Source organism: Saccopteryx bilineata, chromosome 11 (genome assembly GCF_036850765.1).
Source record: "Saccopteryx bilineata isolate mSacBil1 chromosome 11, mSacBil1_pri_phased_curated, whole genome shotgun sequence".
Taxonomy (NCBI): Eukaryota; Metazoa; Chordata; class Mammalia; order Chiroptera; family Emballonuridae; genus Saccopteryx; species Saccopteryx bilineata.
In genome coordinates this window covers 13379799-13510715 of record NC_089500.1, presented here as the reverse complement: position 1 = coordinate 13510715, position 130917 = coordinate 13379799, and the positions used below count along the sequence as shown (strand labels likewise).

The 130917-nt window shown below is 46.3% G+C and overlaps 1 protein-coding gene across 1 annotated transcript; it reads right to left on the bottom strand.

The window, feature by feature from the left end:
* Nucleotides 1-11532: 11532 nt before the first annotated feature.
* On the bottom strand, nt 11533-113291 carry ALPK2 (alpha kinase 2). The gene is made up of 13 exons (XM_066246821.1): nt 113058-113291; nt 98346-98473; nt 95296-95413; nt 77312-79031; nt 34478-37961; nt 31308-31455; nt 30358-30485; nt 30219-30254; nt 27341-27615; nt 25937-26025; nt 21938-22155; nt 19344-19392; nt 11533-12301 (listed from the first exon to the last, which is right to left on the bottom strand). The coding sequence occupies exons 2-13, from the start codon at nt 98452-98454 to the stop codon at nt 12088-12090; spliced, it is 6588 nt and encodes a 2195-aa protein (XP_066102918.1). The 5' UTR covers nt 98455-98473; nt 113058-113291; the 3' UTR covers nt 11533-12087.
* Nucleotides 113292-130917: the final 17626 nt, after the last annotated feature.

Here is a 130917-nt window from a genome sequence, read left to right as displayed (position 1 = left end):
ACTGTGCCTTTCACAAGCTGTTAAGCACTGAAGCTGAGGATGAATTTTCTTGTTTTCCTGAGTCAACAAGAAGGTTGCAGTATCCCCCAACCAGCCCAAGGATAGGCACATGGTTATTGTTCATCCCATGTTTACTGCATGGAAATGAAGAGTTAAGAAAGTGTTAGAGGCCTGACCTGTGGTGGCGCAGTGGATAAAGCATTGACCTGGAAATGCTGAGGTCGCCAGTTCGAAACCCTGGGCTTGCCTGGTCAAGGCACATATGGGAGTTGATGCTTCCAGCTCCTCCCCCCTTCTCTCTCTCTCTCTCTCTCTCTCTCTCTCTCTCTCTCTCCCTCTCCTCTCTAAAATGAATAAATAAATAAAATTTAAAAAAGAAAGTATTAGATGCAGAAAACTAAAACCAGGTTAGCTCTAAGTTATGTAAACCATAAGTTTATAGCTGCAATATTCAGGTATGTGGGACTTCTGTTTTTCATCATTAAAAATCAACTTTCTAATAAAACTCTCATATGGCTTAACTGACCTTTCAGAAATTCTAGAACCTATTTGATTTCTACTGATTTTTTTTTTCCCCTAAGCTGGAAACGGGAAGGCAGTCAGACAGACTCCACATGCGCCCGACCAGGATCCACCCGGCACGCCCACCAGAGGGTGATGCTCTGCCCACCTGGGGCATTGCTCTTTGCTCTGTTGCAACCAGAGCCATTCTAGCGCCTGGGGCAGAGGCCATGAAGCCATTCTCAGTGCCTGGGCCAACTTTGCTCCAATGGAGCCTTGGCTGCGGGAGGGGAAGAGAGAGAGAGAGAGGAAGTAGAGGGGGAAGGGTGGGGAAGCAGATGGGCGCTTCTCCTGTGTGCCCTGGCCAGGAATCAAACCCAGGACTCCTGCACGCCAGGCCGACGCTCTACCACTGAGCCAACCGGCCAAGGCAATTTCTACTGATCTTAATCAATCACCGGGCTGATTGCTGAATTTGTATGCTAAACTCTTCTTCCTTATGGTTCAAATAGTTACCATCAGGAAATTATATAGGAGCTATGTGTGAGTTTCCTTAGCCAGTCTGAACACTTTAAACCCAAGCCGCTTCTGGGACAATTGGACCAGCTGGGTGGTCTAGTTTGAAACAACTTCTTTCTCTGAGAGGCATTTAAAGTGAGGAGTAGGCTCTGTTTGTGCAGGGCTAAGGCTTTTCTCTGTGACTTTGCTAAATGAACCAGGATATGTTTCATCAAATGGAGAAGATTGGAGCAACCATCAGGAGCAATTCATTCCATCATCAGCCATTCATTTATCAAATAAATATGTACTGAGTGGCTACCATGTGTCTGGCACGGCCCTGGGCATGAGGGATAAATTATACATGTCTGACATCATTTCCAGAAATGGCACTCACTGACTCACATTCTGTTTGGGATCATTCTGATTGTTGAATTATGTTTATTAGCAAATTGGCAGAACTTTGCAGAATCCTTCCAAGTCCCTAGCTGGAAAGCACCACTTATGTGCAGTCCACACATCTGTGATGCTCTACCCAGGCTCCATGGTCAGAGATGCTAGTATCCAAAGAGGAGGGGTCTATTCCTGCCTGTCCTGCAGCTCCTTGCCCTCATCCCCTGTCAAGAGGAGACCTAGACTCCCGGAAATCACTAATACACTGACACTGCTCTTTTGTGGGGTTTTTTGGAGAAAGCCCTAACTGAGCAAGAGTGGGTAGAAGGCTCTGCTGTTATTCAGATCACTCCCATGCACACGAGTTCACGTGGTCCATACAGCACAGGACAAAGGTGACAGGTCTGGGACTCCCTCCCAGGTAGCGAACTGAGATGGAGACCAGTATGGAAACATCTGCTCGTGTGACTATAGCTCTACCTGGGTCTCCTGAACCTGATGTCCTCTGCATGTCACCTTACTTGGCCTGGTTATGCCACGGCTGAGGCCACGAGGAAGCTGGGTTAATCATACCAGTGTTTGATCAATATCCTCAGCGCCACCACTGTCTGTGGGAAAGCCTGACAAATGACAGAGAGATGAGTCAGATGACAAGCTGTCCTTGTGAGTGTTCATGATGCAGAGAAAGCCAAGTGCTGGGAAGTGAACGGGAAGAGAAGGGAGGACAGCCGAGTGGTAGTCTGGGGGTTCAGAGGGGGGCGACAGACTGTTAGGACATGGATCAGCCAACTTAGTGACCCGGTCAACTGATGCGACAATGGCTGACCCAGAGCCTTCAGGTCCCAAACGGTTCCCAGGCTCGGTGACAATGCGAAGCCAGCCCCACACACTTCTCATTCCCACTCGCCCTGAGGTTTTGCTCAGAAGTAATCAAACAGGGGGCAAAGAAAGGGCACTGTGCATCTTTCCTGCTGGGTTGGCTCACATAGTAGCTTATTATGATCCCTGCCCGGGTCAGTTCTGCCTCCAAGACGGGGCCTCGTTCTTGGTGTAGAATATAAGGGACACACTTAGAAGGCAAAGTTTCCATCCCTGCTCCCCCTTAAAGCCATGGCTAATCCAGGCCTGCTGCTTTGATCTCAGATTACAGCATCCTTCTCCAGCCCAGCTCACTGGGCTCCCATTGTCCCCTGGGATGGCTAATGCTGGTCCTCTCCCAAAAACCGTGCCTGAGGACACTCGCTGACTCCCAGCATCCTGTGTAAGATGGAAAGGTCCACTTGGATGTGCAGTTCAAGTCTACGCTGGCGCTGGGAGGCTGCCGGCAACCAAGAGGTCACACTGAATGGTTTTCTTCCCCAGGGGTGGGACTGACTTCACTTTGTGAGTCACACTGGTGAGGCCCTGTGAATCCTTTCATCTTAGGAAAACGTGTCAAACATGACAGTTGCCACTTAGTGACTGTCCAATGTGCCAGCCGGCCCCAGAGGAGGTTTGGGAAATAGCATAGTTGTTGTCACACACAGATGGCTCATCTATACATTTTTCTGAACTCTTCTCAAACCTTTATTTTCCAGTTAGTATACTTCCTTGAATTAGGAGACAATAGAATGTTAGAACTGGAAACCAGTTTACACTCGGTTCTGATGAGGAAATTGAAGCCCAGGAAGGTTGAGGCATGTGCCCAAGGTCGTTCAGTTAGTCTGTGGCCCAGCTGGACCCCAAAGCCAGGTCCACAGACTTTGTCCTTCATCCCTATGGTGTCCTGTGGCCACTGCAAAGAGGAGTCAGGCAGTGCTTGCTGGAGGAGTGAGTGGCTAGATGTCATGTCAAGCCCTCTTCCCCTTTATTCATCTGAGACCTGTTTCCTTCAGGTTTCAAAGGAATGCTCCTTCGTTCACTATTCTAGAATTTGGTGGCCAGGTCTATGTTGAAGCTCCCTCTTCCCGACGTCGTCCACCCCTCACTGGGCAGACACGGGTTGCGTGGTTACCGCGTGCCTCATATTGTACTGGGCTCTGGGGACACAAAGAAGAAGAAGGCTGGGTTCCTTCTCCGAGATGCTCTCAATCTAGGGCAGCGGTTCTCAACCTGTGGGTCGTGACCCCGGTGGGGGTCGAACAACCAAAACACAAGGGTCGCCTAAAGCCATCGGAAATACATATTTTATTTAAAAATGTATTGTGTAATAAATATGTATTTTCCGATAGCTTTAGGCGACCCCTGTGTTTTGGTCCTTTGACCCCCGCCGGGGTCGCGACCCACAGGTTGAGAACCGCTGCTCTAGGGGTTGGACAGTTGCCTGAGACGGGATGCCCAAAGACTTTATGTCCTTCATTTCTTTGCAGGTGAAGAAACAGAGTCAGACTTTACCATCTGTTTTGCTACTATTGGGGAAACAACCACTCTTATTTATTGGAGTGATTCCATTGCCAGCAGGGTATAGATAAAGGACGCTCTGTCATACCGGGTATCAGTGCCGGAAGGTGGCGATCGTGCTGCTGCTCTCAGCCAATGGCCAGCACCACGAGCAGACAGAGCCTGGTGGGGGCCGCGGGGGGTGCGGATGGGTTAGGATGCTCTCATTGTGTGCGAGAAATTTTCATGACCCGCAGGAGCTGGGTAAGGAGTGCGCTGGCTGTTGTTCATGATGCAGGCTGGTTTGTGCTCCCAATGCCAGGGCAGGACCTGATTTAAAAAGCAGGGTCACCATGTGTACCCTGAACAATGGTTTATGAGACATCAGTCTAATGTGTATTTAGAACATTTGAACACTGTGCATGGGGGGCGAAGATGAATGAGATGTTTACTCACTCATTCAACCAACATTCAAACCTGTGTTCCTACTATGCGTCAGGCATTGCACTAGTCACTGAGAATGAAAAAGAAAGATGCCCTTTCCAGAATAGAGCGCTGACAGTCTAGTGAGGACACAGACAGGCAAATGAATCATAGCGGGGTATAGTCACAGATTCTTTGAAGCAGGTATGGGGACCACGGCTGAAGGGAAGAAAACACCAGCTGTGGAGAGTGACAGAGGCATGCATACAAGACAAGACGAGCACTCCGGGAAAGGAGCAGTCTGGTGCCTCAGGCAGCCGCCTAATTAAAGGTAAATGCATGACCTTGGCAGTGAGCCAGGGCGCCGTCACCCTGACAGCACTGGCGTCGGCTGCAGGTCCCCTTGAGCATGTCCCAGCGATTGTCCCCGAAAGCAGCTGAGCCACGAGCCTGGAACTCAGTTGGTGAGGATTTCTCTCTCTCAAAACTAAAGCCAAACATCCACAGAAAAAGGTCACCTTTTAAGTAAAAGAAGCACCTTGTACTATTTGGCAGGTGACAGGGCAGGTGCCAGTGTGTGGGGGGGTTTGTAGTGCATGTGTGAAGAATTTTAATTTCTCAAAGGAGCTGGGTAAAATGCCCTCGAATTCTCATTCAACTGAGACTTTAAAACAAACAAACAAAAGCAAAACAAACAAATAAAAAACAGGGAAGAGCCAGGGCTGTGACCTCCAATTTAGGCTGAAATGAGTCTCCCGGTAATCCCAGCCCTCACTCTCTACTTGTGATACTGCCCTCAAGTGGTAGGCCATGTCCCTGCACATCATAACCTCGGGTTCCCAAGGATGTCTGTCACATTTGCTACCTCTGTGTTCCCAAATGATTGCATTAAGATCTTCTCTGACAGCAGAATCCGGCTTTAATTTTGTTAAAGTAGATTTTCAAAGGCGGGAGAGGGAGAGGGAGAGGGAGAGGGAGAGGGAGAGGGAGAGGGAGAGGGAGAGGGAGAGGGAGAGGGAGAGGGAGAGGGAGAGGAGTGGAAGAGGTTGTTTTATTGAGTGTCCATTGACCCATTAAATGCACCAGACGAGAACTAATCATGTTCTACTTGGAGAGCAAGTCCCTTCCTTTTCACTGTTCCGGCACAGTTAGCCCAGTTAAAGCTAATAAAAGGCCTTCTTGTTCTTTAGGCTGCCTGTCTTCCTTTTAAGTAAAAGAAGCACTGGGCGCAGAGGACCCAGCTTTGAAATTCCGGGGTCGCCAGCTTGAGCACAGGCTCATCCGGCTTGAGCATGGGCTCACCAGCTTGAGCACAGCTTGCTGGCTTGAGTGTGAGATCATAGGCATGACCCCATGGTCACTGGCTTGAAGCCCAAGGTCACTGGCTTGAGCCCAAGGTCACTGGCTTAAGCAAGAGGTCACTGGCTTGGCTGTAGCCTCCTGGTCAAGGCACATACGAGAAAGCAATCAATGAACAACTGAGGGGGGAGGAGGGTCCTAGGGGCGGAGCACCATGGAGCGTGGGGCAGGGCTGGGACCAAGCACGCACTCTGAGCTCCCTGATCTTCAGCCAAGACTGGGGGTGCGTGACTCAGTGGGGGGGGGGGGTCCCTGAGACCGTGACTTTTGAGCACAGATTTAAAAGGTAAGAAAGGGAGAGCCAAGAGAAGAAGCTTCCAGAAAGATGCCCAGTGAAAGGTAAAAACTGAAGGGATTATTCCACTAATTCAGAGAAACAGGCCTTATTTGCCTTTTAAAGGGGCAGGAGTGGTTTTCCTTCCGCTTTTCAAGCCCACCACCGGGACAGAAGGAGGAGAAGGTGATTCACAGGCGCAGGACTACATCTAATATAAACCGCAGTCCGGTGCGGGGAGGGCTCAGTTTCATTGATTGGTTTCCTATAACGCAGATGTGGACACCACAGTCAGGACTATGTTGACCTCCAGGACCATATCGTGAGCAAGATGTGTAACCACAGACAAACAAGGACAAAGCGGACCACCTCCTGGGGAGCCTCCACGCTACCAAGTGCATCAAGGGTCACTGGCGGGCTTTTCTGTGGGTTCTGAGACAGGCAATGGGCTATCTGCAAACAGTGCCTGCCGCCCACCCCGCGGAAGCTCATCCTGCGGGATTCCCCCACTTCAGTCCGGTGCTGCCATTTCTGCTGTCCCTCGAGACTGAAGTGACCTGTGTGCAAGGTTGGCCTCTGCCCTGCAGAGCCCTCCCCCCCCCCCGGGGGGCTGCGGGAGAGGGAAGTTTCCAGATGCTGTAATGGGATGACCCCACATGGGTTCGGCCTTGCTCTTACTCTGCTTCCCTTCCATCTGCGGCTCGCGCCAGGCTTCCCATGGCTGGCTCCCGACCCCCCTTAGCCATGGTGTCTTTCTGGGGTTCCGTGCCCTCTCCTGCTGGGGCCCGTGTCCTCTCCTGCTGGGGGCCCTGCTCTCCGCTGCTCCAGCCTGCCTCCTTCCCGGGCCAACTCGACTACTCCCAGGCCCGGCCGCTCAGGTTGTCTGCTGCCAAGCCTCCAGCACCTCCTTCTTTAAGGTTTTTTTAATGAAACTTTTAATTTTAAGACCATTGTAGACACACATGCAGTTGTAAGAAACAATATAGAGAGATCCCGTATACCCTTTACTCAATGTTTTTCCCCACATGGCAACATCTTGCAAAACTATATAATACATCTTCACAACCAGGATACTGACGTGGAAACGGTCAAGATTTAAAATATTTCCAGCACCTTCCAAAGCCACAGAAACAAGCCGGATCTCTGGCCGGCTGGCAAAGACCCTGCCTCCAGTATGCTCCCGCGGGCTCCCCTCCGGCCAGACGCCTCCCGCCGTCCCCGGTGAGCTAGCCTGTCCTCCCTGAGGGTGGGTCTCCTTCCGCCTGCTCTGAGCCTCCGCTCTCGGCATCTCCCCTTGGAGGCGACCTTTCTTCCCTGTCTCTGCTGAGCCGTCCTCTCTTTTCATGGGAATCGAACCCGGGATTCCTGCACGCCAGGCCGACGCTCTACCACTGAGCCAACTGGCCAGGGCCATCAGTTGTTTCTTTTTGTCCATAATTTTCACAGCCCTGCGAGATGGGTGTTGTTATCCTCCTGTATCAGATGAGGACGTGGGGAGCTGAGGGATGCGGTCACGCTCCAAGCTTGCTCAGCTAGGAAGTGTTAGAATGAGGACCGGAGCCGGTTTGTTTCCAGAGATGGTTGCCTCACTGTAACCATGCCGCCTTCCTGCTTTAGGATGTGGAAATGAACAAAACGAATGAACTATCTGGAGGTAAACTTGATACACAAAGAAACTAGAAAACCATTCCAACCCAAATCATCATCTGCTATTGGGCACTGGGGTGGAGGGGAGTGAGGACAGGGATCGATTCAATAGTTATTTATTAAGCATCTACTATGTTTCAGGCAGTTCTAGGTGTTAGAGATACTCCCTTCTCGACCCTCAGAGCTCACATTCTAATGGGGGAGATAAACACTAAACATAATAAGCTGCCCACGTGGTGGGTTAGAAGCTGGCATGAGCGCAGGGGCATCTAGGAGGGAAGGAGTGAGACCTACAAGGTGGTGTTAGGATTTTAAATCGGTGGGCAGTCAGGGGACAGTTTGCTCAGTTAGGATGTGGGGAAAGTCACACTCATACCATGGGAGGGCTGGCAGGGAAAGGCAGCCCCAGGAAACCAACACAGACACCAAGGAAAGTGCCGTAGGCAACTTGCTACCGGGGGGAAAAAGCCGCTGCCTCATCATTCCATCACCATGGGTGGGAAAAGAGGAGGTGACGGGAGGAGGGGAGAGTGATGGAGGTGAGATATCCCATTCAAATTGTTTCTAATACTTCTGGGCCCTGAAATGGATGCCCACAGACTGGCTTTTCTTGATTATATCTGATCTAAAACATGTGACTTGGGTGAGGGGAGCCCCTGTGATGATTTCTATCTGGGACCATTTAATCTTCTCATGAAAAACAGAATTTAAAAAAATTCTTGATTTAGTGGGACAATGAGAACCAGAAATATTTGCTTGCCACATCATAAAGTTAATGTCTGTGCTCATGTGACTGACCACAGAGATGACTTTGGCATCCATCTTGCCTTTCAAACTTTACACAAGTTTGTTTTGTTTTGTTTTTTTCTGAAATGAGAAACAGGGAGGCAGAGAGACAGACCCCGGCATGCGCCTGACCGGGATCTACCCGGCATGCCCACCAGGGGGCGATGCTCTGCCCATCTGGGGCGTTGCTCCGTTGTAACCAGAGTCATTCTAGCGCCTGAGGCCATGGAGCTGTCCTCAGCGCCCAGGCCAACTTTGCTCCAATGGAGCCTTGGCTACGGGAGGGGAAGAGAGATATAGAGAGAAGAGGAGAAAGAGAGAGAGAGAGAGAGAGAAGAGGGGGGGAAGGGTGGAGAAACAGATGAGCGCTTCTCCTGTGTGCCCTGGCCTGGAATCGAACCCGGAACTTCCACATGCTGGGCTGACACTCTACCAGTGAGCCAACTGGCCAGGGCTACACAAGTTTTATTTAACACAAGCAAGCTCCCAAAGGGTCTCAGCGACGCAGAGTTGGGAAACACACCCTGTGCCAGGAGGCCAATGAGGATTTGGTGTTGTCTCTTCGATTTTTTTAAAACTATTTAAACCCAAGTGGCATCTGCAGGTCTAAGTGGGGAGAGATGCCAGGCTATTCACTTACATACCCGTGGTCCAGCAGAGCAGAATGCACAGAGGGGACATGAACCAGAAATGGATTGTAACAAGCTCCTCCCATCTGCAGTCAGTTGAACACATGCCCAACACACACACACACACATACACACCCTATCTATATATTTAGAAAGAGAACACTTTCTGTTAGAAATAGTTATTTCTTTGGACGCTCTTGATAAGAATCTATGCAGCACTTTGCCATGGCCAGGTTTACCAGAGGGGCATGGCTGGGGAGGCACAGGCACAGTGAGGGCACGTAACATATGAGCGTAAGCCAGCATCCACGCATCCGGCACGAGATCTTGCCAGAACATGATGCCGGCTGGCAAGAGCTCACCATGTCCCTGCCATTCTCATTAGGGAAAAGCTGCTGTTGAAAACACAGGGTTTTTTTTTAAATGAGGTGTTCATTTACTTTTGTCATCTTCCCATCACAAGAGATCCACTGTTGAGCCCTTTGGGACACGGAGACACATATGTGTGTGACCACCCTGCAGACATCAGGCACCAAACCCCCAGCTGGACCCACCCCAGCTCAGAGCCTGGGTTGAGCCTTCACTGTGTCCATAGACTCTGGACACTGCTCACCTACCAGACCAATGGGAAAATCAATAGAGAGTGGGCATGAGCTCAAACAGTGGCAACACATGTGGGCACTTCGGAGACCTCACAAGCCACCTTCAGGGTCAGAGAGCTCACCACACACTCATTGTTAACTAATTTCAAGGGATACAGCAATTCATCTTAAAACAGGAGTTGGGGGTTTGGGTGGCTGGACAGATGGCCACACAGCCTGGCAAAGGCCATCCCTGGGAGCCATGGCTGGGCCAAGTCCCACTGCGGGTGCCCCTTCTGTCCCTGGTCCTCTGAATGTTTTTATTTATTTATTTTAGATTTTATTTATTCATTTTTAGAGAGAGAGAGCAGAGAGAGAAAGAAAGAAAGGGAGAGAGAAGGGGGGAGGAGCAGGAAGCATCAACTCCCATATGTGCCTTGACCAGGCAAGCCCAGGGTTTCGAACTGGCAACCTCAGCATTCCAGGTTGACGCTTTATCCACTGCGTCACCACAGGTCAGGCCCCTCTGAATGTTTTTAAACAGAGTAAATAAGAACAAACACTAAAGGCATTTAGAAAACAATCTAAGCATCTGTGAATGGAGGAAAGGACAGCTCTGTCCAAGAGGCACCCCATGAGCTGACTGCAAAACCAAGATAGATCATGTTACTCACATGAACATATGTGTGTGGGTAAAATGTGTATTATGTATGTATGTGTGGATACAGGGTGGGCAAAAGTAGATTTACAGTTGTGAGTACGTGCAGTTTATCCAATTAATATTATTATCAATTGTATTATTTTCCACACAGACCACTGTAGACCTACTTTGCCTCATCCTCTATATACTAATTCTAATCAATATGTGCCCTGTACCTTTTCACAATTGTGGAACTTTCTAGAACTCCACTGCCACACACATTTGTAGGATCCCTATGGGGAATGGAGGGTGCAGGCGGCCTCATAGAAAAGTGAGGATTTGGTCATTTGCAGCTGGGGAAATTGCTTCCACAGCAAGGCTGGAGAGGCAAATTCTATGAGAGTCTGAGCTATGGCTAGCTGAGAGGTCTCCTCCCTCACATCCCTTTCAAAACAAAAAGTCCCATCTCTGTTCTCTCTTTTATCAGAACCCCATGCCGAGGACAATCGTATTTTAAAGCAGAAGTCAGGAGTCCCCTGAAGCCAGAGGTGGATTTAACGGAGGGCACACCTGGCAAGCATGCGCCCTGAGCCCTGATTTCTGAAGGGCCCCGCAAAACTACAACTTTACACTTTTTTCTAATGAAGGAGGAGCCCTTCATCGGGCCCTTAGGCGCCCGGGGCCTCAACTGACCTTAATCCGCCTCTGCCTGAAGCCCTTGCCCCCTGAGAGAGGCTGGCTGTGTGGCTGGGTGCCCCTCCGGCAGACAGATGGTTATCTGAACCTAGGTCTGCTCACTCCCCTCCACATTCCAGGCCCCTCCTACCTATGGTCTCCACTCCCGCTCAGTGTGGGCCCTGGCCTGCGTGGGTCCTGCTAGGAAGGCAGCATCTCAGGACCCACCCCAGACTCCCAAGGTCAGAACCTGCATTGCCACAAGATCCCAGGTGACTCGTGGGCACTTTCCACTTGGGCAGCATCAATCATGCTGCTCAGAGGAGGCCTAACAATTCTTTCGGATATGATTAGGGAGTCGTTAAAATCATGTTGAGAAACATCTACAAAGGCTATGTGCTCTGGGATTCCAATGATAGGAGATTCAGAAGGGAGCAAACTTACGGAGACAGTAAAAAGATCCCTGGTTGCCAGGGTGTCATGGGGTGAAGAGCAGGAACCGAGGGAAAGAAGTTTAGGGCAGTGAAACCATTCTGCGTGATGCTGTTCTAGCAGATGCGTGTCATTATATGTATGTCAAAACCCAGCAAGCGTGAGCACAGTGACCCTTCATGGAAACCATGCACTCAAGTCCATCACGAAACACAGTCCAAACGTGTTCTGCTCCTGTACACTTCCCAGCAAATTACTGATCCTGCGGGGGCGTGAAACGGGCACCAGTTCTACAGAACAGGTGTCTGTGCTCATAGACGCATCTCACACTTTTGTTTAAATATGAATTTAATGAAACAGAACATTATTAATTGGACATGTGAATAATGACGGGAAATGGCCTCCTGTTTCAAAAGGCCACCTCCGGCCACACTAGCATCTTCGACGCCCGTGCAACCACTTGACCTGATAAAGGAATTCACATTTCCTGCTTATTTAGCAGCTGGAAGTGTCTAGAAATCTTGAGGTCAGGAATGGGAGCGGGGAGGATTGGGCTGCGGACAGACCCCTGCTCAGCACCAAGTCCCAGACAACACGACGACGTGCAAATACGCAGATCAACACATAACTTGAGGTCGGTAAAAACGCTACAGGTAGATACAAAGGTGGACTGTCTCTGAGACCAACGGTCGATTCAGCCTCTCCCAAAGTCTGTTCAGCAACCCTGCTCCAAAGTCACTGCAACGAAGGCCGTACACGATGGCTTTAGATGCAGCCGGAAACCAGGGTTGTCACACGCCCCCTGAGGCGTGTGCTCTCTCCGGGTGATGTCAGATGACCACCCACACGATGGTGTGCTGCTAGACGCTGGCTGTCAGTTCCTGTGGGGTGCTAGGTTTTCTTTTCTGCTGGGGTCCCAGACACCGTCTTTGCTGCTGTGGGGTTCGGCTGGCTTTTACTCTTTGTGACACTCGGTTTCTTCTGTTTCGGGTTGTTGTTTTGAAGCGACTTCAGCCCCAGCATTTTGCAATACTTGTTACACTGGTGTAGTGCTTTAAACTGGTCGATGAATGTCATGGAACAATTGCCTTTAAATCCTTTGTACCTGTGAGTTTGAGTGGAAGGAAACATAATTTGTGAAAAACAAGACACTTCACCCATTTTAAAAGAATCTTTGAAGGGAGACACTCACGGTGCATGGAAATATATTTATTCCTAAGTTTGGCAAGAATGGCCACATGGTGGACACAACTATTGATAGAAAAAAAAACCATCCTGTGGAATTGGATAAAGGCAGAGACCCATTGGTCAAAGCCTATGATTATGCAAATGCTAGGAACGGAGAGGTGAAGATTCCTGCCCTTTTCCTTGTAGTCATAGTTACTAGCACTGGACCACCTTGATAAACAGTAGAAGATATCCTGGCACTCTGGAAACCACCCCATCCTACCCAGAGGTTCTGAAGAAAAAAATTCTAGAACTTTGGGGCCAGACAAAAATGTTTAGTTTAGACCCTTTAATTTACCACTAAACTAATTTAGGCTGAGAGGTTGCGAGGCCAGCCTCAGAAAACGCAGCAAGTTGATGGGAGAGAGAAAAGCGGGCTGCAGCCCCTGAGCCTCCCTCCTGCCGAAAGAGCTTTCTCCTGTGACACCCCGCCTTCTCCCCAGGAGGAGAAGCGTCTGGCCTTGGACTCGCAGGCCTGGAAGGGACCATGTGGCCCCTCGGCCTGGGCGTGGTCTCAGGGGCTGTTTCTTTGGTAGGCAGCGTCCTCTGGAGGCTGGGAGAGAGGAACCAACCCTGCTCACACCTCGCGGACATGTGGTTCTATACTTCCAACCTCCAGCACTGTCAGACGGCACCTTTCTGCTGTTGTAAGTCGCTCAGCTTGTGGTGATTTGTTATGGTAGCCCTGCGACGCTAAGAAACTGCAATAGAGAACCTTGTACTTGGGGACTTCCCCACACATTTCCATTTCTAGGAACTTCAGCTCTGTGGGATTTTACTAATTGTATCTTTTTTGTCCTTAACTTCAACTTAGCACACTGTTCTAGCCTATCACTTTATGTTAGTCTACCTTTCCTCATTTCTGTCTATAGAAATGGCACAATAACCTTATTGCACCAAGCCTCTTTTCTGGTGGGAGGGGGGCATACACATTAGCCTGGGGTCCTGTTGAAACACTGGTTAGCGTTGGGCAGGTCTGGGGTGGGATCCACGCTTCTGCATTTCTAACAGGCTCTGATGCCACTTGGAGCAGCGGGTGACCAAGTATGAGTGACCTCAAACCAGCCCTGTTTGATTTGGAAACATCTTTACAATGGAACTGAAACACAGGGGTATTTTTTCTTCTTGAAATGTGTGTCACACAACATCATAAAACCGCACTGTAACATTCCACTAAGTGGGGCAGCTAAAAAGCTTTTTCCACGGCCCCCACCTTCACCCGACACAGAGTTCTTCAATCCAGGAACACCTGGCTGTAGTGTGCGTCACAGGTGTTTTGAAATTTACAAACCGAAGGCAAGGCCTTCTACCCAAAGATGGCGGCCGGCTGTCTGGTAGCCATCTGGACCTGAGTCAACAGTATCTTCCAGGTGAGCGTGGACTCACTATGTGTTAAAACTGGCTGGGCTGGCTTCTTGCTGAAAAAACCACTCCTCTTTATTTCCTCTCATCTGGAGAATTGTCGCACCTTGCAGACTCATACAGAAATGGCCAGGGACAGCCTGGCCGGTGGCTCTCCCAGCCCGCCCCAGCCTCTGGGGCAATAGAGAGCCCAGGATGCACCTGGAGCCAGAGGGCTGGGTGGAGCTGCAGAGGCCCCCAGCCCTGCTGTGTTGCAGGAATCAGGGTTCCTCTCTGGCTTCACCGAGAAAACTAGGTGAGCCCAGAAAAACCGACAGAGAAGTCCCACACTTTGGTAACCCTTTTAGAAGCAAGCCAGACGCTAGAGATCACCCACGTTTTCCTTTGCTAGCCTTTGTAAAGAAAATGTTAATTTCTAGGGAATGGCTACAAGGACAGGGAATTAAAATAAATCCCGAGTTTGGTGGGTGTGCATGTGCATGTATGCGTGTGTGCGTGTGTGTGCGTGTCACATAAAGCCTGGGCCTGACTGAATGTGCGAGTTTATTTTAGTCTTTCCTCTTTTTCGTGGCTGCAGGACTAGAGCTGGGCACACTGAGGCCAGTAGAGCCGGCTCTCTCGAGACCACCATCCTCCGCATGCATCTGCCTTGCTGTTTGGACCTTTGTCACTTTACGCGTGTGCCCCTGCTGGGAGCGAGCCATTTGTGATTCTGTCCGGGGTCCCCTAAATGTGGTTTCCCTGCCATGCATCCCTGCGTACGACGCTGGCTGGTGGCCACACAGAGGGACATCCTTCGTGGCTATTCATGCCAATCCTATTTTGATCCTGGGCTTACTGACTGGAAAGAAACCCGCTCAGGGTGCGTCTCTTTGTTTCATTTCAATCAGCGCCCTTAACTGGGCTGTTAGAGGAGCTATTGCGGACAAAGTGTTGCCTCTGCTGTCCTCTAGTGGTTAAATCGCAATCTCGCCATCTCCCCAGAATCTCAGCCACTGGCTAGGGAGGGGCATGTGTTTGCAAGGACCCACTGTGACAGGTGCAGGTCTGCTCCGCTGCAGGCGCCCAAACCAGTTTACCCTGGTTTTGGTTTGGTTAGGTTAGGTTAAACTTCTGAAACCCCTGCAACAGAATTAGACATTTTTCCTTTTCCCCTTCAGACTTCTAAATGGCTGAACAATTTCAAATCAGAAATATGTTCAACAGTTAGTTATCTTGTTTGGGTCTGCCTAGAAAATGGATTCTCAGATATTGAATCCATTTTGTCCTGTTTGCCAAACTTTGCAACTTGACGTTTTTGTACTCAAGAATGATGGGTGTTGAGGGTCAGGGTTTGCGTTTCATGACATATTCAGAGTGCTGGCTCCCAGGATTGATATGACGTCCTTCTGTTTTAAGGATCATACTACTCAGTAGAGTTGCATTAAAATGAATAAATCATGACCGTTCCCTATTTTGTTTTATGAGATTACAAGTAACTACCCTCAAAATACTACCACGCCCTCTGACTTCACTAAATAAGAGAAAGGACAGATCGCATTCATGGGGTGTCAGCAGTCATGGTCTAAGGTGAGACACAGGGACTGTTTTCTTTAAATGACCCAATGGCTTCTCTCCCTGCAAAAGATCCTGCCCACTGCTGGCAAAAACGGGGTGGGCCCTACATTTGGGAGGAGTTTTTTCTTTCTGTTTTAAGTAATCCAGAATACTGTTTATTATTATCATCATCATTATGTTTAAGTAAGTCAGATTTGCCCCCTCACTGCTTCCCCCGTCCGTGCCTCGAGACCTTTCCAGTGAGGCTAGAGGCCACGTGAGCTGCTGCCTGTGCATAAAGCAGGGCCGTGTGGGCCTACGCCGTCCTGGGAGCCTGGAGACCATGCTGCGTTCCCTGCCGTGCTGGGAGCCTGGAGACCATGCTGCGTTCCCTGCCTGCGCGGGGGCACTAAGCACAGGAAGGGTGTTTGCTACGAGTAAAGAGAACATGCTTCATCAGAGGATTGTCACCAGTCTTCTCTCCTGCCCTCTGGAAGCCTCCCACAATGCTCTCCCACGTCCTCTGCCCCCTCTCGCGATGGCTTCCCCCTGGACCTCTCTCCGTCTGTCTGCAAGCGGCCTGTGAGCCTTTGCCAAGCCTCTCCTCACTGGCTGCGCCCCACCTTGCAGCCTTGCCCTCCACTGAAGACTTTCTTCAATCGGATCTCACCTCCAAACATGAGACCCTGCCCTTTCCCTCGGAGGACCCTCCCCCAGGCTGCCTGTCTATCGGTAGGCAGACGGCCCCATCCACTGCACCACCTGCTCCTTCCCTTGGGAAGTAAGAAGGTTGGACATGTTTGTTGGTTTTCATTCCAGAGCAGAGGGGTTCCCAGGGGCCTCCAAAGAGATCTCCTGACCACCCCTTGTGCTCTGATTGGAGGTTCCCCTTTTATAGGTTCTTTTAACTAGGATTCTAAAAAATGTTTCTTTGGGGTTAGGAATTGCAACTTAAAAAGAAAAGTAAAAAAAAAAAAGAACAATAAACAGGATGATCTAATGTCCACCCGAAGCTCTCAGACACTGCAGAAGGCCCTTCTCTCCCACCTCCTGCTCCCTGACCACTCCTTGCATCACACTTTATAGACATTCTGCAGCGAGCTTCAGCTATCCGTTCTTCTAATGGGGCTTGGGCAGCTGTCCCAGGCCAAACAAGTCACATTAAAGCTGAGAACAAAACTGAGGAATTGGATTTCTTTTCAAATCGGAGACAAATGCAATCTGGGTTTCCTGGAAGCTGTTAAAATGCTTTTAGAAGATGTCTTAAATAATCATGCTCTTAAGCTTGTCTTAGTTCTTGCAACTTCTTGGAGGAAGTTTCTGCTTTGCTTTGGTAAAAAGTTGCTCTAAATAATGCTATGAAATTGGACTATTCTGCTCAGGCCGAGCATGGAGGAGAGAGGAAAATGGTATTTATCAAGCACACACTGAGCTGCAGGGATAGATGTAGATTAACTGGAGGAATCCTCAAGACAGCCCCCTGGGTCCCTAGTGTGTTGATCAATGGCTGCAACAACTTAGAGTCACGTGCCCACAGGGCTGGTAAGACACCGAAACCAGGTCTGGACAAAGCCTGGATCTGCAATGTTCCACAGGGAGCATGGCATCAGTAAAGGAGAAATTCTTCTGGGGCCTTGGGACATCTCTTTAAAAGAAAGGACTCTAGTTTATTTTCTTTTCTTTTGTGTGTGTGTGTGTGTGTGTGAGAGAGAGAGAGAGAGAGACAGACAGACAGATAGGGACAGACAGACAGGAAGGGAGAGAGATGAAAAGCATCAATTCTTTGTTGTGTTGCCTTGGTTGTTTATTGATTGCTTTCTCATATGTGCCTTGACCAGGGGCTCCTTGCTCAAGCCTGCGGCCTTGGGCTTCAAGCCAGTAACCTTTGGGCTCAAGCCAGAGACCATGGGGTCATGTCTATGATCTCATGCTCAAGCTAGTGACCCTGTGCTCAAGCTGGATGAGTCCAGACTCAAGCCATGACCTTGGTGTTTTGAACCTGGGTCCTCTGCGTCCCAGTCCAACACCCTATCCACTGTCCTACCGCCTGGTCAGGCTTTAGTTTATTTTCTCAATGTAGGACCGTGTCCAGGACAAATGACTAACCAGATGGGATGCTAGGACAGCATGCCTGCAAAGGTACTGCCCTGGCAAACCAGGGTGTCTAGTCACCCGTATCAGCACACGGGCCAAATTCCTATGACACCGAGAAGCAAGGCTGCCACTAGGAGAATCGGAAGTAAGTGGCAGGACCGAAATTTTAACCCATGTCCCGCTCTACCCCCCCCCCCCACCGCTATATCATACCCCCTTCTGACGTGCTGTCTTCCTGAGCCCAAGGCCACGACCAAATTCCCTGCCCTGACTCATGACATTTAAGACACAGGTCAGCACTGGGAATGGCGATAGTTCCAACATTTTATTATCCTGAGCAAGTTTTCAGGAGAAAAGATATCCAAACTGCATCTTAGTTCTAAAACCAAATCGGTCACTCTGTGTGGTCCGTGGGAACTTGGTGACTCGGATTTATTAATCTGGAGGTTAAAAGAAAGAGAGGGTCCCCTGTCCACTTTCCCCCCAAATCCCTCTACTTCGTCCTTCAGTAAGGCTGACGATTAGTTTACTTGTCACAGCTTTGTTGAGGGGAGCTGAAGTGACCGGAAAGTTCACACGGCTAAGTCATTGCCAGCATCGGTTAGAAAGAGGTCTCAACCCTATGCTTTTATTTTCCCTATTTCAGACATGTTGACATCTGGAGCCTTGCTGGCCCTGGAGAGGCTGCCCCTCCCCGCGGTTGGCTGGCTGGCCAATTCCTAGAGAGAGTAAATGATTGGCTAATAGAACTCCTTTCCTATGCAAACTAACCAATCCGGAGCCCGCCCTCACCTCCTCCTCTATTGGGGTTTCACATCCAGGGCCCCTAGCTCCCCAGGGTAGGCACCAGGCAACTAGGGACAGCCCTTACACCCCAGAGCCCAAGCCCGCTCCCCAGTCCTTCCACAGAAACCACAATTAGGGGTCTTGCCCACATTTTCCCCTGACTCCTCCCCCACTTCTTCCGACTCCTCCTCCGGCCCCTCCCCCTGATTGATGCTGGCGCTCTGCCTCTGTTCCCCCACCCCCCTGGCTCCCCACGGTGGCATGGCCTGTCCCACCCCCTCCAGTGGCCATTATCTCCTGACCTGTTGGCCTCACCGTACCTGACCAATAATAACCCTTATGTTTCAAAACAGAACCCATCTCTTCAGAAACTGATTTTCCTTCGACTTCCTCCTCCTTAGAAAAGGGTCCTAGTTCCTGGGAACAGCAGCAGTGGGCAAAGCAATGGCAGTTCCGACCCAGAACTCTGTTTTCACCAAGAACCACAGAGAGCTTGCGCCCCCACCCCCACCCCTGCCGTGGGCACACGGGACAGCAGGCGGGCAGTTCGCTGGGTGCGCACTGTGACAAGGCTATCCTGGTACACTCCACGCAAACAAGGAGCAACACAACCTTCCACAACAAGCCAGACAAGCAGTCCCTGCCTGAGCCATTTACTCCTGTAAACATCACCGTGGAAGTCTGGGAGCCACCTTAAAGGTAGTTTAGGGGAAAATACATAAAAATATGCAAATCGAATTATTGCGTTCAACTGATAAATATATATGTCATTAAATATATATGTATATTTACTGATGCATCTAATAGTGAAAATATTAAATAAAAAAAAAGAGAACATTCCTAGTTAAAAGCAATCCCAGTAATGCCAACATTTCCCCCATGGCATTCCTGTTAGCAATTAATCTTGAAATGTCAGCAGAGTTCTTGTTTGTTTCAAAGTTAGGATGCAAATGTGTTTCCCTGGGAAGACACACTCCGTAAATGTTTTATGTAAGTGAGAGAAACTAGTTAAATTTGTCACTCACAGTGAGGACTAGAAACCTGCTTTGCCCACGTAGGTCAGACTGCGTCTGCCCAGAAGGTGGTTGGAAGCCCAGACTTGAAAGATAAAATGCACTTGATTTCATTTTTTTTCTACTCACCCTTTAGCCAAGGTTGCTATGCCAACATCAGTTAACTTCATTCCTACACCTACAGGAAGAGAGAGCAAAGACAGAACTCGTGTCACACGGGCTGCTCAGAAAGGACAGGGCGGGGCAGTGACAGCCCCTTCCTGCATAAGCACGTGCGGTCCTCAGTCCCATCCGCAGAGGCCTCTCGTGGCTGACAGCCGTGTGGACACACATGCAGCGTTATGGGGTGACACGAGGAAGGCAGGCCTCTGTTGCAGCAGTTCAGGGGAGTCCTGCCTGTCTAGGGTGGTGGCTGTGGATACTTGTGCCAACTCAGTGGACCTCTGCTTTGATCTCACCATCGCAACCTAGCAGTGGGCCTTCGATGGCAAGGCACAGGGTCTGCAGCGCCACCCCAGTCTGTCTGGACCAGCAGACTCCTGGCCTGAGTCTTGCCTGCCCCTCTCTTGCCCCGACCCTTATCCTAGCTGAGCCAGGCCAGGATGGCTGTATCCCCTGTGGCAGCACGGAGACCAGTCTGGGCAGTGGACGAAGGACCCAGCATCCCACCAAAGCCAACCCTGAGGTTTGGCCTAATGCAAACTTGTGTAAACTGTTCCATGAGGCTCAGGAAATGAACACTAAAGGGTTAAGGCTCTGATTCAGCAGGGCCCGCCTGGAGCACAGCATAGATTCTGCCATGGGGCTCCTTGGGCTGGTCCAGCCAGAAGCAGTGAGCCCTGCCTCCCTGCAGAGCACCTGTGAGCCGAATTAGACACGGCTCTTGGGCTGAGCCAGTGAGCATTTTAAAAGCCTCTTTCACAGTTGGCAGTGAATCCATCTCGTTCTTTGAAAGCTGCTAACAGCTAGAATGTATGTAATAGAAATGCTTCACATAGCTATTATTACAGGGACTGTGCTTAAGGGGAAAAAGGACACCAAATTGCAAAAGCCCTCTTTGGATACCTTGTTTCCTGAAAAGTTGTAGTGAAAAGTCACAGCTCTACGCTGTATAGAAGTCCAAGTTTAAAAGTCATTTGGCAAATAGTCCTTGAACTTGAAAATTGCTTTTTCTTGCCTCTCATGGTTACCAGCTCTCCCTTAGTTTAGAAAAATAGAATATGATTTTTTTAAAATTTATTTTTATTTTTATTTATTCATTTTAGAGGAGAGAGAGAGAGAGAGAGAGAGAGAGAAAGGGGGGAGGAACAGGAGGCATCAACTCCCATATGTGCCTTGACCAGGCAGGCCCAGGGTTTTGAACCGGCGACCTCAGCATTCCAGGTCGACACTTTATCCACTGCGCCACCACAGGTCAGGCTAGAATATGATTTTTAAAAGGAAATGTCTCTCTCTTGGTTTAATAATTTGCAAGCAATTCAGTCCAGGTTTAAGGGTCTCCCGAGGATAATTGAAATTCTCATGTGCAGCTGTTACCTTGTATTGGGGATAATAGTCATCTACAGGTTGTCTCTGATGGAAGGGAAGAAGTAGGCAGCCATACAAATTCATTCTGCAGAATTTGAGTTCTTGGGTCCTGTGGGGGACCACTGCTTAGGAACCCTAGGGGTCTCACCAGCATACTGATCCTAGGCTTGGCTTTCACTCCTCAGACCTGTAGGAGCCACCAGGATCCTATCAAAAAGCAAGGGCAACCAGGGAGGGGATAACTTTTAAGAGCCTGAGAAGGTAATGGTTGAGTTTGGGGTTGTTTACTTATTGAGTGCTAATTCCAGTGTCTCGGGAAATTGATAAACTGTAGATATGGTTTGGAGAATGGATGTGCTGTCTTGTGACATCATGACAATGGCAATAAGATTTTTCCCAAGAGCAGCAGAGGGTAGATAAACACCTTCATGAAACAGCACATTAAGCCGCACACCTCATTTGCAGAGAGAGAGAGAGAGAGGTAATATTTCTGGAAACAAGACTAGCTGTGCAGGACACTCCAGGGTGTTACTTTTCAGTCGAAGAACTATACTTAATGCAAAATGGAATGGGCATCAGTGATTGCACCACAGAGTCTTAATTAGAACAGAGAGCCGTGTGCTGAGGCCACATTTGGGCATATGTGGCCAGGGGGTCCGGTAAAGCCTTCAATTTGCAGATCAGCCCCGTCTGCAAGATTGTAACACTGTACTTCCCGGGTGGCCTTTGGGGAGTCCGTCCCGGGAGCCTTTGACTTCAGGAGCCACTTGGAAATCTGGTTTATAAATTTGTGGGTTAGTGCATAGAGCTCGGGATTTGGGATCAGAAATCATGAGTTCTAGTCTCGGACCCCTCTGCTTATTAACTGAGTAACAGAAGGCAATTAAGTCACTATCTCTGGGCCTCTGTTTTCTCATCTGTAAAATGGGGTCATAATAGCTTCTTTACAGAGTTATTTTGAAGATGAAACAAAAGCAATAGGATAAAAGGAGTGCAAACAAGAACTAGTGAAATCCTAGGAAGGTCATTTCAGACTCCTTTGTCACAGCTTGCTTCTTTCTTTTTTTTTTTTTAACACCTTGTTTCTGATGACACATTAGTAACACAGTCTGCTGGTAAAGGTGCTTCAAGGCACCCAGCATGCCCTCCCTCCCACGCCCAGGGACATCCAGGCCCACAGCAGCTGCTTTCCTTACCCTGCATGTCTGTCACCAGGAGGCCACCACTGGTTTTCTGGTACACCCAGTGCTGGAAGGTACAGCACTTCTGACCAGCCTCCGACTCTCTTCTCAAGAAGTTGATTTCCTTCCCGTCCCTGATGGAGTACTTCACAAACTCCCCAATCAGCTCCTCCTCCACTGTCGCATACGGGATGTTGTGCTCAGGTCGGTGGATAAGGAAAATAGGAATGATCCTGGAAGGGAAGAGGATGAGGGCGCACATCACGTTCCCAGAGTGCACAAAGACGTAGAGGCCGTTCTACCCTCACCTGGAGTGGCAGGGAGCTACGGAATATACCGCTGGGTTCCAATGGAGTTAGACTAAAAACCCCTCCAACAATTAGTCACTGGGTGAAACAATGTGTTTCTGTTTTTTTATTGGCCCCTAGAGCTGGGCAGAAACACCTCCTGGGCATGGAGTTAAATTGCTCACGCAGAAATGAACGTCTCATTATAGTCACATCTCCACGACCCACTGGTCATGTGACTGTAATCCATTTATCCCTCCATCATACTTCCAACTTTCCATCTTTTCTTCTGTCCTTTCTTCCCCTCTTCCATTCAGTCCACAAATCAACAAACATCCATTCCGCCGCTTCTAGGAGTCAGACACGCCCCCAGACTCGATTCCAGGAAACAGCAGTAAGGAAAGCGGGCCCTCCCAGATGGATTTCCCATTGAAGTGAAGAAGACTGACGGCGAACAAGTAAATGTACATTGTTGCTACGTGCCAGGAGGAAAAACAAAGCAGTGTAGAGGAGCTAGGGGGTGCAGCAGTGCGGGAGGAACCGCTATTTTATTTAGGAAGGTCAGAGAAGGCCAATAAGGGACATTTGAGCAGACACCCGCAGGAAGTGGCAGTGGAGGAGTATCCATGCGCAGAGCCTTCCAGGCAGAAGGAACAAATGGACAGGGCTCTGGGGCGGTAGCATTCCCGATGTGTTCACAGAGCAGTGAGGGGCAGTGTGTCCGAGCGCAGTGAGCGAGGAGAGAGGGTGGCAGATGAGCGAGGGGAGGAAGGGTGTGGAAACCATCCTCGCGGGGGCAGGGAATCTAGTAAGCCATCTGAAAAACTCTGCCCTTTGTGCTGAGTTGGATGAGAAGCCACTGGAGGGTGCTGGGCAAAGGGGCGGCATGATCCCACGTCTGTGTTACCAGGATCGCTCTGGCATCTCGTGCGGAGGGGACTGCCGTAGGGCGGGGCAGAGCCGTCAGGGCAGGCTGCGCAGAGCTGGCAGCTGGGCTGGGCACAGGTCAGACCCTGACCGCACCTTCCAGCACTGACCAGCCCACTGTCACACATCCTGGATGACCACCCACACCTCCTCCCCCGTCTCACCCTCCGCTGCTGACCGAGCTCCCTGTTCCACTGTGAAAACTCCATCAACAAGCACAGAACACGAACGCGCCACCCCACACACTCCCATCTCCCAACGTCTGCGCCCACATCCTCCTCCTCCCGGCCCCTCCTCCGCAGAAACCCTCTTTGCTCCTGCCCGGGCCACCTCCCCCACTGGTGCCTGGGTCTCAGCCCCTCCCAGATGCCCCGGGATATGGCTCCAGCAGCTTTCCCTCAGCGGCATCATTCTCAACGGCGTAGCAGCACGCTGCAGTATCTCTGTAGCGTGCATTGAGCCCACAACCCACTTCAATGACCAACTCAGAGTTTACATCAAATCAGTTGTAGGTGTGCTGTCTCCAATGTCTCCTCTCCTATTCTCTCTCGAACCCACTCAGAGAGCCCTCCCCACCAAAGAAGCTTCTGTCCGGGGTACCCTGAGCGCCATGTTGCTGAGGCTGATGAGTCTAATCGTCTCTTACGTGCCCTCACCTTACTTGCTGTCAGTGGCACTTGACTCAGTTGCTCTCACTCCTTTCTGAAAACCCTCCCATGGCTTCCAAAAACTCACCTCCCTAGCTACTCCTTCTCTGTCTACTTCGCTGGTTCCCCATCTCTCCCCAACCTTAGGACTCCACCCAGCATGCCGGCAGAACTCTTCCCTCTCACCCACTACCCACTGCAGGAGAAACGACGTGGACAGTGGGACGGACAGACCGTGGCCTAGGGACCAAATCTGGTCGGATGCCTGCTTTCTTCCAGCACACAAGCTAAGGATGGTTTATTTAAGATGAACATTTGCAGTCGATTTGGTCAGAGAGAATAACTCTGAACCCCAATTAAGCAAAATGTTACTTTAAAAAGAAAAAGAATTCCGTTCTTCTCATTAGTAAACCTATTTATCAAAAATTATATTCAATCATTATTATTATATTTTAAAACTCATCAATAAAGATTTGTTACAGGCCCTGGCAGGTTGGCTCAGTGGTAGAGCGTCGGCCTGGCGTGCAGAGGTCCTGGGTTCGATTCCCGGCCAGGGCACACAGGAGAGGCGCCCATCTGCCTCTCCACCCCTCCCCCTCTCCTTCCTCTCTGTCTCTCTCTTCCCCTCCCACAGTGAGGCTCCATTGAAGCAAAGATGGCCCGGGTGCTGGGGATGGCTCCTTGGCCTCTGCCCCAGGCACTAAAGTGGCTCTGGTCGCAGCAGAGTGATGTCCCGGAGGGGCAGAGCATCGCCCCCTGGTGGGCAGAGCGTCACCCCATGGTGGGCGTGCCGGGTGGATCCTAGTCGGGCGCATGTGGGAGTCTGTCTGACTGTCTCTCCCCGTTTCCAGCTTCAGAAAAATAAAAAATAAATAAATAGATAAATAAATAAATAAAGATTTGTTACATAAGTATCTACATAACAGCCTTGATTTTGCCTCTTGATAGCCCCAAATATATAGTTACTATCAGGCCCTTCACAGAAAAAGTTTGCCTATCTCTGGTCTCGACTTTTGTCTTCTGCTGGTTACTATCTTCTTACTCCTTATTTTCTCTCTCTGCCTGGAAGCCACAGCACGTTCTTCTCTGCCCATCCTTTAACACAACCATCACCACCTTCCTTTGTTGGGACTTTGCCCGCCAGATACTATCACCATTGATGTGTTCACAAATTCTCCCACGGTAAGAAAGAAAGGGGTGTTGGATATTGAAATGTCCTAATCCATCTTCAGAGCAGCAGCATTTACTAGGGGTGCCAAAATTTGCTTGGGTGAATAGTCAGTGAGTGGATAAAATCAGTTTCATTTACCTCTGTAGGGTTCCAGGAAATGTATATTATGTTCCTGTAACCCTGATTACCCAATTTACTCTTTCTGGACATGGCACTATATTTTATATTCATTATAGGACTAATTGCTTTTTAAAATTCTTATGTTCGCTTATATTTCCTATTGTTTAGATAATGTAATATTTGTGAGAGTAGATATCCTTTCTTTTCTATTTAACATGATAGATGAATTTACTGAATCCATTTTTCCACCTATCTATCCAACTACCTCTGTATCCATCAATCCATCTATCCATCCATCCACCTATCTATCTATCCATCCATCCATCCATCCACCTATCTATCCACCCACCTACCCATCCAGCCAGCCACCCATCCATCCATCCACCTATCCATCTATCCACCTATCTATCTATCCATCCATCCATCCATCCATCCATCCATCCATCCACCTATCCATCCATCCATCCATCCATCCACCTATCCATCCACCCACCTACCCATCCATCCACCTATCCATCCACCCACCTACCCATCCACCCATCTACCCATCCACCCATCCACCCATCCATCCATCCATCCACCTATCCATCCATGCATCCATCCATCCATGCATGCATCCATCCATCCATCCACCCACACATACATTTATTTAAAGACTATTTATCACGTATCCTTCTGAAAGCCCTGGTGACCCAGTGAAGAACAGGATAGCAGCCGTAGGTGCCTTCACAGCTTACAGACAGAGAGACCAATTGAAATGCTTTTCCTACCAGTCCTTCTCACTCTCCCATCCCTTCAGCACCCCTGCCCCAAGTCCCCAACAACTCAGAGGAGGAACTACAGGAGAGGGAGACGCACTTACTCTGGCACTTCTCCGAAGCCTTCCAGGGGCTGTGCTTCTGCAGCATAGATCTTGGCATAGTATCTGGCGGTATTTTGAACATAGCATTCCTGCATCACCCAGACACATGGGACAGCAAAGTGATTAGAGGAAATTCAGAGAGTTGTTTGGTAAAGCTAATCAGATTTCCTGATTCAGGTCAAGCCAATGGATTCCCAAAGCCATCCCCTGGTTGGGGGCACAGAAGCAACAATGATTGCAACCTAGAGCTGGCCACTTGCAGAGGAGCTCTGAGACCTGAGGTAGAACCACACGGCTGAAGTTCATCCCTGAACCAGGGCGACTGGCCTCTCAGCAGGAAGTCAGATAAAGCTGGGGCTTGCTGGGTTTCCCAGAGCTCCTCGATCTGAAATTCTTCTTCAAAGGCATCATTTTAAGTGTAAATGGTGAACACCTTGACAAGATTGTTGGTGTAGGAAAAGCGAATTTGATTCTGCTTTCCACCATGTAAGCATTTCTGAGTGGGAGTCTAGATGCCAGGGCATTTTCCGCGATGGGACAGATGATAGTTAAGATAGAAGGAATACTCAGTGAAAGAAAGGGGAAAAGAAGGGTGGATTGGTAGAAGAATGAAATACAATTGGCAAAACCCTATCCCCAAAGAAGAGGGGCTGCCTTCATGAGTGCCAAGTCCCACGTGACGCAGCCATGTCTGAGCGTCGTGGATGGGTAATGCTTGACAGTACCACATTCATTCATCTAAGCTTCATCTATGTATGTTGTAGCTAAACATTTTTAAAGGGCACCTGATTTTTAAAAGAGCTAAACCCAGCGCTCCTGAAAGATAGGCCAGTGCTGGTCTCAGGAGTGAAATACATGGACCAAGGGGGGAGGGGAGGCAGGAAGAGAAGTTGATTCTCTCCTCCTGTCCCCTCATGCCACACGAGTTCTGTGACTCACTGGCATAGAGAGGTGGGAACTGAGCTAGAGACCCGGTGGCTCTCCCTTGGTAGCGTATGGGCCGACATTGAACCCAACACAGGAAGGCAGGAAGCAGGCCAAATGCACCCAGTGCAGCCTAGACCCCCATTCCCATATCGTCCTGTGTCCTAGTAGACGCAAACCATCATAGGGGTCGGAACTCATGGGAGCTTCCTAGGAAATGACTTCAGCCAGGTCAGAAGTGGTGAGGTGCCTCCAGACGTAGGCTGAGGCCCATCTGGCTGGCACAAGGCCCAGAAACACTGCTGGGAACAGGGGCACAAGTCCCAGCAGTGAGCCTTCATCCAGTGGTGCCCTTATCACCACACCCTAAAGGGAGAGAAACACCCTCTTGGAAACACTCCTATCAGTTCTGAGTCTGATTATGACATCACGGGTCCCTCTCACCCTTCAAAGTGACACCTTTCAGCCAGGTGGACCCACCTGAGCAGCGAGTTTGTAGTTCTTCTGGACGAGCTCATCGTTGTTTCTGGTCCCATAGGCAACGGCATTGTGCACCTTGAGCACGCAGGCATGGCCCGGCTGGAAGACAGGCATGAGGCCCTGCATCACTTTACTGCGGAAGGCTTTTCGGTGGACGCCTTCTCCAAAGTGCAGCTCCTCCGTGGCGATCTGACCTCGCAGGCGGTCCCCGAAGTAGCTGTCATGGAGGAAGTCTTCTCTGAAGATAAGTTGGCTGAATTCAATCTCTTCACAGCCTAAAACACAGCTGGCATTTAGTTGTGCACTATAACCTCCTCTGACCCACCTCCCCCATCTCGTCTCTGAGCCATGCCTCTGTTTGGAAGCTAAGTGTGGTTTCCCCTTCGTGGTTCTACAGGTCATCCTTGTCATCATCCCTATGTGGACATGTGGGTTAGCCATGGAGCAGGATTGGGGGCTAGCTGAAGATCAGTGTAAGGCCCAGTGGGTCGGATAAGAAGAAGAGAAGATCGGTTGGAACAAAACTGGGGAGAGCAGGAAAAGAATTGTAGACAGATCTTGAAGATGTAAGCAGAACCACGAGAGGTAAATAAAAGTAAGCTGAAAAGACAGGTGAAGTGTAGACGAGGGAAGATCAGTGATGTCTGATGGATTGATGTTTCTCAACCTTTTCATCTTCTCCAGACTTTTTTCCTCATTGCCCTCATAAAATCCTAATACCACGGATGCACTGAATTTCTGTCTACATACTGTATTATACACAAAAAAGGTTTTCTTGCTTCTGCAAGGACCAATTTAGCCTTTTTGAGGACAGTAGTGCATCTTGAGAATGCCTGTGGTAGTTATAAGAAATAGGCAAAATCCAAACCAAAATAAGTAAAAAGACTTGCCTTTAGGGAAGAAATCAGAAAAAAAAGTAGAAAGATTTTGGATTTATACATTAAAAAAAAGTAGAATGAATTTTTGTTTTCTAGCAGCTGTTTCAGAGTTGATTCTGCACATTTCCAACAGAAACAGCTATTAACAAAGATTTTTTTTTAAAGTTTCTAAAAAAATAAATCTTAGGAGTTTTCTTTGAAAGTGCTGTGTGCTATCATTAAGTTGTGCTAGTTTATGTTTTATTTGGACCATCATTCATTTGGGGCTTTCCCATAAGCTTAGTTATATTAGTTTATTAATTAGAGACCGACTGGTAAAATGTCATTTGTTCTTCCTCTAGAGAATTAAATTAGTAAAATGCTGAGTAAGCAAGATCTCTCCAAATAAACACCCTAACAGTCATTTGAGCATCTGAATCAGGAAGTGAGAGGGGTGGGGGAGGACAGGTATGGCTCCTAGCCCGAGAAGTCATTGAAGCTGGAACCTGTAGTCTCAGGGAGAAGGTGACATCATCAGGGTCTAGACCCAGGCCCTGCTGTTAGAGTCAGAGGGCTGCAATGGGCATGCCATTTCCACCAGGTGGCCAGCAGCTTACTCCCACTGGGGTCTTGTTCCTGGTTGGTAAAACCCTTGACAAATCTAACTTAATGAGATCCTAGCAGCTATTGCAGATGCGATGGCCAGGCAATGCTAAGAAGCAGATGAAACAGACCAACCCTTCTTCTGAAGGCCATTTTGTTTTCTGAAAGGTCAGAGGAAGGACGTTCTTTTGCATATTTTGTCTCTTGGAGGGACAGCAGCAGAAGTGGGGAAAGAATTTAAAATTATACCACAGTACTACAGTACACAGTAATTATACACATTACTACAGTACACAGTAGCTTTTGAGTGGGTTTGCAAAGAGTTTGTGTCTACGTTCGCAGTTTGGATAAATACCACCATCTTTGCTAGACCATTTTGAAGCTGAGATCCCAGCTCCTGGCCTTTCCCATACTGAATGTTACTGTATTTCAATTGCTTTCGCTGTCTTGTTTTCCCAAAGACTTCCGTATTTGCTTTAGGAATCAGCAAAGGAGGCAAATCTTTAAGATGCAAAATCAATTTAATGATTCATATCTAAGAGTGACCGGAGTCCTACACTGTGCCAAGGGCCATGGTAACACGGGGACAGGGGAACTGGGAGGTGTGCACAACCGGCTCCCTCCAGCCCTGGAGAGCTGACTGGGAGCATCTCTTTCCAGCTCCACATGCTTGTGATGTCACATTGTCAATTTAAAAGCAGCCATGGTGAGAGTATTTACACCACAGAAATTTGCAAACTATATAATTCAGCTCTCTGTTCCTACCCAAGCATATTGTGAAAAACTGACCAGCACACTACAGGATGGGGGTGAGCATTTGTGTGGGGACAGGTAATTTTCCCTAAAAGGAATCACATGACAACTCAGAGGGTGGCCCAGGGGCAGCTGAGTGCCCAGGAGCAGCTGGTTAGGCTGTTGGGGCCCCAGGTGTGCACAATGCCAAAAGAGAGCCCAAAACCCGAAACCCTCTTTCCTTTTCATTCAGGTGCAAATGAATGGGCTTCTCCTCCTAGACCCCTGGCTCCCTTTGGGAATCTGCTCAGCTAGTCAAAGCGAAAAGAAACAAAACGTGCCATCTAAGTACCAAAAGCAGAAAACCCCACGCCGTTGGCTGAATGGCTGGTCTGATGCTTAAAGGAAGAAGTCTAACCCCAGACTCTCCACATGTTTCCCAGCAAGCACCCTTACAGTTGGGTCACTTTCCAAAATGATGCACTTCTGGGTGTCCGTCCCCCAGAGAACTTATCATAGGTCCTACAATCGGGCTGAAATGGCTCATGAATTTTCACTCATTTCTCTGCCATTCCTGAGTTCTCTCTTATTTGATAAGAGAATATTGCTTCTACCACGAACTCCAGGAGCTATGCCATGCCTTATGGTAGGCCCATCCCCCTGTAACCCCACCCAGATTCGCTTACCTTTAATAGCCTGGTGACTGGAAAGTTGCTGGAGAACTGGAGGAAGATACAGAAGAGATTGCCTTCAGTATGAACAAACACACTTACCCAGTAGGGGCCAGTGGCTCTCATTTACTGAAACCAAAAAGCTGAGGTTTACCTTCAGCAGTGAGGTTAAAGTCAGCGGTTGCTCTTCCGTAACTGTTCTTGAGGCAGCAGTGGTAGAGGCCCTGGTCCTTCTGATCAGCTTGAACAATGGTCAAGGACACAGTGGAGTTGTCTCCTGCACTGCAGGGGGCGACATTAACATTGGCACAGGTCATCATTCTGAAGTTCCATTTCCTAACACACTTGAGGTGAAAGGGATGCACGTTCCTGAGACCTCTTGTTTTTCAGCCAACGCGCTGGCTGAAGGTCAAGATCGTGATAAGCTGTTTACATAGTATATTTATCTGTAGGGGACGGTCGGGGAGATTTTGGTTTAACACTCTCGCTCCCATATGCAATGTTAAGACACAGAAACATTTGGGAGGGCTGCCCATCATTAATAAGGCAAAGAGCCAGAATGGTGAATTCTGGGGGCTGGTCAGGATTCAGCTCAGTTCATTACAAATCCAGATGACTTGTGCTTGAAGTAAACCTGAAAACATCAGACACAATGAGGGACAAGAAAAAGGGGGTCTTTGCTGTTTATAAGTGACTCTTGGAACTCACAGACATGCAGAAAAGACCTCTTAAATCTTGGGACCACAGATCCTCAAACTAGAAGATTTGACATGTTCCCTTTAAATATAGTAAAAATGTAATGATTTTAAAAATTAAAATTTAAAATGTAATTGAAATGACTTTAAATTACATTTTTAAAATGTAATGAAAGATTACATGATGTCCTAAGGCCATGGAACCCATGATGGCCAAGTCGGGGCAAGAACCCACCATCATTTTTCCTGCCCAGATGCCTGTCTTCCGTCACTTACTCTTTTTGAATACTTTGGGTGTGGAATTTCTGCTCCAGTTTTCCTTTTACTTCCTTTAATGCTTACTTTATTTTAGAACTACATTGTGAAACAAGCAACCAGGATAGAAGGTAACCAGAGGCAAATATCGCACCTTCTCTGCGCTTGGGCTATTGATTTTGAGTCTTTTGTCCAGCAGATGGTAGAATCTTCATGAATTTCTGTAAACTGGCAGCTTAATCTTACATTTCCAGTGTGGTCAGGGAACATCTCGGCTTGGATCTTTCTCAGTAATTCCGGAGCTAGAAATGAGAGATCAGCAGGTCAGCATTTGTATAGCAGCTGCAAAGAGCTTTATAGGGACAAAACACTTCCTGCCCTGGCCAGTTGGCTCAGCGGTAGAGCGTTGACCCGGCGTGTGGAAGTCCCATGTTTGATTCCCAGTCAGGGCACACAGGAGAAGTAACCATCTGCTTCTCCACCCCTCCCCCTCTCCTTTCTCTCTCTCTCTCTTCCCCTCTTGCAGCCAAGGCTCCATTGGAGCAAAGTTGGCCCCAGCGTTGAGGATGGTTCCATGGCCTCCACCTCAGGCTCTAGAATGGCTCCAGTTGCAGCGGAGCAATGGCTCAGATGGGAAGAGGATCGCCCCCTGGTGGGCATGCCGGGTAGATCCCGGTCGAACGCATGCGAGAGTCTGTCTGTCTGCCTCTCCACTTCTCACTTCAGACAAATACCAAAACAGAGAGAGAGAGAAGAAAAAAAGACTTCTCTACCTCACCTCACTTAGTTTTCACTACAATCCCAGAGACAAGGATAATAATTATGACCCTCGAATGATGGATGACAAAACCAAAGATCTGAGGGGAGGTATAGCTTGCCTAAACATGACGGAAATGAACAAATGAAATCTAATTACTTTTCATTACTTAAAACCTCTTGAGCAGGGTCTGCAATGCACAGTGTGAAATATATCTTGAGAGACATTTTTTTTTAAAAGATGGGAGGAGAAGGATTTTTGATACCTAGTCTCTAAGATCTGGTTCAAACCAAAATGCTTTTAAATGACCACTAGATGCTCCAGGTCAAAATTAGAACTGGAGATTAGGGAGTAAAATAAAATCTCTATCACCCAAATAATTGTGGTTAAGCCCTCTGGTGGTTAAGGCAACTCAACAACTGTTATTTGCTGAAAAGCATTTATCTTTCCTCGATTACCACTGTCTTTGCTGAGGATTGCTGTTATGTCTGATATCAGTTTCATTAGCAAAAGGGAGGTTTCTGCTTGAATGAAATAGGAGCAATGAGAAAATGATTCCCAGAGTTGGGGAGGAGACCACTGAATATCGCTTTTTAAAATCAGGGATGAGAACCGGGCAAATGTGTAATTACTCATGGTAGCCACGGGGAGGCAACATAAACATTAAGAACAAGACAAAGATTGCCGATCCAGCCTGGTGGTCAGAACAATGCAGTCTGTTGGTTAGAGACTGATTTCCGTAACACTGCAACTTAGGTAATATAAAATATTACATAGCCCACAGTCAAGACAAAAGTCATCAACACGGATGCTTATTTGCTCTGTTCCTCACATTCCACTGCTGTGAAATAGTGGGTGCATTGAGCGCCCCCCCCCTTGGTGCCAACAAACACGTGGATGACACAATTCATATTTACAGCCTTATTTTCTTCCCAGGAAGTGATAATGGGCAGCTTGGATAACACACTCTTCAACTACAGGGTAGCTGAGGGTACAAACAATATTAGGGCAGAGAGAAAATATACCAAGTGTTTATTGATGGCAAACCCATTTCCACTTATTGGGCTCCAATGGCTCCTGCTGGCCATGTGGGTATTCAGACCCACAGTCTCCAACTCGTGGAGTCTGAACCGAGCCCACTTTATCTAGAAACGTTTCCTCCAGGGCCCTTCCAACATTGGGCAGTGACAGTTTTCATGGGCCCGTCTGTTTGAAACAGGGCTGAGGGCCCATGGATGTGGATGGGGAATTCTGAGGACTCGGTGGGCAAAGAGGGGGGACCCTTCCCCTGGAGCTGAGGGGCCACAGCACTCTGCCCCAGCAACGGGCTTCACCTGCTGCAATGTCTTCTCTTCCGACTCCACTGGGTTGCATGGCAAGGGAGAAGAGCTCTGACATAAAGAGGCTAAAATTCAAGTTATGGGATGAAATTTGGGGTTAAAGTGATTCCTGGGCAAAGCAGAAGTGACGGCAGTCACAAGGGCTCTGAGCCTCTAGGGGTCTGAACCCCAGAACAGAGACTCCTGGTGTCTTTCAACTCAGACACAGTGAAGGGTGAGTTGGAAAAAATTTTATACTCAATTTTGGAAGGAAATCCAATGTTCGACAAAGCCATTTTTAAATGAAAATCAATGATTGAAGAAGAAACTCCCAAATTGTACCTAAATGTTTACTTCTGGAAATCCTGCTTAGTGTGTGGTCTGTTTAATTATTCTAATTAGCTATACTGATTGATGCTTCTGCTTATCTTTTTAAAATACTTTTAAGAGGATGATTAAACAAAAGAGCACCGTGATCACGCTCTGCCATTAAACATAGTTGTAGGCAGCAATATGGGGGGCTGTTAGAAATGTAATTTCTTGCCTGACTGGGTGGTGGCGCAGTGGATGAAGCGTCGGACTAGGATGTAAAGGACCCAGGTTCGAGACCCCAAGGTTGCCAGTTTGAGTGCAGGCTCATTGGTTTGGGCAAAAGCTCACCAGCTTGGACCCAAGGTCGCAGGTTCAAGCAAGGGGTCACTCAGTCTGCTGAAGGCCCACGGTCAAGGCACATATGAGAAAGCAATCAATGAACAACTAAGGTGTCGCAACAAAAAAACTGATGATTGATGCTTCTCATTTCTCTCCATTCCTGTCTGTCCCTATCTATCCCTCTCTCTGACTCTCTCTCTGTCGAAGGAAGGAAGGAAGGAAGGAAGGAAGGAAGGAAGGAAGGAAGGAAGGAAGGAAGGAAGGAAGGAAGGAAGGAAGGAAGGAAGGAAGGATAGGAAGGATAGGAAGGAAGGAAGAAAGAAAAGAAATGCAATTTCTCGAGCCCGTACGTGGAATCGGGAAGCCTGGAGGTGGAGCTCAGCACGGTATTTTCACAAGCCCACCAGGTGATTCTGAGGCCACTCAAATGGGAAAACCAGGGTTTTTATGTAGAGCTATTTGGTCACAGTCGTCACACCAGTGCCCACCTGGTTGATGCTCACCTTAATCGCAAAGGACCCAGGCGAACACAGGGACTTGACATCTGGTCAACGAAAACCCCAACTGTAACAGGGACAGAAAGCAGCCGAGTCTCACCTTTTCCTTCTCTGTGGCAAGGTGGCTTCTTTGGGTCTTTTTTCTCATCTGTGCGGGACACTGACATTTCGAGTTTAGGAATCTTTTTAGGAAAGTTTAATTTCTTTCTGGCGTTTTCCCTTTCTTCCAATCTCAGCCTCAGGGCAGCCACCTTGGACAGAATTTTCTTCTTCATTCCCTCGGCTAAATGTCCACTTCCTGAGGTCTCTTGCCTCTTCGTGACCTCTTCCGGAGCAGGCACTGGGGGTCTGCCTGTCTTGGCTGCCGTGGGCCTCCCCTCCCTGGGCTTTCTCACACAGCCCAGGGTGGGGTCCCGTTGACACGGGTCCAGCAGTGTCATGGGGGCGATCTCTGCCCCACGTTCTCCTGGAACAGATGCCCACATCACTGCCGGGGAGCCAGGCGCACTTGCGGGTTTGGTGCCCCCACTTTGAGGCACCTCTGTGTCGGGCTCCTCGATTGTGTGGCTTACGGAAAAGTGTATGGTGTTTCCTTCAGGAGGTGATGTAAAAGGCAGCTGAGGGAGGCCCCGAGGAGAGGGCAGGTGCTTCCCACTCTCTCTCTCTCTCTCCCCCCTTTCCTTTGAGTCCCAAAGTGCATGCTGAGGCTCTCTGGTTTCCACTAAATGGTTCTCATTGACGTCACAAACTTGACCTGCGGTGTTGTGAGTGTCAACTCCAACAGAGGCCTGAGTGGTGACTGCAAGACCACTAGGAAGAGGGGAGGGAGGGAAGACAAAGTCTGTTCCGTTGTTTTTACCTGGGTCAGCCTCCCCTGAGCCTCTCTCAAGGCTTTCTGGTTCCTGGCTTCTGCTGAGTCCCCTCGGAATTGTGTCCCCACGTTCATCAGGATGTGGAACTTGCAAGACGGCAGGCTGGACTTCCACTTTGGCTTCAGCATATTGACCTTGTTCAGCCTCTCTGCCCACACTGGCTTCTTGGTTTCGGTTGGTGCTGTTTTCACTTGGAATGGTTTCCCCACCTTGCTGGGGGCATGGGACTGGCGAGAGGGCAGGTTGGACTTCCACCCTCTGGCCCAAGTTTCCATCATTCAATTCACTGTCCTCTCTGATGCCCCCCAGCGCGGATTTGGAAGGCTCCCGGGTCTGCACCCTGGCCCACTCCACCAGCCCCGTCTCATCGATGGGGTCGACAGAGGACTCGAGGATTTGGGGGCAGCTAAGAGACTGTTTAAAGAAGGCAGGGTGCTCCAGACTGCATTGGTTTTGACTCACATTGTTACCATTTTCCTGCCCTCTGGTTTTAGAACCCTCTGATGGCAAACTTGTGACACATAAATACTTTTCATCCACTGGGTCCACCGATGACTCCAGGAATCGGGGTTGGTTCAAATACTGGGAAGAAAGACAGCTCCATTTTGTGCGCCTGACTGGTCCTTCCCCTTTGTGGATTTCTCTGTGATTAGCAAGGGCTGAGCCAGACTCACCCTGAGGGCCACCAGCCGATGCTGTCTGTTCAGAGGGGTCCAGTTCAGGCCCGGTAGCACCTGCCTTTAACATGTCCGCTACAGCCCAGACCCTGTTGGGAGCCGTGGCACCAGCTTCTGACTCCTTGCACTCAGAACCTGTCAGTTGTCTTGGTGGCCAGGCCTCTGAAACGGAAGCCTCTAGAATGATAACCTTGGGCTTGTTGCCTGCTTTCCAACGTCCTGGTCCACTCTCTGTTGACTGCTCCAGGAGGTTATTAGAGAGAGGCAGGCTGTCATCTTCCACAGGAGCTTGAGCCATGGACACGCCGGCCCCCAGGCCTGGGCTCTGTGTCCTTTCCTCCCTGGAGTCTGCTGACCAGCGGTCCGCAGGCCCCGGGGCTGCTTCCCCTCGTGCAGCAGATGTCAGAGGCCAGCTTTCTCCGGGGTTATCTTCAGAAAGAGAGCCCTGGAGGGACAGGCTCTCCTGTGGGATCCTCTGTGTTCTTTCACTTTCTTTTTCCTGGACATTCTCTTCAGGGCCCCTATTGTCTGCTCTGTCCAGGGTCTGGCTCTTATCTCCTGACTGGTTATCAGTCTGATGAAGGGAATTGCTACAGGAGTCTCCCTCTGGGGGCAGGGAAACACAGGCGTGGACTCCTGGTCCGCTGGGAGCCACACAGAACTTGCGTGGAGATTCGATGGTGGAGCCATTTAAAATAAGACCCGGCTGTACATTGGAAGGAAGGTGACAAATATCTCCATCTGGTGCCTGAGGTGAGCTCTCCTCGGGGCCATCTGCCTGGCTCTTCTCAGCAACTGAAGCAGGGAGGTACTTGGCTGGGTGGACTTGGGTGGCGATAGTAAGAGTTGGTGTGTCCCCACTCTCCCTGGTCACCTGACGACACTCCAGATTAGCAGTTAACGTGGTTGGCGTCTCCTGAGGAAACTTCGCCACTGAACTCTGACCGGTTGGCATGTCTATGGCGTCCAGGGCGCCGGCGCTGGGGCTCTCCGTGTCTACGGCGTCCAGGGCGCTGGCGCTGGGGCTCTCCGTGTCTACGGCGTCCAGGGCGCCGGCGCTGGGGCTCTCCGTGTCTACGGCGTCCAGGGCGCCGGCGCTGGGGCTCTCCGTGTCTACGGCGTCCAGGGCGCCGGCACTGGGGCTCTCCGCACCTTTAACCCACCCGGAAGAATCCTCAGAGGATGGAGGCTGTCCTTCCTCAAGCCCTCCTGAGATGCTGAGGCTCGGCTGCTCCTGTCCAGTGGAGGCCGACATGGAAGTGGACTTCTCCACCTTGGCTAGGTGTCCCCCTGTGGCGTTGTCACTGGCTTTTTGGGAAATGGTCCAGGAGAGAGTGTTGCTAGGTGGAGGAAGCACAGCTGAGTTCCCCTCCTTGTGGCCTTCACCTGTAGGCTGTGGAGGCTCAGAACCTTGTGTTTGACAAACAACAGCCAGGGTCTCATCCTCAGGAAAGTGTAAAGCAGATACTTTGCTTTGACCTTCTGCCAGCTCCAAGTCCGTGGAGCAAATTTCTTGAGGCAAATATTTATGAACTGGGGCTCCAACAGGGGAATCCCTTCCTTGGATGCCTGCTTCAAGACGCTCCATCAAACACTCTGCTTCTCCGCTCTCTGGCCTATGGCACACAGTTTCCAGGGAGGGGACAATATTTACAGGTGCAAGAGAAGCAACAGAGAGAGCCTCAGGCTCCCCGGGAACACTGCCACCCTCCCGGGAGAGACACACTGGTGGCTCACAAGGGGACATAGCTGCATGGTTGACATCTGGGAGATTCTTGCCCTGCCCTTGGTCTTCCCAGGAATGTCCAGGCATGTTGACTTCTGTGTCTTGGTTTTCTTCACGCTGTGGGCTTTGAGTACAGCTTTCTGTCTCCAGGTGTCGAGTCAATGGAGCATTCTCCTCATCGAGCCCACCCAAGTTGGGGAAGGCATCTGTCGTGGTCCCGGTAAATGCAGCCTCCTCCCGGGCAGGCTCTGAGAAAGCTGGCACCCAGCTGGGAAAGAGTGTCTCCCCGACTGTTTCCTGAAGTCGCACCTAGGAAGATGGAAAGGGATATTAATAGGCCTGTTCCCGGGAGAGCCCACAGTAGGGCAGAACCGCAATCACAAAAGTGTTCATCTGTGAGGACTGTAATAATGCAGCAAGAAGAGCAGCCGGAATGACCGAAACCTGAACATCAATCTGCAGACTTGCGTAGCTATTACAGACGCCCCGGAGAAATGCAAATTTAAGCAACTGTATGTTCTAGGGGACCCTTGGTCACATTGCCCATTATAAGCAAAAAGTCTTCTGACAATCATCAGTCAATGATTTTTTTTTCTCTCCTGGGGATAAAAAAGATGAAAATAAGTGGAATGTTAACTACTGTGATCAAGTAAGTCCTAAGAGCTTGTGTGTACCTTTCCAGAAAGATAAATGACACATGATCATAACAAATGAAAAATACAGTGTTTGTAAAGTAGCAATGAGTAGTTTTTGTCCTCAAATATGACAGCTTACTGGTTAGTAATGTTACTAAAAAACAGGGGGGCCTGTCTTTTGACCCCACCTCTGATGAAGTAATAGGGTTATAATTGGCCATCAGCACTGCCAATCATTTCTGCCCCGGGTAGGTTATAAAATCTTGGCATGTCTCCTCCTCTTTAAAACAGATGCCCTGTGGCTGGTAAACTATAACATCAAGAAATAGGGGGCCCTGGCCCTGGCCGGTTGGCTCAGTGGTAGAGCGTCAGCCTGGCGTGCAGGAGTCCAGGGTTCAATTCCCAGCCAGGGCACACAGGAGAGGCGCCCATCTGCTTCTCTACCCCTCCCCCTCTCCTTCCTCTCTGTCTCTCTCTTCCCCTCCTACAGCCAAGGCTCCATTGGAGCAAAGTTGGCCCGGGCACTGAGGATGGCTCTATGGCCTCTGCCTCAGGTGCTAGAATGGCTCTGGTTGCAACAGAGCAATGCCCCAGATGGGCAGAGCATTGCCTCCTGGTGGGCATGCTGGGTGGATCCCAGTTGGGTGCATGCGGGAGTCTGTCTGACTGCCTCCCCGTTTACAACTTCAGAAAAATAAAAAATAAATAAATAAAATAAATAGGGGGCCCAGGACTGCTTAGGTTTTTGTACAGAGAAAGAAAGTCAAGAGAAAGGGAGAGAGAGAAAGTGGGAGGAGGAGGAAAGAAAGAATGAACCGGTCTCACATGGTGAGGAGTGAACCCATCATGATACTATTTGAATGATATTGTTCAAGAAGCAGCAAACCCTTTGACTAAATCGTGCCTCTTAAAACTTCTAGCTCATCGAATATTTCAACACATGTCAAAATTATGCCCAGCTAAGAAGAATGGAACTGCTGCTGATTTTCGGCAAGTATACCCATCTTTGCCCCCAGGACTCCTGCTTTAGAGCAGCCCAGTTCAAACATGCAGGAATGGAGGCTGGGCTTAAGGAGGGAAGGGGTAGTCTCTCCCGCATGTGACAAAGTAGAGCTAGATGTTCCTCCTGTGCACATGCAGCTCCAGTGTCCTGAGGCTTCGTTTTCTCAACACAGGTGAGAATCGTCACTCCCTGTCCCCATGGCCAGGGGGACAGAGGACAACAGCCTAGCCACAGCTCCCTCCACAGTACCCAGGGCTGCTTATTGCTGCAGGATTCACCTCCCATTGTCTCCTTAAAGCTACCCTGGTGTTCATTTAACCCAGAATTTATTGGCATGAAAGTGTTAACTGAACAAGAAGAAATTTGGTATAATTTCTTGGGCTATTAATGCCACAAGAGCTCATGGATTCAACGAGTATTTACTTAATGCCTCCAGTGTCCAAGAGGGACTCCAGGGATGAGGGTTCCATAGGGCCAAAGCCCCATCTACAGGGTATTCCCACTCCATGTTGTATTCAAGGCCTGTCACAGGGTTAGCACCAAGTGTCACACGTTAGCACCCAGCAGGTGCTGCATAAGCACTTGCTGAAAGACAGTGGAAGTGAGTAAGCCACGCACCATGGATTTACTCTTTCTCTATATCCTTTTTCTTTCTCATCATATTAAAAGCGAAAACAGGAAAGATCATCTCTGGGAAATATGAAGCAAGGTTCTCAAAAGTGTTGAGGGGTTTAATGTGTACACGGTCTCATCTCTATACCCGAACATCTACAACGCATGTAGAGAATGTTCTTTGTGTTTACTATTTTGGTTCAGATTCTTTTTGTAACAGACTATAGCACAAATATACTAAAATATCAAGCGCAAACATGTGGGTGGCTGCCTGGTCATTATCTGTGATGTGCAAGGTCACTGTCTGATCAAAACCACCATGGCCCTCTCTTGGGCCTTCAGCTCCTGCCTGGATTTCCACTACCTATGTCAGTCCTTTATTTTAAGATCTTGCCATCATCACAAGGTCATCAGTGCCAACAGACATTTGTGGAGTAGTGGCCATGTATAGAATTCTCTGCCTGGCACCGGACATATTCCTCCAAAGGGCTCAAGTTTAAAAAGCCAGTCGGAGGTTGCCCATTCATTCCTGCCTGCTACCATACCAGCAGAGTTCTTGGCTGATAACTGAGAGGAGGTGAGTACCCAGAGAAGGTAAAACACGGATAGGTAAACCTTGATGAGGGTGAGTTTGGTGACTGGGATACATTGTCTCAGCCACGGTTCACAAAGCAGTCATGTTCTTGTGAAGGTAGACTCACCCCTCCTCTCTGGCTTTTAAAATAAAATCCTATTTTAAAATAGCCCGGTGAAGTCCCCCATGTATAAAAATATGGCAAATCCTTGACCAGGTGAATTCATCCACTCGACAAACTTTTGCAGAGCCTCCACTGTATACAGAACTCTGTTCTCAGCACCAGGGAAGCATCAGCAACCATAACTAAGACTTCCGGCCTTTTGGAAGATATGTGCAAGGGACAAACCATATAAGCGGTCCACTACTAATGGGAAAGTCCATAAATTTGATTTTAACTAATCAGTAAGGTTTGCGCAAAGTGGAGCCTTTCACAGCCCCGGGCGTACTTGAGAGGGCTCGCAGCACGGGTTCCGAGGGACAGGCCCTGTGGAGCTGCTGCAGAGGTGGACTCCGAGAGAAAGAGAAACCCCTGCCCTGCCCCTGTCAGACAATTCAGACCTTTGTTTTAGGAGGAGAGCGCCTAGTTAAGTCATTCTGAAAAAACTCCAGCAAGTGCTTCTCCTGCTGCTCAGCTCTTCTCATAATGGAGTGAGTCGTAAGACTTGGGAGGCTTTGTTATGTAGAAAAATTGTTCTTATTCAAGTAAAAAGAAGAAGAGTTCGGGCTCTAGGAAGAAACCCAGTGTGGTGTGTATGGAGTGTGGACTTGGAGGACTGGTCACCCGGGTTAAGTTCAATACTTCCTTGCATGATCCCAAGCAACCTCTTTGGCCCCTCTGACTCTCTGTCTCCTCCTCTAGGGCTAAGCACATGCACATTGGCCCCATCCCATCAGGTGCCTGTCACTCACTGACAGCAGTTTCCCTTGTTCTCTGTCAAAAGCAAGTAGCCAAGGCAGAGAGAGAACTGAGCAACCCTGAGGCACAGAGCCTGTGCTTTGGGCTCTGTGTAGGCCTTCTCACTTGATTGGCAAAATGAATCTGAAATACTGACCCTCCTATCTCTTTCTTCCTGATAAGCTGAATAGCCAGGATCCAATCAAAAGACAGAAACCACAGAGTGGGTTACATAACCACAGAGTGGGCAGCTGCATATAAAGAAATGTTCACTACAATGAAGAGTAACTAGAAGACGCAGGGACACCCTCGCTGGAGCAGGTACACGCAGGCCACCAGGGAGCCGAGAAGCTTGCTGGTGCAGCCAGGCCAGAGCTGGTCTGGAACTGCAGGAATCTAGGGCACTGAGGGGAGAGGCCGAGGCCTTCAGAGCAGGTGGGCTACACGTGGTGGCGTAGAGAGGGAACGACAGTCCTGGGTGTCTGGGGCCATGGGTGATTGTGTATACGCAGGTCCTGCAGGGGCTTCCAGACGGAGACTGATGTTGGTCCAGGCAGGAGCCTTCAGAGCCGGCGGGCCACGCCAAGCTCAGATTTCCGAGTAACGAGGGCTGTAGGAAGGTTATCACAGTGCCAGGGTGACAGGGTCACAGACGGACCATCCTCTGGGCTCCATGGCTGGGACAGACTCTATGGAGGACCACAACCCATATGACAGACCCACCAATGCTGAAAATGACAGGAGCCATCTTCTTCCTACAGTGTCCCACCAGCACCCTCTGCCGAGAAAGCTTCACATCGAGCTTATTTTAAGAGAAATGGTGGACAGAATTCTATCACTGAGCATTAACAACATGAGATCGCTGATGGTCAGGGGTTAGCAATCGCCCCATGGTTCCACAGTCAATGGCAAAACCAGGATTTACAGCCAAGCCTTTCCAACCCAGCTTTTCTAACACAAAAAGTTAAGACAAAACCCCCAAAAGGGCTGGGAAACCCCTTAATTTAAACTCAGAACTTCTGAGCACTGGCAGCACTGGTATAAGGCTATAATGGCCCTTCTGACATGCAACGTGATCACGGGTTTACTCGTCAGCCTTCACAAGCTCTAAGGGAAGGGGCACCGTGCTGCTCATCTCTGGACTTCCAGAACCATGGGCATAGTAGGGGCTCAATTAATTTTGCTAAATGGGTAAGCCAATGAATGAACACAAGGAGGGGAAAGGGGAAGCCAAGTCCAGTAGCACTTCTAAACCTGCCCTTGAAAGCAGCATTCATCTGCGGGCACAGCACCATCCAATGCCATCTCTGTCCAACACGCCTCCCATTCTGCAAACACATTTTCATGCATTGGCCTTTGCAGAACTTCTGCCTCCTCAGTGTGTCCACCGTGGACCCCGGGGAAAGGTGTGTTGCCCCGCTGTCCACCCTGCGTTGTTTAGGGTTAGACACCTCTTCCTCAAGGGGAGTGTCCTGGAAGCCAACAACAGTGCACGACACTAATTTGAGTCACTCACAACAGACGGCTGTATGACACAAGATCCCTCTGCTCAGAGAGCGTATAAGCCAGCTGAAGAGGGAAGATGTGCATGGGAAAGATAAGGAAATAGCCATTCTTGACAAGTTGTGCTAATGGCCAAATGGATGGCACTTGACTAACAGCACTGCTCCAGCGGAGGACGGAAGGTCACACTGCCTCTTCCTCTTCCGCTCGATGGACAAGATCCCCCTGGTGCAAAAACTGAGGCTGCACTCTTAAATTATATGTAGCTACGCTTAGATAATTCTTGAACGTTTCAGTGTGGTCCCGGGAACCTTCTCTACTGAGTACAGTGGGCAATCGATGGGGCAGTGCTGTTTATTGACTAACTCAACAGCATCTCGGTCCTTGTCCCTTGGTGGCTCCAATTAAAGTAACTGGAAAACCACACTCTCACCACCCCCTGTACAGTAAGACAGAGCCAAGGGGTCAGTTCTGGGCAGTGAGATACAAGGGGAATTCCGAGGAGGGCCTTCTGGAAAGGCTTTGCCTTACTTCTGGCAGGTACAGATATGGTAGACACTTTGTCTACCCCCTGCCTTCTTCCGGTAACGAGGATGTGACTCCTGGCACGGCAGCTGCCATCGCCCCGTCGGGAGGCAGCCAGCCCACAAATGAAGAGCTAATACACCGTGGCTGGTGGAGCCAAACGCGAGAAAGGATCTGGGAGCTCACGGGCATCCTTGAGCCACTGCAACAACGCGGAAACATTCCACATCCAGGCTTCCTGCGACATGAAAAGCAGAGGTCCTCACCTCTGAGGCCACTGTCAATGGGTTATTTCATTAACTGCAGCTGAAAGCAGCCCTAATGGACACCAGAGGACAATATCTTGCTGAGGGTGAGGGAGAAGGCATGTGAGGTTCACCCTGGAGCCCTTCTGGGGGAGGAATTAGTTTGAAGGGCAGTATCACAAAGGGCAAAGGGCTGGTCAAGATGCCAAGGGATCAAAAGGGCCTGAGGCAAGATGAATGTGAAGTCCAGTGGGGGAGGGAGAATGGGGAAATGTGAGAAGTTGGGTCATCAAAGGAGAAGCCATGGTTCTGAAAGCCGACAGCCCCCCGGGGCCAGGAGGGCCGAGGTCTCAGCTCCTTGCTTCGCTGCCAGCACCTCCGTGTGCCCCCGGCGACAGCTTTCTCTCTCTAAACCCCGTTTCTTTTTAAATGTTCTTTGAATGTTCTTTCCTCCTTATCTGGACTAGATACAAATGGCACCATGTTCTTCTACACTTGTCTGCACATCATCAATTTCCACCTCTGGTTCCAGGAAGCTCCAACTGGGACCTTCACCACTCCCTAACCTCCTGGCCGCGGCAGCCTCGCCCACAGCTAACCTTTCCTAAGTATCTGCTGAGCCCTCACTACAGACCTGGGGTCATTCGTCATCTGATAGATCAAATCCATACCACCTGGGTCTGCAATGCTGAAAACAGCCCGGTCCCCAGCCAAAGAAAGCTTAAAGGCAATCTAAAATATTTCAGGAACTTGAGTTTATTTTTAGGTGTTGCTGGGTTGCCCAGAAAAGAGCTTCACTTAAAGGCTTTGAATGTGAAAATAACACATAATAAAAACACATAAAAAAATAAACACTCATCTGAAGTCCCCAATCCTGAAACCAGATCCTGAACACCCCTGTCATTTGACCAGTCCACCATCATGCCATCCCCTCCCGGGAGATGGAAAATCTGCAGCCAGCCACTGCTCTAATCCTGCCCTCATTTCTTGAGGAAGTAGTAGGGTTTGTAAAATGCCAGTGTGATCTCTTGCTGGGGGTGGACAGGGTTTCCATGAGGCATACCCTTTCCCAGGGCTTGGGGGGCTCTGCGCATTCAGTGGACTCTGCCTGGTGACACCGTGTGAGAGAAAGGACACTGGACCGAGAGCCAGGAGCTGTGTGTGTTCATTGTGCATCTCAGGCGACACCAGGCCAGGAGCAGAATTGTTGCAACAGTAACAATCACTAAGCCCTATGTAAGCCTTCACACATGGCGGGCACTGTGCTGTGCTTCACACGCATCAATGCAGTGGTTATGTTAGTAAAATGGCATAGAAATCTATGCCTTTGGGACTTTGGGTTGTGTCATGTTAGGGAGAAATATCCCAGCTCCGCCGGTACACGAGAGGGCCATTCTGTGACAAAGCCCCAGGTACATGGGTCAGAAAAGCAGCTGTCTTCCTTTCTCAAGGCATTTTTATTCTGCTGCTGCTGGCAGATGCGAGGAGAGCCTGGTGTCCCTAAGGGCACTGGGAGATAGGCCCACGTGGAAAGCGGAGCTGGGAAGGCCAGCGGTGTTTTCTGGAACCCCAGCAGGCACTTCCGAACAGTCTTTGGGCTTTTTGCTGTGTCTGGAAGGGACTGGACTTGGACAAGGAGTGAAAGGAGAGTGGCAGGGATGGGAAGAGGGTTGGGACTCAGAAAAGCCAGGGCTGGGTCCTGGATACGCGGTGACATGGGAGATGGATCAGGGAAGTCACTGGATCTCTCTGGGGTGGTTTCTTCCACAGTAAAGTGAGAGGGTTGAGAGTATGTCTTGGCTCCATGGCCTTGGTGTTCCATGACTTGCTGTCATGTTAACAACACAAACATTGAAATAGGGCTTAAACCTCACCTTCCACGTGGCACCGGGTTCTCCTTTGATTCTTAAGGCTTCGAGAGCTAACTCTATAACTAGGAGTTATTAGGGGAAAGGACACAGCATGTCGCCATATGTAGACTAACCCAGAATAAGGCGGTGGGGGCCCCAGGGAGAGGCAGGGAAGAGACAGTGGTCTGGAGAGCAGGTCGCCATGGGACACACACGCTCCTTGGGTTCTGGCTCTTGTCCTGCCCCTCCTTGTGGCTTCCCCCTCCTCTATGCTGTAAGTGGGCTGCACTGTGTTACATGGGCCCTGAAGCTGATCTCAGAGTTCTGGAGGCTCAGAGACCTAGTCCCAGCCAATAAAATCATCACAGCCCCAGAACAGACAATTGGTGGCCATTGGCCCCCAGTTTTGCTACCCTTTTTTTTTGGGTTGAGGTAAATCATGGCTTCTTTTTTCCCAGGAAATCTTTTTACCCACACAAATTTGTGCATAATTTCAGGGGCTGAGAGACCGCTTTGAGCCCACTGATCCCCACTTCAGGGCCCCTGGACCATGGAATGAATCCCTGCTGTCAGTCATGAGCTGGGACGCATGAGTTGCGACGTATTGTTTACTTTCCACAGCCCGAAACTTCTCTGCAGACTGGGTAACGGGGGGCAGGGGGAGTGAAGCCTTACTCTGGTTCCAGGACAGTGTTTTCAAATCAGTATCCCTCTTCACCGTTTCTAGAATTTGTGAGCAAGATCAAAACCGAAGTAGTCGCAATTACCGTACTACACTGACAATAATACCTTGTACACAGCAAGTTCTTGTAAACTTTAGAAACAGGAAATACTTGTCACAGTTATACTACACTACAACTTTGCCTATTCAGCGTGACTTCAAAGTGTACAGTAACGATGGCAATTGGCACTTGGAAAATCTGAATGTAAACATAAATACAGACAGGTCACCTGTCTCAGATGGTCCTCACCTGAAACAAGGAGAAAATGCAGGCTTGGGTAATATGCCATAAGTCTCTTCTAATAAGTAGAAGGACAGTTATATGTCCTCGGGTGTGGCTTCTGTTTATACACAACTGTCCCCTCAAAGCATCCCAGTCTAGGAAGGTATGGTAACCCAGCAGGCAGGAGCAGTAACCCAGTAGAAGTCAGAGACGGTTTCATCCAGCAGAAGAAACCAAAGTGCCTGGGATAGTGAGATCCATGCAAGAAGGACAGGGTTAGTCTTGTTCAACATGGCGCAAGGCACATGGTAGGCGCTCATAAAATAGGTCACAGGAGCGAACATCCATCCCATTTGCTCTTGGTCCCATGTCAACATAGACAGGAAGGCCTTGCCCCTTCAGAGCCTGGTTCTCTTCTCATTCTCTGTCACTCTGTCTGTGGAGATGTTGACCTCCTACCTGAACCACTGCCTGACAGCCCTGTGCTTTGGTTAACACATGTTTTCTACGGAATGTAACTCTTCTTCATCACTAATAATTTGGTGCTTGGTTGCCCTCGGTCTTCTTTAGATCTAAACTGAAGCCCTCTGTTTTCTTTGGAGCAGAGAGAGAAGCAGGTCTTGTGTTTATCACGAACACACTGTGGACACCAGGCGCTAATGGTGGTGACGCCCAGTGGACTCTGGGCACAGAGTTGCGCAATCACAAGCGCAGCTGAAGGGTTAAGTTTCAAATACCTACACTTGAAAGACAAGGGAGTCAAAGGCAGGAAGTGGGGAGAGGCATGGTGCAGAGCAACTGGAAATTCAGAGAGCTCTTTGATGAAGCCATCACAATCAACTTTCCCCTGATAGATGGAAGGAAAAAGATTATTCACAAAGAGGCTTCTGGGAGGCTGAAGGTGTTGGCGAAATGCTTTGAGAACCAGGAAAGAAAGAAAACATCTGGGAGCCAGTGCAGTGATTTGAGGTAGGAAAGCAAACTCTGTGCTGAGCTGATGTTTGCTCCCATGGTGGTTAGGACGTTCACCTGTATCATTCTTTGTACGCGTGAGTTAATGCACTCTCTTTATTCTTCCTTTTGGAACTGGTCATGTCTTTCTCATGGGCTCCCAGTCACAGGTAGGGACTCAGAGAATAAGTGGAAAATAATAGCTTTCTCTCGGACTGAACCAGCCTCCATCGAATAACTCAGACAGTTCTTCAGGGAGTGCTCAGGCCCTCAGTTTTGCTCCCCTGACCCTGCTTCTCTGGAAGCTGGTGCCTGAGCTGCCCGCACCGGGAGATGGGTGGGGGCGATCCCCATGTCCCTAAAGGGGAGCAGAGAAAGATCTCCCACCCCCACAGTTTCCCCTAGCTGATCCTAACACAGTCCTGAAGTCAGGAGACATGAGGTCAGGACGGATGTGCCCTCCGGGTCCTGACTCTACCTCTGTGAGCATTTTTGTCACAGCGCGCGTAAGGATCGGCACCCTTGTCTAAACCCCTGCACGCTCCGGCTTTCTGATTGTTCAGAGGTAGAACTCCAATCCAATACAAAGAAAGAAACTTAGAAAACCCCCCTCTCGACAAAGCCCGAACTTGAAAACTACTGTCCTGCTTACACAGAAATAAACACAAACACCTGTTTGCTTTCCGCTGCTAGCTTTCCTCAGCACAGCCCTAGTGACCCCTCCCTGGCACCAGTCTCCCCAGCAGCTTTGGAAGAAGGCCCTGAAGGCAGAAATGGACAAACGAACATTTTCTTTTTTCTGATCCCTCCCTGTACACATCCCTGGGCAGTGATATTGGCGTCCTGCGGCTGTGGACCCCAAGTACCACAAACTCCGTGACTTAAAACAACACCCACCCACTTACTCTCAGCACTGGGGGCGGAAGTCTGAAATCACGGTGTCCCGGGCCAGCTGCCTCTGAAAGCTCTGGGGAAGAATCCTTTCTTCTTGTTCTTGTTGTTGTTGTTTTTATCTCATCTTAACTAGTGACCTCATCTTAAACATTGCATCTGCAATGGTTCCAAATAAGGTCTATGATGAGGGTTCAAGTGGACATAAATTTAGGGAGACATTACTCAACCCATATAGCAACCCATTCTTTTCTTAGCTGGTCCTGCAGGCCCTCCCACCCCAGGCTCCAGGTCACCATCCACATTCAGCTGTCAGCTTTGTCACCTCCCTGGGTGTCATGGGCGGCAGAAGAAGGGAGAGGTTTTGAACAATGTACCAACAACAAGGAGGCTGGGGTTCTCCTGAGAATCATGTTGGTTTCTGTGGGAAACAGTCTGTCAGGAGCGTGGGATCCAGGACCCATCGGGGCTGCCCCTTGTCACCGCCCTGCTCCTGTGAAGGTGGCCTCCTGGGCCCAGCCCTGCAACCTGGAGGCAGCATTGGCCACTTCAGGATGTCCTGAAGGGACTGGCCACGCCTGAGCCGGATGTTCTCCTCTCTGCCGACGGAAAGCGGTGACTGGGGAGTCCCTTGTGTTTGATGCCAGATACAGACCCCAAACTAGAAATCCTAAAGACAAAGGGGTAAGCGGGTCTCCTGATAGTTGACTTCTCACCCACTACCTTCAGTTTGATAGTAAATCTGAAAGCACTTGTTTTTAAAACATCACTTGAAAAAAAAAAGCCCAAAATCTCAAGGCAGTATCAAAATACCTGTGCTGAGTCAGAAAGATAATTTTTTGAGCATCAGCAGAAATAGGAACTTACAGAATTTGCAGTCTTACCTCCTGCCCCGGCTCCCAGCCCCCTGGCCTCCACGCCCAGCTCTGCAAATGCGGTGGAGGCGTATATTGGGGGTGGGGGAGAACATGGCTTTTCACGTTTCCACCTTGCCTCTTTAACTCGATTTAATTCAGATCAACAGAAAAATATCGACAGGCACTGGGTCAGGGAGTATGCACATGAATCAGAGCCATCGTCTGTCTCCACGGAGCTCACGGAGCTCACTCAGTCACAGCCCAGCTGGGCAAACCAATAACAGATGGGTAAATGACAGCAGAGAGAGGAATAAAACATTATCAGAGAAATCCATTCCCCTTCAGGGAGAGGAGGAGGGACAAGTGTATCAGGGAAAGAGCCAGAATTCGTTTATTTGCTCCCTAGGCAATTTACTCTTATTAATTCCTTTTTTCATCAGGTCCTTTTGAAAGCTCTCTGCATGCCAGGTCCCATCCTAGCTGCTGGGGAAAGAACCTCACCTGTGAAAGATTCTGTCTTCTTGGAACTTACATTCTGTGTAAGGAGATAGACACAGTCAAGGAGGTCAGGAGGTGTTCTGCCAGGGGAGGAGGTGGAGGAAACAGCATACACAAAGGTCCTGGGGCAGGCAAGTACTCAGTTATCTAGAGTGACTAGGATGCAGGGGGTGGGACACAGAAGTAGAAAGAGGCTGCAGCTAATGCATTGCGCATGCACTCAGATTTATTTCTACAGTGAAAGGGGCCACCACAGTTTGACAGGAGCTGAGAAGATGTTTTAAACAAGGGAATGACATTCCCAGATGTAGGAGTCTGGAGAATTGTCACAGTAGCATTTGGACAGTGCCTTCGAAGGAGCCTGGAAGGCAACATATTGCAATCATCCAGGCAAAATTATAAGGCCTGGGCGCTGGTGGTGGCTGAAGGGATGGAGAACGTTGTCAGGGGAATCACGTCCCCAAAAAATATATGTTCGAATCCTAACCCCTGGCACCAGTGCCTATGACCTTATTTGAAAATAGACTTTTTGCAGATCAAATCAAGTTAAGATGGGGCCACACTGGATTAGAGTGGGCTCCAATTTAGTGACTGGTGTCTTTATAAGAAGAGGGACATCTGGGCACAGACACACCCATGTGGCCACAGAGGCAGGGACTGGAGCAATGTGGCTACCAGCATGGCCGGTGACCACAGGAGCCACAAGAGGAGGGGCGTGGAACGGCCTCTTTCTCGGAGCCTCCAGGGGAACCAGCCCTGCAACACCTTGATCTCAGACTCCCGGCCTTCAGAACTGTGAGAGAATTCATCTCTGTTGCTTTCCACCACCCAGTGTGACCATTTGTCATGCAGCTCCCGGAACCAATAGAGAGAGGAAACTCCTGCCTTAGGGAACACTGTGGGGGTAGAACTGACAGCACCTGGGGACTGGGCACGAAGAGGGCATAAAGACCACTCTCGGTTTCCAACTTGGGGAATTCCACTATAAGCTCTTCGAGGGGTTGAGACACCCGCCTGCTGTAATACTTGGTACACCAAGTAGATGCTTAACAAACACGTGCTAGGTCAGCTGTTGTCTTGGGCTATAACAGAGCTACTGGACAGCTTAGCTATTCATGTCACAGTTCTACGGGGGGATCTGGGGGAAAGGTGAAGGCTGTGTGCCAAGAGGGCCACAGTGGGTTCAGAATCGTGACATTAGACGTCTGCCATTCCTGTCTCTGACTGCAGGCGCCTGGGAGGAACGCTAGACGCCGTGATGGAGTGCGGAGTGATGGGTACGGGTTCCTCTCTCTCTCTCTCTCTGTCACCACAGGCCACATCCTGATCTCTGTCCTCAGCCCTGACCGTAGGACGGATGGCCTATCTCTGAGTGCACCGACCTGCAGGTGCTCCAGCTCCCTCCCGATGTGGGATCCCCACCCTCCCCAGAGCCTGCCAAGTGTCCCCCACCTCCACTTCTCTCGAGGATCCTCAGTGGGTCCTTCAGATCAATCACAGGCTAGGAGGCTTCTCTGCCCTCCCTTTGCCCAGAGGTCTGGAGACTCGAGAGGTCTAGGCAGGGAGGCTTAACTAGCCTGGTCCATTCCCATCAGTGGAAGGAACATTCCCAGCTCAGCACGCATGGTGCAGGGCCCTCGGGGTGTGGCCTGAGCATAGGACAGGACAAGAGGACAGGGGCTTTGGAGCACCAAGACAACTGGAGATTGAGCCGCCCTGAGCCTTTTTGCGGAGATGATATTCAAAGTCTCAGGAGGAGGATGACACGGCAGAGGCTGGAGAAGCTGGCCACCGCTCTCCCTCTGTTCCTCCCTGCCCTCGCCCCTCTGGGTGGAGGTAACTCAGGGAGGAAACTGGGGCAGAAGGAGCAGCTGAGGGGCACTCCCGCTGCTTTGCATGGCTGGCTTTCTCTGAGTTCAAATCTATCGGTATCTTTTCAGACCAATGCTCTGAGTTCCCGCATCCTCTGAAAAGCATAGCCTGGTCACAGTGATAAAGCCAGGTTCGGACATGGACTAGCATGTTCAGAGGCTCAAAAGCTCTTGCCCTTTTATCTTAGGGTTGCCACTCCAACCGCCAGAGTCCTCTGGAGGGCAGAACAGCCACTCAGAAACGTGAGGTGAGAAGACGGAAGGACACAGGGAGACCCTCCACGTGACACTCCTGGCCTGTTTGCCTTGTTGTTGAAGGAGTATCACCGCCCTGTGCCTCTCCTGGTGTTTTGACTTCCTGTTCCCTCTCTAGTCACGCGTGGGGCGGGGAGTGATTCCTCACCGCCTCTGGGTGGGACACAGTGAGTGAGAAACAAACCCAGCCTGCATTCGACTCTCAGCTCTCGGGCATCACAAGGCCTGAAGTCTCCGGGGAGCGTAGAGGGTTTTCAGAAGTTAGAAGTTTCAGAAAGACCTGCCAGCCTTCCTACAGTAGCACCCCGTTCGCCCCCGACCCTGTTCTGTCCTGACAGCACTCACCACCACCGCTGCCCCAAGTGTGTCTGTCCACTGTCGGTCTCCCCCACCGGAAGGTAAGTGCCCTGCGGGCAGGACTGCTCACTGCTCTGTCCCTGGCACACAGCAAGGGGTCGGACACATGGTGGGTGTTCAATAAATATTTGCTGGATGAAAAAAGGACATGGGAAGCGTATTTTAATCAGAGACTGACCTCCTCTAGTGAGAGAGATCTGCTGGCCCGGGTGTGAAGGCAGGACACAGGGGCCTGACATGTCTCTGCTCCCAGCTTCCAGGACAGTGCGGCTGCCAGGCGGTCAGCAGGGGCCTGGAGGACACAGCAGTGTGGCGCCCTGCAAAACGGGTCAGCAGATTCCTGGTGTGGCTTGGAAAGAGCCGGAACCACCAGACCTGAGGCCAGGTGGGCCAGGGGAACGGTCACCTCTAGGTGGTGGTCTCTCTGACCAACAGCCCCAGGACAGTGAGCGAGAACCTACGAAGACTCAGCTATATGCTTCCTGCAGTCTGCAAACATGTGCTCTAGGGGGTTGAGTTATCGTGAAACTTCTTGCGCCTGAGTGTTGGGCTGGCTTCCCTCCAGCTGCTTGTGTCTATGAGACCCAGGGTCTTGTGCACGTGCCTATGTCCCTACAAAGAACAGTCGCAGGGACAGTGTGAGGCCATGTCATTATTGTACATGTGTGTAAAGCAAATGAATTTAGGACTAGTAAGTCTTTTTGGAGGGGCAGGTGGAGGCGTCCAAAGGTATTCCGAGCATAGCAGGAACAATCTGTTACATCTGTTACACGCTTGGCCCTTGGCCCCATTTCTTCCCGCAATGTAGGCCAGTCATAAGGCCCCGGGGGCTCTGGCCCCAAGCTCCCAACGTCATCATCTATACTCATTTGGTCCCACCCAAACTAGACCTTGCTTTCCCTTAATATGTCCCCTGAGCCAATTAACTCTCTAATATGGACACTCTTAATTATGGCTAGTCTCAGAAGTTTATATGTTCAGTAAAAACTAGTTAGTTCACAGCCTCTTCTTGTAAACCTCTTAGCAATTAGATTCACTCATTATGTGGATTTGGAAGTAATTAACCTGCATTCCTTTAAAATATATGTTACATTAAAATTCAAATGTCTGTGATCACAGCAATCAGCGTAAGCCCAGGCCTTGGCTGACGTTATTGTTTTCTCCTCTGTGCTCATTGTGCAGGTAAGCACCCCTGGGACTCAGGCCACGCCCAGTTGTCCGAAGGGGAGGAATTCTCACCTTGGACTTTGAAAAGCACTGTTTTCCCAAGATTGACTACTCATCGAATTATTCCTACAGAACCTACCAGTTCTGGAAAAGTCCTCCCCAAGCAGGTGGTAAGTGTACCTTTTATCATCTGGTGGGGAATTATCGACAAGCTTTGCTGGGTGATTCCCAGGCGACGGGAAGGGGACGTCCGGGGCCTTAGAAACCGTCACCATCTTAGCAGTGAGGCGAATGCCCGGTTTGGAGTTATCTGGTCCCCCTGCCCTGAGAGCTGCTCGGATCCTGGCCCAGCTGTGGGTTTATGGTTCTAACTAGGAAGTCCATGGACTTATTTTTTAACTATTTTTTTAAAAACTTATTTGGCCTGACCAGGTGGTTGTGCAGTGGATAGAGCGTCGGACTGGGATATGGAGGACCCAGATTCGAGACCCCGAGGTCGCCAGCTTGGGCATGGGATCATCTGGTTTGAGCAAAGCTCACCAGCTTGGACCCAAGGTCGCTGGCTTGAGCAAGGGGTTACTCAGTCTGCTGAGGCCCATGGTCAAGGCACATATGAGAAAGCAATCAATGAACAACTAAGGTGTCGCAACAAAAAACTGATGATTGATGCTTCTCATCTCTCTCCATTCCTGTCTGTCCCTATCTATCCCTCTCTCTGACTCTCTCTCTGTCTCTTTAAAAAAAAACAAAACAAACAAACAAAAAAAACCCTTATTTGATTAGTTAATACACACACACACACACACACTACAAAATTCACAAGATACACAGTGAAAGAGTATAGAGTGACAATTAAGTGTCCCTCCTACCCCAGCCACTCTCTCGGTCCCTTTCACTGGAGGCACCAGTTATCAGAGTTTATTTTTGTTCTAAAGAAAGTTAAGGCGCTCGGTCCTAAAATGGAATTAGGAAGCTAGGTAATATCATGGCTGGGGCTCGAGGGGCTGAGTCAGGAAGACTGTCCAGAGCCAGGCCGCACCGCGTCCTGCCCCGGAGCCGGGCAGTGGAGTTATCTCGCTGGGCTGCTGAGATCATTCAACAGGCTCACCCACTGAAGTCATAGTGCAGTCCCTGGCGCATCTCCACTCAATCACTGGCAGCTATTATTAGCAATTGGGCCACTGAGACTTGTGAAGGTGGGTGGGGTGGGGCCAACTAAATCCTCCCTGGGAAAAGCCCTAAGCCTTTGTTACTCATGGTTTGGTCCCCGGGCCACACCGGGCATGTGTTAGCAATGCAGGTGCCAAGGCCCCACCTCAGACACACTGAGTCAGATTTTCTGCCCAGGCCCCCAGTGATTGGCTTGCGAGGCAGAGTTTGAGGGGCCCAGTCCTGTAGGAGCCCCGGTGTAGAGACTCCTCGCCTCAGGGAGGAGATGGCCATGCTGGTTTTGAGCCCTTGAATTTCTCATGATGGAAACAAAACACCTTGAAAGGAAAAGCTATTCCCCCCCACTCCCCACACGGCAACCTACATCTGATGCCCCAGCCCAGTAACCTAGAACCTCCAAGACCATTGGAGTGTGTCCCCTTTTGTCCTGTATCCTGATGGCAACCGGATACATGACTCGGGGGCAGAGCAGCATGGAGTTTAAAAAGTGATACAAGAGACCCAGTGGAGCCTGTGCGACCAGCAGCGGGCCGCCAGGATGCCAGCTGGGCCACCGGGCCCTGGAAGTGGGGGCTAGAGCTTGTCGTTAGAAGGGCTGCACGGTGTGCGTGCTGGGAGGCTGGAGGAGCTCCTGGGGTGGCAGCCGCTGCCGTTCGCTGCTTGTTCCGAACCAGTGGGCCCTGGAGAGGAGTGCACCGCATACCGGGAGCCGCCCTTCCCTTCAAAACAGAATCTCACGCCATGGTGGTGAAGACGTGACATTCTGTATCTGCCAAAACCCACGGAAGGTGCACCCCCAAGAGGGAGCCCTGTGTGTACTCTGTACTCTGGGCTCTGGACGGTAATGACATGCCAGGGTAGGTTCATTGGTTGTAACAAATGTCCTGTTCTGGTGGGGGATGTGGCTATGTACGTGTGGAGGGGGGCGAGGGGAATATAAAAAATTCTCTGTGCCTTCTGCTCAGTTGTTCTGTGAACTTACAACTGCTCTATAACAGAAAGTCTTTTTTTTTTTACCAGTGTTTTTTTTTTTAATTTTATTTATTTTTTACTTATTCATTTTTTTTAGAGAGCAGAGAGAGAGGGCGAGAAAGAGAGAGAGAGAGAGAAAGAGAGAGAGAAGAGAGAGAGGAGCTGGAAGCATCAACTCCCATATGTGCCTTGACCAGGCAAGCCCAGGGTTTCGAACCGGCGACCTCAGCATTTCCAGGTCGATGCTTTATCCACTGCGCTACCGCAGGTCAGGCAAGTCTTTTTTTTTTAAAGAGAGATAAAATTACATGTTGTCACTGGATCCACTTTAGAAGAGAAAGAAACCAAGGTTGAGGCAGTGTGCTTTTTAAAAATCACCATTACAACTAAAATAACTAAGAGCTGAGCTGCCCCCAACCCAGAAGGCGTCAGTCACGTGTGGCTCGGAGTAAATGAAATGTGCCTGGGGTAATGAAGAAACTGAATTTTACATTTTATTTCATTTTAATTAATTTATGCATAACTTATCAAATGGACACACGTGATTCGGTTAAAGAAATTTTTGAGTAGGTTTGGAACGATGTGAGCGTGTGAATCTCCTCTTTCAACTGTTAATTTCATGAAATCTCAATGCGATCACAGGTCTCCTGTGCAGAGCTAACACCCAAATCAAGCATAAAACATACAACAGATTCTGAGGACTTCACACCAAAAAAAAAGTAAAATATCTCATTAATAACTTTTATATATGTTACACATTGCAATAATATTTTGGTTATATTGAATATGTTAATTAAATATGAAAGTTTACTTTACCTGTGTCTTTGAACTTTTCAAAATCGTGGCTTCCAAAAAATTTTAAATTACCTTTTCTAGCTTACCCTCCTACACTACTGGTAAAAATGTAAAATAGTGTAGCTGCTTTGAAAAATAGTCTGAGCCTGACCAGGTGGTGGCGCAGTGGATAGAGCGTCGGACTGGGATGCTGAGGACCCAGGTTCGAGACCCCGAGGTCGCCAGCTTGAACACGGGCTCATCTGGTTTGAGCAAAAGCCCACCAGCTTGAACCCAAGGTCGCTGGCTCCAGCAAGGGGTTATTCGGTCTGCTGAAGGCCCGCGGTCAAGGCACATATGAGAAAGCAATCAATGAACAACTAAGGTGTTGCAACGCGCAATGAAAAACTAATGATTGATGTTTCTCATCTCTCTCGTTCCTGTCTGTCTGTCCTTGTCTATCCCTCTCTCTGACTCACTCTCTGTCTCTGTAAAAAATAAATAAATAAATAAAAATAAAAAAGAAAAAAAGAAAAATAGTCTGATTGTTCCTCAAAAGGTTAGACATAAAGTACCCAGTAATTCCATTCCTAGGTACTGACCCAGGAGGGCTGAAAATGTGTCCACGCAAAAACGTGAACATGAATGTTTACACAGGCATGATCCACAATGGCTACAAAGTGGAAACAGCCCAATGCCCATCAACTGATGAATGGATAAAAATAAATGTGATATCTCCATACAGTGTTGTATTATTCAGCCATAAAAGAGGATGAATACTTGATAGATGCTTCAACACGATGACCCTTGATGATATTATGTTAAGTGAACAAAAGCATATTGTATGATTTCATTGATATGAAATGTCCAGAATAGGCAAATCTACAGAGACAGAAACTAGGGTTTTCCAGGAGATAGGAGGAAGGGAGAATAACAAGTGATTATTCATGAGTACAAAATTTCTTTGGGGAATGATAAAAAATATTCTGGAACTAAATAGTGGTGACAGTTGCACAACTTGTGAATGTACACAAAATTACATAAGTGGCTAGCATGAACTTATCGTTAGACAGAGCTGATTTAGCCACAGCTAATCAACATGGGGTGATTTTTGCTGCTTCCTCCCCTCAAGGGACATTTGGCAATGTCCGGAGATAATCTTGATTGCCAGATGGCACAGAGAAGAGGAGTAGGGATTGCTGCTGGCCAGAGATGCTGCTAACCATCCTACAATGCACGGGCTAGTTGCCTGCAACAAAGAATTCTCCTGCCCACATGTCAGTAGGGTCGAGTTTGAGAAGCCCTGAACTAGAGGCTGCTCAGGGGTTCCCCGCTTACTTTCCACTACCTCAGCCCCTTTGACTGCCTTGCGGTCAGAAGATACATTCCTGGTATGACCTTCCCAGCACGCTTTCTCAGGCCAGGAGTTCCTCTGAACACTAGTGATTCTGGGTACTCAGAGATGATCAAGGCAGAGTCATGAAGGGACCTAGGAGAAGTTCTAAAATGCATTAGCTCTGGAGTCCAAGACTCTATCTTTCCTCTCTGAGGCTTCCTGAGTTCCAGAATGTTACACTTACTTTAAAGTAAGCCTGCCTCGTGCTGGGTAGACTGCCATTTCTCTGGTTTGCACTTCCACGTCTGATTTTCTAAGCCAAAGATGGCTGGAATTTGCAAGTCTGTATCATGGATGGCCCCTTCTCTGGCGTTTGAAGTAAAAGCCTGGGGACAGATATCCCAACTTGCTTTCAGGTTCTTTGTGTTTCAGTTATTCGTTTTGTCAGTATTAGTTTCTCATGGCTGTTCTAACCAATTACCACAAAGGTAGTCACGAGAAATAGTACAAATTTATCATCTCACAATTCTGAAAGTCAGAAGTTCAACATGGATCTCACTCTGCTAAAATCAAGGTGCCTGCAGGGCTTCCTTCCTTCTGGAAGCTCCAGAGGGGGAACCCACTGACTTTCCCAGGCCCCAGAGGCTCCCCAATCTCCCTGCCCTATGGGCCCTGCCTCCATCTTCAAAGCTAGCAACACGGCATCTTCAAATCTTCTCTGACTCTGACCGCCCTTTTTCACTTAAAAGAACAACTGTGATTACCTTTAGAGCACTGAATAGTCCAGGGTCATGGTCCCATCTCAAAACCCCTTAACTTTTCCACATCTGTGAGGTAGCTTTCACCAGGTACAATAATATTTACAAGCTCTGGGCACTAGGGCACAAAACTCATTTTGGAGGGATATTGTTCTGCCTACCACCCTGTCAACTAGAACTGGGTAATGTGGTGGGATGGTCTCTCGGGTGGCCTTGTTCTGGAAGGAGAAGAAATTAGGACATATTTACTTTCCAGAATTGTGGAATTTTCCCAGGTAATTGCTGACTTTCCAGGTCCTAATTCTCAGTGCCCCATGACCCAAAATGGTCAGTGAAAATTTTATAAAATATTTGTTATGGGCTGAATTGTGCCTTGCCCCATTTATATGTTGAAGCCCTAACCCCAGTTCCTCAGAATGTGACTGTATTTGGAGACAGAGCCTTTAAAGAGGTGAATAAAGTAAAATAATGTCATTAGGGTGGGCCCCAATCCAATACGACTGGTGTCATTATAGAAGATGAGATTAGGATATAACAGAGAGAGACACCAGGCACATGCATCCACAAAAAAATAACCACAGGAATCCACAACGAGAAGATGGCCAAAAAGAGAGGCCTGAGAAGAAACCAGCTCTGCTAACTCCTTGATCTTGGGTTTCTAGCCTCCAGGACTGAGAGAAAATTTCTGTTGTCTAAGCCACTCACTCTGCAATTTCATCATGGCAACCCTAGTAAAGCAAAGCACTGCTCTTCCAGATTTTTGCCTTGGTATCTACATAGTTTGAAATGAATCTCTTCATATTATTTTGGTTTATCAAGTTTCTGAAGTCCTGTCACACTTGCTGTGTTGAAATCCTCTTACACTTGTGGGCCAAACAGATGACATGACAATGTTCAACTCGACATTTATTTAAGCTCTCCTAACCATCAGGTACTGTGTGTGCTCAGTAAAGCTCACCAGTGACCCAAAAGGAATTACAGTTTAGCAGGGCAGATGAATCAGTATACTGCCAATCTAATCCAGAAAAAAGGCCAGCAGAGGGAGTGAATCAGGGCTGGATGGTTCAGGGGAGGAGATTATAATCCTGAAAACCAGTACTGTAGAGAGGTATAAGGGCACTGCACTGAGAAAATGACCAAGGCTTTTGCTTAGGGTCTACCAATGACCCAATGGTGAGACCGCAGATGAAAAACTTAAACTTAATCTTTCCATAAAACTGTAAATTTCTCAAGGGAAGACAATATCTATCTACCTACCTACTTACTTACCTACCTCTCGATCTTTCTTTGTAATTTGTTTACAAGCATTTCCTTATATCCTTAAATATTTTGAAAACATGATCTTTAGTGGCTACACGGCATTGCAAAGAATTCTGCACCACAATATTTAACCATTCCCCTATTGTTAAATATTTAGATTGTTCCCAGGGTTTCATTATTATAACTCATGCTGCAAGGAACGTTCTTGTCCAGCTAGCTCTGTTACTATCTAATAATTTCACTAGGTTAATTACTGGGCCAAAGTTTGTTACCTTTAAAAGGTATTAGTAAATATGGCCAATTTGGTTGTATCAAATTGTACAGATTGGCTGTACCAATTAGTACTTCTGCCAATGGTATAAAACAAAGTCTGAGCCTGCTTGCAGTCCTATCAACACAGGATATTATCACTTAAAAACCAATTGCTGAAAATTGAGAAGAAAAGGAAGAAAACAAGGAAGGAAAGGAGGGAGGGAGGGAGGGAGAGAGAGAGGAAGGGAGGGAGGGAAGGAGGGAGGGAGGGAGGAAGGAAGGAAGGAGAGAGAAAAGGAAGAAGTTAATTGGTAAATTTATGGTGTAATTGTACATTTTTTCATGACTTGTCTATTTGATTCCTTTGCCTATTTTTGATTAAGTTGTTTGTTTTCTTTGCCTACACATCGTAAGTACCGTTCTAAGTTTCCATTTGTTTTTACATCCTGTTTATGGTGTTATTTATGTGCAAAATTCTTACATTATCCAATTTATCAATTTTTCCCCTTTATGCTTAAAAAGGCTTTCCTCACCTTGACAGCCACATTTTCTGCCACTTCATTTATTCTGGTAACTAAACATAAGGATTCAAGAGACTTTAGTGCCTTGGAAACAGAGATCTTGCTTCGTGTTTAAACTCTTCAGCTCACACTGAGACAAGATGCCCAGAGAAATGACTCAAGGACATATAGTCAGTTTATGGCAGAACTGGAACCAAAATAAAGGATTCCTAGGCCCAGTTTGCTTTCCTTTTTAAAAAAATAAGTTTTCAATGATATAGGTAATGGCCCAGGCCAGTTTGCTCAGTGGTGGACCATCGGCCCAACGTGTGGAAGTCCCAGGTTTGATTCCCAGCCAGGGCACACAGGAGAAGCGCCCATCTGCTTCTCCACCCTTCCCCCTCTTCTTCTTTTTCTCTCTGTCTCTTTCTTCCCCTCCCGCAGCCAAGGCTCCATTGGAGCAAAGTTGGCCCGGGTGCTGAGGATGGCTCAATGGCTTCCGCCTTAGGCATTAGACTGACTCTGACCGCAACAGAGCAACGCTCCAGATGGGCAGAGCATCGCCCCCTGGTGGAAATGCCAGGTGGATCCCAGTTGGGTGCATGCAGGAGTCTGTCTGACTGCCTCTGGCTTCTAACTTCAGAAAAATACAAAAAATAAAAAAGATATAGGTAATAAATAGAGATTCCTTTAAAAATAGTACAACACTCATCACCCATCCAAATGCAAGATTCTTGTTTCCCTCCCCAAAGTTAGTCACCATTATCATTTTGGTGTGGGTTAAAACAAAACTATGCACATTATAGATATACAAATAACACTATTGTGGGTTGAACTGGGGGCATGAATGGTATCCTGGTGTATGTATCATTCTGTAATATACCTTTCTAACACACTGCACAATGTTTTGAGATGCCATTCTGTCATTTGAATAGGCCACATTTTATTTAGCCTTTTTCACATGAATGTTGCCTTAGACAAACAATTCTGCAACACATATTATGGTACCTGTCTCTTTGGGCCCATATACACACTTTCTCAAGAGTCGATACCAATAAATGAAACTGCTACATAATGGGTAAGGGTCTTTTTAATTTTAAAGGATAATATGAAATGACCCTCCCGCTGGTAGTCAAGGTACCTATTTCTCCCTAATCTCAACAACTTGACATTATCATCGTTGTTGTACATCTTCTCATATGTTTTTATTAACTATTTGTATTTTCTCATCCATGAACTTCACATTAATTTAATTTTTTTTTAATTCAGTTCTAGGGTATTTTCTTATCTATTTGTTGTTTTACATACTTTGGAAATTCATCTTGTCTATTATAGAAATGTTACCAATTTCTCCTGGTGTGTTGCTTTCATTTATGTATGTTTACTGTATTTCTTGTTATATAGAAAATTTTTAAACCTATTTTTATTAATTTTAATGCAGTGACATTGATAAATCAGGGTACATATGTTCCAAGAAAACATCTCCAGATTATTTTGACATTTGATTATGCTGTGTACCCCTCACCCAAAGTCAAATTGTCTTCGGTCACCTATCTGGTTTTCTTTGTGTTCCTCCCCTCCTCCCACTCCCTCTCTCTACTTCCTCACCCCCACAACCCCCTTACCATCACATTCTTGTCCATGTCTCTGAGTCTCATTTTTATGTCCCATCTATGTATGGGTTCATATAGTTCTTAGTTTTTTCTGGTTTACTTATTTCACTCCGTATAATGTTATCAAGGTCCATCCATGTTATTGTAAATGATCTGATGTCATCATTTCTTATGGCTGAGTAGTATTCCATAGTATATATATGTACCAAAGCTTTTTAATCCACTCGTCCTCTGACGGACACTTGGGCTGTTTCCAGATCTTCGCTATTGTGAACAATGCTGCCATGAACATGGGGGTGCATTTCTCCTTTTGGAGTCATTCTATGGTGTTCTTGGGGTATATTCCTAAAAGTGGAATAGCTGGGTCAAAAGGCAGTTCGATTTTCAATTTTTTGAGGAATCTCCATACTGTTTTCCACAGTGGCTGCACCAGTCTGCATTCCCACCAGCAGTGCAGGAGGGTTCCCTTTTCTCCACATCCTCACCAGCACTTATTCTGTGTTGTTTTGTTGATGAGCGCCATCCTGACCGGTGTAAGGTGATATCTCATTGTGGTTTTAATTTGTATTTCTCTAATGATTAGTGATGTTGAGCATTTTCCATATGCCTATTGGCCATCTATATGTCGTCTTTGGAGAAGTGTCTATTTATTTTTCCCCCTATTTTTTGATTGGATTGTTTGTCTTTCTGGTGTTGAGATTTACAAGTTCTTTATAAATTTTGGTTATTAACCCCTTATCAGACGTACTGTCAAATATGTTCTTTCATTGTGTAGTTTGTCTTTTTATTCTATTCTTATTGTCTTTGGCTGTGCAAAAGCTTTTTAGTTAGATATAGTCCCATTTGTTTATCCTGTCTTTTATCTCACTTGCCCGTGGAGATAAATCAGCAAATATATTGCTGTGAGAGATGTCCGAGAGCTTACTGCCTATGTTTTCTTCTAAGATGCTTATGGTTTCACGGCTTACATTTAAATCTTTTATCCATTTTGAGTTTATTTTTGTGAATGGTGTAAGTTGGTGGTCTAGTTTCATTTTTTTGCAGGTAGCTGTCCAATTTTCCCAACACCATTTATTAAAGAGGCTGTCTTTACTCCATTGTATGCCCTTACCTCCTTTGTCAAATATCAGTTGTCCATAGAGCTGTGGGTTTATTTCTGGGTTCTCTGTTCTGTTCCATTGCTCTATGTGCCTGTTCTTATGCCGGTACAATGGCCTTGTAGTATAGCTTGATATCAGGAAGTGTGATACCTCCCCCTTTATTCTTCTTTTTTAAGACTGCTGAGGCTATTCGTGTTCTCTTTTGGTTCCATATAAATTTTTGGAATATGTGATCTTTATCTTTAAAGTATGTCATTGGTATTTTAATTGGTATTGCATTGAATTTATAAGTTGCTTTGGGTAATATAGACATTTTAATGATGTTTATTCTTCCTAACCATGAGCACGGTATATGCTTCCACTTGTTTGTATTTTCCTTGATTTCCTTTATCAATGTTTTATAATTTTCCGAGTACAAGTCTTTAGTCTTGTTGGTTAAATGTACTCCTAGGTACTTTATTTTTTTTTTGGTTGTAATAGTGAAGGAGATTGTTTCCTTAATTCCTCTTTCTGATTGTTCATTGTTGGTATATAAAAATGCCTTTGATTTCTGAGTATTAATTTTATATCCTGCCACTTTGCTGAATTCATTTATCAGGTCCAGTAGTTTTTTGACTGAGACTTTAGGGCAGGGGTCCCCAAACTTTTTACACAGGGGGACAGTTCACTGTCCCTCAGACCGTTGGAGGGCCAGACTATAAAAAAAACTATGAACAAATCCTTATGCACACTGCACATATCTTATTTTAAAGTAAAAAAACAAAACGGGAACAAATACAATATTTAAAATAAAGAACAAGTAAATTTAAATCAACAAACTGACCAGTATTTCAATGGGAACTATGCTCCTCTCACTGACCACCAATGAAAGAGGTGCCTCTTCTGGAAGTGCGGTGGGGGCCAGATAAATGGCTCAGGGGGCCGCATGCGGCCCGCAGGCCATAGTTTGGGGACCCCTGCTTTAGGGTTTTCTATATGCAATATCATATCATCTGCAAATAATAATAGCTTTACTTCTTCTTTTCCAACTTGAATGCCATTTATTTCTTCTTCTTGTCTGATTGCTGTGGCTAGGACTTCCAGGACTATGTTGGATAAGAGTGGTGAAAGGGGGCCACCCCTGTCTTGTTCCTGATCTTAAGGGGATTGCTTTTAATTTTTGCCCATCGAGTATGATGTTGGCTGTGGGTTTGTCATAGATGGCCTTTATCATGTTGAGGTATGTTCCCTGTATTCCCACTTTGTTGAGAGTTTTGATCATGAATGGGTGCTAGATTTTATCAAATGCTTTTTCTGTATCTATTAAAAAATTTTTTTTTCCAAAGCCAGAAATGGAAAAGGCAGTCAGACAGACTTCCACATGCGCCCGACCGGGATCCACCCAGCATGCCCACCAGGGGGTGATGCTCTGCCTATCCGGGGCGTCGCTCTGTTGTGACCAGAGCCACTCTAGCACCTGAGGCAGAGGCCACAGAGCCATCCTCAGTGCCCGGGGCCAACTTTGCTCCAGTGGAGCCTTGGCTGTGGGAAGGGAAGAGAGAGACAGAGAGGAAGGAGAGAGGGAGGGGTGGAGAAGCAGATGGGTGCTTCTCCTGTGTGTCCTGGCTGGGAATCTATCCCGGGACTCCTGCACGCCAGGCCAACACTCTACCACTGAGCCAACCGGCCAGGGCTATTAAAATTATCATGTGGTTTTTCTCCTTCCTTTTGTTTATGTGATGAATCACATTGATTGATTTGCGAATATTGTACCAGCCTTGCCTCCCCAGAATAAATCCATTTAATCATGGTGTATAATTTTTTCCATATATTGTTGGATCCGGTTTGCTAATATCTTGTTGAGAATTTTAGCATCTATATTCATCAGGGATATTGGCCTATAGTTTTCTTTCTTTGTGTTGTCTTGGCCTGGTTTTGGAATCAGAATTATACTTGCCTCATAATTGGTGTATTCAGTCTGTTTAGGTTTTCTGATTCTTCCAGATTGATTTTTGGAAGATTATATGTTTCAAGGAATTTGTCCATTTCATCTAGGTTGTCTAGTTTTTTGGCATACAGTTCTTCATAGTATTTTCTTACAATATTTTGTATTTCTGTTGTGTCAGTTGTTATTTCTCTACTCTCATTTCTAATTTTATTTATTTGAGTCCTCTCTTTTTTTTTCTTCGTGAGTCTAGTTAAAGGTTTATCGATCTTGTTTACCTTTTCAAAGAACCAGCTCCTAGTTTCATTGATCCTCTGTATTGTTTCTTTAGCCTCTATGTCATTTATTTTTGCTCTGATCTTTATTATTTCCTTCCTTCTACTATATTTGGGCTTTACTTGCTGTTCTTTTTCTAGTTCTTTTAGATGCAGGGTTAAGTTGTTTATTTGAGCTTTTTCTATATAGTTTCTTAAAGTGTGCTGTAGTGCTATGAACTTCCCTCTCAGTACTGCTTTTGCTGTGTCCCATAAATTTTGAGTTGTTGTATGCTCATTATCATTCATTTCTAGAAATTTTTTATTTCTTCTTTGATCTCATTCTCAATGCATTCGTTATTTAACAACTTGCTATTTAGTTTCCATGTGTTTGAGAATTTTTGAGTTTTTCTGTTGTGGTTGATTTCTAGTTTCATGCCGTTGTATCTGAGAAAGTGCTTGATATGATTTCAATCTTCTTAAATTTGTTGAGACCATTTTGTGCCCTAACATGTGGTGTATCCTAGAGAATGTGCCATGAGCACTTGAAAAGAATGTATATTCTGCTGCTTTAGGGTGAAAGGTTCTGAAGATGTCTATTAAATCGAGTTGATCTAGTGTGTTTTTTAAGTCTGCTGTTTCTTTGTTAACTTTCTTTCTTGAGGATCGATCTAGTGATATTAGTGGGGTATTAAAATCCCCTACTATTATAGTATTGCTGTTGATCTCACCCTTTAAATCCATCAAAGTCTGCTTTATATATTTAGGTGCTCCTATTTAGGTGCATAGATATTTATAATAGTTATATCTTCCTGTTGGATTGCTCCCTTTATCATTATGTAGTGACTTTCTTTATCTCTTACTATATTCTTTGTTTTAAAGTCCATTTTGTCTGATATAAGTATTGCTACCCCAGCTTTTTTTTCATTTCCATTTGCATGAAATGTTTTTTTCCATCCTTTTACCTTCAATCTATGTGCATCTTTTGTTTTAAGGTATGTCTCTTGTAGACAGTATATGTATGGGTCCTGTTTTCTTATCCATGCAGCTTCCCTATGTCTTTTGATTGGATTATTTAATCCATTTACATTTAAGGTTATTATTAATATGTAGTTGTTTATTGCCATTTTATTCTTTAAAGCTGTATTCCTCTTTTGCTATATTCTTTTCCCACTTTGATCTGTTTACACCATGCCCCTTAACATTTCCTGCAGCATTGGTTTGGTTGTAATGAATTCCTTGAGGTTTTTTTGGTCTGGGAAGTTTTTTATCTCTCCTTCAATTTTAAATGATAGCCTTGCTGGATAAAGTAGTCTTGGTTGTAGGGTCTTGTTCTGCATTACTTTGAATATTTCTTGCCATTCCCTCCTGGCCTCAAGTGTTTCTGTTGAGAAGTCTGATGTCATCCTTATGAAGGCTCCTTTGTAGGTGATAGTCTTTTTTCTCTTGCAGCTTTTAATATTTTCTCTTTATCACTTAGCTTTGGTATTTTAATTATGATGTGTCTTGTTGTAGATTTCTTTGGGTTTCTCTTTAATGGAGTTCTCTGTGCTTCTTGAACTTGTGAGAGTTTCTCCTGCATTAATTTAGGGAAGTTTTCAGCTATGATATGATTGAACAAAGTCTCTATCCCTTGTTCTTTCTCTTCTTCTTCAAGAACCCCTATAATGCGGATGTTATTTCTCTTTATGTTGTCACAGAGCTCTCTAAGAGTTTCCTCAGACTTTTTGAGTCTCTTTTCTTTTTTCTTCTCTGCTTTTATGCCTTCATTCCATTTGTCCTCCAACTCACTGATTCGATCCTCAGCTCTATCCATCCTGTTTTTAATTCCTTCCATTGTGGTCTTCATTTCTAATATTGTATTTGTCATCTCCGACTGATTCTTTTTTAATATTTCAATATCCTTTTTTATACTTGCTATTTCTTTATTTAGGTGTTTGTAATGACCATCCATTGTTGTTCTAAGATCCCTAAGCATCCTTACAATCATTATTTTGAACTCTGCATCTGGAAGTTTGGTTATTTCCATATCACTCAGTTCATTTCCTGGATGTTTCTCTTGTGGTTTCATTTGGATTGCACTTCTCTGTCTTCTCATATCTATGTATTTGGGTGTTTTGTTTGTAGAGATGGTTGAAGCTAGGCTTGGTGTTGTCTGCCTCCACTTTTCAATTGTGTTATTTCTAGGTCTTCTTGGGTTGGCATCAGCTATTATTTATAATCCGCTTTCAGATTTGGGCCACTTTGAAGTCTTGATTTATTTGTTTTCTTAACAGGTGATTGTCTTGTTTGCTGATCTCAGCAGGGGGCTCATTTGAAACTGTATTCAGGAATGTGGTGGGTGTAACCTGAGCTCTGTGAGTTAATCTCTCTGGGGGTGGGTTGCTTTCTCAGCTTCAGTAGGGGGAGGTGTATCTCAGATTTCTATGGAGACCTGAGTTACTGCCCCTCCTCCCCATTTTTTGTTTTCAGCTGTGTCTTGTTGCGCTGATTGGAGCTGGAGAGATGTCTGAAGATCTGTGACCTGGAAGTACTTTGTATTCTCTTTTGTGGAAGGATCAGCCCCTCCCCCAGCTATGGCTGCCTCCAGCACTGAATGAGTCAGCTTTTCAGGTCATCACCTGCATTCCTCTCCCCCTCACCATCTGTCTCTCTCTCTCTCCTTTCTTTTTGGAAGAGAAGCTGGCCCTTTCAACACTCCTTGTTCCCTGGTCACCAGGCAAGTGGCTGTGAGCAGTATTTACTGCTCTTTTCCTTGGAGTGAGATCCCTTCTGGGCTCTCAGCCTCACCTTCCCCCTCCATTCCTGTAAGCAGGGGAGATTCAGGCGCTCCCTACCAGGTTTGTTGTGGCTTCTTCTTTGTTCCTTGGTTTTTGAGAACTGTTCTTGTAGTCCAGATTTGGTTTTTCACACTGATTGATCATAAATTAGTTTATAATCCAGTTCAGTGGTGTGAGCTGGGAGTCTGTGCATCTGCCTACTCTGCTGCCATCTTCCTATATAGAAATTTTTAATTTGATTTCATCAAAATTATCAGTTTTATTCTTTGTCTTATTTTTTGTTGTTATTGTTGTTCTTTGGGTCCCAAGAAGAATTTATGGCTTTCAGGGTCATAAAAATAGTTTCCAACATCTTTTCTGGTAGTTAATAGTTTTTTGAGTTGTTGTTCTTTTTTTTTTTTTTAACTCAGAAATCTATCTGGAGTTTATCTGAAATCCACTGTAAGGTACTGGTCCTGTTTATTGTTTTTATTTTGTCTCATATGGATGACTAACTGGGTCAACATGGACGATCTTGATTCTTCTCTAAAACTTGAGAGGCTATTTCTGTCATAAACCAAATTTCAGTATATTCTGGGGTCTGATTCTGTCCTCGCTACTCAGTTTGGTTTATCTATCTAGTTGGGACTGCTTCCATACTGTTTTGATGACCATAGCTTTATCATTTGTGTTGATAGATGGTCAGTTAGTTCTACGTTTTCTCAATCCCACTGCAGCAATTTCATTTTCAGTCATGGCAAAAAGAAACACCGAGAAGACATATCTCTGGCATTCAGCTGCCCACCAGCCCAGGCAGTGATGAGAGATTTGCTACAGGGATTAAACCCCATCCAGGCAGCCAAGTGACCCTCCTCTCACTAGCCTTTCCTGCTGCCACCCTCAAAATAAAACTCAGCTGGGGATGACACACCTGTTTTGGATTAGTTACAATAAATCAGGATCTTTATTTATTTCTGTTGCCGGACAGGTGAAGAACGCGCCACATTTATACCAAGCCAGCCAGGAAGCAGAGAAAAATCCAAATCATGAGGGTTTTTTCCCTCCTAGGTGGAAGGGGTTGCCCTTGACAAGTCCTAAACTTCCTGTTGTTCCCAAATCCTGTGGTTCTTTACAGGAATGCCTCAAGTTGTAGCTTTCTCTCTGGGTCTCAGTGTAGCTAAGCCAGTGGTGGGCTTCAGCTAGTTCGCACCAGTTTGGCAGAACCGATACCTAACTTTTTTTGTTGAGTTTGGAGAACCGGTTGTTAAAACAGCACTTGTAATCAGGGTTCTCTCTAAGGTGGGCATCCAGGCAGCTGCCCAATGTGGAAATCACAAATTTACATTCCTTACTCTCTTTTCACGTTCATCTGTGCAACAGTGTATTCTAAGCGCCCATAGTAATGTTCATTCTGTCCATAGGCGAAAAAAATTATAAGTGAGGACGCCAATCAAGAAGCAATATGGAAATATCTTGAACAGTTTTATTGGTTTTTGTCAGGTATTAATATCTTTCCATTAAATTTTAAAACTCTTTCTTATAATCTAGTTCTGTGTGCCTCTCTTATTCTTAAATATTAAATCCATGAAATAATGAACTACCTTTTAGCATTTTTTTTTATACTTAAAACAGTCATTAAGGCAGAGAGCCGGTTGTTAAATTATTTGAATCCCACCACTGGCCTAAGCTCATGATTAAAAATTCTACTGCCTATGAGAATCACCTAGCAAGCTTATTAAAAGTGCCGATTCAACGAGTCTGGTGGGAAAATTTCAAGATCCGTATTTTTAAGCATGCACCTTAGTAGGTGATTCCAATGCAAATAAATCGAGGCCCTTGCTCTGGTGCGCTGCCCTGCAGACTCAGAGCACCTGAGCAGGAGGAGGAGGAGGCCTTCCGGCCCGGCCCATGAGGTCTCTGTGCTCTAACACGTGCTGTGACTGAGCCCCATGAGCCTGGTTAATAGGGGAATGACGTCAGTATAACACAGAGGCTGCACTGGTTTATAGGCGATATTTCCTAGGCCAGGGGGCCCTGAATAGCCCGAGTAAATGATAGAACCTTGAGCAGGAAATGGAATAGCCTTTTGCATTGGCTGCAGGCACCCTTTCAGGTTGTATGTTAATAAAACTAAAACTGCATCCACCTCAGCACTCCTCTCTCCTAAGAAGTGTGCTCCAAGCCTGCCTGTCCAAGGGCAGGTGGCATCTCCCTCCTCCCCAGCAACCCAGTAGACCCAAGACCCCGTTCTGTCTTTGTGATCCCAGCCCCGCCAGCTTTCTCTAACTAAGGGTTAGTAGCATTTCCACTCAATTATCTTGTATATTTCTCATGTCTGCCACCGCAGCCACGGGCCAACCTGGGCCACCAAGGAGCTTCCTGGGTATACTGTTTGCTTCTATCTCTGGTTTGAAAATGGCCTGTTTATGAAGTGACCTGTGGGGGTGCTGTTTTCCCCAGGAGTCCCAATACTGTAAGTGTGTGAGTTTGCAGAACGGGGGGGGGGGGGGGGGGTTGGGGGAGTGTTTCAGGAGATTGCACTAACACAAAAGTACCTTATGTGTGGGGACTGCCCATTGCTTCTCTGAAAAGTAGCACCAAGTAGCCTGTGTTTTGTTCCTTGGTTAAGACTGGGGGAAACCAGAGGTACGAGGTCCAAAATCCTGAGAGAGTGCTCTCACGAGGCCACAACCACCAGCTCTCTGCAGCCTATGGTGGGGGTGGAACCTGGAGTCCCCAGGGTGACCCCTGCCATGCACTCACTGAGGGCTCTAAGTTAGCATACCTGCCACAGCCTATCCCAAAACCACCTAAATTAGGACTTCTGGGCGTGGCCTCTGTATATTTAGGAAAGACCACAGGCAATTTTAAAGCACGGCCAGGATTCTCAACGTTGGAGGTACAGAGAATCACCTGGGAGCTTTAAACACCCCCAGTGCCAAGCCGCACACAGACCAGAGTACATCAAAATCTCGGGGGCGTGGACCTCGGGCATCAGAATGTGTTACGGTCTCAGGGGGTTCCATGTATAGTCAGGGTTGAGAGCACTGTTTAGAATCTTTCCTTTCCTTTCTTTTTTCTTTTTCTTTTAAATGAGAGGCGAAGAGATAAGACAGACTCCCACATGAGTCCAGACGGATCCACTGCAACCCCCATCGGGGACGATACTCTGCCCATCTGAGGCGCGCTTACAACCAAGCTACTTTTATTGCCTGAGGCAGAGGCTCCACAGAGCTATCCTCAACACCCAGGGCCAATGTGCTTGAACCAGTCAAGCCATGACTGCAGGAGGAAAAGAGAGAGAGAGAGAGAGAGACGGGAGAGGGAGGGATGGAGAAGCAGATGGTCGCCTCTCCTGTGTGCCCTGACCAGGAATCAAACCCAGGACTTCCACACACCAGGTCAACACTCTACCACTCAACCCAACTAGCCAAGTCCTGTTTTGGGTCTTTTCTGAGAAAGATGTCACCTTCAGACCAGGGCTTCTGGAACTTCAGTATACATACCCGTCTGCTAGCAATCGGGGAGGGGGGAGTGTAGGTTTGGATTTGACAGATGGAGGCAGGGCCTGGAAGTCTATATCTTAACAAGCTAGTCTGCAAACCACACTCTGAGCAGCAAGGCTGTAGGGCCTGATGACTTTCCATTGGTATTTAACACGGACTGAGCATAATGACCGCAGCAAACCAGGCATTTGGTGATCGTGCAGGTCCAGGGCAGTAAATGTATTTGGCAGGAACAGCACATCAGGCTTTGTGATTCAAACAAAACAAATGCACTCAGCCATGGAGCGGTGCTGACAAGGCACGTGGCGTCCAGGTGCTGCGAGATGGCATTTATAAACGTCTTCCCTCCCCATCCCCAGTGCAAGCTGGCTCGCTGAGCTCCCCAAGTCAGTTTTAACAGTTGTGATAGGGGGGAGGGGCATGCAACACACTTTAATATGCAGATGACTCCAAGACCTCAGATTGTGCTGTCCCAGATATGAAACTATATTGCAAGATGATTTGAATTATCTGATTATATTTTTCTGTGCTTAAAAAAAAATTGCTGGAGACCTATGTGCCCTGCCTGTTCCTGAGTACCTGGCCATACAAGTTTTTCAGGCTGCTCTATACCCTGTTCTTATACTGCCTGTCTAGCTACAGGGCTAAACTTAGGTTAAACCGGAGTGTCATGTCACAGTTATCATATGAAACTACACAGGTGATACGTTTGAACAGATTTAACATACACACATCAGCACAAGTAAAACTGAGGAAACAGTTTTTGAATACAAACAGTAGATGCTACCATTGTCAGTATCTTGGTTGTGATATTAAACAGACAGCTTTGCACAATGTTACCAACTGAGGCGATCTGGGCAAAGCGTACAGTTAGCTCTCTATTATTTCTTACAACAGCGTGTGCATGTATTATTATCTCATAAAAATTTCAACCAGAAAGAGGTATAAAACCACCCATAGCCAGCCCCCAATATGTCTTCAATATGGGGAGAAAGAACATATGTACTAAGGAAAGGTCACTACACAAAGAAAAAGAAGGTAATACTTACTAAATGTTAACTGCATAATGGGGACTGCACTGAGTATATTACGTGCAAGATATTCATGCTTACAACACTCTGTGAGGTATTATTATTATTTCTGTTTGCTGTGTTTCTCTGGAAGGAGAAAGCATAGGTAGGGAAGAAGAAAGCACTTCAGGAGAGTTGCATCTTTTTTTTTTAAAGATTTTTTTTAATTCTTTGCTTTAATTTTTTTTAATTTTTCTTTTATTAATTTTTAGAGAGGAGAGAGAATGAGAGAGAGAGAGAGAGAGAGAGAGAGAGAGAGAGAGAAGGGGGAGGGAGGAGCAGGAAGCATCAACTCCCATATGTGCCTTGACCAGGCAAGCCCAGGGTTTTGAACCAGCGACCTCAGCGTTCCAGGTCGACGCTTTATCCACTGCGCCACCACAGGTCAGGCGAGAGTTGCATCTTGAAGGAGCCTGCAGGCTTTCGGCCTTGAAGGACCAGAGGGGCTGAGCAGGAAACAAGTCAAGCGAGGGCATATCGATCAAGAAGAGAAATGCACCAGATGTCTGAGAAAGTGCTTCCTTTTCCAGATAAGGAAATGATGGATATGCCTGCTTTGTGCCTCAGAGGTGGATTGAAGCAATATTGTGGAACGTCTTGAATGCTAAGGGGATGTGGTCGGATTTTCCTGGATCTAGTTAGCATTGTGAGAGCTAATAAGACACTGATAGGCTGTATGTGAATCACCACCATTCACAAGAGAATTCAACTATGTACAAGGTATAGATGTTCTAGCACAAACCACTCCATTCCCAGGACAAAACAAGCAATGGGAAGCAATTTCCTCACGGAAAGTGGGTGAGTGAAGAGAACCACGGAGAATACTTAAGGCAATGACAACCATGAAGTGGTTGGGACCGATCATCATGGAATTATACCTGACTATACCTGAAATTTCATTTATAACAATATGGCTGTTTACTCAATTAGGCGGCTGGCACTATTCCAAGGACTTGGGATATATCAGTGGACAAAATACAGTGACCAAACTCCCTAACACCATGAAGCTCACCTTCTATCCTTAGTGCTTATTTCCAGTTAGAAAGGTTCTTAACTATTGAAACCTAAGAAGACATTTCCATACTGTACACTTGAGACCTCATGACCCCAGAGAGAAATGCAAGCCTCTCTTGGGCGCAGCTGGGCTGCTATGCCGAAGGACAAGCCCAGCACTTCTGACTTCAGAGTGAGGATGATCTTATCCCGGTGTGGCTCAGGGAAACTTAAGATGGGTAGCTTGTCAGGTCTTGCCTCTGAGTTGGATCAGAAAAGGGAGATCAAAACCAAGGTGAAGGGTTGGCGGTGCATCCTTGAAGATGATTCAAGTTAACCTGGGGTACCCTCTCTGTTTTCCACTTCCAAACTAGGATTAACTTTGGAATCTTCCATAAATGTAGAGAAATTGGAAGCTTTCCAATCCTAGCCTGGGTAAGTACTATTTCCGGACAAATCAGATCAAGATGGTCCTGCATTGTGGGAGCAGGAAAGAAAGTCGGGGTAGGTGCACCTGGAGACGTCTGGGTAGGCAGATGTTCTACAATCCAGCCGTGTGCTTGTACCGCAGAATTAGAGACATGGGATTTCCCCCAGAGTGCTAAAAGCAATCTACAGATGAAGAGAAAGCCCTAAAAGATAAGTGGCTGGTCACTTTCTCTACAAAAGACACCTAACGGTAAGTGAATAAGGCAAGAGTGGGAAAAATTATTAATGCTACTCCCAACCAGAGAGTTTTAATGATTGCAAAATGTTAAGTTCCCACAAGCCTCAAATGTCTGAGAATAAACATTTAAAACGTCTTTTGACTTAGTTATAAAAAGATTCGGTAATCTTTATTTTTGGAACAGATTTATAAAAAGTTCGATTTAGTTCCCAGTGACCCACTCCAATGCTTTTGTGTCCCATTTACAAGAACAGTTAGCCATTTGCTGTAAATCTGTCTCTATTACATATGTGTGTTAAAACACAGACATTCCTGCAATTCAACAGTAACCTTTGTGTGGGTAAAAGACCCCATACTCACTATGCCTTTCTCCCTATAGTAAAATTTTCTTGCTTTAGTCAAGGGGAAATAAATGCCACCAATACAGTTATCCTATTTCTTTTCTTTTTTATCTTTAAAAAAAATATTTATTTTATTGATTTTAGAGAGAGGAAGGGAGGGAGCAAGAGAGAGAGGAACATTGATCTGTTCCTGTGTGTGCCCTGACTGAGGATCTAACCAGCAATCTCTGCACTCCAGGACAAAGCTCTAACCAATGGAGATATCCAGCCAGGGCAATAAATAATATTTAATTTTTTAGGATTTTTTTTTTACTTACTGATTTTACAAAGAGGGGAGCACAGAGTGAGAAGTTATCTACTCGTAGTTGATCTACTTTAGTTGTTCATTACTTGCTTGTCACTTGTGACTTGACCGGGCAAGCCCAGGGCTTCAAACCTCAGCATTCCAGGTTAACAGATACCCTATTTTTAACTTAAGGCTACACAGATCTGCTCCCAAATATATAGCTTTCATTCACATTTCTGGTTGTCCCTTGAGTGAGAGGTCAGCTGTTCTACTGAGCACAGCCAAGGGAGAAAGGGATCTACTACCTGCAGAATGCAAGCTTTCCCAAAAGTCACATCCATGGTTCTGAGGTAATAGTCATGCTACAAAACACAGGTCAAACTTGAGCAAATAGCTAATAAGTTGGATGTGCATTCATGAATGTGTGAGTGTGTGAGCAAGAGTCACCTAAGAACTTTGACAGAGACAAGAATGGGCACAAGACATGGCCCATTGTATTAGCTGCATTGCCAGGAACAAGTGGGCCTGCTGGCTGCCTGGGCTCTCCATCTCCAAACTTAGTTCCGGGCACATACTGAACATGACAGCGGGGGTTCCTTCCTTTAGCTCCTCTCAATTTGGGGCAGTTGAGCTAGATTACTGCCTCCCACTCTGGTGGGTCTGAAAGCAACTGTCAGTAGCCCCCTCGTTTCCACTTACTCCTTTTTGGCTACTTTACCCCTCATCTCCCAACTTTAATAAGTAATTTGCGCCTGACCAGGCAGTGGCGCAGTGGAAAGAGCATCGAACTGAGATGCAGAGGACCCAGGTTCGAGACCCCGACGTTGCCAGCTTGAGCGCAAGCTCATCTGGTTTGAGCAAAGCTCACCAGCTTGGACCCAAGGTCACTGTCTCAAGCAAAGGGTTACTCAGTCTGCTGGGGCCCCACGGTCAAGGCACATATAAGAAAGCAATCAATGAACAACTAAGGTGTTGCAATGAAAAACTGATGATTGATGCTTCTCATCTCTCTCCGTTCCTGTCTGTCTATCCCTATCTATCCCTTTCTCTGACTCTCTCTCTGTCCCTGTAAAAAAAAAAGTAATTTGCCCAATAAAAAGCTCAATATGGGTAAACAACTCTATAAACACACTTTGCTCAGCTAGGAAGAGCATTTTATGAATAGAAAAAGAAATACTCTATTGATTGACATGCAAAATAAATATTATAACTGAATTCTGTATTAATATTTGGCCAAACCACCTCCATAAGTATATCTTGGGAATCTGTGGTCATTGGTGTGTGCTCAGCAAAGTAGCGTGCGTTAAACAATCAAATAGAATAAATCTGGCTCTCATGCAAAAAGTAGTCTAAACTGGGCTTTCACATGGCAGTCTGGCTAGTGGAACAGAACAATTTGCTCAGTAAAAAGCTACCTCAGATCAGGAGATTTTTAGATTGGCTATTTTATGACTGGGTTGTTTGAAATCAATGTATTGAATTTTGACCTTTTTTTCAGAGAGTTTAATAGGTTCAAATGCATTTGGAAATATTTTCTTTTTTATAGAGTATGTCTAGTCTTCTATAAAAACATCATGGGTCCCTACTACAAAGTTCGGGGAAGGGAGAACACAAGATATAGTAAAAATAGTTGAATAATAACTCTTCTTAGGTACTTTGTTTTATAAAATAAAACCTTGGTCACAGAACAGCATCAGTTCAGAACCCATTAGAACCCTTTAAAATAAAAAATATATCATACATTCGTATATCAAGCACAACATTATCTGTGCATTAATTATTACCATGAATTTAGTGCCATCTCTTTACAATACACCCCCAAATCAGTAACAGGGTAAAATAAATATACTTCCTGGCAGTATGTTCTTAGACTCTTTTATACTTTGTAGTCTAAGCAAAGTGAAATAAAACACACATCTGACCAAAACACCCCCCCAGCCCAGCAGTATCTACTTCAGCTACTCTCTCCAGCATCCCCGGTGAATTCTACAGGTCCTTCAGACATACCACGATTTTTCATTACTCCACACTCTGATTAAAGCCGGCACTTAACCATTCTCAAAGTGCACCCCTTCCCTGAAAAAAAAGGACTGAAAAGAATGTTTTGTTTTTCTTTTTTAAGGCTATACACAAAACATTTGTTTGAAAAACTCTCTGGATTGTGCCACTGCCTGGTACAACATGAGGTAGACCCTGTATCGGGTTTCTTTTTTCAGCTGTCCAGAGTCCCATTAGTGCCTTTCTTCTGTCCGTCTTTTGCTATAATTAGGATGGCTTAGGGTTTATCTGGGCCTTCTTTCAAAACCAGATTTCCTTCCCAGCAGCAGCAGCTGTCATTCACAAGTACCCTGCCCTGCTGGTGTTGTGGTATAGCAGTTGGGAGTGGGAAGTGAAGGGGGACACCCCCCATACACACACACACACACACACACACACACACACAAACACACACCTCTCATCTTGTAATTTTTGAAAAGAGGGATCTTACCTGAGCATGATCGCTCTGGTCTGGAACCCAGCTGGTGTCACAGAGGTTGTGAACCTGCATCCCATCTCCCTCCAGGTTCGGCCGCGCTCTCTGGGGGAGTGTGCCTGGGGGAGTCCGAAGCCCTCTTGCTTCTTGCTCTGCTTGGGCTGGAGCAGTACCCTCTGTGCAGAACCGGGAATTCGGATCAGGAGCTGCCGCTTTGGCATGGGAGCTCTGTCTCTGATCACTCTGGGTTTCTGGGTGCTCATCAGGCTCTTTGGGACAGAAGCGATTAAGGGCGCCTTCTCCTGCACTGCCCTTCAGGTTGGGACTCGGCTGCTTGGGTTGCCCCTGAACTCCTGCTCGCCTCGTCGGGGCAGGTTTCCCCGAGCCCCTCTTGCTGCAGACACCCTCTCCCCCTGCTCTCTCCTCAGCCGTGCTCTGTGGGTGCTGGTGCCTCCCTGACTTCTCTAACTCACCAGACAAACGCTTCGCCCCTCTCTCTGTCACTGCTTCGTCCATGGCGAGCCGATTGTCACTGGTGAATTCCTCTCCTGCTTGGTGGCTGTCTCTGGTTTCTCCTTGAATTCCTGGATAATCATCTTCAGCAGAAGCAGTGGGCAGTTTATATGTCCCCGGGTCTGTCAGCACAGACGTCCCATTCTGGTGAGGTCCCAAAGTCCGAGTCATCCCTGTTTGTGGGGATGGGGGCCCGTGGGTGGAGGCATGGTGGCGCCTGACCCTCACTTCTTGGGACTGTGAGTGATCACCACAAAAGCCAGCGGAGGCCTCTATCGGTCCAGTGTCACCTGACACCCAGGGCCCACAACCCATTTCACTGAGGAAAGGCTCACGCTCCCCCAGGCAACACTTTCTGAATTCCATCTCTTCGTCATCGCTTTCTAATAAAAAAACACACTCAGGCCCCTCCAGGTGCCTGTGCCAAACTGCGTTAGAGTAATCTGTCATAACGTCGGAACATTCCAGATACTCCAGGTCATCGTCTGAAAATTCCTCCATGTAGGTTAGGGTTATCTCTGGGCAAAGTTCGTAGACACTGTCGGAGTCCGAGTCTTTGCTGGAAACCGGTGGGCTGACGTGCTCATCGATGGTGGCCTGGGCACCTGGGTGAAGGGCTGCGGCTGTCCCCAACAGTGGTAGGCTGACACTGATATATTTCTGTGCTTTGTGATCTTGATGATCAGAGCTTAAGTCTTCATCCTTGTTTAAGGCACCGTCTGTTAAGTTTGATGATTCGGACTGCGCCATCCCATGGCAATATACATCTTGTTTATCAGGACTACTACTTGAATTAGGAAAATGCAACCCATCTGCGATTTCCCCTGTGCCATTCGGACCACCACCCTCTTCAGTTTGTCCTGTTCCTTTAGCATCCAGGGGTTTTTCGGAACCGGATGAGTTCACATCATTACTGGCCAACAACTGGAGTGAGCATAAAGGGTTACATTCGGAGGCAGAAGAATCAGCTGACCTGGGAGTCCCCAAGGGGAGACTCTCTTCTTTCTTGGAAGGAGGTTCTTTCCTATCCATCTGATCTGTGCTTTTCTGCTCACATGCCTGTGTTTCACGTCCCCCACTTGTGTCCCCATCATCTTTCGGGTCAGGGGAGAGTTGTGTGTTCTCTGACGAGCACTCGACTTCAATGGAAGCAGAGCAGCAGATCATTCCAAAGCAGTTTTTAGCAGAAATCTGGTAAACAGCAGTGTCGTTTGGGGTGCAGCTAGGACAAAGAGAGCACACAGGTAAGGTGGCCATGTTTGGAAGTGTATGTCCACATTTCTCACACCCTGGCACACAATAGACATGATTTCTACTGCACACTCAGGGGCCTCAGTGGTCTCCCCGGAAAGGGGGTTGTTGTCGGAAGCCATCACTGGCTTCTGAACTCTGTCTGCCCCAGTTCTGCTGAGAACCCGGGGAAGCTCGGCAGTTTCCTAAAGACGCCCCACAATCTTACACCAACCTGAAAATGCTGAGCATTACTGGGGTGAATGGGGGAATGCTTTCTATTCCTGTCTCTTCTCTCCTACATTAAGCCATGCTTATGCCGTGGGAATTTGTGAAAGCACTGTTTTCTGGAGGGAGACATTGCACACAGTAACTGAGGTAATCCACCTCATACGAGGGAACAGCATAAGCAGTAACCCTTTAAGACCATGCTAAGAAGACTTGGTCCTCTCCAGGAGACTGTGAATTTAATACCAAACCGGGTCGTGTGTATGAGGAAGAGTGCAGCTTCCTCTTTAATTTAACGTGACTGTTAGGTCCAAACCACAGCCAGAGAGCCCCTCTGGCTAGAAACCCCTGTGCACATGCCATCCTGACTTACGTAAACCAAGCCAGGTGTTCAGCTTTGGCCCAGCAGGGAAGGAACTGAATTCTGGATCGCGCCAAGCCGTCTCTCCCTGCTCCTCCTGCGGCCCCTCCCACTGTTGACTGGAGCCACCTGGCACCTACAGCCGACATGCCTTGCTGACCTTTCCCGCTAGAATCCCCCTCGAGGCTCTCAGTCCCGATAAAAGCTTGTTGCACTTGCTCTATAATTTGCACTCTCACTGATCGTGTTGGACATCGTGGTCATGTAACATTGCTAATCTCACTTTATCTGTGACCCAGCTCAGAAGTCAACAAGCCACATTCAGAAGCTGGGAGCTGGGAGTCTGGCTTGGACTTACAGGTGTTGCTTAGACCTTCATTGACCGATCTGCACAAAATGTGCACAGACATCTAACCCAGGAGGGTCAGTGTGAGATAGGCACAGCTGGGGCACACTGTCTTCCTTGTCCCTTATTCCTCATCGAAGGGGCCCCTTTGTCTCCCTGAGTTCCCCTGTGCTCAGAAGTCCTCAACCGCTGGGTGCCAGCTCACATCAGCCTCATTTGTGGAAATCATAGACTAAGTCTATTTTTGTTCATACGTTGTTTTGTTAGTAAGCTGGTTCCCAAGTGGAAGACACTCAGGGGTGGCTAAGGTTGGCCAAGCCTGACCCGCAGCTAATATCTGCTTTGAATGGGGAAACTGAAATGTAGGGCAACTTTCTGGGGGAAACAATTCCTGCTTCTATTTTACAAGGTTATTCAAATGAGAAAATCAATGTGAAGGGGCTTTGCCCAGCAGAAACTTTATGCCCTATGCAGTCTATAAGAATGTGGATACACGACAGACTTATTAGCTAACCCTACTATGGCAGTCACATTGCAACATACCTATAGCAAATCAACATGTTGTACACTTTATTTTTTTTTATTTTTTTTTATTTATTCATTTTAGAGAGGAGAGACAGAGAGGAGAGACAGAGAGAGAGAAGGGGGGAGGAGCTGACAGCATCAACTCCCACATGTGCCTTGACCAGGCAAGGCAGGGTTTTGAACCGGCGACCTTAGCATTTCCAGGTCGACGCTTTATCCACTGTGCCACCACAGGTCAGGCAACATGTTGTACACTTTAAACAGACACAGCTTTGTACGTCAAATATAACTCAATAAAAAGGAAAAGGATGGGGAAGTGCTAAGACCAGGTTACAAGCATGCAGAATGATCCCAAGAGAACTCTGTTTAAAATTCTTGAATCAGAATCTGGGTTAAGGGCCTAAGAATCTGCTTTTAAAGGTTTCAACACATTTTTCTATGAATTGTCCTCTGCCCACCTTCGGCGACATCCTCATTGTCCCCAGCGTTGATTAGGCCTAGGTGCCCTCCATTAACACTGCAGGAGGCATGGACGAAGGCGACTCCTGCTTGTTTCTCGCTGCCCACACCACTCCCTTCCTGTCTCTTTTCTATCAGTTCCGGGAGACCCGGCCTCTACCGAAGAGCCTAGAAGCAACAGAAAACAGCACCACAGGCTTCCAGAAAACCCTAAGTAATTCTGATTCCCTGCTTTATCCAGGTTGTGGTCCCTCCGCTGGAGACACTCTTTCCCTGAAGGTACCGTGACTGGCTTGGGAAAAAGAGACAGAAAGAAAAGGACAGAAGGCCAAGGGATGCAGAGGACCAGGTAAGAAGTCAGTACCGGGAGAGAACAGAGGTGGTTCTCAGGGATCAAAGAGGAAAAACAAAAGGAATTTTAGAAAAATATAGAGAAAATCATTTGGTGAAATATAGTCAACTTCTGAATGACTAAATAAACAGACGGGAGAATGTTATGATTTAGTAAGGAATGATTTTATGGAGCATGTATTTAGCTGATACAAGACTTACAAGTCATCCTAAGTACAGGGAGGAGGAACAGAACCTGGGGTAAGTATAATTAATTCTCACCGGTTAGCGAATGCCTTTGAAAGGGTTATGGTTAGAGGTTGACACATCTTGGGTAATTACCTCTTAAGTACCTTAAAGAGAAGGGGAGAAGATGCCTGACCAGGCGGTGGAGCAGTGGATAGAGCATCTGACTGGGATGCAGAGGACCCAGGTTCGAGACCCCAAGCTCGCCAGCTTGATCACGAGCTCATCTGGTTTGAGCAAAGCTCACCAGCTTGGACCCAAGGTCGCTGGGTTGAGCAAAGGGTTACTCAGTCTGCTGAAGGCCCACAGTCAAGACACATATGAGAAAGCAATCAATGAACAACTAAGCTGTCGCAATGAAAAACTGATGAGTGATGCTTCTCATCTCTCTCTGTCCCTGTCTGTCCCTATCTATCCACTCTCTATCTCTGTAAAACAAAAAAAAGGGGGGGGGGGAGATGGGGCAAGGAACCCAGCATTTGTCAAAAGCCTCCTCTCTGTTCAACAGTATACCGGGTGCTCCCTGGGCACAAAACTCAGGCTCAGTGGAGCTGAGTAATTTCCCCAAAGGGGCAAAGCTAGCAGGTGGTGGAGCCAGTCTAAGAGACCAGAGCCTTCTAACTCTGAAGCTTGGAGCTGTGTGTCCTGTTAGAAAACTAACATTCAGAGAGGAAACAACAGGGTGTCAAAAGATCATTTTTGCAAATAAAGTGTTTTTGTCCTAACTCTTCGTCTTGACTGGTCAACTGACAAACTCATGTCAAATTATGTCCTGTGGCCCTGATATGTTAAGAGTTGAGGAAGAGTGACCAGGCTGTGGTACAATGGGTAGAGCATCAGACTGGGACACAGAGGACCCAGGTTCGAGACCCCAAGGTTGCCAACTTGAGCGTGGGCTCATCTGGTTTGAGCAAGGCTCACCAGCTTGAGCTCAAGGTCACTGGCTTAAGCAAGGGGTTACTCAGTCTGCTGGGGCCCCACGGTCAAGGCACATATAAGAAAGCAATTGATGAACAACTAAGGAACCGCTATGAAGAATTGATGCTTCTCATCTCTCTCCCTTCCTATCTGTCTGTCCCTATCTGTCCCTCTCTCTGACTCTCTCTGTCTCTGGCGCACACACACACACACACACACACACACACACACAAAGAGTTGAGGAAGAGTCAGGTTGATGCGTGAGACATAGTATCTGCCCTAAAATATTAAAATTCCACTGGGGTGGGGGGGATAATATTAATTTCTTAGAGAACCTCCTACGTTTGTCTTGTGCTAAGTTGTATGATATAAACTGGAATACCCAGGGAATCCAAAGAAGGGACTTCAGTGGTAGCAGCTGAAATGGTGTGGATAGGGTTGGGTTTAGAATCTGCAAGATGCTGGCAGAGGGACCTGCATGCCCCACAGTGAATTGACAGGAATGCAAAACCACCCAGGAAGAAATTCCCTGAAGAGTTAACGGAGTTCCCTCCTTAGTGTCTGCCCCTCTGGCTGAAGCAGCAGCATTGCTGCAGAGCTTGCTGTGAATGTCTTGCTTGAATACTCTAGGTTCTTCCCACAGTCCTCATTTCCATGCTAAAGAAAAGAGCTCCATGCGACCTTGCGACCTTACATGGGTGGGGCTTCTGCCAAGACTGAACCTCCTGCGCTAGTCTAAACCAGAGGCTCTCAAACGTTCTGGCAGCAGGACCCTTTTATGATCTCAAAAATAATTGAGGACTCCAAAGAGCCTTATTCATAGGGGTTATATCTATCAATGTTTACCATATTAAAACTGAGAAAAATTGGAAACATTTATGCATTTTTAAATAATGTGGTTTTTTTTCTTTGCTACAGTATGGGGATTGCAGGCAGGAAGGGGGGAGCTCAGTTTCCCCTCAGCAGGTCACGTGGCAGAGAAGTACCAATGGGCTCTGGAAGACAGGCGCTGGCATGGAGGGTGGACTGTCTTGTTCCGTGGTCATGTTTATGTGCTCTCTTAGGTTGATGCATGAGACATCGTGTCCAGCCCTAAATTGTTAAAAATCCACTACGGGAGAGAATCTTAATTTCTGAGAGAACCTTGTAGGTCAGTCCTGTGCTAAGTGACTTAATCTCTTGGGGCCTCAATTTCCTGACTTAGAAAGAAAGAGAAGACCTGTGCCTGAGTTCTACCCTCCCTGATATTCCTACCTGATGCTCCATACACGAGTCTCTGCGGTTTCACTGTGCTCGGGCTCCACCAGTGTGGCAGGAGGCATGCAGACCCTAGAAGTTCCCGGGGAGCCCACCTACCTAAGATGGTCTTGTGCCTTGGGAACAAGGCTGATAAATGTGGGTGAGAGCAAAGAGCATAGGGAAAATACCCACAGGACAGATAAGCCTATAAAATAAGAAGATAAAGATGAGGGCTTGGGGAACAGAAATTAACAAGTGCAAAAAGAAGACAAGATATCAATTTTTTTCTCCAGCTACCGGAGCAATAAACCTATAGAAATGGATATACTTTTAAATCTCTACATTCCAACCATCCTCGTCCTCATAATACCCCAAGGGTGTTATGTTTTCACATTTGTTATTTCATACATCTTTTTATTTACGGTTCCACTGGCACAAACAAAATGGGTTACTCCCGTGCGACTGAAAAGTGGACTCCTGGCTCACGGAGCTATTCTTCCTTTCGTTCCCTGAAGGTCGTTTCTCTGCTCCCCAGAAAACTCTCCCGACAATATTGAAGTTGCTGGAGCTGTGCGATCTGGCCAGGCTCCCTGAAGACACAGTTCATAGGAGAGCCCTCTGTGGCAGGAGGTAAGATTCGGAATCCTCTCTGGGGTTCAGATATTAGTCTAGTTTTTTATATATTCCACTTTCCAGTGGAAGAAAGCAAGATCTGGGGCAGAAATGTCTGTTGTCTTCACCCATGCGGCCAGGAAAGCAGGGGTGAAGAGGCCTCTGAGGTCCTCCCCCAACCCCCGCCCCACGTGGCTGTGAATTTTCTGAGCCTTGCCTTCCATGCAGCAGGGAGGGGGGAGAGGGCTCAACTCAATAAATACTCCCGTGATGATATCCGTGTCCTTGCCATGGCCGTGGCACCAGGTAAAGGTCAGTGTCTCCTTACGCTGTGTCTGTCTGTTACGACTTACTAACTGCCGCTATCAAGTATAGTAACTGAGTTATTCAGAATAACCAAAAAGATAAGAAAGGCCTAGGTTTTTCATACCCCAAAGCGTTGTTGGTTACAGAGATGGAAGAAAGCTAAGGCTGGAAACACAGAATTTCCTGATCTTATTTTCTACCAGCAGCTAGCTACGTTTCAGCAGTGATGAGAAGGTTCCTCACACACTTACCAATGGATTCGGTTGTTCAGGCAATTAGAGGGATGGAAGCACACATCTGGACTGCTGTGCCGCTCCCAGGCCTGCCCGCCCCTTGCCCTTCCTGCACCCTCCTCTCTTCTGCTCTGTATTGGGGGGCTGACCCCTTCACCCCATGTCTCACTCCCAGGACCACTGGCTTACTGCTGCATCTGACCCAAGTCACAGGAGGCAGGAGGCTGGGAAGAAGGGCAAGGCCAGCCCCAGGTGGCATTTCTAGTGGCCGCACCTCTTCCACAGCTTAAGGTCCTACCGGACGGGTCCAGGGTTCAGACTTCTGTCCCAGGACCGGTGACCCAAAACTAGTCGTTCTGCTGCTTCCCTTCTCACTGTAGCCCAGGAGAAGGTGTCCTCCTACTGATGCTAATCTCGGGGGACCTCAGTGCCCCCCGTTTGGCTCAATCACCCGGGGAACCCTGCACTGAACGCTTTAAATGGCTTTCGTCTTCCTGGTGAGACCCTGACCAGTGCAGAGGGGGTTTATTTCACAGATGTTGGAACTAAGGCTCAGAGAGAATAGGACTGTCTCAAGTTATACAGCTAAGAAAAATACTGTGAGAAATGTCTACCACGTGTGCGGCCCTGTTAGCCACTGTGTAGAGGGGAAAGATGGGGAATTCCGAGGCCCTGCCTCTGAAGCTCCCCGTCCAGCAAGGGAAGCGTATCAGTACACAGCTTCACTACGGGCCACTGTGCTCAGTGCCTCCCAGTACGGATCACCCCGGAGATGCAGGTGAGGGGCACGTGAGAAAGGACACCTGGACCCGAGAAGCTGCAGCTGGCCTCGGAAATCCAGGGCCGGCTTTTGTCCGGAAGGCTGGCAGGTGCCCGAGGTTGGGGACGGGGCGCTCATTCATTCTGGGCAGAAGCAACAGCCAGGCCCTCACAGGCAACATTAAACCATTTTTTCATTTGGGACCTGGGGCGGTGGTGAGCTGAAAGAGAGGGCAACTGCTTTATTTACTGTTTAAACAAGATGCCTTAGTGAGTGAGAAGAGAGTGATTCTTGTATCAAGACCACAGGCAGAAAGTGTGGCCAGGGAAACTGAGGCTGACCCAGGCAAATCAGGAGGCACGGTCACCCACCAGCAGGTGGGCAGGGCCCAGATCGAGGAAGATTGTCCCTCGCAGAGTGGAGGGTTTGGACCTCAGTCTCCAGTTCACTGGGAAGCAGGCCAGAGCAGCCAGCGACGAGTGGAAATCCTTCTGTGAGACGCTCGCCGCATTTGCTCAGTGTCCAGGGGAGCTGACGTGGCCTGCAGCCTCTGGCTGAGCAGGGACACCCCATTCCCTCACATGTCCCGTGGGACCCCCCACTATCTAAGCCTGGGTGTGGGGCTTGGGAAGGAAGACAAGACATTGGCGGTGTGAAGTTTTGTTCTTTCCCTAGGGGAGTGCCAGTTTTGCCATTGAATTCAAAAAGGGCCAGCTAAGGCAGAGAGTGCCTCTCTGGCAAGGAGAGGGGAGGTCAAGGAGGCCTGGCTCTTCAGGGAATGAAGCCAGGAGCTTGGAACTGGAGCCCAGCGGGGAAGGATTAAACTTTGGCAGGTTGGGAAGAAGGGGGGCGGTGCATCTCGGGCTGATGTACCAGAGCTGGAACCAGCAGGTCACGTGTAAGGGACAGTAAAGAAATGAGCTGGCGTGGGGAGTCACAGAAGGCAGAGCTGCTAGGGGAGGGTCCTAGGGGACAGGGACTCTGGGCTGGAAGGCCCAGTGTTCTGCTTGGGAGCATGGCAAGTGAGCCAGCTGCAGGGGACAGTCTACTGTGCTTCTTGACCCAAGCCCAGTTCTGAGCAGCTTGGAGAGGCCGACTGCAAAACCAGTGTGGCCTCGTGGTTAAGGGACAGACACTCAGCAAGCCAACCTGGGTTCACACACTACCCGTCATTGTGTGACATTGGACAAGTTGCCAAACGGCTTGGGACAAGAATGGTACCTACACCAGAGGTGACATGAGGGGTAGGAGAGTTAATTCCTATACAGTGCTTAAAGCAAGACTGGAAACTCAGTGAGCACTAAATCAGTAGTTCTCAGCCCTGGCTGAACGTTAGACTCACTTAAGTGCTTTTAAACATGACCGGGGCCCTGGCCGGTTGGCTCAGCGGTAGAGCATCGGCCTGGCGTGCGGGGGATCCGGGTTCGATTCCCAGCCAGGGCACACAGGAGAAGCGCCCATTTGCTTCTCCACGCCCCCCCTCCTTCCTCTCTGTCTCTCTCTTCTCCTCCCGCAGCCAAGGCTCCATTGGAGCAAAGATGGCCCATGCGCTGGGGATGGCTCCTTGGCCTCTGCCCCAGGCGCTAGAGTGGCTCTGGTCGCAACAGAGTGACACCCCGGAGGGGCAGAGCATCGCCCCCTGGTGGGCAGAGCATCACCCCTGGTGGGTGGATCCTGGTCGGGCGCATGCAGGAGTCTGTCTGACTGTCTCTCCCCGTTTCCAGCTTCAGAAAAATACAACAACAACAACAACAACAACAACAAAAAAAAACCATGGCCGGTGCTGGAGGATTGTCAGGGCAGTGAAGCTAGTCCATTGGAGACTATATCGGTGGTTCTGTGTCATGAAACACTGGTCCAGACCCGTGGAGTGTACACCACCAACAGCGTGGCCAGATGCAAACCATGGTCTTTGGGCGATCGTGACAGGTCAGTGAAGGTTCACCAGTTGTAACAAACGTCCCACTCTGGTAGGCGATCTTGATATTGGGGGTCCGTCAGGGAGGGAGGGCACATTGTATAAAAACTAGACTTTCTGCTCAATTTTGTTGAGAACCTAACTTAGTCTACACAATGAAGTCTATTTTTTTTTTTTCTGAAGCTGGAAACGGGGAGAGACAGTCAGACAAACTCCCGCATGCACCCTACCGGGATCCACCCGGCACGCCCACCAGGGGCAACGCTCTGCCCACCAGGGGGCGATGCTCTGCCCCTCCGGGGCGTCGCTCTGCCGCGACCAGAGCCACTCTAGCGCCTGGGGCAGAGGCCAAGGAGCCATCCCCAGCGCCCGGGCCATCTTTGCTCCAATGGAGCCTCGGCTGCGGGAGGGGAAGAGACAGAGAGGAAGGGGGGGTGGAGAAGCAAATGGGCGCTTCTCCTATGTGCCCTGGCCGGGAATCGAACCCGGGTACCCCGCACACCAGGCCGACGCACTACCGCTGAGCCAACTGGCCAGGGCCATGAAGTCTATTTTTAAAAGGGAAAAATATCAGTGCCAGGGCCCCACCAAGATAAAAAAGAAACAATTAAGCAGCATCGTGGGGTGAAGGGCTTTGCCATGGGTATTTTTTAAGCTCCCCGGATGACTCTAATGGACAGCCAAAGCTAAAGGAATGTCAGCGCCTGTAGGTAGTGAGGGAGGTAGGGAAGCAGAGAGGTGACGAGAGAGGGGAGACCTTTGTCCGGGCATGTGTCTGTAGAACGTGAGTCCCTGGCTCTGTATCAAGACAAAAACCCTGAGCTCCTGACAGCTTTTTGAGCCTCTGGGAGCAATACAGGCTGACCAGACAGTTTTTAAACAAGTAACGAGCAAAATGACTTCAGAAAGGAAAAAAAATTCTTTGTCATTGTTCCCCTCAGGCTTAGTTAAAAGACGACAGACCCCTCTTATCAAAAGAAAACTCAAGGGTAGCTTGAGACAGTCACCATCCCCGACCCCTCCTTCCAACCGGCCACCAAGCTGGCCTTGTGTCCCAGTCTGTCTTCAGGAGTCTCAAGGGACATTGTGACATTAGAAAAGCTCCTAAATTAAATTATAACTCCATTTGTGAAGGTCACGGCATCCTGACTGTGGGACAGCGAGCAACGCACTGCCAGACCTGGCCAGAGGACCCAGAGCTCTTTTGCAAAAGCAAGTTGGCTTAGAATTCCGAAGGACTAGTGCTGCTAATTTCTGAAACACCCAGCCAAACTTGATTTTTCTATCCAAACCTGCTTCTCCTCTCAAAAAATCCTTAGAGCCAGGCTTCTCATGCTCACAAATTGCCTGGCATTTTGTTAAAACTCAGAAACTGACTGGCTAGGTCAGGGCTGGGGTTGGGAGCCTAGACTCTAACTAGCTCCCGGGGATGACGCTGCTGGTCTGAATCAAGTTCAAGTGGCAAGGTGTTCAGCCACTTCCAGCTCTGACTCCAAGTGTCTACACAGAGGGCAAGTCCCTCTGTTACATTCCCAGAAAAAGATTCAGCTGTCCCTTGATTGCTGCCCAATTTGAGCTGAGTTCCCAGTCCATGCCTAACAAGCTGACCCCATAAGCCACTCTGTGGGTATTTGAGTTGGTTTTGCTTTTTTTCTTTTCCTTTTGATTGAGAGTGCAACAGAGGGGGAGGAAGGGAGGGAGGGAGGGAGGGAGGGAGAGAAAGAGAGAGAGAGAGAGAGAGAAGCATCAACTCACTGTTCCGCTCAGTTGCCCCATTTCTCCAATTGCCCCAGCACTCATCAATTGCTTCTTGTATGTGCCCTGACCGAGGATTGAACTAGTGACCTTGGTGCACAGGGGGACAACACTGTACTCACTGAGCCACCCGGCTAGGGCCTGGTTTTGCTTTTTTTTTTTTTTAAAAAAAAAAAAAAGCTATTTGCTAAACTGTGGCAGGAAGGAGGGGGCAGAAATGCACAAAGCCAGACCCGAGGACTTTTCTTTGCAAAGCCGCCTGCTCTGTCGTCAGAGCCATAATGCTAGCTGTGTCCCTCTTTGTCTTCTTCGCTGGACCATCTTGTTCCAGCTCTGCCTTGCCCCCACCCCCTGGTGCCCTCTGGGTGAGCAGGCATGGTGATGAGCAATGTCACACCCTCAGGACTCACGCAGGCTGGTCTGAGGAGTGGCCAGGACTCCCGTCTGCTGGGTCCATTCAGGAAAGTGACGTCGCCTGGGCTCTGTGCTGGGGACACAGAGGCCTTCTTGGTGCCAGGAAGTTCTATCAGTCATCCTTAAGACTTATTACACATACTTAAGATCACGGGAACACCAAGTTCACAAAATGCTTTCCAACCTTGGATGAAATGCCTTTTCTGTCTTAGCCAAGACACAGCAAGATACGGTCATCTTTATTTCTACCCATTGATTCCTTGATCAAACACATCAATTATATTTTAGCTTCCAAGAAGGAAATAGCAGAGAGGGAGAATGTTGTCAAACTGAGCCCCCTTTCTTACCTCCGGATTGTCCCAGTTCTAATCAGGTCAGTGCTAGGAACACGTTCAAAGTGCAAAAATATCGTGTATAATGTATTCTGAAGTCTTTGTATGTGTTGGCTTAATCCCCACACCAACCCCATAAAGCAGGTGCCACGTACTGTCATTATCCCCATTTTGCAGATGAGGAACTGAGACACAGAGGGGTTAAGTGACTTGCTCAAGATGATACAGCGCAGATGAGGAAAATCTGGGGTTTAAATCCAGACAATTTAGATTCCGATTTTTGCTCTCAATGGTGGAAACAATCTCCTGTCCTTTGGAAGTGAGTTTTGATAATGACAGTTCCACCTGTAGCAGGATGTGTACCTTGAGGGGCTCCTTCCGGGAATGGAGGTGTTTTATTTGTAGCTGACTCACCTACACCTATTTTCCCAGCCTCATTCACCACCAACAACTCTAGTCTTTTAGATGCCTGAGTGATGGTGTGTAGAAAGAGGCTGATGGCCCCTCCAGGGGCCAAAGTCTTTGGCTCAGATGATACTCACTTATGAACAACTCCCTGCCCATTAGAGACCAGAGTGGCTTCAGGACTGTACCCCAGGATCCTGGGTCTGTCTGTTCACCCAGATATGAAGAATACCTGAGAAGGCTGAGACTTCACTGGGATCACAGTTCCCACCTTCCAAAAGCCATCCAAAATGGGGTTTCAGATACAAACACATGTGACTAAACAGCCTCAACACTTGGGTCTGGGTTACAACTGTCATGTCCAATATCCATTTCCTTCTTGTCTTGAAAGTTCTCCATTTGTTCTGACATTTGCATCAACACCATGCATGTAAAATTAGTCCAGCTCCAAACACAACTGGTAGAATAGGCTAGAACAGAGTAATTCTGAGGGCAAAATGCTTTCGGGGAGTGGGTAGTAAAGTGATACTAACTACTGACCAATGACAACGAATGTTTGTCGCAGGCTAATGTGCACACCTTGCCAATCATTTTGCACAATAATCTTGTTTAAATCACAAAAACTCATTTTACTGAGGAAGAAACTGAAGCACAGAAAGGTTAACTGACTTGCTTTAGGCCACACATCTAATTAGTGGCAGAGCACAACAGGGACAGTGTTGCCTTCAAGGAAGGACCTGGAGAATTTTATCATTTCCGAACACATGAGGCTGTGAGGATACAAAATAATAGAAACCTCAGTCCCTTCCCCCAAGGAGTTGACATTTTTAACAAAGAGAGAACACAAATGAAGCAGAAATCACTAACTTAATGCAACCAATATCTACTGAACGCATGCTATGTGCCCGTCACTCTAGGTACTTGGGGAAACAGCAGTATCATGGAGCTTTGGGGGAGACAGATGGAAACCAGATAAAAGAATATTATATCCTGACCAGGCAGTGGTGCAGTGGATAGAGCGTCGGCCTGGGACACAGAAGACCCAGATGCAAAACCCCAAGGTCACTGGCTTGAGTGTGGGCTCATCCGGCTTGAGCGCAGGGTTGTTGGCTTGAGTGTGAGATCATAGACATGACCCCATGGCCACTGGCTTGAGCCCAAGGTCACTGGCTTAAGCAAGGGGTCACTCACTCTGCTGTAGCACCCCCCCCCCACTGCCCGATCAAGGCACATATCAGAAAGCAATCAATGAACAACTAAGATGAATTGATGCTTCTTATATCTCTCCCTTCCTGTCTGTCTGTCCCTGTCTGTTCATTTCTCTGTCTCTCTCACTAAAAAAAAAAAAAAAAGGAATATTATATAGAAAAGTACCATGAGATGAGTGCTGAATTGTTTTATAGAAGGTGATTCGGGAAGGTCTCTCTGAAGGGGTAACAGCAGTGAGACATTAGACACTCAGGAGAAAGCAGGCATTTTCAGCCCAGCAATGTCAGGGCTGAGCTACCCCCCTCCACTCGCCCGCCCTTTCCCTGCCTCCCACCCCACCAGTAATCTGGGTTCCTCTCAGCATAGCGGGACATGATTGTGGCCATCCACAGGGCCTCCTTGCTGCAGAACAGAGTGTCTCTCTCAAGGTGTGGGTTCCCAGACGGATTCTATCTGTTGCTTTGCTGCCTCTCTTTACATTGTGTTCATTGGGAACCCCAGTCCCCCATGTACATACCACCTCGCAGCCCGCTTTCACTGTGAGGTAGAAACCAGCTGTTTGCATTTTCCTCCTCTCCTCCCAATCCCACAACTACTGAAAAAAAATTTTTTTTCACATTAACAGTGCAAAACAACTGTTTTCAATGTTTCCTTCCCTTGGAATGCTTTCTTGGCTTTCCGTTCCTCTTGCCTGCCAAGCACACTTGACCTGTGGACATGTAAAGGTCGCAACAGCACTAACCAACCTCCTCCAAGCCCGCACTTTGCCCAAGTACACTGTTCCATGCCATGGAGGAGGGAAGGTCAGAAGGTCCGTAAATGTGGCAGTAGGGCTCCTGGCCTCCAAACAGAACTGCAGGTTAATTGTTAAACCAGAAAAAGCCCTTGGGGAAGACAGACCCAGCTGTCACGTATCTAAGAACACCATTTGGAGACCCAACACATAAATTCAGGTAAAGGAAACTACCTTTCTTTGAGGGACTGTGAGCTAATCTGCTAGTGTATGGTGGATTGACAATTGCAAGAAAACGTGAAGCTAATATAACTAACAACAAGCTTTTCATCTCTGACAGACATTTGCACAAAACGCCATTCATTTTCCTAAGCAGCATTTCACAGACCGGTAGACGTCAAACTACTTGGCAGGTGAATGTTTTAGATATAAAGCATTTTTCATCTCAGGCAACACATTGGGAGCAGCAGGGCTCGGACTGACTTGGTCCAAGGTGAAGGCCAAGCATTAGTGGACTTTAAAAGCTCCCCAGGAGACACTAAGGGGCAGCTGTAGTTCAAAACTACTGGTATAAAAAGTCAGAGGGTTCAAAGATCTTTAGCACCCAGCGCGTTTACTACTAAGCAGAAAATGCAACTGTCATCTTTTATCCTATGCCTACCATTCATAAGTTTTTGCATCGGGTCTGAATGCTTTTCCAAGCAGATGGGCTACTTTTCAAAATAGCGGGCTGGGAGTTTGGAAGGAGTGCGTTCTCCCACAGGAAATCTTTATTTTTACATCAACCGCTGCCCTACTGGACTTCAGAGCAGAGAACGAGGACCCCCTGCCCCTTTCGTAGCACAAGTTCCCTTCCTAAGTTTTCCTTCCAGTGTCCTGTCTGTGTCTCTCCCATTTTAACCTGCCACTGGGGTTTCATCATGGCCTTTCATTTTTCTGTCCCTTAACTCCTTGTGATCCTACAAACATTCATTTGGTCTACTTTCCTGGTCCTGTTAAACAACAAATAACATTCATAGCAAATCTTTATTCTTAAATGGCATTCTGTCAGTAACAGCTTCTCTTCTGACTAAAAAAATATAATATTTCATCTTAGTGTGAGATGAAAATTAATTTTAAAAATGTATTGAATGCTCAGAAAAAGTACAGAATATAGATCCCCATGGATCTGCCATCTAGACTAGAGGGTGACAAACTATAGTTCATAGGCCAAATCTGGCCCCCACCTGTTTCTGTCAATAAAGTTTTATTGGAACACAGCCACACTTTAAAAAAACAAAACAAACATATTGTCTATAGCTGCTTTTACAATGGCAGCACTGAGTAGTTGTGACAGAGACCATATGGCATCCGAAGCCTAAAATGTTTACTTTCTAGCTCTTTATAGAAAAAGTTTGCCTACGCCGATCTAAACGAACAAAAACAACAACTATACACATAGCCATCTACTCACCATCCTTTTAACAAATATTTATTTTGTGAACACTATACTAGGCCCTGGGAAATGTATTACTGTGAAACAGAGAGGATTCCTGTCCCTAGGAGGCCCAGAGTCAACTGAACTATCCATCACTCCTGATGATAAACACCCCAAACACCTCAAAGGAGGCCTGCAGAGAGGAGAGGAGGAATTTTGAGGCTGGGCAGGACCATGGGTGACTAAATCGCCTGTGAACCACAGAGGTGGATTCTAAGTTGATGAGGGTGAAGAGGAGAGAGGGAAAGGCCTTGGAAAAACTGGAAAGAAGCAGCAGGAAAATTCAATCCGTGGATGAAGACGCAGCAAATGGCAGGTGGGCTGTCTCCCAGTGCCTTGAAGTGAGAGGGGAAGATGGTGTGGCTTATTCACTGGTCTTCCATGCTGAACTTGAGGTGGAATGAGGGCATGGACAATATTTATGTTGCTTACCTCTTTCCCTAGAATTAAACAACATGGCTGCCATAGAATAGAGGCTTGATGAATATTATTTAAAGTATTAAATATTAGATGCATAAATGGATGTCTCGAATATAAGGTCATATATACTGTAAACCAGTTGAACAAAAAGAGTGGATGAGGACATGAGAAAGGTCGTGTTTCTTGAACTACTACTACTACTCAACAAGCCTTTTACAAGCCTTAGATCATTTCACTTTCTAAGCCACCCTTTTCTGTATGGAACAACTGAGATTTGGAAAGGTTAAACAACTGGCCAAGCTTACACAGCCAGAAAACGGCAGAGTCAGAATTCAGACCCAAGTCTTCCTCTGTTATTCTCAGATCCAAGGCTATTGGCACATGCCCAGGCTCACCAGTCACTGTCACACCATGTTCCGCAGAACCCTCAGGCTCCCCAAAGACCCCATAAAGGACATCGAGGCCAATTCGGAAGCAGTGGGGACCAAGAACACAGACTCCCACCCAGCTTCAAGCAGAGCAGTTCTCATTTTCTCTACGTCACACATGGAGCTTCCTGATTTAATCCAACTAGTTCTTGGGGGAACAAAAAGGAATTAGAAACCACTTCTCTGGACCTAAAGTAAGTCCATCACCAGTTTGCTGTGGGCTCATGCTTAGTCACTTCCTCCTTCCCGTCTTGCACAAGAAAGCCTGGATGACAATGCTGAAATGCTGTGGTGCTTCTTAACTTGCCAGAGAGGGGATGAAATGAAAAACTCGTGTAATGAATGAAAATGGCTGCACCACCCTGAATAACATTCTACCTCAAGTTGTAATTCCATCAATGGCAGCAAAGAAGGGGGCGAGATTAGTTACCAGGCAGATCCTCACTGGCCCATTGCTGGACACCTATGCTGATGCCAGACAATGGCATCTAAGCTTAGGACTCGAAAAACCAACAAGAGCCACCTCTGGCCTTGCCTCTTAGTAACCAGCACATGACAGGACACCGGGATCTTAGTCAACAGAGGCTCATCCACTTACTTACCAATAGAGATGTAACACATGAATATACTGATTCTCGAAGAATTCATAACTGGAAACAATGCTGCCCTCCTCTATGGTTCGGCCATTTTTATACCAAGTTACCTCTGGCTTGGGCTGACCTGATGATACAGAAATAAGAATATTCTTATTAAGTATTTTACAAAAGAAAACCATAAAGCTATGACCAAGAAGGGGTACTAAGCAATAGGGATGGGCATGGTGGATCAATCAGTCGGGGACCGGGAAAACCTCCCTCTCATTAATAAGAATACATCATTGGATAAGCCCTGTAGGGCATGTTATCTGCCCACCATGGTGCTATGTTGGGGTGGGGTGGGGTAGGGCATACAAAATGAACAATGCTGTCTCTAACCTCAAGGAATTAGTAAAAAAAATTATCTAAAACTTCGAAATAAGGCAAAAATGTGGATAGTCTCTTCTTTCAGTGTCACATGAGGGCAAAGATCCATCTAAGAATTCTCTAGGGGAACGCACTTAGTTTCATTCAATAATTCCTATTGATTAAAATTCCCAGATACAGTGAAGTTATATGTAAATTTACAGATTTTTATCCAGTAGAGCTGCAAATCTCTGTCTGACAGAGAAGATAAGCCCATAAGTTATGGTTGATTGCCCTAGAGGACATGAACCAGTGTTTTACCGAACCAAGCAATCTTAACCTAATGTTTCTTTATTAAATTGTCTATAAATACCTAATTCCTCAAATGTGGTTTGACCAGGTCTTAACACTTTCTGATTCCCTTTATTGAGAGAGTTGGAAAAAAAATTTGTTTTGAAGTGTTCATTTCATATTTGCATGGGAGTTATACTTGAACAGTGCTTAGAGGTGAGTGTGGAGTATGGTATAAAAGAGAGAAGAACAGGCAGATTAGCAGGTGCCAGGTCCTCTGAGGCTGAAGGAGTCTGAAATGGAGGTTTCCCAGGCAGGTCCTGTGCGTGTGTGACCGATGTCATCACAGACAGTGACCCATGCTTTCTCCATCAGAAGGGGTTCGTCTTGCCCTGGTGATCATTAGCCAGAAGTAAGTTAATCTGGCAAAGCTCCTAGGAATTCCATTTACAACTTGGGTTTTTATCCCCCCCCCCCCCTTGTGACGGGGCAGGAAGGTTTCCAGGGCGTCCCAAAGCTTTCTCAGTAGCTTCCATGTCACTGAAAGTGCATGAAATGTGCTATCTACACAGGAAGAAAACCTGGTATTTGGAAAAAATACACCCTTCTCCATCCATCCTAGGAACATCCTTGTGTTTTCTGTCTTATTTATCTCATGGTTTTTGCAAGCAACCGCGGAGACCACTAAGAGAACTCCATGTTCCTCTGAGACCCGTACCACGGAGGGACCCGAAGATGATCAGAGCCCGTGCTCGCTCCCTGTCCCTGTCTCACCTAACTTGGGGTGTCCCAGCTAGACTACCTTTGTGCCGACACCATGAATGTGCTGGGAGGCAACCCGGGTTTCCCCTTTGCCTCCTCCTTTGCTGGGCGCCTGAGCAATTGGTCCCTGGAGCCAGGAGCAGACAGACCTATGTGCAAGGACATGTCTCTTTCAGTCAAATGACTAAACCACCAAGAATTACCTTTCCTGAGAAGCCATCCCGGGGGTGGCGGATCCTAATTCATTTCTGCCTCTTCTTACCAGCCTGTGTTCCCCCCTTGAGTCTGTTTTATTAGATTCCTTTTAGGAAGCATTTCATTGCTTTTTTGGCTGTGTGTTTGTGACCATTTTTTGAAGAAAGTATGTGAGTTATGTGTGAGCTGGGCCCTGGACTCCAGTGTTTCATTCAGACCGATGAGGACTGAACGATTCTCCCAGCTCCTCTGCGGCTGACTGGTTTTTTCCATTTGTGTGGTACAGATCTGAATAATCAGCCAGAAATGAGACTCACACGGGGAAGTGGTATCTTGTACTTTGTGGGTGGTTCTCTTTTCTTCCCTCCATTTGCTGGAAACCTCCCCCGAAAATCCTACCCTTGTTTTTAAAGCCTACCTGCAGGTCACAGATGGAGAGCCCCCTCCAACATTTCCCAAGAACCTGGCTAATGTGTGTGGGGTACAGGTCGTCAAGTTGAGGGCACATCCAAACCCTGGGGCTTCCTGGGAAGACACAGCGGCCCTACTCTGAAGGCTCAGTAGCGGAGCAGTACCTGTCCCTCCATCTGAATGGCCTAGGGACAAACCTCGAGAAAGAGGGGGCTCAGCTCTGGGCTCAGGGCGCCTGAGCGCACATTCTTCCCTCCAGCATCCAGGCAGAAGGCCAGATTTTATCACAACTTCAGCTGAGGAAGTGCTGCCTTGTAAGGGGCTGGCTCTTCTCTCTGGACTGAGAAAAAGGCATCAGGGGAAGAAGGATATCCTGTCTGCCCCCACAGAACACTCCTGGGGCCTCTGTGTTTTCAGGGGTAGAGCCATCATCTAAGAAAATAAAAACCTGTACAAGGTACCAGCTTCCACTTTTCTACTCAATTATTTCACTTCTATTTTCTTTTAATAATAACTCTTTGTCACCTCTGGGGCCACCCATTGTGAGTTGGCCTGGGGTGAGTCTCCCGTCCAGGGAGAATTCCAGGCCCCTGCTTCTTCTTCAGGGGCTGGAACCTTTCCCTGCCCACTCCCATGCACCTGAAGGAGGGAAGCCATGGGGACGTGAATCTCACCAGTTTGGGGAGATCAACAAAAGAACAATGGAAGAAGAGTTGGACGAATTGTCTGAAGGGAAGCTATTCATGCCATTCCCACGCACCACAGAAAATGAAGAGCGGATCATCTGGGACCCACATGGCTAACCCATGTGGGAGAGCCATCCCATGAAGTGGCGGTCACTGAAATGGCTCCAGAAACAGACTGGAAGAAATCTTTCAGAAAGAAAAGCTGAGAAGGTTTCATTGCTCAACTGGCTACTTAGGAGAAACTTCCCAGGTGATTTTCCCAAGTGATGTTTCAGGCATGCCTTTGTGAGCCAAAAAGAAAGAAAGAAACAAACAAAAAAACCTGTTCAGCAGGGAGATTTCAGAGGATTAGAGAGTGATGGTTACCAGATATTATGCAGCGAAGCACAGTGTCTGACTTCTCAGGAACTTTCTGGGAGAGCAACGTTGATAAAAAACAAAGCGTGCGCCTCTGGGGCCCTCCGGAGTCTGCCATCCTCTCATGCCATGTGACTCTGAAAAATAAAAACCCCAGCATCACCATTTGTTCTGGGACTTCGTTGGCTTTCCCAGGAGTCTGGGAAATGGAGGGGGAGCATGGCACTGCCCTCTGTGGCTTATTCCAGGCTGGGTTGGGGCTCACACCAGTGGGCAGGTGGGAAGACCTCGTGAGAGAGGCTGAGTCTGGCTTAAATGGATGGGGGCGCTCTTCAGTTATTTCTCAAGCCTCTCCTAGAGGAGTTTCCCCCCAGGCACTCCCAAAGAGCTCTGCCCTGCACCTGCGCCTGCGCCAGGGGATCCGAGCCCTGGGGGACCTGGGAAGCACAGAGCTCCGCTCTGCCCCTGCATGCAGACCCGGCCCTGGGTAAGCCAGGCAGGACGCAGTTTGGAAGCCGTGCTGTCATTCGTGCGTGCTCCCTCTCTTTCTCCTTTCCCTCCCCCTTGTTTTCAATAAACCTCTTCTTTTGAATCTGTTTCGCCTCTTCTCTTGATGTCTATTTTGGGGGTTGTGGATAAGAACCCCTTTCACTGGTGACACTTTGCCAGGCTTTCTCACCCATACCACTGCTGACACGCGGGACAGACACTTCATTTTGGGGGTTTGTCCTGTGAATTGTAGGATGTTGAGCCAAATCCCTGCTTCAACCCACTAGATGTCAGTGGCAACCCTTCCCCCAAGAGGTAACAATCAATAATGTCAGGGCCTCCCTGGTTGAGAACCCCCCCCCCTGCCACCGCCCCAGTCCTAAAGGACCACAGAACACCCAGAGCACAGACTGACAAGGAAGACAACTGCGTGTGCTACTGTTGGGGCACCGCCTCTCATTTCTCTTTCTCTCTCTCCTCAAAGTCTTTTCCCATTGGACTCAAAAAGGACAAATGCCTACTCACCTCCAAAAAAGGAGGATTTGATGAAATGCAAAGGAATCCCCAGGTGGGATGGGTTCTGAAATTGAGAAAGTACTGCTCCACATGCACTAAACAAGTGACCGGAAAGGCAGTGACAGCTAGATTTCCCAGTAAGCATGGCTGTGCAGAAGGCCACCTAAGTGTGCAAGGTACCCCTGGAGCTGCGCAGTGCACAGTGCTCACAGACAGGGGGCAGCCCTGAGAACCAGTTCTGTCTGAACCCAGGGGACCCTTTCAACCCTGTCCTCCAGCCAGCACAGTGCTAGGACCGCTCTGCTAAACCGAGCCTGCGTAGAGCCCCAAGCCTGGAAATAACATCTCACTCTGTCCAGAGCCGGGTTCTCACATGCCACTATAGAGCTCAGGGAAAGGAAAGCCCACCCCACAGCAGGACACGTTTAGCAGGACCAGGAGCAGGAAAGGAGCCCTCAGAAGCTATGAATGGGGACTCCAGGGGAACCGAGAGTCCTAACACAGAAGCCTGAGCTAGCTGAGCTCTTGGTGGAAGAGGCTTTGTCTAAACAGCCTCAGCTGTATCATAGAAAGGTAAACCTCTCTCTATAGGGGTGTAACAGCCTGTGAACCATTCAAAAGCAGTCCCTCTCTCATCTCTCTCACTTTTCCAGGTGGTCCCACGTACCCTGAGAAACAGCTGGCCCGACACAAACTCCCTGACAATGATTCAAGGTTTCACCAGCACCTGACAACCTCCTGATGAGTGGGCAGTGAGTGGTCATAGAGGGAACGAGGACGGGGGGAGGGGTGGTGAACAATGTTTCAGGACCTTGGCCTCTGCTCAGGACTGGTGACATAATTTGCAGGGGCTGGTTCGAGATGAATATAAGGAGCTTCTTGTTCAACTAGGACTAAGATATACAGCAATAGTGGAGCATTAAACTAAGCGTTGGGACCTGTCTGTGAAAAGGCACAGATTGTGGGCCCAGGAAGCTGGCCCTGCCTGGCAGATGCCTCCTGCGGGATATTCTGCCCACAGATGCCTGCTAGTCCTGCCCCCTGAGGCCACGCCTGCTGCTCCTGGTGTCCCCACAGCATTTCCTTAATCTCGAGATGTTCTTTGTAGATGTTCTGTTTTCAGTCCTTGAAAGCATCAAAGCATTCCCAAACCACCCTTATAGGAGATCCCTCCCTCTCCCCCAAAAATCCTCTCTGAATATCAACGTTAAAAAAGATTAATTTAGGAGAATGCACTTCCCTTCCTCAGAAAGAGTGTGTGCAGGAAGCCACTTTCTGCCTAGACCTGAGGTTTAACTACCACACATGAAGGGTAGAAAAAGTGGTTAAGTTGAAGAAGTTGTAATGTTAGCATCAAAAAGGAAGGAAGAACTGAGTGTGGGACAGAGTGCATAGGCTGGGAGAGAAGTTTGAAGAGCTCTGGGGACATGTGGGGTAGCCTGAGCCAGACAGAGTCAAGAGAGGATTTTAAGCAGTTTTGCTCTGTGATGATGAATTGGATCATTTTGGCGTTCTTTAACAAAGACTTGAATTGCATTTCCAGTTATGTGCAGTTATTGGATATTTTAAATGCAAACATGCAGAGATTAGACCACCTGGGGGTCCCTAGTTTACATGCGTTATAAGCCCCTCTTGGTGTAGATTATAAACTAGTTGCACAGACAAGGAAGAGACTTCACCTGCAAGGTGACAAGGAGACACCTGCAGCCCAGATTACATGACAAGTACATTTGGTGGCTGAGGACTTGGAGGGCTCTATGTGGTACAAGGCCAGCCAGGTTTGACGTGCATTTCTATTTACTTGGAAATCATAGGAATCTCTCATGGAAGAGTTGTTCTGAACTAGGTTGGAAGAAGTATCTTAAAATATAAAAATCCAAAAGACAACTTTTAGGCTAGTCATCTTGCACAAAAATGAAAATGTTTAAAGAAAATTTGGTGAGTGTTGTTGAATGATTGAATGAATCAGTGAATAAGCCAGAACAAGTGTGAGTCCAACAGCACACAGAGAGCCAGGAAAATGCATGGTGACGGGCTGTCCTCTCACTGCTGAGGAAGCGTGGGCCCGCCCTTGCAGAACGTGTGTGGAGAGAAGCTATGCTGTTAATGCCTCATCTTATTTTGGAGGTATGAGCTGGTGATGGGAGCTGCAGCTATGGGTTTGATGTGAAGATAAAAAAGATGATAGTTGTTGGGATTATTGAACAAATCATGTCAGAGCTAAATGTAAGCGTAAAAGAAAAAAATGGAACCCAAATCCAATTTTAAATTTTTTATAGTATTTCACAACTGGAAGTACAAATGGTATTCATGATCTCATCTACTGTCCTTGAATCAGTATAAAATGGGGAACAAGGGTTGACAAACATAAAAGTACAGTTTCGGAAAAAGAGAGAGAGAAAGAGACAAAAGCTACAGAGACAAAGACGGAGTCTTAGATGTAGAATCATCCTCCAAAGAAAGATACTTCGTACATTTATTGCTGGTCTGATAAATTTCCCAAAGATGAGGAATATGCTATTTATATACATTGTTTCCCCAGTTAGTACAGAGTCAGGCTTCCTTACCCACAGAAAGCAGTGGACCAGGAGTCAGAGGTTTTAGTCCTAACACTTGCATTTATCATTTTGAATGGCAACATAGCACAGGCGGTTAAGAGTTGCAGAGCCAGGTTCCCCGGGGTTCATCGTCTGGCTCCACCCCTTACTAGTTCAACAAATGTCACAAGCTCCCTGTGCCTCAGATTCCTCAACTGTCACGTGGGTGCTTCATAGGTTTTTGTGAAAAGTAAAGGACTTATTGCCTGTAAAGCACTAGTGCAGTGCCAGACACAAAAGTGCATGTTTGGTAAATGTTAGCACTGATTTTTTTAAATCTTTTTTTAAATTTATTTTTAATTTTAAATTTTAATTTGTTGTGTTGACATGGTTTCAAGTGTCCTATTCAATATAACACCCTCTACCCACTGCATCAAGTCCCCCATGCCCCATGCAAAGTCTCTTTCCACCCCTATTTTACCCCCTTTGCCCCATCCCCCTACCTCCATACCCCCTTTTCCTCTGGGAATTGCTACCCTGTTGTTCGTATCTTTGTGTTGGCGCTAATGTTTAAGTGCACTTCACGTTGGAAACACCAGTTCATCTGACTTGTTGACTGGTAATGATGCTGAGATCTCTGCAACACTTCCTTTTTAACCATGTTAAATAAATATAATTCATGTGCAGTTCATCCACTTTAAAGTGTGTGATGCAATGGCTTTCAACATATCCCAAGTTGTGCAATCATCACCACAATCCATTTCAGAGCATTCTCATCACCTCAAAAAATACTCCTACACCCCTCAGTTTTCTCCCTCCCCATATTCCCACCCTCCCCTCCAACAAACTTACAGCCCTGGGCAATCAGTAAGTTCCTTTCTGTCTCCATGGACTTGCCTATCCTGGGCATTCTATGTAAACAGAATCATATAACATGTGGTCCTGTGTGACGAGCTCTGCATCTCAGCATCTGTACAAGGTGCATTCCTGTTGTAGCAGGTACCGGTACTTCGGGCCTTTTTGTGTCTGATCCGCCGTTAGGGCGATGGGATGACACCCTGGTTCTGCACATTCTTAGGAGACTTACCCAGACAAGGGGAGTCAGGGGGCAAGGAAGGGGCTCTCATGGCTGGAAAACTCTCCTGACTAGCAAGCATCATAGGACTGTGGAACAAACCCAGGCTTTGTCACTTCTTGGGACAAATCTACATCCAGCTCTGCCACTTACTTGGTTGAGGGATTGAACCTGTTTCCTCATCTGTAAAAGGAGATAATGATAATGTTCTAACAATTAGAATAATGTATGTCAATGGCCTAGAATGAATTAGTTACATAATTGGCTTTCAAGATGGCAGTCATTGGACTATAAGGAAAGTCTTCACTTGTTTCATCAATTTCCTTTTAGACTGTAGGTTACCACAATGATTTTTTGTAAGAGATATACCAATTAATGTCTGAAACTTTTCCCTAGTATAACAACCATCTTTATTTGTAATTTGCAAGACCTGACTCCTACCACCTCCATTCTCAGGGTGTACCACCTGGATGGAGAGGGAAGAAAGGACAAATCAAGCTGTCAAGGGTTGGGGGTGACATTGAGGACCTTATGCATCATCTATGACTCCTACCCAGGTGACTGCTTCCTGACAGCGAAGTCCCCCAGGTTACAACACTGACGAACACACCAGTTGACTCACATAGTTGGTTCAGTCACCACAGGCATGGAGTGCAGACTATAAAGGATAGAACAGTTAAGTCAGGCGTGTTTCAGGTTTCATGGCTCTTCCGAAGGTGAGAACCCTTAAAGACAGATTTATCATTCTCTGCTAGAGGTGGGTAGCCAATACTGAATTACTGGCATTTGGAGAAGAGGCATGGTGGCATTCACAGGCAACCTTAGAGAGAGAACACGTCAACTGCAAGGAAGACAAGACTTGCTTGTTTTTGTTTTTTAGCTGAGTGTTTTCTCTTAAAATATTTTTAACCTTTAATTCTACAAATCCTAAATGCATACATTCGTATTCTTTAAAATGCATCTAAAGGGAAACTCTCCCATAAGCGCTCTCCCCTATCTTAGTACTTTTCCAAGAGGAAGCATTTGCTGTCCTTTGGGCCCCTTTCTGTTTATTCATGTATATATAGTCAATTCACTATATATACATAATTTTGTCGTGTGTATGGCATTAAACTGTATATATCTGCCAAAGCAGTTGGCTTGTCATACTTCACTGTGAGTTTTGGCAGTCTTGCAAAGTCAAGCCAACCCTAAAAAATGGCTGCATCATTTTTTAAAAACTGCCCACTGACGAGACTGCTGCATGGCATAGCAATACCAGACTTAACTTGTCTGTGCTTGTGTTGGTGACATATATCTTGGCTGGAGTTTTTTAGAATGACAAATATGTCTCAAAGAGTAGTGTAGTACATGCCTCCTTGGCCACATAAGTGGTTCTCTAGACTAAATATCAGGAAATGGGACTGCTGGATAAAAGAGTATTCACATATTACCTTCTGCTAGATATTCCAAAATGGGTGGGGCCATTAACAGAGTAGCAAAGGGATGTGTGAGGAAGAACCCAGATACCTGGGTTCACATCTTAGCTCTGCCACTTACTAGCTTATCGTCTCTTTGCCTCATTTTCCTCATCTGCAAAACTAAGGGCATAGCAGTTACGTCATTTAACTGTTAGGAAAATTAAGTGACTGTGTATAAAGCTCTTCTGACTAGTATAGTAAGCACTATATAAGCTATCAGGGGCTTTGGGTTTAACATCAACAGAATTACAAAAATATCTTCCTCTCAAACTGGAGAACGGGGAAGAGGTTATGGGAGAATTCTTTGAACATTAAAAGCTCTTGACGGAAGCCAGGTTTTATTTGGGCTAATCGGCCATCCCCCGCAGAGAGCTGGCCATGTGCCTGCCATCCGCTGAAGGGGTCAGGGACGAGTTCTGAGCCACACGCAGTTAACAGTAACCAGGTTTTCAGAGCAGGCAGGAAAGCCAGCTGTCATAGTGCTTTCTCACTGGGGACAGGAGGGATTAGTTCTGATTACCCAGCCTAATCCAATGGCATTTGGGTTCCTGAATTTGCCATCTGAGTTACTATAGAATTAGGTGCCACACCCACTGCCACTTAATAGCAATTCCATATTAGTTAGGAAAAAGTACCCCCACCAAGATGGGTTTTGGAAATTTTGTGGGGAGGAGGGAAGCAGAGCAGGTGGGGGGCAGGGGGACCACTAAGGTATTTTGGGTGCCTTCTATGTGTCACCCCCCAGGCTGGGCACTTCTTGGACATCATGCCATTTAATCCTCACAGCTAAATTACCAGGTAGATGTTCCTCTCTGTTTCACAGACAGTGACTTGGAAGCTTAAGGGAACTTTAATGGGTTGATGTGACAAACCTAATTCCTCACTGCATGTGATAGTAGGGCTGAGATAAGAGTCCTGGTATTGGAGCTCACGTGTTGTTCTCTTTCTTGCGCAGACCTTTAGGATTGTATGTGAGAAATGAAGGCAAGAAAATAAGCTCTTAAAAAAGATGCTCAGCATCATTAGTCATTATGGAAATGCAAGTTAAACCACAATGAGAGAGCACATCACACCCACTAGAATGGCTATAATAAAATAGACAGCACATGTGGGCAAGGACATGGGAAAAAACCAACCTTCAAACATGGTTGGTGGCAACATACAATGGTACAGACCCTTTGGAAAACAGTTTGACAATTTCTTAAAAAGTTAAACATAAACTTACCAAAAAACCCAGAAATTCCATTCCTAGATATACACCCAAGAGAAATGAAACCGTATATCCACTCAAAAATTTGCATACAAATGTTCTTAGCAGAATTATTCATAACCACCAAAAATTGGAAATAAGCTAAATGGCCATCGGAAACAATCTGAATACCCAACTAGTAAACAGACAGACAAAATACGGTCTATCCCTACAATGGAATAATAAGAAACAGACGAGGATCCATGGTCCAACATGGACAAACCTTAAAAACATTGCTATTACTATATCTAGTGAAAGATGCCAGACACAAGACACCACATGCTATATGACTCCACTTATACAAAATGTCCAAAGAAGCTACAGAGCCCAGAAGCAGATTAATGGTTGCTGGAAGTGGAGGCACTGGAGAGGACGTTAATTGACAATGAACGTGCACAAGGGACATCTGGGAGGTAAGGGAAATGTTCGAAAACTGGTCTACGGCAATGATTGTGCACCTTGATAAAAGTGCTAAAAACATCATTGAGCACTTACTGCACCATGCCAAATAAGCCTCAATAAAATCAAATTTTAAAATAGAGAAAGAAGGAGAGAACATCTAATAAGCACCTGCTATATTCCTTGCAGCATTACTTGTGATAGCAAAAGGTTGGAAGTCACCTAAATGTCCATTGATAGAAATGTAAAAAAAATAAAAATAGTGGAAATCTAGCTATGGCATATCGATACAAGAGTATGTTTCATTTTTAATAGTAATGGGCATTAAAATAAGGTAGTTCTGTATGCACTAATACAGAATAACCCCCAAGATGTATTGTTAAGTGAAATAAAGTATAGAAGAGAGTGTAGTATGCTATCACTTGCATAAGCAAGAAAAGAACTTTCCAATGTGCTTATTTGTACACATGATGATTGTAGAAATACACAGGAAACTGGTAACCTGGTTACCCCCAAGCCCTTGTGTCTGAGGAAAAGCAGGTTGCTAGCTGAGGATTGTGATGGTCTCTGCATATCCTTTTGAATGTTTATTTATAAATGTTACCCAATAAACAAATACAATTTAACTTTTCAATGTTAATAGTGAGCGACTATGTGTGCCTGGCCGGGCGCCTGGCACAGAGACTCAGGCACTGTGAGCACAGCTGCAGCTGCTTCTCGGCTCTCAGCATTAGTTTTGAACTTTTTTTATCTTAAGGTTTAAAAGTAAAGACTATACTTTCAGGGAACATTTCTATAGTTTGTAAAAGTAAGTCTTCCCACTGGTACTCCTGTTCCCTGCTATTTAAAATCTGTGGCAGTTTTCAACTCTTTAAGGAGAGCTAATAATAATAATAATAATAAAAATAGCCCAAGGTTAAATGAAACCTGGGAGTGTTTAGCACTTCCTCTGATTTTACAATTGAAAAACACCCACTGAAACACAGACAGGTTAAGCAACTTTTCAAAGGACACACAGCTTGTAAGCAACAGAGTCCCCGATTCTTGTTTCTGATTTTCACCTTATGTTGGCAGCCTACATTCCTCTGCCTGTCTTATTATCCTGCACTCGCTCAGGGCGAAGACGGGCAAGAGAGGAGAGACCAAGATGCGGTCATACACAGGGCATGACCGTGTTGTTAATGAGACCAGCTTCTGTGAATTCATGGATAGAGATCACTGTGGTTTGAGGTTGAACATAGCGTGCTGAGAGTTGCACTCAGTGTAGGCCTGTGTCGTCAGGGTCATCACCAACCCTCTCTCCTCCTCCTTGTCCTCCTCCTTGTCCTCTGTCCTCCACATCCTCCCAGACAACCTGTGTCCTAATGCTCCCTTCCTCCACCTGGAACACAAACAGGAGCAACTCCTCTGGAGAATGTTAATTTTAAATGGGACCAGGAGGTGTGGCGTTTCCCTGTAGAATTTCAGGCCGGGCCAGCAGAGGAGAGGACCTGGGGAAGTCCCTTTCTCCTCCCTGCCCTGGAGTGGGCGAGAATAAGCCTGCCCTGGTGTGAGAACTGGGCCTGGATGGAGTATGCTGAACAAACTACCTCTCAGTGGTTTGCTTAAAGGATGTCAGTTGTGGGGACAGAGTGTCTCACCTTCTACCCTCATCCTTCAACCCAGCCGGTCAGGAGGTCTTAGGTGAAAACTTTTCATTTTTGCCTCCACTTGCCCTGTTTTCTGAATATTTTTTTTAAATCATTCTTCATCGCATTTTCTTTAGTAAAGTGTGCCTTATTAGGAGCCCTGCCCCCAATGACAAGCACCTGGCGAGGAGGCGAGTCCTGCATCCAAGGCTTCATTCCCTGTAAAGGCAGGGCTATCTTAACATGTCCCGGCTGGAGGTTAAAGCAGGCCCATCCTAACCCTTTCCAGTAGGAAGCAACCCACGGCTAACCTGGTGGCTAAGGAAGAGATGGTACACCTTTAGAGGACTTTCTCCAAAATATCCCAAATCTCCCAAAGGGGCCATTTTGCTGCCCCAGGTAACCCCATTCCCTGCCTCTCCCACCACTCAAGCCTGGTGCGGGGCGGGCTGGTCCATGCCCTTCCTGCTTGCTGGGTGCTAATTGATCTACACTGACCAAGTAGATCAGTGATTGGTTTATTAATAAGTCTAAGCCAATCAGCACACGGTTCTCTCCAGAAAGTAGTTCGGGGTGATCCAATCAGTGCAAAGCTTAAGTCTTTCACTCTGTCCTCTAAGGAAAGAAAGCATGGGACCCCCAGAGGAGGTGGTAACCATGTGAGGCTGAGAAAGCCAGCCTCAGATCGAAACCACAGCCCATAGAAGAGTACAGTCTCCAGAAACGCAGAGAACCGGAGCCAGGGTCCTGACCAAATCCTAGACTTTTCAGCTGTGTGAGCAATAAATCCCGCTCCCGTTTAAGCTGGTTTGAGCTGACTTTTTGTTATTTCTAGAAAGCATCCATCCTAAAGCATCCGCACCTCCTCCCATCCTGTGATGCCTGAGATTCCTGCCACACTTCCTCCATTCCGGATCTCCACATTGGACATGCCTTCCCCAAGTTATAGATGGAAGGAAAGGATTTAAGATCCGATAGCTGAATCAAAGAATGCTTCTCCAAGGAAGTTCTGGGGATGACTGTAGAAAGCCTAGCCTAAATGAATTTCTGGTTTCCAATCTCTTTCTATCTCTTTCTACCCTCCATGTTGTGTTGTGTTTTTTCATTTGTTTGTTTTCTTTTTACAGAAGAACCACCTTCCTCTCTGTATCTTCGAATCCCACAAGTTTTCAAACTCCAACCCAAGTGCTAGCTTGCCCTTGAAGCCTACCCTGACAGCTTTAGCTGGAAAAAGAAACAGCCCCCTCCAAGTGACTGATGGCTCGCCCAGTGTCCTCCCCACACTCAGTGTTCCCCACGGACACACTTGCCCGAAGGACACCTGATGGGTTTCTCTTCTCCACAGCTGTAGCATTCTGTGGCCAGGCCTCGGCATCTCTGAGAAGTAGGCAAGTTTAATGACTAGAAAGTACAAGTGTAAATAGCTTTTCTTTAGGAATTACAGGTCAAGGAAATGGCTAAAGCAGCGGTTCTCCGCAGTGTGGTCCTGGACCACACCATCAGCATTACCTGAGAACTTGTCAAAAATGTGAATTCTCAGCCCTGGCCAGTTGGCTCAGCAGGAGAGCACCGACCCAGCGTGTGGAAGTCCCCGGTTCAATTCCCGGCCAGGACACACAAGAGAATCGTCCATCTGCTTCTCCACCCTTCGCCCTCTCTTTTCTCTGTCTCTCTCTTCGCCTCCCGCAGCCAAGGCTCCATTGGAGCAGAGTTGGCCTGGGTGCTGAGGATGGCTCCATGGCCTCCACCTCAGGTGCTAGAATGGCTCCAGTTGCAGCAGAGCAACACCCCAGATGGGCAGAGCATCGCCCCCTGGTGGGCTTGCCAGGTGGATCCTGGTCAGGCACATGCGGGAGTCTCTCTCTCTGCCTCCCGGCTTCTCACTTCAGAAAAATACCCCCCCCCCTCAAAAAATGTGAATTCTTGGGACCTTCAGAATCAGAAATTTTGTGGGTGGGATCCAGTCACCTGTGTTTGAATGAGCTCTCTAGATTTGGTTGCACTTTAATGTTTGAGAACCGCTGGACTAGAGGAAGATGTTAAACTACCGACTGAGGAGCGAACGAGCCTGGTTATCCAAGAGCGGGACTGCAGATCAAGGGAAGATCAAGGTGAGTTGTGTGCCCCTGGACATGCTGGCTGCAGCCATAGAGGAGATGGCCCTGGGAGGTGGAGTTTGCTCTGTATTCAGAAGGGAAAGATTGAGAACTGTCATCTCTGCACACTGTGTCCATCTTTTTGATCATTTGTCCAAAGTCTCCAGGTCACTGGGGGCTGTCCCAGGGGGCTGTGCATCAGCAGAAACTTCAGTGAGGGCTCTAAACATTTTTACCTGCTCTTTTCTGTCATGTAGGTTGGACATTTACTCTCTGATGTTTGCCGATCCTAAGATGACATGATCACTTTCTCCCAAGTTTTTTTTTATACTTCTGTATTTACAAATTTCCTTTTTTGGCAGAACTCAACCCAGAATAACAGGGTGTCTTCTGAACCTGTCAGTATCTCAAGCAAAGAATTTATCAAGATGCTTCGATGTTGCCTGACCAGGCGGTGGCGCAATGGATAGAGCATTGGACTAGGATGCAGAGGACCCAGGTTCGAGACCCCGAGGTCACCAGCTTGAGCGCGGGCTCATCTGGTTTGAGCAAAAGCCCACCAGCTTGAACCCAAGGTCGCTGGCTCCAGGAAGGGGTTGCTTGGTCTGCTGAAGGCCCACAGTCAAGGCACATATGAGAAAGCAATCAATGAACAACTAAGGTGTTGCAACACGCAATGAAAAACTAATGATTGATGCTTCTCATCTCTCACCATTCCTGTCTGTCTGTCCCTGTCTATCCCTCTCTCTGACTCACTCTCTGTCTCTGTAAAAAATAAAAAAATTTAAAAAAAAAAGATGCTTCGATGTGCCCAGGAAAAGCTTTGGGGCATCTTGGCAACAACAAAGGCAATAATAGAAACATTGATAAGATTCTTCAGAGCTATCCTATGAGCCCTGCTTGTGATTCTTGTCTGCCCCATCCCTCTGTGCCTGACTTGCCCTCACCCCAGGATGAGGGAGCACCCTGTTCATTTTGAACCTTCATCACTGACCTCGAAACTCCAGCTGCCACTCCTGAGATGACCCACTCAGCTACTGTCTCTGCTCAGCCACCCCATGGCTAGTCCGTTTCAGCATATTCTCACCCCACTCGCACTACAGTGCCTGTGTCTAAGCAGAATGGGAATCAATGCTGGGGTCCACTACAATCTTTGAGAAAAGGCTGGGCTTGTGCCTGAGTTTTCATCATAATCACAGATACCATCTTGTGTGCAGAGAGACTTACCCTCACCTTCCATTCCTGTGGATTCATGAAAACTCACATTCAAATACAGTACTGATATGTACTAAAAAGCATTTCTGGGTGATGGTCATAAATCTCTACCTCTCTTTATAGACAATAAACACATTGTCAACCATTTTCAGACAAAAATGGTTTTTCTTATTTATTGTAGATGCATTTTAAATGGTCACTGTTTTTTTAACTTTGTTCTCAAACATTGTTTTCAAGTACAGAATTTTCTTCAAAACAATCTAATTTTCGTCATTATTTTTGTTTGATTATTGCATTAATGTCAAAAATGTATACTTCCTATTACTTTATAGTTTACATCATAAAAGCGTTCTGAAGTCTTAGGGTAGAGAGAGAAAGTGAGAGAGAGAGAAAGAGAGTTTTTAATTCGCCAAGAAGAAGAACTAGCCTTGTGAAGTACAATGTGACAGTTACTTTAGAGGTGTTTACCCATCTGACCCCCATCGACCCTGTCACAGAGGATGTTGTCGCCTTCCTTTTGCAGATGAGCATCCTGGAGCTCAGACAGGTTGAGGAGCTATACTAGAGTCAGGATGTGACTCCAGAGTCTGGGCTTCCTTCCTTGGAACAACCAGCTTCTCCCCATCTCCACCCCGGTTAATACCCGACCGCACCTCCTTGCACAGGCTGATATCTACAAGTAAGTGTGCAAGGGGCTGTTAAAAATGAATTAAGTTAGGGGAGGGGTGATCTTTGCAGGTGATGAAAATCAGAATTCAACTGTGCCTAAAAATCTTTCCCCAAACTGTGATTAGATGTTTTGCAAAATCCTCAAAAGGGCAATGTAATTTAGGAACTAAAATACGTTTAGTTTGTTTTAAATCCAGATTTCCAAGATCTGAATGTGTTTATTGACCGTTAGGGACTCTTACTTAGGACTTGTCAACTCATTAATTCAGAAGGCAGCCTACAACATCCTGGGGTTCAGATCGGAAGCCTCACAGCGAAGGCGTTCGTTTGACTTGCCCCTGGCTGGGATGCGGTTCTAGAACGTCTCTTCCCATTCCCGGGCAATTAACCTTTAAAAATGAGGCCTCCCTTTTTCTCAAGGGAAACGTTGTGGAAGGAAAAGAATCAGAGCAGAAGCAGCTCTAAGTGCTGTTCTTGCTTTTATCTATTTTTAAATGATTGCTAGATGTCTGTAACTGACACCTTTAATCAGTGGTTTTAAATTTTGGATGTGTTCATTAAAATGTAACGAACGTGACAGTGGTGCCATTTGATGGGCGGATTTTTTTGGGGGGTTGACTTTTTGTCTTAAAATTTTAAAACATCTAGGTAGCAACTTGAGTACAACATTGTGTCTCTAGTTAAGAATACTGTATTGTACACTTAACAATGTATTAAGAGGATAAATCTCACGTTAACTGTTCTTACCACAACAAAAAGAAAGAAAAAAGATAGAAAGAAAGAAAAAGAGAGAAGATCTATTTTAATGCCTCAGTGAACGTCTGCAGCAGCCATTTTGAAATGCCTGATAGCTTTTCAGTAACGTGACTCCTGTGGTCAGACAAGATACTGCTGTGTCCACTTAGAAAGGGGGGACTTTTACTCATCATGATAACCCAAGTAAAAGGAATAACTTTTGACTCAAATACCCAAATATTTCAGGCAAAAGTATCTGGGGCCTGAGTTAACTGCATAGTTACCTCAACTTGTCATGGTATTTTGCAAAACCTTTACAAATCACTCCCTTGAGTCATCCTATATGTCTGTCTTTCTAATTATGAGATAGCCGTGCTGTGAAAGAATCTCTTAAAATTATTGTCAAGCCAAAATAAGCAAACATTAAAATAATAATAATTTTCCAAAAGGGACCCAAACTGAAAGCAAGAATTTGGCTACTTAAAAGCCCTATAGACCCAACTATGCCATACAGCCATTACTCAGAGTAATCTCACAGTCTCATCTTGTTCTGTGGACACAATCTGCTTTGTTCTGTTGTAGAAATTGTAAACAGCTCCCTACTGAAAGCACACAGCTATTTTTTATGTAAAAACCAAAGTCTAAATACTTACTTTTCAATACTTTTTGTCCCGGAGATGTGACAGGAGAGCTGCCTTGGCTGTGGGCTCCCCGGGCCGTGTGGGAGGCATTGATTGGGTGTCCCTGTTCCCGGGCCTGGGGACTCAGAAGAACTACAGGGCCGGGGCCTTTTCCACGAACAGGTCGAGCACAGTTGGGTCTGTTTCCATAAAAGCGCCCATCTCCCTAAGAGGAAAACTGCCGTGCCCAGGGGAGCATTTTTCCCTGCCTCGAATGAACTAGGTCATTGCTGAAGCCTGAGAATACTTTTTAGCATCCCTGTGATGAAACTTGAGGGCTGTTCCTGCAGTAGGTGCGACACTTGTTGTTGACGCTGGGGAGGCCCTGGCACAGGGGCTGCTGAAACGCAGCGCCAGCGAGCTGACGAAACCCAGAGACGGGCTGTCACTGATGTCTCAGGAGACTGAGCAGCACTCAGCAAAGGCCACGTGGGACCTCGGGGTTAGCTGCTTGCCTCTTAGAAAAGCAAAATCTTGCTGCCTGATAAAGTGATTAAGGGCGGGCTAACACCAGCCCTTCCATCAAGGGTATCAGGCATCTGAAGTGCACATAGGAAACCCATGCAGGGGGGTCAGGGGGGCGCTCAGTTGTGTTGTTCATGTAGAACCGGTTGGTATTACAATCGTTCTCTAAGAAAAGCAGAAGCCGCAGGAAGGCAGGACCCACCCTTCTCCCCCCCTTACAGCAGTCCTCCTCTCCCCCACCCACCCCCCACACACAGCCTCTCTCTTCCTATTTTAACTACAGTAGTAAGAAGAGACTAGAGGAAGACCAGAAAAAAATACATAGAAATACCATGAGCCCCATTCCTTAGGATTGTCAGGAATCGTTCCTCTTGGCCAAGCAGACTTTGTAACGTGGGCATTTCTTTCACTGAATTTTGTCCACATCCAAGAAAGAACATAGAAAACTCAAGTGTTCTTCTGTAACTACTTCGCCTCTCCACAAAAGTATTTTAATGCACCACACCTGGAAACTCTCAGCTTAGAAAGAAACCTCTATGAAACTCAAGGAGAGGGCTAAAATTAGCAGCTCTGAGTGGTTGACTTTGAAAGGGACATAACTGTGAATATTCACTCTGTCCCGGGCACAATCCTGAAAAGCACATTGTTTTTATGCACAGCACAGAGCATGCATCACTAGAACTCAATAGAATAAACCTTTTTACAAGACAAAAAAAATCATCTACAACTTCATATCAAGAAGTGTATGGTTGGTATGATCCACTTTTCAATCTTATCCTCGTGTGAGAACGGTATCTATAGCTGAGAGACACTAAAACAATGACTGTTTCTTTGGGGACACATCTATGAAATGTAACGGTGCAGAAATGACCAAATCCTGGTGACTGTAGGTATCGGTTGGTTTTATTTAAAGCTGGAGGCTCTTCAGAGGATCTTTTTAGATAAGAAGAAATAACTTAAAGTTGAGAGTGAAGAAAGGAGGAAGGTGAGGTGATAAAAAAGAAACAAATATTAGAGCACAGCAGCAGGATAGGGCAGAGACAAAAGGGAACAATCCCAGGACAGTGATGAACACAAGGGGCTCTTAAACACAGTTCCCTGGGAGTCCCTGAATCGAAACGTTGACAATCGTTATGAAACTTAATTTTGTTCTGCACAAACAGTTTGAAAGATGGACTCTTTCAACTCCTAGCTTACACCTCCGAGTGAACTAAAGTTAAGGAGAGAGGACTTTTTATATAATATGAAATGGACTTGCCTGTATTTGTGTCATGATTCACCTCATTCGCCTGCAGCCGTAGAATTTCTGTTTTGATCTTAGGTTTAGGGAAGCGGGAATGGAAGAGAATTATTCCTGGGATCAAACTCAATTAGGCTGGGACGCTATTCTGAATTTTCTGTGATTATTCGAAGGAGAGGATAGAAGGAGATGGAAGGAGGGAAGTTGTGGAAGAGAGAAAAGAGGCATATATTTGTGCCCCTCTAGTCGTGCTAAAACATGCACGAGTTTGTGATTTAAAGACCTAAAAATGGTTAGCATCATTCCCAGTAAGTAACATGAAATATAAGAAAGTTTGTTTTAAGCAATCTCTTTTTCTGAAGCTATAGGAGAAGAAAAACAAACTTCATTTGTGAAGAGCTGGAAATGTATGTTTGAATTAGATCTTTTTTTAACCCCTTCTCCTGAAAGGCTTTTGTTGGGCTCTGTTATTTTCTTGGCCTCTCGAATGAAAGGGTGCTGCTCAATTCACCGGCCACTCTAGGCTTGCAGAGGACTGGCACCTGACTCAGTTCCTAACTGATCTGAGTATTTAAAGCAGATTTATTAGGTTCTTTGCTGCTCTTTGCTCCCAAAACTCGGGCTTGGATCGGTATGTGAGGGGTTTATCTGCTCATTTTATTCCTCCTGGCACAGAAGGTCCCCGAACGTTCGTGTTTAGTGGTACACACAATAAATGCCCTTCCCAGGAGAGCACATTCTTGGCTGAGGCTTGGTACCAATCACATGTCAGGTCAGATCAGATTTTCTGCCAGGGTCCTTGGGCCAAGCTGGAGCTGGGCAGGTCTCTCCTGCTTCAGGGAGCAGCCAACGTTGGAGGGGGGGTCCCCCAGCATCAACTCACTTTCCTTCTTTCAACAGTTCATCCCCATCCAGGGTCCTGGGGTTCTTGACTTTTGTGCACTGTGCTTGCTAAATGGACATGACCTGAATTAGGTATCTGTAACCTTCATACAACTTCCCATATTTTAAAGGGCTGCCAGTCACTCAGGTAGGTCGACTCAACCGGCTATTTTTGGTCTCAAGTACAGTGGCAAAAAAAAAAAATTATTAAAGTAATTAAGACTTTCATGGTGCTTTTCACCCCAGGTAACAGATTTTTATAAAATCCTTCATGAGAACGTGATATTTTTAAATATTTGTAAAATAACTATCTAAAAAGTCAGTTTTATGAAAGGAACTTGTCCAGACATATGAATGTTTTTTGGAATTTGGATTTCCTGTTGCCCCAGAGTATCCCCGCTGTGAATGGCATTTAGGCTCACACAACACCTTAGAGAAGTATTTAGTCCATCACGTTCCTGAAGGGCCGTATTTCAGCCACCTAAAACTACAGCTATCGAAACCACATTAAAATTCCATTCAACTACATAGGATAGTCTAAGTATGTGGGGGGAGATTCAAACTTCCATGGAAAAATTCAACAGTTTATTTAGTTTCAGTTTTTAAAAATAGCCATAAAAACAGTATTACAACTTTCAGAACAGAAGCAAAATTCCAATTTTTCACAAATGTGTATGCTGAACCCCAGGCTCCATTTCCCAAATACCAAGTCAAATTAATGAATTGAACAGTATGTGGAAATTTAAATTGTTAAAACTATTTGCAGCCTGGCTGGTGGCATAGTAGACAGACAGACATCCTAGAGCAGTGGTCCCCAATCTTTTTTGGGCCACAGACCGGTTTAATATCAGAAAATGTTTTCACAGACCGGCCTTTAGGGTGGGATGGATAAATGCACAAAATAAAATTATGCAACTGGCGTAAAAACTGTGATATTTTTAAGGCCCTGGCTGGTTGGCTCTGTGGTAGAGCGTCGGCCTGGTGTGCAGAAGACCCAGGTTCGATTCCCGGCCAGGGCACACAGGAGAGGCGCCCATCTGCTTCTCCACCCCTCCCCCTCTCCTTCCTCTCTGTCTCTCTCTTCCCCTCCCGCAGCCAAGGCTCCATTGGAGCAAAGATGGCCCGGGCACTGGGGATGGCTCCTTGGCCTCTACCCCAGGCGCTAGAGTGGCTCTGGCCGCGAGAGAGCGACGCCCCAGAGGGGCAGAGCATCGCCCCCTGGTGGGCAGAGCGTCGCCCCCTGGTGGGCGTGCCGGGTGGATCCCGGTCGGGCGCATGTGGGAGTCTGTCTGTCTCTCCCCGTTTCTAGCTTCAGAAAAATACAAAAAAAAAACAAAAAAACTGTGATATTTTTAAATATAATTGTCAAACTTACGAGACAAGCATCAAGAATGAGTCTTAGACAGATGTAACAGAGGGAATCTGGTCTTTTTTTTTTAAATAAAACATCATTCAGACTTAAAAATAAATAAAATGGATATAATGTAAGTTATTTATTCTTTCTCTGTGGACCAGTACCAAATGGCCCATGGACCAGTACCAGTTCACGGCCCAGGGGTTGGGGACCACTGTCCTAGAGCACTGACATCTCTAGCTTGTTCTGAGGTCTCTGGCTCCGCCCCAAGGCCACCAGTTCTGGCCCTGGTCAGGGCATGTATGAGAAGCAGTCAATGGGTGTAGAACTAAATGGAATAACGAGTAGATGCTTCTCTCCCCCTCTCTCTTCCTCTCTCAAAAAAACATGTACAGTATTTTTATATGTTATATGTGTTAAATATTTTATAAATTTTCCTTTTTCAAGGTTTTTCTTCTGGTTGTAAAAGCAATGCACACGTATTACTGAAAATTGCATACTCGTTACAGAAAATGTTTACTATTTTGACTTTGAAAGTTTCAAATCTTCTACCACCCCTAGCTAGCCCCTATCTTGGTATATTTCTCCCTATTTTCCGTTTGCACATGCGCAGACATACAGTTTTCTTTTCTCCTCATTTTTTTTCTTTTTTCACTTATCCTGAACCTCTCATTAAGAATCCTTCAAGAAAGTTTCCATACTATTCTGTCATTTGACTGTGTTATACTGTTTGTGGCCAGTGTGCTACTGTTAGATATTTTGATTGCTTTTGTATTTTGTTTTTATAAATAATGAGGTGAAACACATTCTTGTAAATAAGCCTTTGGACACATCACTCTTGTCTAAGGACAAGATGTTAAAAGTGACAGTGGGTGAAAGGTTATGAATATTTTAGGGTTTTGAAATATACTGCCAAACAGAACTCCAGCAGCTGTACTGCCTGTGTGTCTACCAGCACATGTGAGCCCGCCCATCTTACGAGAGCTTTGGTGCTGAGCACTGTCACTGAAAATGTTTTTGCCAACTTGAGAAGCAAAATTGGTATTTTAATGCACATTTCTGTGATTAGTAATGAGGATAAATATACTGCTCACAAAAATTAGGGGCTATTTAAAAATGAAGTTGAAGCGATAAAATATCCCCTAAGTTTTGTGAGCAGTATATTATTTTCTAGGTTTATTGGCCCTTTTGCTTTTATGAATTGTCTTTTCAATTTTTTTTTTGGCCAGTGTTACTTTTGAGTGTTTTCCTTCTGCACGCGTGAAAGCACTTCATACGTAACATGCTGCAGGAAGGTTCTATCTTCCCATTGTGGTTTGCCCTTTTATATGTGAAGTTTTGAAATACAGAAATTATGAATTTTTATTTAACAGAAATTGTATCTGGGGAAAGGGGAGATGTTGTTTAATGGGTACAAAGCTTCAGTTTTGCAAGATGAAAGAGTTATGGAGATCTATTCACAGCAATGTGTGTATACTTAACACGACTCAACTACACACTTAAGAATAGTGAACATGGCAAGTACTATGTTAATTTTATCACCATTAAAAAAAAACCCAACCTTTTTCTTTTGGGTTTTTCCTTTGTGAACAAAGCCCCCCCACCTGCACTTATTCACTGTGCATTCACGGCAGAGTAGAGAGTAAAGCTGGGTTCAGATCAAGCCCGCTCCCTCTTTTTCATGGAACTTGGTCTGTGCTAACGAATTGGATCAGTTTGTGCCTTTTCCTTAACCCAAGTATCTAAGAGTCTCAGGTTCCCACCTGCTTTAGGGACTTCCACTCTTTGCAGGTAAGAAATTGCTACATGGCCCTGGCCAGTGGTACAGTGCATAGAGCTTCCTCATGAAGCACTGAGGTCGCTGGTTCCATCCTGAGGGCACCAGCTTGACCCCAAGGTCGACAGTTTGAGCCCCAGTCAGGGCACATATGAGAAGCAATCAATGGCAGCACAACTATGGGTTGATGCTTCTCTCTCTTCTCCTGTCTATCTATCTATCTATCTATCTATCTATCTATCTCCTCTTTAAAATGAATAAATAAAATTAAAGGGAGTTAAAAATTTTTTTAAATGGAATGAAATGTGAGTTAGGACCTTGGCCATGACGGAATGAGGAAGCTGGAAAATTTCCCCCTGAAGCAACTATCAAGATGGACAGTACAGACCAGCAGCCATTCTAGTGCTCTGGGAATCAATCTGAGAAGCATTCGTGACTGAAGAACTTCTCAACCTTGGGTACTAACAATGGGTCTTTATGGCCTTCTTGCCTAGAACTGCTCCCAGGTCCTGACCCAGCTCTGATGTCGCAGGGGTTCTGCCAGGGCAGGCTGTGAGCACTGCCATCTTCACTGTCATTGTCAGAGGCTCACTGGCATTTGAAACAGTGAACACCACCTCTGCCCAGCAGGGTTATCTATAGAAGTAACTCAGCTGATGAACAGAGAAGGCCAACAGCTCTTCTAGCCTGAGGATGGGATTGAGGTTAGCACAAGCATCTGTCTGTCTGAGGCTGCATGCATGTGCAGTACAGACCAGGAGAGACTCAGCTATCCATCCACACGTTCCCAGCAAGCACGGAGGAAACAGGAATGCCCAGCAGAAAGTTAATATCAGAGCAGAGTTGAAAATGGCTATAACTTGAATGCATTCCCCTACCCACACACAGATAACATAGGCAGAGGATGAAAGTTTTACTGGTTCAAGGTATTTGAGCATGACCTCTGTCCAATCATTACCTGACCATGAGGCTATGCAGACACAGGGGTGACCACTAGGAAGCCAAACTTTAAACTTTTAAAAGAAAAATGAACAGGAATATGTGTTCACATACTTTGGGGGAGACATATTTCTCAGTCCAAGTTACAAAACAAACAGCAACAACAACCTAAGGGTGGGGGGATAATTGGAATTCAGAATAACCACAATATATTATCTAAAATGTCAGGTTTTCAACCAAAAAAAATTATGAGACATATAAATAAATAGGACAGTTTACAGTGTACTTTTATGCTGAAAAAAGAAATCAGGCAGCAAACTCTCTGAATGTCCCCAATGTTACCCTGATACCAAAGCCAGACAATGACATCATAAGGAAATAAAACTAAAGATCAGAATCTTTCATGAATATAAATGCAAAAACCCTTAACAAAGTTTTACCAAACTGAAAATCAACAGTATATGAAAAAGGTCATATACCATGATCAATTGGGGTTTATTCTAGTAATGCAAGGATAGTTTAACATCTGAAACCCAATTCAGTATACAATTAATGTAATACACTATTACTAGGCAAAAACCACATGCTCATCCACTAGAGGCAGTACAAACATTTGACAAAATACAGCATCCATTCATGATAAATACTGTCAACAAACGAAGACTAGAAGGGAATTTCCTCAACTTGATAAAAAGCATACAGTATTATGAAACAAAACAAAAAACCCCAGTGAATATTCTACTCAAAGGCCGAATTCTTTTTTCCCTAATATTAGGAAAATAGCAAGGACATTGACTCTTTTCAAACATACAGGAGCTTCTAGGCAGGGCAATAAAGAAAAAGCATTAAAGCATCCAGATTGGAAAGGAAGAAGTAAAAGTATCTTCATTTGCAGATGATTAGATCCTGTACATAGTCAATCCCCAGAAATCAACTATAAAAATGGTAGCACAGTCACAAGATGTAAATCAATATAAAAAATCAATTGTATTTCTACATACTAACACTTTGAAAATGAAATTAAGAGAATAATTACATTCATAATAGTCTCAATAAGAATAAAATACTTAGAAATAAATTTAAAAGAAGATGTACATGCTGAAAATATTGAAAAAAGAAATTAAAGATAATTAAGTAAATGGAGAGGCAGCCTATTGTTTATGGGTTGGAAGACTCAGTATTGTCAAATGGAAATTATCTCCAAATTGATCTACAGATGCAACACAACCGGTATCAAAATCCCAGCAGAGTTCTTATAAAAATGAAGCATATGGAAATGCAATGGAATTAGAATAGCCAAAACAATTTTGAAAAAGAACAACAAAGTTGAAATACTTATACTACCTGATTTGAAAACTTAATAAAAAGCCACAATAATCAAGAAGTGAGATATTGGCACACTATCATACACAGGAATAGAATCTATATAAATAGCAGAATTGAGAATCCAGAAATAAACCCTTACATTTATATCAATTTTTCTATTGAGATATGTCAATATCTCAATATCTTTTTGGCAAAGATAATTCAACAAAGGAAAGGATTGTCTTTGCAACAAACTGATGATTTTATTTGGGGGACAATTCGATATCCATATGCAAAAAACCCTGAACTTGACACCTCATACCATACACAAAAATTAACACAAAAACAAGACATAAATATAAGTACTACAATGAAAAACTTCTCGAGGAAAACACAGTAGAAAATATTATTTAAATTTTCTTGAATATATATCCTGATGTGGGATTGCAGGATCATATGATAGTTTTATTTTTAATTTATTGAAGAATCTTCATACTGTTTTTCATAGTGGCTGCACCATTTTACATTCTCAACAATGGTGTACAAGGATTCCAATTTTGTACAACTTTGCCAACACTTGTTATCTTTTGTTTTACTGATAACAGCAATCCTCAGAGGTATGCGGTGATATCTCACTGTGGTTTTGATTTGCATTTCCTGATGATTAGTAATGTTGAGCATCTTTTTGTGTACCTGTTAACCATTTGTATATTCTTTTGGAGAAATGTCTCTTCAAGCCCTTTGCCCATTTTTTTAGTTGGCTTGGTTTTGTGTGTGTGTGGGGGGGTTGTTTTGGTTTTGCTATTGAGTTTTAGGAATTCCTTCTATATTTTTTATTTATTTTATTTTTTAGTGAGAGAGAAACAGTAAGACAGATGGGGACAGACAGATAGGAAGGGAGAGAGATGAGAAGTATCAACTTGTAGTTGCTGCACTTGAGTTGTTCATTGATTGCTTTTTCCTATGTGCCTTGACCTGGGGCTCCTGCTGAGCCAGTGACCACTTGCTCAAGCCAGCGACTTTTGGGCTCAAGCCATTGACGATGGGGTCATGTCTATGATCCCATGCTTGAGTTGGCAACTTCAGGGTTTTGAACATAGACCCTCAGCCTCTCAAGTCAACGCTCTATCCACTGTGCTACCACCTGGTCAGGCCCTTTTATATTTTTTAAATTAACCTCTTGTCGGACATATGGTTTACAAATATTCCCCTTCATTCTGTAGGCTGTCTTTTCACTCTGTTGTTTCCTTTGCTGTGCAGAGCTTTTTAGTTTCATGTCATCTCCCTTGTATATTTTTGCTTTTGTTGCCTGTGTTTTTGATGTCACATCCAAAAAATCATTGCCAAGATCAACATCAAGAATCTGCCTCTATTTTTCTTCTAGGAGCTTTACAGTTTTAGATCTTATGTTAAAATTTAATCCATTTGGAGTTACTTCTTGTGTATGGTTTAAGGTAAGGCTTTATCAGGCGTATGGATTTCATTCTTTTGCATGTAGATATCCAGTTTTTCTAATGCCATTTATTAAAGAGACTATCTTCTCTCCATTGAATGTCCTTGTAAAAGATTAGTTGACCATATGACGGATCTCTTTCTGGGCTTTCTAGTCTGTTCCATTAGGCTCTCTATTCTGTTCTATATGTCTATTTTTATGCCAGTACCATAGTGTTTTGATAACTATAGCTTTGTAATATGGTTTGAAACCAGGAAGTGTGATGCCTCCAACTTTGTTCTTTTTTCTCAAGATGTGCTCTGGCTGTCTGGAGTCTTTTGCATATAAATTTTAGGATTGTTTTCCTGTTTCTGTAAAAAATTTCTTCAAGATTTTCATAAGGGTTGCATTGAATTTGCAGATTGCTTTGGGTAGCACGGACATTTTAACAATGTTAATTCTAATCCATGAACCCAGGATGTCTTTCCATGTATTTGTGTCTGCCTTAATTTATTTCACCAGTACTTTGTAGTTTCAGTGTAAAGACTTTCACCTCCTTAGATAAGTTTATTCCTGAGTATTTTATGCTCTTTGTTGCTTTTGTAAATAGCATTGTTTTCTGAATTTTCTTTTTGAATAGTTCATTGTTGGTATATAGAAACTCAACTTTGTGTGTTGATTTCCTGCAATTTGACTAGACTTATTAATAAATTCATTAATTATTTGTATGTGTGTGTCATCTTCAAGGTTTCTACGTGACATCTGCAAGCAGATAATTTTACCTCTTCCTCTGCATTCTGGATGCCTTTTATCTGATCTTTATCTTGAGTTAAAAAGGATAAGACCCACTTGATAAACTTGTGACTTTGAATAATTACTTTGGATTTCAATTCCCATGTGACCTAGTGAATAAATCCTGCTGAACATGATATTCCTCATGACAGATACCCTGAGAGCCAAAAGTCTAAGACAGAATTATCACCAGCCACCGTGTGTGACACTTGTTCCTTTGATAGTTGTTCTTATGCTGCTCCCTTATGTAACAAGACAGCATATGAGCCTGTCCTCCAACAAATGTAAAGGTGGCAGGGGAACTCTGTGAAGGTCAGGGGACAGGGCTCCTGGACTCCCTTACTACTTGTTACCTGCTAATCAGTGAGCCTTGAAGACTTTGATGCCCAGGATTCTGCATTAACAACATTAATTTCAAAACCATCATTAAGGTTACCTGCTCTTAAATCAGAACTTTTAGCAAAATACTATTTCTTGTTTCTACCATTTACTTTTATAGGTCCTTGGTCAATTCAGAGACCAATCAATTCTGCCTGCTTGATAAATTATCAGGAAATGTGTGACTTCCTTGCTGGGGCAAAACTAACTCACCACTTTCCGAAGCACAGTCAACCCCTAGTTACCCTCTCTTCTTTTCTTGCATTCTGAAAACCTACTCAAGCTTCATGCCCCTTTTATTTTTGGTGTAAAAGATTCATGTGTCTGAGTTCTGGGCTCAGTTTTGCTGGGCCCGCAAACTTCCATCTATGCTGTAGACCCCCCCCCCCCCAGGGCCTGTGACGACACTCTTAGGACATGGCCCTTCTTTCTCTTTATATTCCACATTCCTGGTTCTCAGAAGGTGTCCAAACCTGTCTTCCTGAGGACAAAAGCAGAGCTTTATTCCCGAGTGGAACACTATCGCCCAGACCTGCAAACATGGTTACACGTAATAGTAACAATAGAACAACCCATTAACATGTGGGAGGGTTCCACAGGCTCCTCTGTATCCAGTTACTGTACAAATGTTCAGTTATGACTCCATTTTCTCTGCCCCAGTCCCCTCACCCCAGGAAATGGGGACCCCAGGGACAGCCTAGTGACCTCCTCTTTCTGGGTTCACCACCTTCACCACCACTTCCCCCCACCGCAGGCACCATCGAGGCTGCACCATCAGACCAATCTCAGAGAAACACTTTTCCATCTCTCCTTTGCTTCTACATCTTCTGCGATTCCCCCATCATTAATACAATAAAACTGAACCAGCTCAGCCTGACATTCCTAAGTCCTCCAAGGTCCTGTGATGAAAGCCAACCCAAAAGGCAATTCAGAGGGAAATGCTGATCTCATTTCTCTGTCACTACACCCTCAGCCAACCCAGGTTCCTCAATCAGTCTCAGTTCTATTGTCACCTCGGTCCATGACGGATCAGACTTGAATCAATGACCATGAGTGTCGGCGGCATATCTCATCAGCACCTCAGAGACTTCCCAAAGGGAATATATCTTACTAGAAAGCCCGGCGGTCATACGAAATGACCGCTGTTCTAGATATTATAAATTGTAATTAAAATGATTTGTGCAAAGGTGTCTGCTAATTCAAACTGAATTACCCAGGGCAGGCAGCGAGGACGCCCCTTTGCTTACTGCCCCACGGGGTTTCCCCCTTCTACTTGCTTAATTGCTTAAAGTAGAGTGCAATGAAGGAAACCACTGGTGGTACATTTCTTAAGAGCCACCGCTAGCTCAATAAATAAAGGTGATTTAAATAATAAAATGTTAATTCACATGTCAAAGATCTCTTTGTACACAACATTTCTTGTGTAGATCTTTCCATCATTTTTAAGCTCGCCTTGCAGAGGACCATCAATTATTTTTAATTTTACGTCCGTTCTTTCACGAACTCTTGAACAGGCAACATAAAGTTGACCGTGTCCAAATGCAGGCTCAGGTAAAAAAAATGCCAACACGCTTAAGCGTTTAGCCCTGAGACTTATTGATGGTCATAGCAAAGGCAAGTGTTACAGGAAATTGTCTACGTCTCAATTGAAACGGCAACACTGTTTGAGATGGAGCCAAATCAATTCTTGGAATGACATGTATTTCACCTTTAGAGGAGCCAGTCAAAGACTTAGCTATTATGACACTATTTTTCAATTGGAGAACCTCTAGTCTTGTACCATTGCAAAGACCCCTTCTGGTGTTAACATTTCTTAACAGCATAATAATTGCTCCAATCTTTAACCTCAATTTGTGAGGTGGCATGCCAGAAGGTGGGACTATTTGAATGCCGTGGCAACTTCACCCCATTGGCTAGTACAGTTACGCAAGCAACCAATAAGCTATCGGCGACAAACAGACACTTAAGCCGCATATAATAAAGATGCTGGGATTAGGCTGGACCATCTGAGAGCTCATTTCCAACACCACAGTACTCTGCCCCTGACCGTAGGTGCTCAGTCTCTCCATCAGGCCCCTGTCTTGGTTCCCCACCCCTGGACACTCTCTGTGGACCTCTCCTGCTGTGTCTTTCCTGGTACCTGTCTTCCTTCCCCTTCAGGGCTCAACTGAAGGGGCCCCTTTTCCTGGCAGCTGCTACATTCCCATACCCCCCTTCTCTGAACATGTTTTGCTCATTTGTTGTGGCACTTTGAGTTCCCTGAATTCTTTATGTCAGTGACGATGGTGGTGGTAGGGTTTTCAGAGAAGACCAGGCAGGAAGACTGTGCCAGGGCTGTCCTCACCTCCTCCCAGGACATCCGCTCTAGCCAAGAGGAGGAGGAGAAGTCCGACGATTGTACTTGGTCACTGCCTCTGACTGCTCCGTCCCTACAGTTTTCTCAGCCACACTTATCATGTCCTCGGGGCTGGAAGCCTGTCTTTTCATTTATGACTTATTTACCAGAATGAGATGATACTCTATATATTCTGTAATCTGTTTTGTAATTTTTCATTTGGAATATTTCCATATAAATAAATATCTAGATCTAGGTCAATGGTATTTCATTGTATAAATATAATTTATTTTACCTATTTACCATTTCCCTGTTCCCCTACCCCTTAATCACATTGGTCATTTTCATCTTTTATTATTTTTATTATTATTGTTATTTTCATCATTGTCCCTGGCACTTAACACTCTCCTTCCCCTCTTGTCTGGACAATTCCCAAAGAATCCCTACCTTTATCAATACTATCTCTTATAGGTTGTTGTCACAGGATTTTTATACAAAGCAGATTAACTATTAAAAGTTATTTTATAACTTTGCTTGTTTTTAAATGAACTTCCTTCATTCACTAGCTGTCTTATAAGATTGTTGCAACAAAATGTTTTTAATATTTTAATTAAATAGGTGGAATTAGTATTACTTAACTACATTTCTGTAATTTAAAAAGAGGTCAAGTATCTCTTCATATATTCAAAAACAATTTGAATTATTTTTGTCTATGAACTGCCTATTCATGTTTTTTGCTTATCTTTTTTTGATAGTCTTTTTTAATTGACCTGTAAGAGTACTTTTATTTAAGAAAAATACTCTTTGTCCTTAATATACTTACCAGTTTGTCACTTGAATTTTTATTTTATCTATGATATTTTTCTATAGGGAAAATCTTAATTTATATGTAGACAAATTTACCAATATTTTATTTTCAGAAAGCCCTTAGTACTCTGAATGTGAAGTCATTCGCCTGAATTCTTTTCTTGTATTTTTAGTGTTACTTTATAAAATATTATCTAAATCTGAGGCTCTGGCTGCTCAGCTCAGTGGTAGAGCATCAGCCCAACTTGTGGAAGTCCCAGGTTCAATTCCCGGTCAGGGCACACAGGAGAAGCGCCCATCTGCTTCTCTCCCCTCCCCCTCTCTATTCTCTCTATCTCTCTCTTCCCTTCCTGCAACCAAGGCTCCATTGGAGCAAAGTTGGCCCGGGCACTGAGGATGGCTCCAAGGCCTCCACCTCAGGCACTAGAATGGCTCCGGTTGCAACAGAGAAATGGCCCTGATGGGCAGAGCATCGCCCCCTAGTGGGCATGCCGGTGGATCTTGGTTGAGCGCATGTGGGAGTCTGTCTCTCTGCCTCCCTATTTCTCACTTCAAAAAGTACAAAAATAATAATAATAATAAATTTTCCCACTGAATCACAATGCCACCTTCATTAGAATTTAAATTCTCATCTCTTTTAGGTCTCTTTTATAATTCTGTATTCTTTTCCACTGATCTGCCTATTCATGAGCTGATGTAAAACTGTTTTAGTACTTATGGCTTTTAAATTTTATTTTGATAAGGCTGGTCTCTCCTCATTACTCTTAATTTTCAAGAACTTCTTAGTTGCTGTTTACTTTTCTATATGAACTTTATAATCATCTTGTCTGATCCCTGTCCAGCAAACTCCTGTTGGTGACATGGTCAGATCTGGATTTGAAGAAGAGCATTCAGGATACTTGGTGAAGCATAAGCATGCCTGAGGGAAGGCCAGTGAGAAATGCTTTGTCATGAGTTTACAGAAGAGACGAGGGTAATTTGGACAAGAATGGCTGTAGTAGAAGCATGAAAGAAGTAGGATCAAGTGGTATGAAAAATAAAAACTGCATGATGTGGTGATAAATGTGATTTGTCAATTTAGAAAGAGATGGTGGTTTTCTAGTCTTGCCTGGAGCAATCCTGGGATATAGTCTAGTTCTATAAAGGCTCCAATCTAGATCAATCCAAGCATGCTGAGTTACTCTGGGAGTTGCCCTAAAAAAATGAAAATAGACTTGGAAAGTGAGTTGGGACTCTTTTGTACCAAGATACCCCAAAGTGAATTACATCCCCGACCATGTTCTGTATCAGGAAAACCAAACCAGCTTTTAAAGCACTTCATAGGAGCCTGGCTGGGTAGTTTACTTGGTTAGAGCATTGGCCCAATATGGCAAGTTCAATCCCTGGTCAGGTCACATACAATCAATCAGTGAGTGCATGGATAAATGGAACAACAAAACAATGTTTCTTTCTCTCTCTCTTTCTCTTTCCTTTCCTCTTTCTCTCTAAAGCCAAGAAATAAACAAATTTAAAATAAAAACAAAAAAAACCCACAAAGCACTTCATAGGCTGTGGGGATGTACCCATGACCTCAGACCTCAGGGTTCTAAAAGGCAATAATGTATTCTGAGACAATCTGTCACATGGCATTTGGGGCCTGCAGAACCAATTTGTGATTAGTGATGAAAAATATGACAGTTCAGTTTTCTTTGGTCCTCAAAATGTCTCCAGTCCTCAAAATGTTCCTCCAACAGAATTGCCATAAGATCTACTTCTAGGAACATAAACCAAAAGAATTGAAAGTGGGAACTCAGCAGGATTCTTGTGTGCCAGTGTTCATGGCAGCACTGTGCACAACAGCCTGAGGGTGGAAACAGCCCAGATGTCCACCATCAGGGGACTGGAGAAACAAAATGTGCTATGTGCACACATGGAATACTATTCAGCTTTAAAACAGAAGGAGATTCTGACACACGCTGCAGCATGGATGCACCTAGAAAGCATTATGCTAAATAAAATAAGTCCGTCACAAAAGGACAACTACTCTATGATTCCACTTATGTAAGTGGAACCATAAAGACAGAAAGTAGAATAGCAGTTAGCAGAGGCTGGGGGGGAGGGGAAAATGGGGAATTATTTAATGGCTGTAGTGTTTCTGTTTGGGAGTGATGAAAATCTCCTGGGAATAGGTCCTGGTGATGATTGCACAACATTGAAAACATGAAGCCACTGAATGATACACTTAAAATGGTTAAAATGGCCAATTTTATGTATATTTTACCAGATTTTAAAAGAATATATTTTTAACTTTTCTTACAAAAGAATGTGTCATGACAGAAGTACCTCCCCTCGCCTCAATGACAGATTAGTATCATGTGGTTATGATTCTAACTCCTATTAGCTCTCTGAGATCCAGGTAATACAGAGTAGGCAATACTCTCTCACACTCCAAACAATGCAAAATATTTTGGGAAACAAACTATATAACCTGCATCTCTGGAAATCCCCTCCCAAGTGGCTAACCACAAAGAAAGGAAACATACCAGTGTGAAACCAAAAGTTTACAGTCAAAATGTAGAGTTCATTTTATTTCATTCTGTCCCAGATGAACGCAGTGGAAACATGCTCTCACACTGGGCACATTTGATACAATTGGGGCACACAAGCTTTCTTTGCCTCAGTATTTCTCTCCTCCTTTTTTATAGGGATATTCTTGTCTCCAAGTGTCATTTAAAGCAAATAGGTCAACCCTGGCAGTTTAGCTCAGTTGGTCAGACCACCGTCCCAAAGCTCAGAGGTTGCCAGTTCGGTACCTGGTCAGAGCTCTCTCCTTTTCTCTTTCTAAAATCATAAAATAAACAAACATTAAAAAAGTATTTTTTTAAAAAAATCAAATAGGTCTAAGGTATTCAATTAAACAGAAGCTATTTAAAATTCATTTGACGAATCACCTGAATATTAAGTCACCAGAATTAAGCAATGTCCTTTAAGGAACTCTGAGGACAGCTAGAGATGAAACTGAGTTACTATTGGTGGAGCTGATGTTACAAATGACCACTGAGCTAAAGATGACCGAGCTGCCCCTTACTACATCCATGCCACCCAAAAAAAAAATTGTTCCAGAGGACAGACACCCTTAAGTGGAATCTGTCATAAGACACAGGAACATCTAAATGAACAGATAATTCATAGAGCGAATAGTAACATGGTATTCAGAAAAAAATTATACTTTCTCAGAATTGATTAATATTGTGCAAGTTGGTAGATTTAAATTATAGTGATCAAATTCTTTGGCAAAATTCCACACAAAAGTGAATTTTTCTAAATACAATCATCATGTGATTAAAGAATGTGCAAAGGTTCGGATGTTGTTCAGTGATAGTAAAGGAAAGGCACGAATAAAGGGAAATGCTTCCCAAGTCAAGAGAGAATAGCCCTTCCAAGTCATTGCTGTCTATGGTGAAGATGTGGGAGCTTTGGAATCTGCAGGTTTGTGGATATCAATGAGCTTGGGGAAATGACAAGGAATATAAACAGGATTTTAAAATGAAACTTTTAGCGGAGGCACCTGAAATAGCCACCACATCCCATGGAGGTGCAAGAATACTGACATGCAGGACTTACAAAGCAGATGGCATAATAAAAAAGAACAATAACAACTACACATCTATTAGAATGCCCAAAATTCTGAATACTGACAGTACCAGATGTTGGCCTGGTTGTGGAGCAGGACTCTTGTTCATTGCTGGTGGGAATGCAAAAGGGTACGGCCACTTTGGGAAACAGTTTGGCAGTTTCTTACAAACCTAAACACACTTTTACAATATAATCTAGCAATCCTCCTCCTTTATATTTACCCAAAGGAGATGAAAACTTATGTCCACACAAAAACTTACACAGGGATATTATAGCAGCTTTATTCACAATTGCCAAAACTTGGGAGCAACCAAGATATTCTTCAGTGGGTGAATGGATAAATAAATGGTACATCTAGACAATGGAATATTAAGTGCTAAAAAGAAACAAGCTGTCAAGCCATGAAAAGAGGTGGAGGAGTCTTAGATGCATATTACTATGTGAAAGAAGCCAGTGTGAAAAGGCCACATACTGTGTGATTCCAACTCTATGGCACTCTGGGAAAGGCAAAA

What these genes read in the sequence shown, in the direction of transcription:
- ALPK2 (XM_066246821.1), bottom strand. Translation starts at nt 98,454, where the DNA reads ATGGCAGACTCCGGAGGGCCCCAGAGGCGCACGCTTTGTTTTTTATCA. An exon ending in ACCAGAGCGATCATGCTCAG is followed by an intron (nt 37,962 to 77,311) that starts GTAAGATCCCTC and finishes CCATCTTCCTAG; the next exon opens with GTGCGACTTCAGGAAACAGT. An exon ending in CCTGGTGACAGACATGCAGG is followed by an intron (nt 19,393 to 21,937) that starts GTAAGGAAAGCA and finishes CTCTTCCTGTAG; the next exon opens with GTGTAGGAATGAAGTTAACT.